This window comes from Chrysemys picta, chromosome 1, assembly GCF_011386835.1.
Source record: "Chrysemys picta bellii isolate R12L10 chromosome 1, ASM1138683v2, whole genome shotgun sequence".
NCBI classification, from domain to species: domain Eukaryota; kingdom Metazoa; phylum Chordata; order Testudines; family Emydidae; genus Chrysemys; species Chrysemys picta.
The window spans coordinates 308,388,805-308,509,117 of record NC_088791.1 but is presented as its reverse complement, the minus strand read 5'-3'; the positions used below and the strand labels follow the sequence as shown (position 1 = coordinate 308,509,117).

General features: G+C 45.7%; 2 protein-coding genes across 7 annotated transcripts; one reads left to right on the top strand and one right to left on the bottom strand.

Moving 5' to 3' along the window:
* Positions 1–14,343: 14,343 nt before the first annotated feature.
* Positions 14,344–88,188, bottom strand: SLC7A1 (solute carrier family 7 member 1). Of its 5 annotated transcripts, XR_010597821.1 has the most exons (14): positions 87,602–88,076; positions 44,466–44,849; positions 40,455–40,505; positions 39,966–40,124; positions 36,411–36,585; positions 31,873–31,997; positions 29,650–29,872; positions 28,677–28,816; positions 27,658–27,760; positions 23,748–23,959; positions 23,290–23,456; positions 21,901–22,009; positions 21,156–21,634; positions 14,344–19,443 (listed from the first exon to the last, which is right to left on the bottom strand). XR_010597821.1 is itself a non-coding variant. In XM_065581373.1 (13 exons), exons 4-13 carry the CDS (start codon positions 40,039–40,041, stop codon positions 21,525–21,527), a joined length of 1,440 nt encoding a protein of 479 aa, XP_065437445.1. In that variant the 5' UTR covers positions 40,042–40,124; positions 40,455–40,505; positions 44,466–44,849; positions 87,602–88,076; the 3' UTR covers positions 14,344–21,524. The 5 variants fall into 5 exon arrangements, 2 of the variants coding, with proteins under 2 accessions (XP_065437445.1, XP_005286697.2); XR_010597819.1 differs by lacking the exon at positions 40,455–40,505 and having other exon boundaries at positions 14,344–15,982; positions 16,237–21,634; positions 87,602–88,188; XR_010597820.1 differs by lacking the exon at positions 40,455–40,505 and having other exon boundaries at positions 87,602–88,188.
* On the top strand, positions 73,191–103,787 carry LOC135980897 (uncharacterized). 2 transcript variants are annotated; one of them, XM_065581377.1, is made up of 3 exons: positions 73,191–73,457; positions 100,504–102,363; positions 103,148–103,787. In XM_065581377.1, exons 2-3 carry the CDS (start codon positions 101,826–101,828, stop codon positions 103,648–103,650), a joined length of 1,041 nt encoding a protein of 346 aa, XP_065437449.1. In that variant the 5' UTR covers positions 73,191–73,457; positions 100,504–101,825; the 3' UTR covers positions 103,651–103,787. The 2 variants fall into 2 exon arrangements, with proteins under 2 accessions (XP_065437449.1, XP_065437448.1); XM_065581376.1 differs by lacking the exon at positions 73,191–73,457 and having other exon boundaries at positions 96,710–102,363.
* Positions 103,788–120,313: the final 16,526 nt, after the last annotated feature.

Here is a 120,313-nt window from a genome sequence, read left to right as displayed (position 1 = left end):
TATCTGTTTTTGATGAGATTACTAGTTTCTTTGATAAAGGAAAGCATGTTGATGGAATATACTTAGATTTCTGTAAGACATTTAACACATGATATTTTAATTAAAAAACTAGAAAGATATAAAATTAAGATGGCACACATTAAGTGGATTAAAAGCTGGCTAACTGATAGATCTCACAATGTAATTGAAAACAGGGAATCATTATTGAACAGACGTGTTTCTAGTTGGATCCTGCAGGGGTTGATTCATAGCCCTAGGTTAGTTTACATTTTTATCAATGACCTGGAAGAAAACAGTCATCACTGATAACATTTGCAGGTGACACAAAAATTGGGAGCATGGTAAATTATGAAGAGGATATGTCACTGATACCGCACGATCTGGATCACTTGGGTGCAAGCAAACAATATGCATTTTAATATGGCTAAACATAAATGTATATCTCTAGGAACAAAGAATGTAGGCCATACTTACATGATGGGAGATTCTCCAGGGAAGCAGTGACTCTGAAAAAGACTGATGGCTAACCAGCTGAACATGAGCTGCCAATGCCATGCTGTGGCCAAAAGTGCTAATGCAATCCTGGGATGCATAAACAGGGGAATCTTGAGAAGCAGGAGTGGCATGTTTGTAGAAATTTTGGTGGTGCCCAGAACCCACCTCCCCAAACTCCGCCCCCACCTGCCCAAGGCTCTGGGGGGAGTTTGGGTGAGGGAGGAGGTCTGGGGTACAGGCCCTAGGCTGGGGCAGGGGATTGGGGTGCAGGGTGCAGGCTCTGGGAGGGAGTTTTGGGATGGGAGGGGTGTAGAGGAATGGGGTGCAGGGGTGAGGGCTGTGGGGTGTGGCTGCAGATGAGGGGTTTGGAGTGTGGGAGGGGTTCAGGGTGAGAGTAGGGGTGTAGGAGTGAGGGCTCTATCTGAGGCTGGCAATGGGGGTTTGGAGTGTGGGAGGGGCTCAGGGCGAGAATAGGAGTGTGGGGGGTGAGGCCTCTGGCTGGGACTGGGGATAAGGTGTTTGGGGTGCTGGAGGGCTCAGGGCTAGGACAGAGGGTACGATGGGGGGAGTGAAAGCTCTGACTGGGGGTGTGGGCTCTGGGGTGGGGCAGAGCTGGGAATGAGTTTGGGGTGCAGGCAGGCTGCTCTGGGACAGGGGCCAGAGAGGAGGACTCCTCCCAGCTCTTTCCCTGCCGGCAGCAGCAAGCTCTGGGTGAGGAACCCCCCTCCCCCCCCCCAGCAGCACACTCACCCCCACCACTGTCACTGCATGTGCTCCTAGGGTCCCTCTCAGGTCCAGGAATCTCCCTCGCCTCCCCCGTGGTGGGTGCCAGGGGGCGCTGCGTGCGCCTCCTCCCCTGCTGTTGCCCCTGACTGTAGCCTCACTGAGGGTGAGGGATGGGGCTGCCTCCTTGCCCAGCATGGGGCAGGAGCAGTGACTGCAGGCAGGGGGGTCCCCTGTGCTGCTGGAGGGTCCCATTGGAAAAGGGAAGGGTCTGAGGGGGAAGGGCAGGCTCAGAGTCAATCTGCCCTGGCAGTGAAGATGGGGGCACTGGGACCCTGCGGCAGCACACGGAAAAGACAGGGACACTGCTCCAGGGGCCCGGGAAAGGCAGGTGGGGGCAGCAAGTCGGGGCCAGGGGACACTCGGGGAAGGCGTGCGGGGGCTGCAGGTAGGGCTGGGTGGGGGAGACACCCGGCCCCAAGTATTGCTGGAGCTGGGCCCCTAGCTCTGAATATTGCTGGTGCCCGAGCACCAAGTGGATATGGAACTTGCCGCCTATGTTGAGAAGTAGAGAGGTTATTTTACCTCTGGATTTGGCACTAGTGTGACCACTGCTGGAATACTGTGTCCAGTTCTGGTGCCTGCAATTCAGGAAGGATGCTGATAAATTGGAGAGGGTTCAGAGAAGAGCCAGGAGAATGAAAAAATTAGAAACCATTCCTTATGGTGATAGACTCAAGGAGCTCAACCTATTTAGCTTAACAGAATAGTTACAGGGTGACTTGATCACAGTCTGTATCTACCTATATGGGGAACAACTACTTTTCAGTCTCGCAGAGAACGATCCCATGGCTGGAAGGTGAAGTTAGGCTGGAAATAGGTTGTATATTTTTAGCCGCGAGGGTAATTAACCATTGGAAGAACTTACACAAGGTCCTGGTGGATTCTCCATCACTGCCAATTTTCAAATCAAGCTGGGATGTTTTTCTAAAAGTTCTGCTCTAGGAATTATTGTGGGGGCAGTTCTATGACCTTGTGACAATGCGGTTCTGGCGGAACCCAACTGAGAGTGCCAACTCAGGACAAATTGCTCAAATAGGGCAGTTACAGCCCAAGGCTGGGGTTTTTCCACCTCTAAGGCAAACCAAACCAGCCAGACTAAGACTTCGATCTCACCCCACTGGCTAACCGCAAGTCTCACAAGCAATCTCCTAGACACTCCAGTTACCCAGTATTACCACCAGTGCCACACGTTATGGGGACAAATGGTTATAAAAACCAATACCCCAGTAAAAGAAAACGGTTCTCCCGATCCCAAAGGACCAAGCCCCAGACCCAGGTCAATGTACAAGTCAGACCTTACCCACAAATCACGCTACTGCCAATCCTTTAGAATCTAAAATCTAAAGGTTTATTCATAAAAGGAAAAAGATAGAGATGAGAGTTAGAATTGGTTAAATGGAATCAATTACATACAGTAATGGCACAGTTCTTGGTTCAGGCTTGCAGCAGCGATGGAATAAACTGCAGGTTCAAATCAAGTCTCTGGAATACATCCCCCGCTGGGATGGGTCCTCAGTCCTTTGTTCAGAGCTTCAGTTTGTAGCAAAGTCCCTCCAGAGGTAAGAAGCAGGATTGAAGACCAGATGGAGATCAGGCATCAGCCTTATATAGTCTTTTCCAGGTGTAAGTTCACCTCTTTGTTCTTACTGTGGAAAATTACAGCAAAAATGGAGTCTGGAGTCACATGGGCCAGTCCCTGCATACTTTGCTGAGGTACAAGGCGTATCTGCCTTCTCTCAATGGGTCCATTGTATAGCTGATGGTCCTTAATGGGCCATCAAGCAGGCTAGGCAGAGCTAATCTCAGCTTGTCTGGGATGTCACCCAGAAGCATAGCATAAGTTTGCCATACAGACAGTATAGAGCCAATATTCATAACTTCGACTACAAAACTGATACATACATATAGACAGCATAATCATAACCAGTAAACCATAACCTTGTCCTAGACACCCCATTTGACCCCCTTTATACAAGATTTGGGTGCCACTACAGGACCTTGGTTGCAACAATGATCTATATGGTCCCAGTTTATGTCAATAACGTCACACCCCCAACGCAAAATTGATGCAGGAAGGGATGACACAAACATCACTGACTGCATCCCAAGAGCTCCCCATCCTGGGTTCTGTCTCACTACAGCTAGTATTGGGTTAGAAGCCGTACCAGTGTATAACAGAAATGGTTTATCAAAATCATGTTCAACCACATGATTGAACCTCTTTACAAACTCAAGGTAACATTTAGTTAGAACAATAGTGGATTGGATCTGCTCTGGCAGCATGGTTCCTGTATGTGCCATGTGATCTTGCCAAGAGCTAAAGAAAACTGCTACTTTATCCATACAAGCTCGGGCAAATGTTTGGAACCCAATTAACATCGAATAAATGCAGATATTAATGTTCTTCATAGTCCAGGAATCTTGGCATTTAGCCATGAAAGCAATATGGTAGTGTGCCTCAGTCTTCCTTTTCATACAGCACATTAGGTCTGGAATGTCTTTTCCCCTGTGAAAAGTTCCCATATTGTTTATAGGCATTACCTGTGAAACCCCAGTGTAACAAGGCCTTTTAACATAACGTGTGTTTTCATGTATTCCTTTTAACATGTTCGAGGGATTCTCCAAAAGATTAGGCACATTGTTAATTACAAAATTTAGCAATAACAACAAGTTCATTGCAAGTGTCCATCTACAGTCATGTTTGTCATGCCACACCTTTGGCTCAATACCATTGGAGTTTGGGCATTTTAGGGTTAACCTGTGGCTTCCCTTTGCAAAATTCAGTTTTCTCTTTCCTCCTTGTCCTGCAGGATCAAACCCCGATTTCTCTTGCTTAACAGAATTTACTGGCTGATGGGGTGGGCCCTCTGTGCTAGCAGCTATTAGCAAGTCCTTCCTTTCCCAGCCAGGCAAGTAATTTGCACTACCCCAGACCAGAGCCAGTTCACCAGTTTTCATATTCGTAACTGCTACCGGTATTATCTCCAAGGCTGGACTCTGTCTTAAAGAGATACCACACAAATCCAAAGAGTCTGCGGGTGAGAGTTTGCTTGCTCTCCCCCGCATCCTCAAGCATTTAGCCATAAAACTGCTCTGCTCTGACACATCAGTAACCAAATCTGTCCTCAAACCCTGAAGCACAAACTGCTCATTTAAAGAATCAGAAAGGAGACATTCCTGTTCCAACACCATTGTCTCCCCAACAAGTTGGCCCCACACAGCCACTCGGTTATAGGGATGCCTCAATTCCTTAACAACTTTTACTTCCTCTGAGACCTTCTCAAAGCTACCCACACTGGATCTTTTAAAAGGAAAGTCAGAGGATCCATTCACAACAGACAACTTTTGGCTGCTAGGAACTGAAACTTCCTTGATTAAATCACTCTCACACCCTTCAGTTGCAGGGAACTGCTTGCACCGAGTACCATGAGGATTCCTTTTTCCAGGAGCTTTTCTAAGCAGCAATTCACCCCTCACAGAAATTCCGCCCTTACCCTCTTCACCTAGGGCTTGCTCTAAAGGCACACTTTCCTGAGCAACAACAGACTCTGTCTGGGTCTTACCTACATTCAGGATCACCTCTGGCCCATCAGGCAGATCTCTACACAATCCCCTTTCAGGTGAACCCATAGACTTCCTAGATAAAAGGTTAGAAATACTTCCCTTCTCTTTGCCACACACCAGCTTAGGAATTTTTTCCTTTTTGCTACAAGTTGTTAAACTGTCTGTAGGTAACACAACCAAATTACCTTTCTGCTCCCCTTGTGCCCTGGCTAGGGTATCACCCTGATCAGACAGAGTTGTTACACCCTTCTCCAACCACACATGAGCAACAGGCCCAATACAAGCATCAGAATTGTCTGGTCTCTGGGATTTTGCTAAGACACTAACTGGATGCAACCTAGTTACGGTGCCATTCTCCCCAGCAGATGCAAACTTAGGACCATTCCCTTCCTGGGCTTTAGTTGAATCCAGAACCAACTCTGAGACAACTAAATTACTCTCAACCATCACAGGCCGAAAGGCACCTTCTGTCTGCTCCACAGACAAAAAAGAGTTGGAGACGCATTTTCCTTTACTAGACATATAATTTGGGATTTCATTTCCCTTGTCCCAGCACACCGGGCTGTTCACAGACAACTGCTTGGAGACTGGGGTAGCTTCCTCCATAGGCAAGTCAATACCCCTGACAGACACAGGCACATTTCCTTCACTGTCACTATTCTTCGCACAGGAAACAGATAAGGTATAGGGACACTCATCTTCCACTCTCCTTGCCTTCCCAAACTGCTGACTAGATAAAGCCATCAGCTCACAAGACTGCCTAGGCTCATCCAAAATCTCCTTGTTCTCCTCTCCCTTTGCTTGATCTAATTCCAGATTTACTTCTGAGACATTAGATAGATATTCAGAAACTTCATTCACAGCCAAACAGCTACTTTCCAAAGACAAACTTTTGGAGAAACCCTCCATAGGCACAACCTTAGGATCAATCCTCTCTTGTGCCTGGTTTGTATTAACTTGACTGACCATAGCTTTAATATCATTTCCAATCATAATATCCTTAGGGATTATGTCTTTTACTCCCACAACCATGGTGCCCTCCAATCCCTTCCATTTCAGGTGGATTTTAGCCAAAGGCACCCTGACAAAATACTTAGATAAGGCTACAACAGTTACATCTTCACCTGGCAAATAATCTTCCTTCCTGACAAGACTTGCTTTAACCAGAGTAATATCTGCTGCGGTGTCCCTCCATGCCATACACCTCACTCCATTAACTTCTGCACTGCTAATAAACTCTGCATTATTTCCCCCATATTTAGCTCTAATGTGAGTTTTAAGGTCAAATTCTTCCGAGACCACAGAAACAGCATTTGCACACAGGGCACCAATGCTGGGCTCTGTGTGGCTTGCCTGTGAGTTTACAACAACAGGGTTAGCATTGGCCGTGGCATTTGGGGTTGCTGGTTTTGGGCCGCCCTTCAGTGTCGGGCAGTCTGGTCTCATGTGGCCCAGCATACCACAGTGATAGCATGTAACCTGTTCGGTCCTGGGATGTGAGTTCCTACCCCCCGGACCCCCTTGAACTCCTTTAGAAGAGTCAGGTTTATTTTTAAATCCTTCTCTCCTCTTGAACTGGGGAGAATGGTGATCAGTTTTCCCCGGGGTTTTACACCCTTCTCGAGCCCTGTTTTGGGTATGGGCATCCGCAATCTCTGCTGCCCGTAGGACTGACTCAGGGTCCCTGTCACACACAGCTGCTCTCACATTGTCCGGCACAATGTCTAAGAACTGTTCCAAAGTTATTAAATCCAGCAGTTTTTCAAAACTCCCATGAACCTTGGCTCCCATAACCCACTTTTTAACAAAACCCATCAGCTTATGAGCACATTCTACAAAAGTACAATCCTTAGACATTTTAAACTCTCTAAACTTAACTCTGTAAGATTCAGGAGTAACCTTGAACCGCCTTAACACAGAATCCTTAAACCGCTCATAATTTAAGGCTTCTTGTTCCCCCAAGTCATTAAACACCTCCCTGGCTTTTCCAGTCAGTCTGGTCAGCAGGACAGGCATTCGCTGACCCTCAGGGATCTGGTACAGATTGCAGAGGCGTTCAAAGGTAGACAAAAACTCCTCTATATCCTCAGTATCATTGTAAATGGGACACATCCTTTCCCAGTTTTTCTCATGGTGGGGGGGAAGTGGAGTACCAGGTGGGGATGACTTTCTCCGCTCTTCCATTACTTGGAGCTGAAGTCTGGCCGTCTCCTGTTCCATCCTGTGAGTCTCCTGCTCAGCCGCGAGCAGCTCTAGACGTCCCTTACGAGCTCTCTCTTCTCTCTCATCAGCCTCCTTCTTTCTTTGATCAGCCTCTTTCTCTCTCTCAGCAGCCTCTTTCTCTCTCTCTCTTTCTAACTCTGCTATTTTTTGCTTCTCCAGCAATCGAAGATCTGCTAGCTTCTGTTCATGCTCAAATTGCAGTTTACTTGTCACCCTTTGCATCCTAATTTTTTCTGCATCTTCTGCAGCCTCAGGTAAGGGCTGTGCTCTTGCCCCCTGATCACTGGCTATTAACAGATTTCTCAGTTCTTCCTTTGTAGCTTTCTTTCTAAAGCATATCCTCTTTTCTGAACACAAATTTTCCAGGGCTTTTTTGCCAAGTCCCTCATATGCTCTTTGCTCAGCCATTGCAGCAGCTCTTTAACCAACAAAACTCTCAATCCCAAAATTCAAATTTGGATAGCGTGGGGTTCTGACCCGAAGCTTAATTGACCTGGTTCTGTGGATCCAAGCACGACTACGCCACTGTGACAATGCGGTTCTGGCGGAACCCAACTGAGAGTGCCAACTCAGGACAAATTGCTCAAATAGGGCAGTTACAGCCCAAGGCTGGGGTTTTTCCACCTCTAAGGCAAACCAAACCAGCCAGACTAAGACTTCGATCTCACCCCACTGGCTAACCGCAAGTCTCACAAGCAATCTCCTAGACACTCCAGTTACCCAGTATTACCACCAGTGCCACACGTTATGGGGACAAATGGTTATAAAAACCAATACCCCAGTAAAAGAAAACGGTTCTCCCGATCCCAAAGGACCAAGCCCCAGACCCAGGTCAATGTACAAGTCAGACCTTACCCACAAATCACGCTACTGCCAATCCTTTAGAATCTAAAATCTAAAGGTTTATTCATAAAAGGAAAAAGATAGAGATGAGAGTTAGAATTGGTTAAATGGAATCAATTACATACAGTAATGGCACAGTTCTTGGTTCAGGCTTGCAGCAGCGATGGAATAAACTGCAGGTTCAAATCAAGTCTCTGGAATACATCCCCCGCTGGGATGGGTCCTCAGTCCTTTGTTCAGAGCTTCAGTTTGTAGCAAAGTCCCTCCAGAGGTAAGAAGCAGGATTGAAGACCAGATGGAGATCAGGCATCAGCCTTATATAGTCTTTTCCAGGTGTAAGTTCACCTCTTTGTTCTTACTGTGGAAAATTACAGCAAAAATGGAGTCTGGAGTCACATGGGCCAGTCCCTGCATACTTTGCTGAGGTACAAGGCGTATCTGCCTTCTCTCAATGGGTCCATTGTATAGCTGATGGTCCTTAATGGGCCATCAAGCAGGCTAGGCAGAGCTAATCTCAGCTTGTCTGGGATGTCACCCAGAAGCATAGCATAAGTTTGCCATACAGACAGTATAGAGCCAATATTCATAACTTCGACTACAAAACTGATACATACATATAGACAGCATAATCATAACCAGTAAACCATAACCTTGTCCTAGACACCCCATTTGACCCCCTTTATACAAGATTTGGGTGCCACTACAGGACCTTGGTTGCAACAATGATCTATATGGTCCCAGTTTATGTCAATAACGTCACAGACCTCTGTTATGCAAGAGGGCAAACTAGAAGATCACAGTTGTTCCATGCTGGGCTTGGAATCTGTGACCCTATGAGTTAGTCAGAGCCTTACAATGACTTCTACAGGAGTTTAGACTTCCTGGACATGTCCATTATCTAGCAGGATCAAGCTTTTAGACAATATGACATATATTCCCAATGCTAATTCTCCTACAGTTTGCTAGTGCAAAGAAACACACGGGGATCCTGCACCTATTGGACTCAGTCACCTGTAGTTAGGATTGCCTGACACTTATCGTCATAAGAAAGACCCTGTTTTCGCTTATAACTTTAATGAACAACCATTTCAGGCTGTAATTTTGCATGCCCGATTGGCTGCCTCCGGATGAAATTCTATGAAAATGTCAGCAAAACTGCTCAGCCATTTCACAGACTGAGCTTAGGGGAAAATATGTTGCTTGCAAATGTTAAAAAAAATTCATACAATATTTTAATTGAGATGCTCTAGCACCTCTGTGCTTTGAAATTTGGCAGTGGTGCCAGGGATGTGCCTTTTGCAGTTCCTGTCAAAATCTGCCGGAATGTAGCCAATTTATAAGCCTCTGAAAGTCTGGTTTCACAAATTCAGTAGAGACTTGTTAGCAAGGAGGAAAAGGAGGTAGGCCTGGTGAGGAAGAGAGATTGGGATAATGTGGGGGGCGGGGAATAGGGGATAGAAGAGGCAGGTGGAGCGTGGGACAAGGACAGACAGGCTGGAGGGGCTACAGCAGAAGGGTCTATAACAGGGGTCTCAAACACGAGGCCCGCGGGCCGCATCTCCCCGCAGCCCACCCCGCGTTATTTTATGTGTCAGATAAGCTCCCCGTGCGCTGCTCCCCAATGTTTGGGGCCGGGTCTCTCCCCCGGCCCCGCCTGCCACCCCCACGCATCTCCCCCGAGTGTCACACCCCCCGGCCTCACTTGCTGCCCCTTCACCACCCAAGCCTGCAGCTCAGGCTCTGCTCTGCTGGCTTCTGGCATCACTTGCTGCTGCAGGGTCCTAGTGCCCCACTCCACTAGGGTCAGGACAGGCTGCCCTTCCCCTGCCCTAGTCCTGATCCTCTCCAATGCCCCAAACCCCTCATCTCCAACCCCACAGCCCTCACCCCTGCACCCCCTCCTATCCCAAAACTCCATCCCAGAGCCTTCACCCCCCACCCCCTGCCCCAGCCCAGAGCCTGCACCCAGCACCCAAACTCCATCCCAGAGCCTGCACCCCCCCACCTCCTGCCCCAGCCTGCACCCAGCACCCAAACTCCATCCCAGAATCTGCACCCCAGGCTCCCTCCCCCATCCAAACTCCCAGAGCCTTAGGCAGGTGGGGACGGAGTTGGGGGGGCAGGTTTTGGGCACCACCAAAATTTCTACAAACCTGCCACCCTTGGAAGAGGCAGAGCAGGGGTGGAGTGGTGGTGCAGCCCAGTGCAGTGGGGGGGCTTTACTGAGTGTATATATATTATTAAAACCGCTTGGAGGAAGAGGAAGTGGGGAAGAGATGGGGCAGGGGCGGGGCCTCATGGAAGGGGGTGGAGTGGGGGCAGGGCCAGGGGCAGCAAGGGGGGGTGTCAGTGATGCGGCCCTCAGGCCAATGCACTAGTCCTCATGTGGACCTCGCAGTCATTTGAGTTTGAGACCCCCGGTCTATAACCACTACAGTACAATCCCATAGCTTGGAACAGAACTCAGTGGTTCTGCACCACTCTCCTCCTTTTAGCAAATACTTATGACACTCACTGGCAAAGTGCATGTCTCATCCTGCCTCTAAAGCAGTGTTTCTCAACTGCGGCCACCATGGCCACATGCGGCCATCAGGGGCTTTTCTTGAGGCCATAGCCTCCTGGGCTCTGATTTGGGGGTGGGGAAAGGCAAAGTAGCGGCCCTGCCCCCTCCCTGGTGCTCCTGGATGCACCGCCTTGGTTTTGGTTGCTGGGGTCGCCAGTAGGATTTGGGCCCTGCCCCTGCCCCTGTCTGGAGACACCTGGGCACAATGCTGGAGGAGCAGGCAGCGGGTAAGTTTCCCACCTTCCCAGGGGCATTGGGGCTCAGGCTTTGGGCTTCAGCCCCAGGCTCTGGTTGCACAGCTTTGGGCTCTGTCCCTGGGCCCCATCCTCCAGCCACAGGGCTTTGGGCTCTGGCCACGGGGCTTCCTGCTGCCTCCCCCAACCCTCCATCCAGGGCTTAATTTGTCCCCAAACTTGCCAGGACTGTGTAAGTCTGCTGTGAAAAGTGATACTTGTGTGTTTGTTAATATCACTTTTCAAAACAAACTTGCTAGCTAGTAATAAATAAATTACAATGATTTGGATCTGTCCATGTGCATATTTATTTGGTTTTCTGAAAGCTAAGTATTTTAGGGGAAAGTGTGAGGGCAGCCACCAGCAAGAGTGGGTGGCTGCACTCTGAGGCCACCAAATAATTTGTCGTGAGAACCTCTGATCTAAAGGATGACAAGTAGGTTCAACGAGGTTCAACAAGGACAAGTGCAGAGTCCTGCACTTAGGACGGAAGAAGCCCAAGCACTGCTACAGACTAGGGACCGAATGGCTAGGTAGCAGTTCTGCAGAAAAGGACCGAGGGGTTACAGTGGACGAGAAGCTGGATATGAGTCAACAGTGTGCCCTTGTTGCTAAGAAGGCTAACGGCATTTTGGGCTGTATAAGAAGGGGCATTACCAGCAGATCGAGTTACATGATCATTCCCCTCTATTCGACATTGGTGAGGCCTCATCTGGAGTACTGTGTCCAGTTTTGGGCCCCACACTACAAGAAGGATGTGGAAAAATTGGAAAGAGTCCAGCGGAAGGCAACAAAAATGATTAGGGGGCTGGAGCACATGACTTATGAGGAGAGGCTGAGGGAACTGGGATTGTTTAGTCTGCAGAAGAGAAGAATGAGGGGGGATTTGATAGCTGCTTTTCAACTACCTGAAAGGGGGTTCCAAAGAGGATGGATCTAGACTGTTCTCAGTGGTACCAGATGACAGAACAAGGAGTAATGGTCTCAAGTTGCAGTGGGGGAGGTTTAGGTTGGATATTAGAAAAAACTTTTTCACTAGGAGGGTGGTGAAGCACTGGAATGGGTTACATAGGGAGGTGGTGGAATCGCCTTCCTTAGAGGTTTTTAAGGTCAGGCTTGACAAAGCCCTGGCTGGGATGATTTAGTTGGGAATTGGTCCTGCTTTGAGCAGGGGGTTGGACTAGATGACCTCCTGAGGTCCCTTCCAACCCTGATATTCTATGATTCTATGATTCTAGGGCTCTCAATTAATCACAGTTAATGCAAGCGATTAAATAAAACAAATTAACTAGACTTTTAAAAAGTCGTGATAGATTGCAGTTTTGATCGCACTGTTAAACAATACTAGAATACCAATTTAAATTTATTATAAATATTTTGGATGTTTTTCTGCATTCTCAAATATATTGATTTCAAGTGAAACACAGAATTCAAAGTGTACAGTGCCCACTTTATATTATTATGTTTATTACAAATATTTGGATTATAAAGAGATAAAAGAAATAGTATTTTTCAATTCACCTCATACACATACTGTAGTGCACTCTCTTTATCGTGAAAGTGCAATTTACAAATGTAGATTTTTTTTAACCTACCTGCACTCAAATATAAAACAATGTAAAACTTTAGAGCCTAGAAGTCCACTCAGTCCGACTTCTTGTTCAGCTAATTGCTAAGACAAACCTGCCTGTTTCTTATTTACAATGTCACCTGAAAGTGAGAACAGTCATTCTCATGGCACTGTTGTTGCTGGTGTTGCAAGATATTTACATGCCAGATATGCTAAACATTTGTATTCCCCTTGGTGCTTTGACTTGTAGATTACAAATATTTGCACTGTAAAAAAAGTGCAATCAAAAATAATATAAAGTGATCAGTGTACTCTTTGTATTCTGTGTTGTAATTGAAATCAATAGATTTGAAAATGTAGAAAAACATCCAAAAATATTTATAATACATTTAAATTGGTATTCCATTACTGTTTAACGGTGCACTTAAAACTGCGATTAATCACAACTATGTTTTAATCTCATGATTAATTGCAATTATTTGTTGTAATCGTTTGACAGCCTTAATGACAACCCACTACTGCGATCAGTTACTGAAGTGGCAGGCCTGTGCTGTGGAGTAAAGGTTCTAACCCTACTGCTGAACCACGTGATGTCAATATGGTTCCACATCATGGAATTTCGGTTTTTGTGGTTTGTGTTTGTTTTCAGTTTACTTTTATAAAATTTAGACAATTACATTTACAAAAGTTACATAAAAAGACACACCCCTGCCTGATGCAGTGCACTTGATGGACTATGCTCAGGGAATTGATCAGGTTTGTATCATAAAGGAGGCTGTTGTCTGCAGGACCCCCTGCTTCATTTGTTGCAGAAGTTAGAAGGTCTGAAGTGAATGAGGCAGGAAACTGCAAGAGAAAGGATGGTCCCCTGGTTAAGGCAATTGAATGGTGGCCTGGCGAACTGGATTCTATCCCTGTCTCTGCAAGTGAGCTCCTTACACCAAGCTTAAGGAAGTGTAATGTAGTGACTAGTGCATTGGACTAGGAAGCAGAAAACCTGGGTTCAATGCATAGCTTTAGCACTGATTTGTTGGGTGACCTTGGGCAAGTCATTTCACCTCCCTATGCCTCAGTTTTCCCATCTGTAAAATGGGAATAATAGTACTGCCCTTCTTTGTAAAGCACTTTGAGATTTATGGGTGAAAAGTGCTGTATAAGAGCTAGGAATTATTATTGTTTGTTCCTTATTTCCTGGGTAACCAACTTTTGAGCCACCTGGCTCCGGAGCCTCAAAAGTATTTAGCAGTCTAAGTCCACCCTGATGTGCCACTGACATTTTCATAGCTGTCACCTACTCTAGTCCCCTTAGGGGAACAGACGTTGCCACCAGTCGGCATTTGCAAAATTGCCTGAACTCTAATTACATATAGCCCACAGCTCCCGGGTAGCTCAGTCCAGCTGAAATCCCAGAGCCCCGAACTGGGATTCTCAAGCTAAATAGGGGTACAGTAATATCTTTCTCACCAGTGTGGCGCAGCCCTAAGCGTGCCTAACACCTGCCACCTGTCAGACCCCACAGCAGGCAGATGCAGGCAGGCCACTCAAAGGTTGAAGGGCAGCATGGCAGCCACACGAAAACGGAGGCACAGGGATATACATGTAGGGCGAGCCAGGGAGGAGTAATGAGCATGAGCAGGAGACAGAGGGTATGTCTTCACTACCCGCCAGATCGGGATGAACTAAGTTTGCACGGGCAGCCTTCATTCTGGCATTTCTTAACTTTTGAGTTCTTGACTTTGCAGCCTTAGCATTCTTTTAATGGAGTTATGTAATATACAGGTGAGATCAAAAAGAGAAGGTTTCTGAGGGGAGCTTGAATGGTTCATGATATGACTGAAAAATGCAAAAATAGAAAGGAAATAGTAGGAAAGGAAAAAAGTGCTTATTACTGCAGGGTTGGGGGTCATATAAGCATTTAGAAAAATAATACCAAGGAAAGTGCAATACATAATTCTTGGCACATTATATAGAACTTGTCAGCCAAAGTACTCTGCAAAGGTGGGTGAGCATCAGTAACTTCCAGTGGCTATTCACAGGCGCGATCCCACTACTGATCGGCACGGGAGTTTTGACCTGCTCCGTTTCCGACCTGGGCCGGTTCACCCCTCCTTAGGCAACCTGGTGACCCGAAGCTTCCCAGGGATCACCATATTGATGCCGAACTTAGTGCGGACACCCGATCGGCATAGCCCACTGCAGCCCAGAACTCCTGAGCTCAAGCGATCCGCCGGCCTCAGCCTCCCAAGTAGCTAGGATTACAGGCGTGCGCCACCGTGCCCGGCTGTAATCGGGTAACTTCCACTGGCTCATGGATTAGTAAACACAGGGAAGCTAAGGGCCAGTCCTTAGGATGGAGGCGTGCCTCACTAGAAGTACGGGGCCCTGAGCAACTCACAAGAGCAGGGCCTTAGCACTGATAAAAATGGACCCACCCTAGGACAACTGCACCCCAAAAATTTTGATTAGAAGTAATAAGAGAAATAGGAAAGTTTTTGTCAGTCACAACTAAATGAAGATGCAGCTTCTGGATTGTTGCTAGAGCAGTTAAGAAAGGAGAATCTATTGAAGTACAGACTTGTCAGCAGTTGAGGAGAAGGATCCCAGGAGTGGCGGTAAGGGACAGAATTATACTGGGAATCAGATTAACAATAGACTTCTGAACGATAGATTTATACACATAAGACCATGTCTGACAGATCTGGTGACACAAGTGGGAATATACAAATCAGACTGGAAAATAAGGATGAATCAGTAGACCTAATTTATCTGAATTTCATGAAAACATTTTAATACTGTGCCATTTAATTACAAGTTGATTTCCAAAGTCAAAAAGCATAGTCCCCGGGAGATTTATTTACAGTGTTGTCTGTTGCAAAGTGTCTGTCTGCCCATGCTGTGCTCTGGGTGAAAGTTTCACATTTTAAAAACGTAATTCTATGGTCTAAAAAGTACACAGTTTAAAAAAGAATTCATAACGAAACAAACAAAATAAACCCCACACAGAGATAAAAACTAGAGAGCTAGGACTAGGAGTCTAACCATTTATCACAACTGTAAGACATTCTGAAAAATCATTAGACAAAAATCGAACAAACCAAACAACAGAAATGTATGTACATTTTGATCAATAAAAAAAAAAATAGTTAGACCCTTCCATGGCTTCTTAGTCAGTAAAAGCAACTTCACTGAAGAAATCCCAGCTGTTTATGGTAGGTTTGTAATACATAAACCAACCCAAAGTTGTCATCAGTGTTTGTGCTTCTACAATCAATTGAAGTTGAAAGGCACAATGTAACACGTGTCTCAGCCATCCCATCATCTGGAAACACCGATGTTACTATGCCAAAGACTTGCTGTAAGTTATCAGTGGGGAAAAGATGCCATATTGATTAGAAGTTTGCATGTCTTGGACTAACCTCACTTCTTGGAGAAGGAGCCAAGAGCAAATACCCTGAGGAAATCATGGCTTGGAGTTTCATGATAAGCGCATTCTTACACCATTTGGTTTCCAGTTTGGTTATCAGACATGTTTCATATGATAAAAATCAGCTGTTAACTGACTAAACATGAAGGGTTCAGAAAACCTAGAGGCCTTTTCATGTCCCTTTTCTCCATGTCAAATGCCTGGAAATTTTGTGTGATACATTTGCGTATGTAACATGATCTGAACCCCATTCATCATTAAAAGCAGTGACTTATCTACCCCTCCCACTGCTGAAACAGGAGTAGTGTGAATAGGGGCGAAACTATAAAATTGCATCTGGCATCATGGTTACAGTGATGAAATGCTGTACAGAACATGGCTTCTCATACCAGCATGTCAAACATTTCACTAGAAATTCCAACTATCCTGGTAAAATAGAGGCCCCTCCTTTATGCCTATGAAGTTCCTACATCTCCCCCAACTATGCCATCCTACCATAATCAAATGCACACAAAAATAGACATTATTTGTACACAATTCTGCCTTTACACGAGTTCAGTAAGACTCGGGTAATACAATTAAAAACTAGAACGTGCTTTTGGCTCTTCCGATAGTCCCCCAAGTCTGGTAACGCGTCACCCAGCTACCCTGTCAATAGCGTGTGTGCAAGCAAAGAAAAATGAGAGTGAACAGAAGGCAGTGTTAAATAAATTCTACAGCAAGGGTGACTTGCAACCCTGCACAAAGGCCAATGTACCTCTTAAAAAAAACTTAACACAAGTGGTGCCAGGTCTCTAGGGGCCTCTACTTGAGTGGGGGGTTGGAGGGGAGGGGTTGAATTTCATCCAAGTGAATGATGTACCAAATCTGCGGCAGTCTCCAGTCCAGTGAAGTATATCCTGATGTGGATTTGACAGTTGGGTGGCAGGGAGCAGGAAATACTATTGCACTTACATGACACCCCCCACTCCAGTAGCCTCAAACACAACAGAGATTTGGCTTCAACTAAGAAATGGCCACCCACTGGCATCCAATGAGTAGGAGCATGCAGTGAGTTGTAAAGAGGAAGTCATGGGGCCCCTAACGCAGGAGTGGTCAGTAAACTCACATGTACAATGGAGAACAAAAGGAATTTAAAAAAAACCCAACCACTTAACACTAAGTACATTTTTGGCTAAAAAGGATTTAGAAGTTTAACTGAAACTTCGCAGTAAACATATGTCCAATAATCAAGCTTATGATGCTGAAAGTGTATCCACTAAGAAACAAATATGCTCTTGTGCTAAAGGGGATAGCAGCCACTCTCTTAAAACAGAAGACTGGCTCAATATTCATTCTGAAGTGAAGGCGAGAGAGACACCAGACCTCTCTGCTAGTAAGCAGATTGGTTTGCTTGGAACACATTCCCTGTGCATAGGCTTGGAAGGATCAGGTTTTGATTGTCTATTACTTTTGACAGATAATACCGACGAGCATTTCTAACTATCTTTTTCAGTGTTCATGAGTGGAAATTTTTGTACTAACAGGAATTTAAAAATTTTGAATTGAGGCAATATTTGTATAAACTGTAGTGACCGACTGTCCAAAATATAACCAGAATCGTTCACATTGCTGTCTGTTAATTGAATTGACAGCAACAGAGGAGGAAGCTAGATATCTACAAGAGCAACATATCATATGATATGTTCTTAACTTTCCTTCTTTGTACATTTTTTATGGTTAGTGATGGAATTTCTTATCACCCATTTCAGCTGAAGGGCAAAAATGACAGTTGCAAATATTTGCTAATTAAAACCTAACCTTTCCAACACTAACTCTAAACAGATGGACACTAAAACCAGAAAAACAGAGCACTGAAGCCATTTGGGACTTCAGTCTGCTAACCATCTGCAGAGTTTTAATTATGGACCCATCCCTGCTTGCACTGAAGTCAATGGGTCACATTCATCCCTGGTAGAACGTCATCCATCTAATTCACCAGGGATGAATTTAGCCAAATAAGTTAACGGACGTTTCGTCACTGACTTCAACAGAAGCAATCAGGTCGTATATCTGCCTTTCCTTCAAAAGCTGATTGAAAACCCACCCCGGAAATGATCTGAAAATTTACTTGCGGTAGTTTTTGAAGCAAGCTGATGTTTTATTTTTCAAAAATTTTCCACTGCATTTTTTTTAATCAGTAGTTTTCAAAAGTGATTTATTCTTTAATTTGAGAAAAAAAAAATCCGACTAAGATGATCAAACAATAGTGGCAAGTAAGAAATAAAAATCAACAACTCAGGATGACAAAGACTGAAAAGAGTAACAAGAAGAAATCAGCACCTCAACACATACACGAGGAACTCAACAGTAATGGAAAACAAAGAGGAAAAATGAAGACAAAAACCAACAAGTTACATTTTTCATTTACCATTTTCAAAGAAAAAATATTTTAAAAAAATCTTATCGGTTTCACACATAAAAATACCTCTTTTTGAAACAGACTATTTTTTGACCTAAGTTTTCATTTGAAAAATGTTAACAGGATCTAGTCCCTTAAAAAAAAAGGGATGCTATATTGATAAAACTGTCTTCATGTGGGGGAGTTGACACAGCCATTTTAATCCAGTAGGGACTGGCATACAAATATTAGATAACTAAAAATAAACATCTACAGATCTCCCCTAGAAGGCACCTTCCCTCAGATATGTATGAACAAATAAGAAATGAGCAAATCGAGTTCAAATGAGATCAAATTCCTGAGGGAAGAGGCTGCCTTGAAAATTCTGACAGGCCACATTTGCCACTGCCTCTCTTTTGAAAAAAAATGGCCAATTCTTCTTGCTTTCATTATCCCAAAGAAGGCATCATTTCTATACCTAACTTTATATACACAGAAATGCTCTGGCAGCTATACAAAATACTCTTATAAACATAGAATAATTACTGAACTATTTACAAAAAGAAGCTCAACTAAATGCAGGCCTGTTCTTCACAACAGCAAGATTACAGCAGTATTTGCATGTCTTCCCTGATACTCAGCTTGGTCTATGGTACATTTGGACATCAGAGGGGGAAAAAGAGCTTCCCATATTTAGCACAATCAGTGTCATTATCCTAGAAAGTTTTTGGTGGAACTTTGCCTTTCAATTTGTGAAAGAAAACTTTGGACATGTGTACGTAAGAGATAATTTAACGGCCAGTTATAATTAAATAGGATTTTTTTCCTCTGAACCTTCTCACAGAAAAGGAAATGAAAGAAAAACAATCTCCCACCAAAAATTTCCCTTTTCTTCTAAGTGATGCTATTTTCTGCACTTTATGTGTAATTAGCTGAGCTAAAGTAGTGGAACATGAAGACCAAGCAGGTCCCAAAGAAGACAAAAAATGCAAGACAAAAAAAATAAGTTAACATTTATCAAAACATTTTTACAGCAAGCAATCTGCCTAAATTTAAATAGTTTTCCTTTCAAAACCCACCTTTTAGGCAGCACTCACCCCCTTCGAATATTCATGCAGTGCTAAATTTAACAACTCCTTAAAAGCTGTTGCCCAAGCTGGAGAAAAGCACTCAGCTGTTTTTGGTACCACAGGAAACATTTTTCTCTTCTGTTGGTTTTCTCTGACATCAGTACTTTTTATGAGCACGTGAAGTATACTAGGAGTGTTCCATTTAGGATAAAAGGATGAGAACTCCATCATGATTCTTGACTCTGACATTCTTCCTTCCCCGCTTGAGTGGAACTCTTGGAATTTCACATGTCTGAGGAGAGAAGAGACTTGACTGACAGTCAAGATCCACTGTATAGCTCCAAGAGCAGGACTTGGCCCTTATTTTGTACTATAAGCAGCACATGGAACAGTGTTAAAATGATCCATGTGCTACTGAAGTCCCACCAACTGTTATCACTGAAACGGCACTAGACAAATTCTGAACCTGTGGCAGATCAGCAGTGTCCTACAAAAAAGGGCTATGGGTTAAATTCACTCCTGTGCAGAAAGCCAGGACAATGTCTCTACACCATTTAAGCCCTACTTAGTATAACAGGTGGAAGGATGGTCCAGTGGTTAGGTCACTAGCTTGGGATGTGAGACACCTGAGTTCTATTCCATGCTGCACCCCAAACTGTCTGAATGATCTTCATCAAGTAATTTAGGGGACAGCTACGCTGGGGGTTTGCTGCCCAGCTTGAGGAGCCATACCCGTGGCTAGCTCTCAGTATAGCTGAAGTGGCCCAAATGCAATCCTATGCAAAACCCCAGACACGTCCTTTGGGTGGCTAGCTCCTCACAGTTACATTCAGGCTAGCACAGGTGTGTCTCCTGGAGCTGCTGGGAATCACAGCCCCAACTTGAGGTATAGGTTTAGTATCTACTCTGTGCCTCTGGGATAACATAGGGGCATTATAAGGACCAACACATTAAAGTTTGAGGAGTGCTCAGACATTATGGTAATGGGGGCCGTACCTGAGATACCTAGACAGAGCTCTGCTCAGGGTGGGAGAGAAGACTTTCGCCAAAAGGAATTGTCTACTCTAGAAAGTTTTTTCAGCGTAAGTGAAGGAGTGAATGTAACCCGATACAATTACACTAGTATAACTCCTGTGGGGACACACTGACTCTGGCATAGGAGTCCCTTTTTCCATTTTAGCTTACGTTGCCTGGGAAGGGGTGTAAGCACAACCAAAAAGAGTCACTTGTATACCAGAATAAGCGTGTCCACACAGCGGGTTTAACTGCTTATACACGCCAGTGTCGATCAGGCCTTTCAGCTTACCTCAGCCTTGCTGGGCAGGAGGTGGCATGCTCCATTGTGTGACTGGCTAAGGGGACATTTTACATTGCACACAGGGGTTGCTTGGTAGAACTGACAGGAGCTGTGAGAGTCTCAGATACTTTCCCCCCACAGAATTTTGAGTACTGTGAGAATCTTTTGTGCGTTGTATTCTACGGGCTTCTACCTGTTGTGCCCATTGATGTCAAAAGCAAACTCTCAGGGTCTGCTTCTCTTCTAACTTTGACTGGCATAAATCAGGACTATCTCCATTGCCTTTGACAGAGGGCTCTTTGGAGACACCCACGCTTAGCGCCACTGAACTACTTACACCAAGCAGATTTACAGCTACAGCTGGAGGCCCCTCTAGTGAGCAGCGGGGTCTGTTATTCACAGAAGCATTTGTTTGTACTAGCTGCATGAAGGAAAAGGGAATTCAGCCTCAGAGCAGCTCCCCTAAACATCACGGCAAAGCTGCATTTTAAAGTATACAAGTACCTTTTCAGAAGTTAAATACAATTAAAATAATGCCACTGGATGCTTTTCTTTAAAATGTAACTCATTGCAGGCACTTTTTAACCAGATGGGAGATTATTTTTGGTGAGACTTTTTTTGTGATACAGCCCACATCACTTGATCCAAGGATCTGATCTAGGAATGACATTAGCATTGCAGAGTCTGTTCCATTTAAAAACAAGTACCTGGGGAGTTACTTCACAGGACTACTGAGAGAAGGACTTTCAGGAGGCCTAGTCTCATAGCAGCATTGAAGGTTAACTGGCACCGGAGGAGCGGTTTTCTTTCTATACATTAAAAAAAAAGAGAGAGAGAGAGAGAGCGCCTGCAGCCCAGGGAACAGTGTTGTTGGTAGTATGCCAGAGGCATGGCGTTTTCCTTGTGATCCCTTTTAACTGCATCACCAAAGTAAATCGAGCTTCAAGTTGCAGCAAGCACGGCTGGGAATCCCACCCTCTGCTGCACGGATTAATAGAGGAAGTAGTTCAGGGTCCCCGAGATGAAGCTTCCTCATCTGAAGTGACTGTTGGGCTGCTCTTCAGCCGAACACGCTATCATTTACAGCTGTCCAAGTTGGAGTCCGTGTTTCTTTCTGAATCTGGCGGTGCTGAATCCGTAGCTTCCACGCTGTGCCCCATTCCATATGCAAAGTAAATGATAAAACCTGTGGGAGCGAAGGAGGGGAAACGTCAGCAGTATAATCAACCGGAAGCTAGTTTTCATACTCAGGGGCCGCTTAGTCTCAATAAAACGTATTGGCAGCTAATACTAATCTTGCTAACGCTTGATAGTGTAGCAATATCCAGCATTGCAACTAAAGTCAATGAGGCTAACTAAGGACACCGGGAGGGCAGAATTTGGCCGTACACATTTAAAATAAGTTTGGGTTCTCAACCTCAAATGGCTAAAAAGACACATTTTTAAACTCACCCAAGAACATCCAGACAGCAAACCGTATCCAGGTCCCTTTATCCAGCTGCATCATGAGGTAAACATTCACAAAAATACTCAGAATAGGAAGTAAAGGCAAAAGAGGTACCTGAAAAGAAAGAGAGACCAGTGACGTCCGCAGGTCATGATAACACACAGATATGACTGTCCCTTGTAAGCAGGAAGCTGCCAAGCCTCATCTGCCAGAGGCTTCTGGAGAAGTGATGAGTCTGTCAAAACACAGCTCTCCACTCTCCCAAGGTGAGGACACCATGAGCACCAGCCCCGTGTGCACAGAAAGCCCTTTGGCTTGGATTTTCCCTCCAGTTGCCACCACAAACTAATCATCTTCCTTCCAAAGCCCTTTCCACTATCCCGCTCTGATACTGTTAGCAGCATCGTCGTCATCCTTCCCTACCTGGGAGTCAGCTTTGATTCCTTGCTCTCTTTTTCACCTCACACCCAGGACCCCACCTAATCCTGCTCCTGCTTCTCCTACAATTCATCCCCCTCCTCTGTGGCCTCCCTCTCTACCAGCTCTCCTTATCCCAGTCCATCCAAAAAGCTGCTGCCAAAACCATCTCCTTTCACTGCTGCTCTGGCCACATCATCCTATTTCTAGACTCTCTGCAAAAGCTTCCTCTATTCCAGCCTCTTCTCTTCACCTCCTGGGCTCTGCGCTCCCACTTACATTTCAGCCCTCCTCTCTTCCACTTCCCCCTCCTGCTTCCTCTGTTCTGCCCCAAGTATCACTCTTCTCACTCTCTCCTAACTTCACGCCTCCCTGTCCACAGGACAGCCTCACAGTTAAAATATGCAAAGCTCCTTCATTCTCTACACCAAAAACCTGGCCATTCCATGGCACATTCCAGCTTCAGTGACCACCTGCTGCTTCCTTGCTGTACTGCACAGATTATTTGTTCTGTACTGAACCAGTTTGTGCCCACAGAACATAAGCCCTTCAGGGTTTTGATCTGTGATTTGCTTGGCTCAGCATATGACAGAACGAAGTCTGTCTCCAGGGGCTCAGTAGAGGTGCAGTGAGTTGTTAACATATTAATCTTTCGCTTTTGGGAATCTGGGTTTAATGCTGGATCACAAGAGGAAAGTGAGTTTGGCGATCTCTGCCTAGCTCCCAGAGGACATCTCTCTACGTATTCGAGGGCTAGTGCTGTAACAACAGGAGTGCTCACAGCCAGGTTGGAGGTGCACTGGCAGAGTGGTGTGGGATGGCTTAGCCAGTGTTCCAGCCTGAACTGGACCCACTTCTATCCAAGAAGATCAGCCCCTCTCTTTAATATGCACCAAAATTCTCTCTCTCTTTTTCCTCTCACACACGAGACAGCTCCCAAATAGCTCTTTGCCATTCCTTCCCCACAGGCCGCTTACCTTAAACGAGAGCTTGGTTTTGCTTTCAGGTTGTCTCCAAATAATTAAACCGACAACGAGGCAAAAGAGAACGAGCACGGCAATCACGGCGATAGCCCACGCAGTCCCTTTTATCAGCAGCTCTTTGCCAAGCACAGTAAAGCTACAGCAGCTGACGATAAGTAAACCTGAGAACAAGACAGGCCAATGTTTATTGAATTGTGACTGAGAAAAACATTTGTAATTTCTGATTCAGCTTCTGTATGTTCAGCTTCACTGTTTGAGGGATTTATTTTTAAACCAATCATTTAATCCACGGTTTTCTATGTCTGTTGTGTTGCCTCAGGCAAGCGTTTGGGCTCTAAAACAGTTAATCAAACGTATACATTATCGACTAAGATGCCAAGAAGCGTTCGAAGGAGCTTCCCTAGACTGGCAGCTGGCTCACTGCAAGAGAGATGCCAGCTCACGGCACTCACCTATGAGACAAGATGAGATGTTAACTACCAAACCAGAGAGTTTGGAGGGATCTGAGTTTTGGGGAAACAGAATGCCTTTTCGGGAATCATTCTCCTCCTCTTCAGGCAGAAACGGAGCCTGCGATTCACTGGTGCTCGCAGACTCGTTGGGGTCCGGCTCCTCCGTTGTTCTAGCCATCTGGTAGGCCAGGTTAGGTTGCTCTGGCTGGTACCTTGGAGAAGGAAAACAACACCAAAAGAGCACTGCGTTGGTAGAAGGTACAGTAAATGGTCATCCAGAATTAGTAGAAAGCTTGGTCGGACCTCTCCATGTGGTTATGGACACCTGCAAGGCTTCAGAAGACATGCTGTGGCCAAAATTTACTGAAATGGGAGCCACGTTGGCTACTTGTCTGGAGCCAAAGAGAGCCATCTGGTATGCACAGATGGAAGACACTGCACAGGGATTAGTTAACTGGAGGCTGGAGCACACAAATGGCGGCTCGAGTATGGAAAACATACTGTAGGCAGCAACCCTGGATTTGGGAGGCGCATGGACTAGATGTCCTAATAGGTCCTTTCCCACACTCTTGTGTTACAGTCCCAGAATGCAATGCTCCATCCTTGAGCTGAGCAGAGGCTGCTCAGATCTAGATGAAGAATTGCACGTTGGGTCACATAGGGCCCAATTCTTGGGTATGGCTGAGCCATGCTCAGCAGAGGAACCAGGGGCGGGAGATAAAGTTGGCTTTTATGTCACCTTTGAATGTCCCCAAATCCCTTGGGCAGCTGGAGACCGGTTCACCCCCTTGAGCAATTTAGAACAGCCTCAGGGCAGCTCTGTCACACCAGCTTCTAACAGACCCACCCAGGGCCATCACCCCAGCACCAAAACACAGCACCTAAGCAGGGGGTTGTGACAGTGAGTAATGGATATGGCAGTAGGGAACTGGCTGGATCTTTTAATCATTCATTTCCAGACTTTCTAATGTTTGGGAGTTAATTTTGAAGGAACAGCTATTTAGGTCTGGAGGCGGGATAGCTGGACTAGGCAGCTGGCATGCTGTAGCTGCTATTTATTATACAAAACTTGATCATCTCACTGTTGCCTTGTCCCCCCCCTATTTGCTGTATCTGCCTATTGTCTCATGTCATATGCTAAGACTGTAAGCTGTCTGCAGCAGGGACTGTTTTTTTATTGCATGTGGCCAGTATCTAGTACAATGGGGCCTTGATGCCTGATCAGGTGCTACCACAACAGAAAGAAAAACTCCTCTAACCCACGCTTTCACCCGTAACTCTCTTTTAACGAAGAGCCTTACTGGTGAATCTCCGTAGGTTTATACCACAAGCTTCAAGTAAAGGAACAGCCCATTTCAAAGGGCCCCTTTTAAATCTCTTTTGGCAGACGTATTTTCAATGAAGATGTGTGTGGAATTTTGCAGATGTGCAAGCTCAGCAAGATCGCACCAGTCGTGAGAACCTCTCACAACTTCTGCAGTAACTCAAATGCTGCAACATCAGGCAGCAAAGTGGGAAACTGAAGCTCCGCTGAACTCAGGCTTCCATTCTTCAGGCCTGCAAGCGGCTGTGGCTTACAACACTAGCTCTACCGGGATAAGGCTGAGGCCTGGTGAGTGCAGTGCTGCATGCCAGATGAAATGCACAGCAGCTTGTAGCAGCAGACAAGGGAGTCACGTGCCCATCCAAGGGACTGGAAGGGAGCTGCTATTTTGCAGTTGCTACACAGGAGAGGAGATTGGGAAATAAAATGAAAACACAGGGATGCCTGGGCAGGGGAAATCCAGCGAGAGGGCACAGGCAAAGAGAACACAGGGAGAGCCCAGGGTTTGTAACTGTGCCTCTATCTGGCATGTTACATCTTTCTATCTTTCGACTGTTGTGACTAATGGGAGCATCATAATGGCCTCAACTAGGCTTTGAATAAATGATAAATACTTTACTGTCACCTGGCACCTTTCAACTCCGAGCTTGTTACAAACATGAGGGGCGTGGAATTTATAATTGCTCTGTGGAGCAGGAAAATATTATAATCCCCCTGGCGAGCTGAGTAAACTGAGGCATGAAGCAGCTAGAGACTCAGATTTCAGACGTGCTGACCATGAGCTTTGGTCATTGGGAAGTGTGGGTGTTCAGCATTTCTTAAAAAAAAAAAAAAAAGGCACTAAGGCCCCAATCCTGCAAATGCTTAATTTTATCACTATTACTGTTCTTAGCTTTACTATTTACTTACAGTAGTAAAGTTCAGCACAGTGTGTTTGCAGGATCAGGGCGTTAGTGACTTACCCAAGGTCACCCAGCCAGTCTGTGGCAGAGTCAGAAATAGAACCCAGGAGCCCTATGATCAGTTCTTGCTCTAATCATTAGACCACACGGCCCCTCTCCTCTCTTAGCAAGACTCCACTGACAGGCATCCCCGCACTGGCTTTTCCCCCCAGACATCAACCTAACCAATAGCAGGGTTCCTGGGCATGCAGTGAGTCCTTGCACAAGGCAATGTGGCTTGAGACTGCTTTACCACTGGAGTTGATTCCTTGGTGGTTCACGTGGGGGGAGCTGTGACAGCGGAGCCTGGGTGCATCAGACATTTACAATTACTTAAAGTCTGGAATAGACGTTCAGTGACCCCTTTCATCCATGCAGGAAAAACAGCTGACATTTATTTAAACTGAGACCAAAAGGAAAAATCTCCATAAAAAAAAGCCTTATGATGAAATGACAGCCCTAGTCCTGCAGCATCCTCATCTTACCTCCTCCTTGGTGACAGTGGTGGATGTTGCAAAAGTGGATGGGGGGAAAGGAAAAAAAGAGGCAGATAATCTTGCACATTGTACTTTACTGAGCACCTGCCCACTTGTCCCCCAAGGCTGGCTTAAGCCTCCACAGTCACCCTGTGCTTTCAGGCAGCTGAATGCCACTGGCTGCCTTGGGATCTCTTGGATATTATTAACGAACCAAAGCAAACCCACGTGCCACACCTGGGGAAGAGAAAGAACGAGGAGAGAGCAGCTTAAGGCATTGGGCATGAAAAGCCCCTTTGCTCTTTATTCTTTGCAAGGAGAATTAGGTCCAATTCCCTTTGCAAAGAAATAATAATACTAAAAAAAGAGAGAATGCAAAATCCAAGCCGTGCGCCTGGCCATCCAGAGCAGTTGGGGAGGGGAGGCACTTTGCAAAGGGGGTGGGAGGGATTTGGGTTGTAATTGCACCAATGACGTGCCTATTTAGTGCTTTGCAGGGAGAGCGAAGGAGGAGCGTGGGTACCTTTAGGACTTTGTATCGCACCCCTTTTGAAGAGAGTTGTATCAATTCAGGGTTGCCAGCGCATTTTATTTTGTAGTGGCTGCTAATAAGAAAGGAAGATCTAGACAGCGAGTTTTGCAAGCCCACCCTGGACAAAAAAGAAAGCCATTATGGAAGGTCCAGTCCAAGGTGTCAGACTGATTCTGTGTTGTGCAAATAATAACTGCCCGGTGGGGACAGGGGTGTGAGCCCCTGATCGGTGCTGCCCAGAGGAGGCAGATTGCAAAGTAAATAAATACAGGGGCCATCCCATAGCACTACACTCCTGCTCAGCTTTGGGTGGGGCTGGATGCTAAGTGGGTGGGCCGCAGCCCACCCAGGCCCATCCGTGGCTATGCCCCTGTCATGTGTTGGCATGTGTGCTATGTTTGAGGATATTTTATGTTCCCAAGAGATGATTCTTCGTGTACGGTTCCAGGATATCATAAGAACATAACAATGGCCGTACTGGGTCAGACCAAAGGTCCATCTAGCCCAGTATCCTGTCTTCCGACAGTGGCCAATGCCAGGTGCCCCAGAGGGAATGAACAGAACAGGTAATCAAGTGATCCATTCCCTGTCGCTCATTCCCAGGCTCTGGCAAACAGTTTATCACATTAAGCCATACCTCAGTACCAATACGCAGGCTGCCACCAAGGAATAAGCCAGCAGGGTCCCGATGGACATAAGATCCACAAGATCTTTCAGGTCAAAAAGAAAGGCCATGGCAGCTGGGGAGTGTGGAAAACAGAAACTGATAAGCTTGCAGAAGAGTCATGTTATGGGAGTCAAATTCAATATAGTTGAAGCAAGACCATTGCTCTGTCTTCAGATCTGTACTGAGAGAAACCCCAAGGACACATTGGGCTTTGCAGTGTCTCTTGTGAGAGGAGAGATGTGACTCAGGTGTAATGAATACATACCAAACTCTTTATTGCTGCTGATGGACACAGATAGACCCTGTAATCCTCTCTGGTGCCCACACTAACGCAGCCTAGAATGACTCTAAGAGCTTTGTTTGGTCTCTACAGCACTTCCCTCCCACCCTATACTCTGGCAATAAGAACCAGACCGTGGCAGGTTGGCCCTCTTCTAATCAGGCAGGGAACAGAATAGACCCAAAGGACATTCCAGGAGGAATTAGTCAAAGCTCAGGAACTCGTTAACAAATGCCTAAGGCCACAGGGCAGATACCTGACACAGTTACCTACTGTTATCTGCCAAGCTCCGGCTGCTAGGTAAAGGTTTTATACAGTGTCTGTCACCATTGTATGTAGGCACAGGCAAGTCTACAGCCACAGGGACCCTGGGTTGGGCTTGCCCACCTTCTGCACGAAGCTAATTTTTTTTTTAAACCATAGCAGCGTTCTGGGACAGGCACAGTGAGTGGAGTAAGGTGCTACTTGGCATGAGTAAGGAAGGCAGTAGTGGGTTCTGAGAGAGACCCCATGAGAAAGATCTATATCCACGAAAGATATTTTGTGTTTCCCTAGTCCTGTGCTATTCAGACTTTGGGAACCCAGAACTAAGCTCAGGAAGCCATGTTGTGGAAATAGAGAACACAATATGGAGGATTAGAGCTGAGTTGCTGTATTTTCCCCATAGTGGAGCATATTTTTGCTTTCTGTGCATTCATGCAACACTTACCTGCCACAGCCCCTGAAGTTGCCGTAGCTACTGCTGGGGTTTTGGTTCTCTTGCTGACCGTAGCCAAACATTTAAACAGCAGTCCGTCTTCTGCCATAGCATAAATTACTCTAGGCATCGGAAACATGGAGCCAAGAAGGCTAAGGAGAGAAAAAGGCATTATCTACTAGTACAGCTCTCATACCACACATGGACCGAAGGCAGAAAAATGGAAGTGCGTTAATCGCAGCCCAGTAGCGGAATGGCTTTAGTTAACAAAGCTTCAATTCCAAGGTCTTCCCCAAGTGCTGCCCCAACTACACAGACATACTACTCACTGCTGGGAACGAGGCTCCAGATGTGCAAATTTGGATACCTAAAGCTAGGCATTTAGGTCGCAGATCCTTAAAAGGTCCTTAGGCACTTAACTCTCATTGATTTCAATGGGCACTAGGTGCCTAGGATCTTGGAGGATCTGTGCCCTACATCCAGATTTCGGCTCCTACATGGAAGTGGCCTGATTTTCAGAGGTGCAGAACACCCAAAAACTGCACTGGTTCCATGGAGCTGTTCCCACTTACATCTGCTCTGTCTGAGTCAGTTGTGTCTTGTTTCCCCAAGGCTACTGGTAAAAGAACGCTTCTTTTTTATGTATTCAAGAGACACACAATTTCAGACGGTCCTTAAGATGGAGGTTTCCTGAGTCACAAATGGGAGCTTCCAGCTCTGAAACCTAATTCTAAGAATTCGTTTGAACCTTCTGACACAGGGTGAAATCCTGGCCCTATTGAAGTCAGTGGACCTCAGATTTGACCCAGAGGGCCTGAATCCTCTGGCACTTACCCCAGCATAGATCCAGAATAACATCACTGGAGTGGAGTTACACCAGTGTAAGGGACATAGGACTAAGGTCCTTAGCTTGTAACACACAGAAAGAGGAGGCAATGGAAATACAAATCTGCACTGAGAAGGGTACAAGAGAACAGCATCTCACCTAGCAGAAAGGGCACAAAGTGAACCAACGGCCACTGCATAGTTGGCACCCTCCCAGCCCACGTACTGGAATGCATTGGGTAAAGGACTGTTTGGATCAAGCAAGTAGTAGGGCATCATGAGCGTGAGGGCAGCTGACACGCCAAAGTAAGCGACGAAGCAGATCAGGAGCGAGGCGACGATGCCAATGGGAATCGCTTTCTGAGGGTTTTTCACTTCTTCGCCTAGAACAAAGACAGTTAAGTTACAGCCACAGACAACAAAAAGACTAATTCAACGAGACTCCAGGTGAGGTGGGGCTTTCAAAGGAGCCTGGGAGAGTAAGGTCGCCAGCTCCTAGCGACAGTCAAGAGGAGCCAGGCCTGCCATTTATGTCCCTGGAGATCTCCCTCATAATCACGGCCTTAAAGGGGACTGCCACCACTTCGTGTGACAAGTTTTGGAGTTGAATGTTTGAGAAGAATCATTATCACTACAATTCAGAGAGCCAGCATTTGTTCCAAAATAGGGCAAGGTGCTTCACCCCGATACGGTTGCTCTCATCTTTAATTCACAGGGGCATCGGGCTCTCTGAATCAGGTTAATCTCTGGAGTAAGTTCAGTGAGTTCAGAGAAGACTTTGGCCCTAGGTGCCCTAGCAGGTCAAAGGGAATGGAAGGTGCTCTGCTCCTATCGGGAAGCACTTGAGCTAATTGGAAAAATGGACCCAAAAAAATCTCTGTGGAAACTATCAGTCACTTTCCTTCCACAGGATTCCAAAGAGGGGGGCTGGATTTTCATGTATTCAAAATTTTCTGTGAAAATGTATCCATTTGGGTTTTGACACTTCATAGATTCATAAAGTCCAAGGCCAGAAGGGCCCACTGTGATCATCTCCTGTATAGCACAGGCCATAGAACTTCCCCAGAATAATTCCTAGAGCAGATCTGTTAGGAAAACATCCCAGCTTGATTTAAAAAATCGCCAATGATGGAGAATCCACCATGATCCTTGGCTGGTTGTTCCATGATGAATTACCCTCACTGTTAAAAATGTAGGCCTTATTTCTAGTCTGAATTTGTCTAGCTTCAACTTCCAGCCATTGGAACATGTTCTACCTTTCTCTGCTAGATTGAAGAGACCATTATTAAACATTTGTTCCCCAGGTAGGTACCTACAGATTGTGATAAAATCACTCCTTAACCTTCCCTTTGTTAAGCTAAATAGACTAAGGTCCTGGAATCTAATAATATACGGCAGGTTTTCTAATCCTTTAATCATTCTCATGGCTCTTCTCTGAACCCCCTCTAATTTATCACCATCCTTCTTTTGTCCATCCTTTCTCCTCCCTCACCCCCATCTCAGTTTCTTGTATTCATTTTACTCTGGGGGAAATAAAGACGAGAAAACTCCCCAAAACCTACGTTTCCATATTATGAAACTGAAAACTTTGAAAACAAATGTTTTGCCAAAATTTCTATTTTGAAAAAAGGCCATTTTTCTAGCCACCCCTCCTCCCAACCTCCCCCCCAACCTCCCCTCCCCCACAAAAAAACCATTAAAACCTGTGACTAGTCAGCTCTCTTGAGTAGATCAGGATCCATGAGGCCAAGAGACTGCCTCAAGATCATACAAGACGACCATATCAGAGCTGGGAACAGAGCCCTGTCTCTTAACTCCCAATCCTGTACTTAGTCCAAGATCATTTCTCCCCACTGCCCCACACTTCAGCATAGCGCACTGCTGCATTTCCTGGTTTCAGCTAGGACTCAGTAGAGTGGAAGCCTATTCTTGAAATTTCCCAAACCAACATAAAATGGGAAGTCCTGGAATCTCAGAAGAATAAAGAATGGATGGGCAACCATCTGGATGTGCTGTTCAGTGAATGAAATCAGAAATATTATTTATTTGCATTGTAGTAGTAACTAGAGGTTCCCAGTCAGGATCAGGGACTCAATGTGCTAGCAACTGTACAAATCTAGAATAAAAGATGTTCCCTGTCTCAGAGTGTACAATGCAAGTCTTAAATTTAGAAACAACAGGCGGGAGAAGAAGGATGGATGGGTGACCCTAAAACTGAAAAGATTAAATGATTCCATAAGACAGCTAGTGCACAGCATGATTTCCTGATTCAGCTGAGAAGAGGTTTGAGTTATTTGTAAATTGTGTCATGTGACGTTACTGAGGGCAGCCAAGCTCATAATGGGAAACAAGTGTTTTTTCACAATGAGAGCTTTCTGCTTACCTGTGGTGGCAATACAGTCAAATCCTACGAAGGCGTAAAAGCATGTGGCTGCCCCTGAGAGGACTCCATTGAATCCAAAGGGCATAAACCCCCCAACACCATGCTTCAGATCTACCTGTGTTTGACTGAAAAGAACAAGAGATCAGGAGAGATTCTGCCTCGGTACAGACACCTATCTGAAGTGCATTCCTGCAGTCTGTAACAGAATCCACCCTAACTGGAGCTGGAGGGAGAGTGCTTTCAGGTACACATGGTCAACAGACTTATAGAGGAGACGATGGCATGTGCTACAGCTTACACTACATAGAGATTTGAGTCAGCCTGTGACCGGCTAGGGAACACTTTGAACACTCAGCATTTAAGGCTTGCTCAGATCGTCCATTGTTTCCTAGGGTTTATTAACATGGCTGAGGTGGGAGGAGGAGGGGAGAGGAAAGACTGAACTTAGTCTTCTAACATCTCAACCTGGCAAAAAAGTTTAAACTTATTTAATTCTGAAAATGGTGAATGGATACAAATGCTCATAGGAAGTTTACCCACTTTCAGGTCCTCCGTTGAGCTTCTATTTTAAACAAAAGTTTATTTTAAATAACTCTGGCCAAAATATGGCCTCATCAGATTTTAATTTTCAAATATTACATCTCCTGCTTACTACTGTAAGGATTTTTAGGTAGGCCCTAAATCCTGAAAAGACTTAAACCCGTGCTGCACTCTGAGCAGTCCCATTGTAGTAAACAGGGCTACTCTCAGCAGGTGAGTTAAGCACGTGCATAGCTTGCAAGTGATCAGGGCCCAAAGAAGGTGGCTACAAATGCAATCAGGTCAAGAGGAAACCTTTCGTTTTATCAGGTAATTTCGGGTATGTCTACACTGAAGCAAGGAGTGAGCCTCCCTGCTCAGGCAAACCAGCTTGTGTTAGCAGGGCTCATGCTAGTGCGCCAAAAATAGCGGCGTGGACATTGTGGCACCAGTGGAGGCCTGAGCTCCGACCCATCCTGAAATCCGGAGGCTAGCTCAAGCCTCTCCTCAGCCATAACATCCACACAGCTACTTTCAGTCTGACAGGTCAAGCCCCACCAGCACTAGGGAGAAAAGGGGAAATCTTAGATCTCTGTAGAAAAAACCCCTCCTGCCCCAGTGGAATTTTTAAAAATAATGTTACCAATTTTCAAAATGTGACTAAAATGCATTCAATTTCTGTGGGCAGGGAGAAGTGCAAAATACCATGTAACCTCGGTTAACACTAGCCACTAATACGGCAGCTAAATGAAACTCCACTCACAGTCTGTTCCTCTAAGGTGCACACCTGCGCGGCCGCACACAAGGCCATCAAAGGCCACGCAGCAGCCGCACACGTGCGCGCACAGGTGAGTGGGGAGAATGTGGAGGGTTGGGGCAGTGGGGTGAGGTAATGAGGGCTCGGGGGAGCTTGGGGCATGCAGGGCTTGGGAGGAGGGGAAGATACCTCAATCCCGTGGCCCCAGTTCCGGCCAGGGCTGCAGCAGGGATGGGAGAGGCGCGCCTCTCCCCGGCAGCAGGGATGAATGAGGCGCCTCTTTCCCAGCCCCAACTCTGGCCAGGGCTGCGGCGGGTACGAGAGAGGTGCCTCTCTCCCCCGGACCCAGCCCCAGGGCTGCAGCAGCCGGAGAGAGACGCCTCTCCCAAGGCTGGGGAGGGGAGAGATGTGTGTGTGTCTCTCTCTCTCTCTTTCTCACACACACACACACACACACACACACACACACACACACGCACACACAGAGTGTGTGTCTCTCTCACACACACACTCTGTGTCATACACATACACACTGTCTGTCTAACATACACACACACACACACACACACACACACTCTTTCACACTCACCTCCCAACATATTTGTGTTGTTGTTGTTGTTACTTCTTGATACTTCCTGAAATGCACATATATTCTTTGTAATTTTATTCTTTCAAAGTGCTACTTTATTTTTTTGACTGGTCTATGCATTTCATTATTTTTATTTCTCTCTTACGCTTAAATTAATTCTTTGAGTAGTGAGTTCTAAAATGCCTAACCTGTCCTGGCTGGAGTAATTATCCCTATGGTAACTTTTTAAAAAATATATATATCTATATAGGTTTTTTGTTGCTACTGGTGGCGCACATCCGCACATTAGCTTGATATTGGTGCACATAACAAAATTCATTCCGCACATGGGTGAAAAAAATTAGAGGGAACATTGCTCACAGTAGCTTTATACCTGTTCATGAGTGTTCTCACACTGGCCTCCAGTTTTGCTTGTGTAAATAACTGTGGGCACAACTTTGCGCCTATAATTAAGGCATTAATAAAAATTAAATTAGGGCCATTAAATAATCTAAGCCCTGGATTTGTCAATTCAGTCAGCTATATAAACAGCTAAGTCCTCTAAGTTTGGAAGCCCCATTACATGTGAAAATAATTTAGACAGTCGAATGTTGATGTTTCTGGAGATGCAGCTAAACTAGGCACAAACCCCAGCTCCCCTGGCACATGTCACCAAAATGCAATTCTAATGGGTGAAAAAGCTGTAACTAAAGTGAATAATTATCACGACATGCAGGGCAATGCTGGTGCTGAGTCATGTTGTGTCCTCTTGTACAGAGGAAATTATTTACCAGAGAATAAATCCACTATGGGCTGAATCCTGAAAACCAAATGAGGCCCATAAAAGGCCCTACATGCATCTGAATCAAATGGTCGCAGTGCAGAGGGGTGGGCAGGATGTGGGGAGCCCAGGCCAGGGGCCTGCACCACTCCAGCTTGCTGCAGAACTATGCTTTTTGGGATTTCCCTGCACCCAGGCACAAGGGGCTTAGGTAGCAAGCCAGGACTGGTAGAGCCATTAGATCCACCAGCCAAACAAGCCCAGGGAGGACATGCAGTAGCAGCCTCAGAGCAGCTCTGCTGCATTCCGCAGCCTGAGGGAAGAATTCCTGCCTCCACAATCCCTGCCAACCTCTTCACTGCTGAGCTGCCTGACTCAGGCCTGGGCCAGGGAAAAAGATTTGCAGCATCATGATAACTGGATTTCTGATTTGCACACAGAAATGCACCCAAATAATCTGGGATTTACATTTTAACTGAGGTGCTTAGGGCAGATTTCAAAGGTATTTACGTATTGAAGATTCAGATAGGTACCTACTGGGATGCAATAGCATCCAAGCAGGTTAGGTGCTTAACTGCATTGAAATTAATGGAAGGTAGGTGCCAAATCTGCTTGGGCACTTCTGAAAATCTCAGTGGGTGCCTACTAGCCTACTGGGCCATTGACTTCAATAGGTTTGCCTTAGTACTAATGGACCTCATGCCTTGGCCCACTCCCAGAAGTTTCTTTACATCCAAAATTACTATAAGCAGGTGCCTGTGTATTCACTTCTAAACGGGTCCATTATGACTACTACTTTCATTGTGTTAATTCACATTGCTGATAAACTGACTTGTCTCCACCCTGAATTAACAAGTGATGTAATGACAGCTGACACTTCTGTGCAGCACTGCTACCTGGGACTATCTCTCCAGATGCTAATCTGCTTTTCCCCCCCAGCGTTAAGAGTTGTTCTGAGAAGAGCTGCTTGCACTTTGTGGTTAAACAGTATAATCCATACATTTTTGCAGCAGTTAATTGCATTTGCTGTGTATCCCTTTTTTATTAGTCAGGTTTTTTTCTTTTTGCACAGCAAGGGCCAGATCCTGAACCTGTATAACTAAGCAAAGGCCCATTAACTCCCATATGGAAATAAACCACGTGAGGATTTGGCCCAAAATTGTTTCTTTCTTTTCCTGTCCTTTATCTAAATGCAGATTCATAAAATGGAAGCTTTCAACAGCAGCAGAGCCCTGGCCGGAAATAACTGCGCAAATTCCAGAAGAGGCAAGAACCAAGTGGGTGATCAGTCCCAGGTTTAGGAGAAGAGAGGGATAACTTGACAGCGCTGAAGTGTGCACAGCGATGACAGTGTTACTAGAAGTGGAATGAGCCATTAGCTTCACAGAAAACCTCCTAGTACATTTACTGGTTTAAATGACTCAAGCTGGACAACGACTATTTAAATGCCTTCCAGCACTGTATATATGCCCAAACCATGGTGGAAAACAACTATAAACCATTTCACTGCTCAAATGATTTCAGAAACCGTAGGATTCGTCCAATTTAAACACTTAGGAGATGTTGTTACAGAAATAGAACCCAACCTTAAATTCCTTATTCAGAGCCAGAATGTGTCCACGTCCCTCTCACCCTCTTAGCAATGAGATCCTCACAGGGGTTTTCTCCCACATGGCCTCCCAGCTGTGGTTTTTAATCACAGGTGATCTAATCCCAAGTGTCTAGTCAACCCAACCTCATGCAGAACTCCCACTGACATTCATGGGATTTCTGCTTGAGTGCAGACCGAGTGACCACTTGGCAAAGCCTTGGAATTTGGCCCATAATGACGATGCGTGAATCTCTGAGTGGTCCCTGAAAACGGATCGAATTGAATAAGCAAACGTGAGAAGAGAAGAAATGCTGTGACGTACTTGTCTCTACATGAAGCATTGGTCGTGTTATAGATGTCGTCGATGGTGAGATGCCAGTTTTTGACTGATCCCTTCACAAAGCCTGACACCATAACGAAGCCAAGGACGAGAACGTTGATGCAGGTGAATATTTTGTTTACCATTGCGGATTCTTTCACTCCGCAAGTTAAAAGCCCTGGAAAAATTACAAAAAACAATCAGACATTCCTTCAACAACAGTACATGGCCCAGAAGCAGCAGAGCAAAGGGAAGCCCTGACTTTTTGTGCATGTCTCTCTCACTGCATTATTGTGCTAATAAAATACCATTTAAGTGGTCTCTCTACACTGGAAAGCTGCTAGGTTGAGTAAAAGTCTAATACAAAAAGATAAGGTCCAACCCTGCAAACCTTCTTTTCATGAAAACAGTCTTATTAAAGTCAATAGGACTGAGCCCTTGGTAAATACAAACTCCATCCAGAGACCACAGATCAGATTAGCTCTAGGCCTTGGAGAAAGCATCATTGGTGATTTTTGTGAAGTACCTCATTGTGGTCATGCAGGCCCTGGCTAAAGCGCAGAAGTCACCAGTACCAGCCATCTTCAACAGTTCCTTGGGAAGATGGGCAGGTATCATGCCAGTGCAGGGATCAGACACAGCAGGTCAGTTACCTGACACTTAAATTGAACGAATCATAAGAACAAAAGAATGGCCCTACTGGGTTAGACCAAAGGTCCATCTAGCCCAGTATCCTGTCTTCCGACAGGTGGCAGTGCCAGGTGCCCCAGAGGGAATGAACAGAACAGGTAATCATCAAGTGATCCACCCCGTCGCTCATTCCCAGCTTCTGGCAAACAGAGGCTAGGGACACCATCCCTGCCCATCCTGGCTAATAGCCATTGATGGGCCTATCCTCCATGAATTTATCTAGTTCTTTTTTGAACCCTGTTATGGTCTTGGCCTTCACAACATCCTCTGGCGAGGAGTTCCACAGGTTGACTATGCACTGTGTGAATACTTCCTTTTATTTGTTTTAAACCTGCTGCCTATTAATTTCATTTGGTGACCCCTAGTTCTTGTGTTATAAATCACAGAGGAAAAAGTCATGGGGAAAATCCTGACCCCACTGTAGCCAAGGGGAGTTCTGGCATTGACTTCGCTGTGAGCAAGATTTCAGCCCATTTCTTTAAAAACTTTCATCTTAATGAATAGCATATTTTTAAAAGTGCCAGCAATAACAACAACGAGTCAGCACTCTGCATTTAGAATAACAGATTTTGTTTCTCTTTTTCAATCTTTAGCTAATAACTAGCATTCCTACTCCCTTGCTTGCTGTTTAAGAAAGAGGTTACCTGTGTAACCAAAATCTAACATGTAGTCTTAGTGATAAACATCAACATGAAGTGTGAGCAATGCTTAATTTCTAATGAAAGAGGCGCTGAGGGTCAAGCAATTTTTTTACATTCATCACTGATGCAGCAAACCGAGAGTTGCTGGGGCTAGGAACTGCCAAGCCTAGAGGTGCCAGGGCTCAGTTCTGGCAAGCCCTGGCACAAATTAAGCACTGTGTGTGTGTGTGTGTGTGTGTGTGTGGGTGGGGGGGGGGGGGGGGGGAGACACTGTGATGGGACCAGGATTTGGCCAACAGAGAGTTTATTTCACTCACAGATGTGGAGTTCATAGATTATATGGTGAGAAGGGACTGTTGTGATTGTCTAGTCTGACCTCCTATACAACAAAGGCCCAAGTTTGTATTTTTGAAACAAGGAAATAAGCAATGAAATAGGCGGTGGACACAGCAGAAGATCTAGATAAAGCAGGGTGGGCAACCAGAAAATAAGAAATCAGGCACCAAAAAGTAGGTGATTCTCAAGAGCTGAGACGGGCATAAACTACAGGACATATATACAGTGGCAGAGCTAATAGAAGTGGGGGCGGGGACACCAAGGGCTTTAGGTGCATGTGTGGCACCTTTCTCACAGGGCTGAAGCGAGAGTCTGCTGTGCACTCACCTGGCAGCAGCAGCTGGGCCCAGCTCCCTGCTCCAGGCATTGTGACACGAAGCACAGGGTCGCAGTACCACGTGACCTTGTGTGCCATGTCACAACACCACTCACTCAAATTTGACCCGGCTGCCTCTCAGTCGTGCTGGGCCAAACCTGAATGTTGCAGTGAGCTCGTGCGCTAGGTCGCAACGTCAGCAGTGAGGAGCCCGTCCCAGCCCGGGAGCCACCACTGCTGCGTAGTGTGGAGTGGGCTTGCTCTCCAGCCTGCCACCAATGACCCAGTTGCAAAACCTAGCTCTGCCAATGCTTATATGTGGAAATAAAGCTGCTTATTCAGAAGCTTGCTGCAGCTGCAAAGGTTTAGCCTTTTTGCAAAATGTTCAAAATCTGAAGAGGTTTCCCATGCAGTAGAAAAAATCTGCTGACGCAGTTTTACTCTCAAATAGCAGTGGGTGACACTATACAGATAAAGAAATTTACGTAAGCACATACGTTTGACTACTGATCCAAATCAAACCCAAATGGAACCTCCGGGGCCAAATTCTGATCAGTCAGACCACTTTACATCTGGAGCCACTCCATTACATCTAGATTAACTGAGTACAGAATCTTCCCTCACATCTGCTAACTCGGAGCTCAGCACTTCAAGCCCTGTACATGAGGGGTTCTGATGGATTTCAACGGGAGTTCTACACTCATCAAAGGGCTTGCAAAAACAGGGCCTACGGCTGGGAACCTCATAAGAACATGGTTCCTTGTGAGAGTTCTGACACTTCCTGCTTCTGATCAGGCCTAAAGTATTGCAAGAAGAGCCTCTGTTGTGGTATCATGGTATCTCCTACCGGCTAGGAAGCATACGGGTGCAGGAAAATGATTTTCTTTTAATTAATATGACATTTGACAAAGTTTTGAAAGGTTCAGTGTGATATTTGGGTGAAAGTTCAGCTGGGTTTTCATTTTAATTCCTGCTCTTGTACAAAATACTCCTTGCATTCCAATCAAAAACCGAAGACATGTTTTGGATGTTATGGAAAGAGAGAAACCAGTTTATTTTTCATGCAGAATTATTTCTCTTGAGTCCTGCAATCACTGCTGCAAATTGAAGTCCACATATTTTAAAATAAACAGTCATGCACCAGGGTGTTACTTAGTTCCGTCCTTTCCCCCCACATTTTCCTGGCCAGTGTGCTATATAAACTGGCAGATCATCAGAGTGGGAGTTAGAGTAATAGAACAGAGTCCCTCTGCAATAGCTTTTAAAAAAAGCCCTCCATACCTGTCTCAGGGTAACAAATCTCCCGGTCTTACTCTACATGGTATAAAGATTGATTGTTTCACCAGTGTTCCTGTAAACACCTTGAATGCTCCCCTAATGAAAGAGCTTGCAAACAGGATGTGCAGAGTTTGAACTCCAGAGCAGCTAAATAGGTCAATCCGACACTTTGGGCAAACAAAAGAGCCTTTAATAAATTGTCCAAAATAAATGAGGGTTTTTGCTCGTTCACCAAAAGCAAACAATGAAATTACAGAAAAGTAAGTATCATCTCAGCAACCTTCCCAAAGGTTTTACCTGTTAAGATGAAGATGATGAGAACAGAGAAGATATCTGGATATTCTGCTAGCACCCCCGGAGCGTTCATGGTCATGTGCTCTTGGCAGAAGCGCTCAATGTGCTTGCCTATGAGTTCATCAAACGTCGCACTCCATGCTCTGGCCACGCTTGATGTTCCTACCAGAAAACAGGAAGGAATCACAGCACTTTTCATGACTAGAAAATATTTCTAAATGAGCAGCATTACTTACTGCTGCATGACAGCAACAGGGATCAGCCCAAGAAGGGTGCAGCTGACCCCTGCTATTCAGTTAGCAGGGGCGAATAGTGAACCCTCGCCCCTGGGTACATTTGGAGGTTCAGCTTCTCTACAAACCCAAATCTCAGGAGACAACCCCTCTCGCAGAAGTCCTAGCCTAGCAATTGCTTACCCTCCCCCCAGCAGCCTTCATGCCCCCAAGATCCCTTGTGAGGAAACCGCTTCCCACACTGGAGTAAACCACTTACTTCAAAGGTGTTCCACTAGTGTAAACGCTGGTGTGAGAGGAGAAAGAAGCCCTAAGACGGGAAAAGGGGGATGAGCAGGTTAACAGGAAAAGCAAATCACAGGAGGGTATAAGACATACTGGGCCTCCTCCTTTTACGTCACAGTGTTATTCCCAATGCTGTACATCCCTCCCGTGAGCAGGAACAGCTCCCACTGACTGAATGGGAGTTGAAGGAAAATGCAAACTGGTCCCTGCTTTGTGATTCAAACCTGGCGTTGCAGGGAGATAAATTCTGCTCAGTCACACTGCTGAAAATCCAGAGTGACTCTACTGATTCCAGCTGACTCACTAGGAGAGTGGGAGCCAGGTCAGTCCTTAACAGAGAGCAAAGCAGGACCCATGTATTTCAAACCCAATTCTTGAGCTACTCAACCACCCCACAGCTTGAAGTACTGCCTAGGAAATAGAAGCTATCATATAAGAGAAATCCTGCAGTGCGGGGTAAATCCATGTTCAAGTTCTACAGCAGGGACAGAAAAATACCGCACTGAAAGATAAATGCTGAAATGCAGCTCGCAAATTCGGACAAGATGTAAATAACTTTGGAGCTTTTGAAGATTAAAAATTAAAAATTCCCCCAATCCAGGGCAGGTGAAGAGCTGCCCGTCCCTAGGCAGCTCTTATGACGGCCCGGCTCCAGCTTCCAGCCTGGCCAGGGCCTCAGAGGGAAGAGGAGGAGCAGCGGTTGGGGGCAGGGTGTCCCACTTTTGACTTTTGAAAAGGTGGTCACCCTATAAGGCAGTGGCCAGTCTTTGCTCTGTCCCCAAACAGATCCACCAGCAGGACAAACCTGGCATGAGGAGGAAAGTCAGAAGAGGCTACGCCCTGTAATGCACTGTAGTAAGTTACTTCTTCCCCAAGAGCAAGGAGGAAGGAAGGAAGGAGTCACAATTGTTGTCCTGGACTCCCCCTGGGATGCACCTGCTATGCACACACATGCATATTTGGGATTTAGAACTCTGGGTCAAACAAGTTTGTAGTAATATTTGAGCAAGATATTTTTTCCCCCAACAGTTTTATCAGGGAAATAGTTGAGCTGTCTATATTTAAGGGTATTCTACCTGAATGTTACTTTAACACAGTCCTCTGGTAACAGTTTAGTTTAATTTTAAGATGATACAAATATTATTGTTTTTATTATGCCACCTTAAAATAAATCACACCAAATAGCCATTTATAAAAAGGTTAGGGTGTAGTATGAAAGCCATAAGGAGAAGAACAAAGGTCTCAGAAATGCCAATCTAAGCTCAGATCCTATGATTAACTTTGCTCAAGTGAATGTGTTTGCAGGATCAGGACCATGCGACCCTATCTAGGCCAAAATCCCCCTGACAGCTTCTCCTTTATTGGTTCTCTCATACCATGGTGATAATGGCCATATAAGTACAGTATCTAGATAAACGAGAACTGCTGGACTACAGAAGTCTTCTATTTATTGCTCCAATTAAACCCTGGAGCAGGCCTGCACAACACGCGGCCCGCGGGCCCACTGTGCGGCCCGCGGGCAAGCGGTGGGGGGCGGTTTCCGGGTTCACCCCCTGCCCGGGGGGCCTGACCTCACAGCCCCACGCGCCGCGCTCTGACTGCCCTGACAGTCAGAAGCGCGGCTGCCGGGTTCGCCCCCTGCCGGGGCAGGGGGGCCCGACCTCCCCCACCCCTGGGCAGGGGGCGAACCCGGCAGCCGCACTTCTGATGTCAGGGCGGTCAGAGCGCGGCGCGCAGGGCTGTGAGGTCGCCCCCCCCCCCCCCCCCCGCCCGCACACGCGTCTCCCGCTCCTCCTGCCTGGCGTCCAGTGTCACTTCCGGGGCTGCTGAGGCGGGAAGCGCTGGGCACGAGGCAGAGCTGGTAAGTCTGAGCGAGGGGAGAGGCACCCGGCCTGGGCTCGAGCCGCAGCTCACGGGGGCTGGGGTCAGGGGGATGTCCAGCTCAGAGGGGCTGGGCTCGGAGCTGAGGTCAGGGCTGGGGGGGGGGGGGGGGATTTGGGGTCAGGGGGGTGTCCGGCTCAGAGGGGCTGGACTCGGAGCTGGGGGTCAGGGCTGCTGGGGGATGGGGTCGGGGGCTGCTCAGCTCACAGGGGCTGGGCTCAGAGCTAGGGGTCAGGGCTGTGGGGGGATGGGGTCGGGGGGGGTGTCTGGCTCAGAGGGGCTGTGCTCAGAGCTGGGGGTCAGGGCTGCTGGGGGATGGGGTCGAGGGGTGCTTAGCTCAGAGGGGCTGGGCTCGGAGCTAAGGGTCAGGACTGGGGGGGGGTTGGGGGAGACAGGGTTCGGCGGGGCTGGGTGGGGGACGGGGTTCGGCGGGGCTGGGAGGCGCTGGGCGGGGGGGAGGGGGGCCTGTTTCAGCACGGCCGGGGGGTTTCAGCCCTCAGCTATTTTCTTTGGAGTAATATGGCCCTCGCTGCTTTACGAGTTGTGCAGGCCTGCTCTGGAGGATGCATCTCTTAGGCTAGGTCTATACTACCCGCCTGAATCGGCGGGTAGAAATCGACCTCTCGGGGATCGATTTATCGCGTCCCGTCGGGACGCGACAATCGATCCCCGAATCGGCGCTCTTACTCCACCAGCGGAGGTGGTAGTAAGCGCCACCGACAGAAAGCCGCAGAAGTCGATTTTGCCGCCGTCCTCACAACGGGGTAAGTCGGCTGCGATATGTCGAATTCAGCTACGCTATTCACGTAGCTGAATTTGCGTATCTTAAATCGACTCCCCCCTGTAGTGTAGATGTACCCTAAGAGGTAATTAACATTTTTCTGTAGAACAAAACACCTTGAGAGGAACCTATTTTGGAAATCTGGAAGTGTGTGTGTGGGGGGGGGGGGGGGGAGGAAGGGGGATCAGTTTGTTTGGAGTTTTTTTAAACTACATGTTATCCCCTTCCTGACATCAACCCAATTCATAAAAGAATATCAGAACACTAACTTCTGGGCATCTTACCTGGCACTGTCTCATTTCATATACAAAATCTAGAATGTAAAGAGGTTTCATGTAATATACAGAATGGAATCAATACTAGCCAAGACAAGCAGCACATATGTCACCAAGCAAGTCTTTATCTGATCTCTGCCAGGCACCCTGGGAATCAATCTCAGTTTTAATAGTAATATTCCCATAAAGTGTAATTTAAAACCCCCCTTTAATAATTTAATAGAAAATTGTTTGGCATTGTAGCTAGTGGAGTTCTTCCCTTAACTGGCGTATGGTGGTTTCAGCCTGAGCTCTGGCGCCATGACAAGTGGCACCATAATACACTTGAAGTGTTTGATGACTTGATTAAATGGACGAATCTTTAATTAACCAAAACGGTTTCTTTATAAACCTCAGAAGTGTGAACTGAGTTGTCCACTTACTCAGGGCCTGAGCCAAAGTCCATTGTAGTCAATCGGAGATTTTCCATTGAATTCAAGGGGCTCTGGATTGGGCACTGGACTGAAATCAGCGGAAGTTAGGCACCTAAATATCTGTGAAGATCTGAGTGCTGCAACCCACACCGGGCCCAATCCTGCACCCATTAAAGTCAATGCAAAATACCTACTGATTTCAATGGAAGCAGGACTGGGTCCTTAATCAGCAAATGCTATAGATGCTGAAGCAGTGAGAAACTGCCCCCCTCCCCCCCCACCAGCTGAACACCAGATTTTTCTTCCATAGCAGAAGGAAAAATCCTGATTCCTGGTAGACAGCTAGCAGGGCCTCACGCCAATATTGCATGAATCTGTTTAAACTAAAGGAAGCAGACGTGGCAACCTGGCACTGATCCAAACTGTTAACCTATAATATTTACCTAGTTCATAGGATGACTGAATTTCCGGAAAGAGCTCTGAAATGCTCAGCTCTGGAGGCTGCTGTAGGTGCAAGGTATTCTGTAGTTTCTATTTTTATAACAATCTGACTGTGCAAGTGAAAGTTAGTATACAAATCAGACAGGCATTCTGGATGAATGCTACAGTATTTCTGCATGCCCCTCAGTACTTACCAATCACATAAGAAAGAATTAAATTCCAACCAGTGATGAATGCCAACAGCTCACCCACAGTCACATAGCTATAGAGATAAGCAGACCCAGTCTTTGGAACTCTAGCACCAAATTCTGCATAACAAAGTCCAGCCAATACAGAAGCCAATGCGGCAATCAAGAAAGAGATAACAATCGCAGGTCCCGCGTTTTCTCGTGCCACTGCTCCAGCCAGTATATAGACACCCGCACCAAGTGTGCTACCTACACCAAGAGCTACCAAGTCAAAAGTGTTGAGGCATCGTGACAGCTTGCTCTCTTCTCTGGTCCAGTTCACAACTTTCCGGCGAAGCAGCTTCTTTCCAAAATTGAGAAGGCCATGACAACCCATCCTTTTGTGGAGACCTGTAAGAAAGATGCTGCATAATTAGTTAAACCAGCAGTAACTCAGGAAACATCATCTCTGCATAGTAATACCACACTGCTCTTGTATTTAAAGAACAAAACCTTTCCACTTTACACCTTTTGACTCTTCAAACTGGCTGCCTGGGTCTTCAGAGTTTTATCTGCTTACTGCACAGTCAAATCACTCCTGCTCATAGAACAACATGTACATATAAAATACTAAATAAAATGTACAATAAGGCCATGTGAAATTTACACTTCAGACGTTAGGTAATACACAGTGATATAACACTTACTGAAAAATGCATATTATGAAACTGAACTCATTGTGCCAGCTACGAAATCTATAATATCGACCCATGTAACAGAGACATTAGCTGAAGGAACAAACAAATTCATTTTTCAGAAGACACTAACCAAATACCTTGGCTTAACCCCGTGATATAAATCAATGGCTCTTACTCAGTAAAAATCATTATTATAACTGCAGGAAAAAAGTTTAGGATTTCATACATCCCACTGTTTAGGAAAATATCTAAGTCAACGCTAACAGTAAAGCCTTTCATGAGCTACACGAATTCAAACAAGCAGCAAGGCAAATCTTAGAAAAATCTCATTTGCTGAACTGTCGGCGTTCCAAAGCACACAGAGTGAGGAAAGTATTTTTTCCCTTCATATAGAAGGTAGAACTCTTTACCTAATGGTATTAGCATGTCAACAACCACTGACAATTCTTTGAGTTAGGACCACATGCAAGTATACATCTGTTAGATTTGTCTTCAGACAGATGGCTGTTCACTCCCAAAAAGCAAAAGTACCATAGAACTATACACTTCAAATTGGTACAGTAACTCCTCACTTAACGTTGTAGTTATGTTCCTGAAAAATGCGACTTTAAGTGAAACAATGTTAAGCAAATCCAATTTCCCCATAAGAATTAATGTAAATAGGGAGGTTAGGTTCCAGGGAAATTTTTCACTCGGCTGAGCCCTCAAGGGTTAACACATTGTTGTTAATGTAGCCTCACGCTCTACAAGGCAGCAGGAATGGAGGGAGGAGACACAACAGACGCATGGCAGTGGCTGCAAACATTCCCTGCCGATACTGAGGAAACTAAACATGATGAACTGAACCCATGCTATCCCACTGTAGCACACCACTCCCTCCACTTTCCAAAGTGCTGCGGGGTGCATGTGTGTGTGAGACAGAGACACACAGTATGTGTGTGTGTGTGTGTGTGTGTGTGTGAGAAACACACATTTCCCCTTTAAGTACGCTGACCCCACTCTAAGTACACTGCCTTCTTAAGTAGATCAGCAAGTTGAGACAGCAACTGCTCCCAGCAAGCTTCCTCCATCCTGAGCCCTGTCGTGTCCCCCACACCTCTGCTCTGTGGAGATGGGGTACAGGAGCAGGGGGGGCAGGAGTGGGGGTGAGGGGGGCACCCTGACATTAGCACCCCTCTTCCCCCCACCCCCTGCACAGCAAGCAGGAGGCTCCCGGGAGCAGCACATGGCAGTGGGGGGAGGGACACCTGAACTGCCCAGCAATTGATAGCCTGCTGGGCAGCTGCCACACAGGGAACTTAGGGGAGCTGATGGGGGGGCTGCTGGTCCACCCTGCTTCCAAACCCCCACCAGCTAGTTCAACGGGCTGCTCTTCCTGCAAGCAATGGACAAAGCTGGCAGTTGCCAAACAACGTTATAAGGGAGCATTGCGCAACTTTAAACTAGCATGTTCTCTAATAGATCAGCGACGTAACAACAAAACAACATTAACCGGGACAACATTAAGTGAGGAGTTACTGTATAAGATAGCATCAGCCTGAGAATGAAACTCACCCCTGTGCAGAAGGTTAGCACACTCATAGACTTTAAGGTCAGAATCTAGTCTGACCTCCTGCACACTGCAGGCCACAGAACCGCACCCACCCACTCTTGTGACATTCCCAGGCCAGTTCTTCAACTGAAACTCACTAGAGCTCCAGTGTATCCAACAGAGCTACGCGGATTAACACCAGACAAAGATCAGCCCCAGAATCCCTTTTAGACTGTGCAATAGCATCTTGGGGAAGTGGTGGAAACCCCTTACTTGGGATTTTTACATTTGACATCACTTCAGTCTCACCGGAGTACTAAGGGGCCTTAAGTTGCATAGGCCTTGTGCTGCCCTGCATTCACAATGGATAGCGATGGGCTGACCCCGTAGGCTAGAGGCACAGCTATCCACTCCCAAAAAAGGATCCAAGTTGGAGCTGAGTTAGCACTGCACTCCCTGTATTCGCAGCACTTGCTTAGCACTCCTCATTGTCACATCCTAGTGACTCCACCAATCAATTACAGAGGGGACAGTGTCTGCCTGCGGGAAGGTTGCCAGAGAGCAGGGCCTTTGAAGGGAACAGGAAGGAAATGGGAAAGATGGAGTGCCACCTTTGGGGAAAGAAATATGTATGTTGACTTTGCCACTCTCCCTGCAACTATTGTCCATCTCCTTATCTGGATGCTCCCTTATGCTCTATTCTCACTCTGTCCCCTGAGACAGCAACCACTAGGCCTGGAAGGATTAGATTTTTATCAGTAAATGTCACCATGCACACACGAAACAATGAAAAAAATATTTCCATCGATAATAAACAAAATTTACAGAAAGGAAAAGTAAGAAAAACGCTGCTTGAGAACTTAGAGTTTGATTCAAGGATATTTGTATATTTTGATGTGATGTTCACATTTTGTTTTAATGGTTATAAAGCTTTAACTTTTTGAATCTCAGCATCTGTCATTAAATAATTATTGTCTGAGCCTCTCGTTATTTGACAATTATGCCCCCATAATTTCCTGCAAATGTGAAAATTTAAATAGATAAAAATCTAAAAATATGCCTCAAACCATAATTTTGTGCAACTGTGAACATTTAAATGGCTAAAAAATGCTTAAAAATAAACTATTATCCATCAAAATTTTAAAAAGTAAAAATAAAATTCTGCCAGGCCTAACAATCGCTCATTGACCAATCAGGTCAGTCCTTTGCGTGCATATTCCCCAAAACAATGCCTTACCTGCCACAGGTGATTGGTCAGGTATGTGATCCATTTTGTCCAGTGTGTGATTCATGTCCTCTCTGAATATTTATCCACTTTAGTACTAGCTATCAAATTCACCCACAGGGGGCTCTACTGCCTTGGCTCTGGGCTGAGGGAATGGGGACTTTGCCTCCCACACCCCTGACAGGAGCCCAATATCTGTGTATTATTTTGTATTACTCTAGCTTTGTGCAGATAAAATAAATATCACTCTTGTTGAACATACAGTATTCAGTCCTGTGAGGTGCTGAGCTCCTTTTGAAAGTGAGTTGAAGACACACAGAACCTTGCAGGACTGAGCCCTCTAACTGGTAAGGAAAATGACATTCTGTGCATGTGAAGTACACTCACTCATTGCTGCTGATAATAATGATTTGTAAGTGTATACAGTTTTTTATAACAGTTAAGATGCCAAACAAAGTGACTAATCCTGAGGGATGTTCAGCACTGTTATTATATTTACTTTCAGTACATTATTCAGCCACTAACTGTCCCTGTATGCTACAACAGGGGTTCCAAACTGGGGTTCGGGACCCCTCAGGGGGTTGCAAGGTTATTATATGGGAGATCGCGAGCTGTCAGCCTGCTCCCTAAATCCCACTTTGCATCCAATATTTATAATGGTGTTAAATATATTAAAAAGTGTTTTTAATTTATAAGGGGGGGTCGCACTCAGAGGCTTGCTGTGTGAAAGGGGACACCAGTAGAAAAGTTTGAGAACCGCTGTGCTACACAGAGTTCCAGACTGGATGTGGTCACTGGTAAACAAGAGAGACAAAGTTGAAACTCAAGCTGTGTGGAAGATTAATTGTCAGTCGGTATAGTTTGTAGTTGTTTTTCTTTAATAAATGCTGCTGTTCTTTAATAAATGCTGTTTAAGATGGATTGTGATTCCATATATCTGACAGGCACGCCCCAATTATCATTGAGTTGTGGGTGCAAAATATCTTTCAGGATTTGGCCTAAAGTCTCTGCCTTAAAGAATTTGCAATCTGAAGACACCAGCAGGTTCTTTATACCTCAGCCATTTTGTTCAGACTCCGCAAAGCTTACATATTTTACTAAGAACTACATACAAGTAATGGATCCAATCCTGCACCAAGCCAGTAGAAGTTTTGTCACTAACATTTAGTGGGAGAAGGAGCATAGAATCATAGAATATCAGGGTTGGAAGGGACCTCAGGAGGTCATCTAGTCCAACCCCCTCTTCAAAGCAGGACCAATTCCCAACTAAATCATCCCAGCCAGGGTTTTGTCAAGCCTGACCTTAAAAACCTCTATGGAAGGAGATTCCACCACCTCCCTAGGTAACGCATTCCAGTGCTTCACCATCTTCCTAGTGAAAAAGTTTTTCCTAATATCCAACCTAAACCTCCCCCACTGCAACTTGAGACCATTACTCCTTGTTCTGTCATCTGGTACCACTGAGAACAGTCTAGATCCATCCTCTTTGGAACCCCCTTTCAGGTAGTTGAAAGCAGCTATCAAATCCCCCCTCATTCTTCTCTTCTGCAGACTAAACAATCCCAGTTCCCTCAGCCCCTCCTCATAAGTCATGTGCTCCAGCCCCCTAATCATTTTTGTTGCCCTCCGCTGGACTCTTTCCAATTTTTCCACATCCTTCTTGTAGTGTGGGGCCCAAAGCTGGACACAGTACTCCAGATGAGGCCTCACCAATGTCAAATAGAGGAGAATGATCACGTCCCTCGATCTGCTGGTAATGCCCCTTCTTATACAGCCCAAAATGCCATTAACCTTCTTGGCAACAAGGGCACACTGTTGACTCATATCCAGCTTCTCGTCCACTGTAACCCCTAGATCCTTTTCTGCAGAACTGCTGCCTAACCATTCGGTCCCTTGTCTGTAGCAGTGCTTGGGATTCTTCCGTCCTAAGTGCAGGACTCTGCAATCAGGTTTCTTTTGGCCCAATTCTCTAATTTGTCTAGGTCCCTCTGTAGCCTATCCCTACCCTCCAGCGTATCTACCACTCCTCCCAGTTTAGTGTCATCTGCAAACTTGCTGAGAGTGCAGTCCACGCCATCCTCCAGATCATTAATGAAGATATTGAACAAAACCAGCCCCAGGACCAACCCTTGGGGCACTCCGCTTGATACCGGCTGCCAACTAGACATGGAGCCATTGATCACTACCCATTGAGCCCGACAATCTAGCCAGCTTTCTATCCACCTTATAGGCCATTCATCCAGCCCATACTTCTTTAATTTGCTGGGAATAATACTGTGGGAGACCGTATCACAAGCTTCGCTAAAGTCAAGGAATAACATGTTCACTGCTTTCCCCTCATCCACAGACCCAGTTATCTCCTCATAGAAGGCAATTAGATTAGTCAGGCATGACTTGCCCTTGGTGAATCTATCCTGACTGTTCCTGATCACTTTCCTCTCCTCTAAGTGCTTCAGAATTGATTCCTTGAGGACTTGCTCCATGATTTTTCCAGGGACTGAGGTGAGGCTGATTGGCTTGTAGTTCCCTGGATCCTCCTCCTTCCCTTTTTTAAAAGATGGGCACTACATTAGCCTTTTTCCAGTCATCCAGGACCTCCCCAATCGCCATGAGTTTTCCAAGATAATGGCCAATGGCTCTACAATCACATCTGCCAATTCCTTTAGCACCATTGAATGCAGTGCATCCGGCCCAATGGATTTGTGCTTGTCCAGCTTTTCTAAATAGTCCCGAACCACTTCGTTCTCCACAGAGGGCTGGTCACCTTCTCCCCATGCTGTGCTGCCCAGTGCAATAGTCTGGGAGCTGACCTTGTTCGTGAAGACAGCGCATTGAGTACATTAGCTTTTTCCACATCCTCTGTCACTAGGTTGCCTCCCTCATTCAGTAAGGGGCCCACACTTTCCTTGACTTTTTTTTTGTTGCTAACATACCTGAAGAAACCCTTCTTGTTACTCTTTAACATCTCTTGCTAGCTATTTCAATTTATAAAACTAAAGTGCATGAACTATTCCAGTTTTTAAAAAAGCACCTGAATTATTTCAGGCTCATACAGCTCAAAACCACTCAAACAGAATCATATTTCCAAAACAATTTCAGCTTGGGGCTCTCTCAACCATAACTACAGCAATTTATTGTCATTCTAAGGCCATCAAGAATAAAGCAGAATCTTTTTTTTTTTTTAATGATGATTTGCTTAGTGGAGACACCCTTTAATTATGCCTGGCTTACAAATTAAGGCCTTGATCCTGAAACTGGAGGCACACAACCAGAGAGTTGCCACCCTGCAGGTCTCCAGGATTGGGTCCCATGTGTCCAGAAAGTCCAACGTGCTACAACATTTTAAAGTTTCTCTTACTCAGAACCTTCCAGGAATCTTTGCATTTGTAAGCAGAACACTGAGTCCCTAGGCTCTAGCCATTTCCTTCATCTCCTCGCACACTCCTATTCTCTTTCAACATCAGCTGATTACAATCGAAGGCATCTATTATACATTTTTGTTGCCTTTGAAACAATGAGCACCAAATCAACTTTTCGGCTTCAATTATAGTCACAATAGATTAGAGCAGATGTGACCTTCAGCAAGGCCGAATGTTTTCTTTTCATGGACAATCCTCAGTTAGCTCAGTACAGAAGAGAGGCCATTACCCTTTCCCTGCCAAAATCTCTTCCTTTACGCCAGCCAATTCCTATCTGCATAACGGCATAGGGGGTGAGGTTAGAAGAAAAGATCATGTTTTTTCCCCCTCCAAAGTTGGATCTGCTTCTGAACTTATTCTCTTCAGAAGCTGCTCTGGTGTCTGATGTCAGGAAATGTGCTCTGGGCCACTTTTCCCTCACGGTTTTTAAAACTACAAACCATTTTCCCTTGTGGTCAGTAGTGTTGTGTAGCTGTGGATCGGTTTGTGTAAAAATGACTCCCGGAATGGATGAACTTGTATATAATTAAAATCTCAATTCCCATGTATAGCTGCAGATCAAGATCATTTGTCCGAATGGGCCAAATTAGCATTATTCTCAAACATACACAAATGTCTCTGTCCCTTGCTCCAGCGGCTTTGTCCTGCTTGAGTGGCACAAAATAACCACAGAATTAGTGCATCTGTCCCATGGGGGATTTCCACTGCATGGATGAGGGGCTCTTTGGTGGCACAGAACCATCATAATGGCTCCTATGCCACCCTCTTCCTGGTCCTCAGTACTGGGAACACGGCTGGGGCCTACCCACATCCCAGTGATCCCTGGTTGCCGGACAGTGTTGTCATAAGTATGGATACAAAGGGCTTAAGAATAAGTGTCAAGTACACCATTACACGAGTACTTATAAATGTCAGCATAGGTGTGCTGTGGAAATAGCGCTTATGTATTTAGAAGTACAACTACAAGTATAAGCCCAAGTACTTTCAACTGCCATGTTCCCTGCAAGTGGCTGGTCAATATATGGACAACTACCTAAATAATACAAGCATACAGTGGAAGAGAAAGAAAAAGAGCAACAACAAAAGATAGAAGCAGACGAAGCAATTATTTAGGCCCCGATTTCCCAACTGCGCCGTCGGCATTGGAGTGTGCCCAGTGGCTGGGCGGTGTTTCCTACCCCTCGTTGCATAGGATGCAGCTACTGGGCTTGTTCCCTTAATGCAGGACACTGAGAGGTATGTGCACACTGCAAATAAAAACCTGTGGCTCGCCCGTGCCAGCTGACTCAGGCTCTTAGGGCTCTGGCTGCGGGGCTGTTTCATGGCAATAGACTTCTGGGACGGGGTTGCAGCCCAAGCTCTGGGATGCTCACACAGTCCTAAAGCCTGGGCCCAGCCCAAATGTGGAAGTCTACATTGCAATGAAATAGACCCTTAGCCCAAGCCCTGCAACCCTGAGTCAGCTGGCATGGACCAGCCACAGGTGTCTAACTGAAGTGTGGACAAAGCCTCTGAGATGGCTCCCCACTGCTCTGGCTCCCCACTGACTCACACCTCCGTTGGGCTGGGCAGTGAGTCTCCCCGCTGCCAGTTGCAGCGACCAATCAGAAGTCAAGGAGGTGGGACCACCAACCTCCCTGGCTAGTACAACAGCAGGGTCAACAGAAAAAAGCCCTGGCAGACAGAAGGCAGGGCTGGAAGCTTCCCAGCCAGGCTCGTGGGTTCTGGGGGCCAGCCAGCATCCAGGATAGTTGGATTAAAAAAACTATTTTGAAAAAGTACTTGCAGATAAAAAGTTACACATGCTACCTACAAAATGTACGTAGATACAAGTGCTCAGTAAAGAATATTTAAAGTATGTAAGTACAAATGTACATGGGAACACGGCAGCCAGAAAAGCTCCTTAAGCAGCCTGTGTAATGTAGTCTTCACTCTGCTTTACTTTTCAGCAGAGGGATGGGCTAAAGCCTGGTGGCCCCAGTATCAGAAGGAACACAAAGGAATTTAAATGACTCTTCACCCCCATTTCCCTCCCCCCAAAAGCTGTGTTAGACCTATGGAGCTGGCCATCAGTCTTCCGATCCATGATTTTTACAAGAGACACTAGCTTAGGCTCCTGCTGCCCCCACATTTGAAATGCTTTATCTACAAGAGGGGCTGATCCCTGAGCCTTTGGAGTACAGAAGTCTGACAACTTCTTTCACTGACTTCACTGGAATCAGAATTCCACCCATTCTTATTGGTTTATGTCTTTGCTTTATTATTAGAACAACTTTTTAATGCAATTTGCCTGTGTTTCTTTGTGTTCAAAATCAAGTGCATGATTATATTTATGATAAAACAAAGTACCTGCATTCTTCCTCCCCCTACATTGTGGTTAACATACCTACTATATCAGGTTTCCCCATTAATGACATTTAAGAAAGGAATATCTTTCAGAACAATGCAGTAAGAATGTGAGCAAATTCACATCTGATTAATAGGAAAAAGGAAAACGTAACAAGCATCTGTCCTGTTAAATATAAAACTCCACCTGTAAAATAAGTTGATAAGGTACAAATTTACATAAACAGTGCTATCTCTTCCTGAACAATTACATTTTGCTTCACTTCTGGGAACAATTTCTTATCTACAGAGCCTTGAAATAGTTCTTGAGAATTTGCTCTCAGAAGTAAACTTCAGTGTGTGTATGAGCCTAAATCAAAGTGGATTATGCAGAAAGTGGAATGATCTACAGAGCAAGAGAAAAACTGTATTCATGTATAATAAAGTCGCCGAGCACACATTAGCTAAATCTTCAGGCACCTCTTTTAAGGAAAGAGACCCTGAGCAACAGAAGATTCCACGGATCAGTCTATATTTTCTGTTGAAGAAGGATAGCGGGAGCAAAAGGTTTAGACTTGAATTTATTTTACTATAATGCATTATATAAAATAAGAGTTTGAGCGTTAGCTGCACTTAGTGCCATCTCTCATCTCTGCAATCCAATGAGCAGTTGCAGTTCTCCCTCAATGTCCTTTTATCTTCATCAATGATTCCCCCAACATAGCTATGAACATGAAGAGATATCACTGGGATTCATTAACTAATATACAAGTAGAACAATCAGCTTTACTTGTGCAAAACAATTGTTTTTGACAAACAGCAGCATTACACCTAGGATAAGTTTGGCCCTTAGTCTTTTAAAAATAGGCCTGCTTCTTGAACGAGCACTCATTAAAGAAGCATATTTTGATGTGGCACACAAATAATTATTCCTGGTGGAATTCTGCGCCAAAAAATTAAAAATTCTGCACACAATATTTTAAAATTCTGCAAATTTTATTTGTCAAAATAACACAATATAATCATACCCGTTTCAATTATTTTTGGTCATTTATTTCAAAATACCTGTCAGACAACAAAAAAGTTTCAGGAAATGTTTTTTGACAAATAGATTCCTTACTAGGCATATTAATACAGAACTCTGAGTAATAATTCATTTAAACTACAATACAGAACCGTATTTCCCCCACCCCTCAGAAGCAATGCAAAGCCTTGGGGGAGTCAGGGGTAACAGAGGAGCTGAGGGAAAGGGAAGTAAATTACTGGGAAGGAGCCTGGGTGTGAACTTGGAGGGTTGTTGGGTATGGGTAGGAAAAGTATGGAACAGTTTTTTTGGGGGGATGGGGAGGGATTGTTAGGGAGCTTCCCCCATGCAGACCCTGGCTGACCCCTAGCCTCTTCCATTCAGTCAGGCACATCTGCCCCTGTCCCCATGTGTCTCTGTGCCCTCCCCCAGCCTCTCCAGTCCCTATGTCTCCCTGTATCCCCTTCCCATGTCTTTCTGTGCCCCCACCCATCCACTCCTGTCCCTATGTAGCTGTGCACCCCCTCCCCCATTACCATGTGTCTCTGTGCCCTCACCCAGCCACTCCCCCATCCCTATGTGTCCCTATACCTCTTACTCCTGTCCCCATGTGTCTCCGTGCCCCCACCCGGCCACCTTCTGTCCCTGTGTCCCTGTACCCCCTCCCCCATCCGCATGTGTCTCTGTGCTCTGACCCAGCCACCCCCTGTCCGTATTTAGCTCTGCACCCCCTCTCTGTCCCTATGTGTCTCTGCACCTCCCTCCCATCAGTGGCCCTGTGCCTCCACTACCAGTCAGCCCCTGGCCCAGTCTGTCCTCCCTCACTAGCCCTTATGAGCCCCTGTCTGACATCCCCCCCCCAGGACCCCACGCTGTCTGTCTCCTGACCTGGCCACAGGCGCTATGAAGAAGGGTCTTCAGGGTCTTTCTCCTCCTTAGCTGGCTGTGAGCTGCAGCTTTATTCTATTGCCACAGCACCCTCTGGTAGGCAAAAGGCAGAACTGCATTTTGTCAGAAGCTTTTTTCTGTGCAAAAAATTAGAAATCTGCGGGGCTTATTAATTATGCATGCGCGCAGTAGCACAGAATTCCCCCAGGAGTAAAATAATGTATTTATTTGACAGAACTGTTCTTAAAAGGCCAACTCTACCATCTTTACTTGTGTTGAGTAGCACCTGTTGAGGGCCTATTCACAAGAAAGAAAGGTGCTATTCAAAAGGAGTATGGGTGGCAGAATCAAGCCCTTAGCATTTCCATTAGCCCCACAGATGTACACTATGCACTGTACAAAAGACAGGTGTGCCAGATAAATAGTGGGATACATGCCTCAGACAGCTTAAAGTCTAAAGACCACAAGCTGGAGCCACACAAGGCCTAGAGAACTATACCACTCAGAAATAGACTGACTAGGGGTCACTGTCATTGGAACAGGTCAGTAACATTTGGAATTTAAGATGTTTGGCCTCCCTGGATTCCTGTGTGAAGTATGTCTGCTTGGTTCAAAGAATATGTATCCCTTCAAGAATTCTAGCTTTTGAAAGTCTTAAGGGGCTCTGTGTAGTTACTACATTGGCCAACACATCACACAGGTGTGGAGAGAGATGATGGGAGAGAATTTCTACCATGTCAATCTACTGCAATTGAAAGTATTTCCCTGGGTCTTTCAGTAGAACAACAAATGAAGAGGTCACACAGATTTTAAGTTTTGCACTGTGCCCCCAAAGTGTCCTTTGAACACCCCCCACATGACAGGCATCATTGGCAAATCATCCAGTTTAGTAGGTGATCCCCCCGCCCCAGTATTAAGAGTTGGCTAAGGCAAAATTATGGTAGCAGCACACAGGCGCATGCCAATGGAGAAAAAGTTTTATATCCTGATAAAAATATAGTCACAACCAAGGTTTCTTGGAAGACATCCCAGTGTGGCAGCTGTCATGAGGCAGGGCCCAATCCAACTCCCACTGAAGTGACTGAGAGTCTTTCCATTGACTTTGTTAAATCTTCAATCTCCTGGTTCACTCACACAACCACTATATTATTTGAGGAAAAAAATCTAAAATGTCTTATTAGACACCTCAGCAAGAGATCAGTGCACACGTGTGTCTGGTGCAGTGACATCCTTCCCTCCTCTTTGTCTCTCTGCAGTCCTTTCAAGCTACTTTGATCTGCTTCCTGTGTTCTCAGCGACAAAGGTATTTACCCAGTTGTACCACCCTTCAAGGAGCAGAAGACAGCCCCTTACAATACTGTCCATTCTATGTAGGCCAATCTATTCAAGATGGCATTTATTGCTTTGGCTGAATGTCCTGAGGCTCCTGATGTTTTCCCCCCAGTATCATTTTTAATAACACACAACATCATTCTGATAGTTGGCACTCAGCCCAGCTTGGAATCTTATTTCCCTAATAAGCATCCCTTACTCCAAAGACTATCTGTTCTTTATTCTAGCCCAGGGGTTGGCAACTTTTCAGAAGTGGTATGCCGAGTCTTCATTTATTCACTCTAATTTAAGGTTTTGCGTGCCAGTAATACATGTTAACATTTTTAGGTCTCTTTCCATAAGTCTGTAATATATAACTAAACTATTGTTGTATGTAAAGTAAATAAGGGTTTTTAAAATGTTTAAGAAGCTTCATTTAAAATTAAATTAAAATACAGAGCCCCCCGGACTGGTGGCCAGGACCCGGGCAGTGTGAGTGCCACTGAAAATCAGCTCGAGTGCCGCCTACCCCTGTTCTAGCCTAACGACCATGATTTTTGTATGTTAATTGACAAGACTGGAGGTTCCCACCTGAAACTAAGTAAATCCTTGTCGGCTTTTTATCTGAGCTTTAAGATACAGAAGAAGCACACATGCTTAATGTCGTTTCACAGAACATAAAATTAATCTACTCCATATCAAATATAATGGCAATCTGTCACTCGGGGCAGATTACAGGCAATCTGTCACAGGCTCTCATTTGTCCAGTCTAATTACCAACAGAGTTCCCCTCAGATTTTAGGACAGACTGTGTGAGCTAAACCATGAAATAGTCTTGCAGTGTGTTTTGCCAAAATGGAAGAAGTCATTTTAAGAGATGTTCAGAACAACAGCAGAGGGGGCGACTCAGTAAAGAGCAGTCAGGTGAGGTCCATCGTCCCATAGAGCTGTCTGGGACTCTGCAAGCGGCACCGGAATCTTGGGCCATGTCTACACTGCAGACTTCAGCCAGCACAGCTGTCGGTCAGGGGTATGAAAAGGAATGATCCCTGACCAACATAGCTGTGCCAACATCCAGCGTACATGAAGTTATACCAACAAAAACGCAGTTGTGCTACTATAAACTGTATCCACAGAGGGAGTGCTTTGCCAGTATAGTACATTGGTATAGCTATACCAGCATGTTGCTCTTAGTGCATGCCTGGCCATAGTGAATTCTTCATTTTGAACTGTTCTGCCTAATTCAAGTTTTCTCTTTCACTATACAGCTGCTTGCAAGGGGAATGCAATTTGGAAGAGAGGGCATGACACCAGGCTTCCTTCCAAATCAAAGGAATTCCCCGTTCAACTCTTTAGCTGTAGAGTAAATGGAGACTAGCATAACTGACACATCATCCCAGCCTTCCATAGCTCCGGGAACAGAAATCTGCGTAGTTCCCAAAAGTGTGTGGCAGATCTATGTGCTGTTTTCCAAGCAATGCATTTCTCATCCAATTAAAAAAACAATTGTGATCAAAAGAAATATGTAACATTGTTGACAGTTTCTATTGCTCAGCAGTATCTCTTTAATCATGAATAACATAATATGTTTAGGATCAGGGGGTAGCCGTGTTAGTCTGTATCTACAAAAACAACAAAGAGTCTGGTGGCACCTTAAAGACTAACAGATTTATTTGGGCATAAGCTTTCATGAGTAAAAACCTCACTTCTTCGGATGCATAGAGTGAAAGTTACAGATGCAGGCATTATATACTGGCACATGGAGAGCAGGGAGTTACTTCACAAGTGGAGAACCAGTGTTGACAGGGCCAATTCAATCAGGGTGGATGTAGTCCACTCCCAATAATAGATGAGGAGGTGTCAATTCCAGGAGAGGAAAAGCTGCTTCTGTAGTGAGCCAGCCACTCCCAGTCCCTATTCAAGCCCAGATTAATGGTGTTGAATTTGCAAATGAATTTTAGTTCTGCTGTTTCTCTTTGAAGTCTGTTTCTGAAGTTTTTTTGTTCAATGATAGTGACTTTTAAATCTGTAATAGAATGACCAGGGAGATTGAAGTGTTCACTTACTGGCTTGTGTATGTTACCATTCCTGATGTCCGATTTGTGTCCATTTATTCTTTTGCGGAGGGACTGTCCGGTTTGGCCAATGTACATGGCAGAGGGGCATTGCTGGCACATGATGGCATATATGACATTAGTGGATGTGCAGGTGAATGAGCCCCTGATGGTGTGGCTGATGTGGTTGGGTCCTCTGATGCTGTTGCCAGAGTAGATATGGGGACAGAGTAGGCAACGAGGTTTGCTACAGGGATAGGTTCCTGGGTTGGTGTTTCTGTGGTGTGCTGTGTAGTTGCTGGTGAGTATTTGCTTCAGGTTGGGGGGTTGTCTGTAAGCGAGGACAGGAATGGTAACATACACAAGCCAGTAAGTGAACACTTCAATCTCCCTGGTCATTCTATTACAGATTTAAAAGTCACTATCATTGAACAAAAAAACTTCAGAAGCAGACTTCAAAGAGAAACAGCAGAACTAAAATTCATTTGCAAATTCAACACCATTAATCTGGGCTTGAATAGGGACTGGGAGTGGCTGGCTCACTACAGAAGCAGCTTTTCCTCTCCTGGAATTGACACCTCCTCATCTATTATTGGGAGTGGACTACATCCACCCTGATTGAATTGGCCCTGTCAACACTGGTTCTCCACTTGTGAAATAACTCCCTGCTCTCCATGTGCCAGTATATAATGCCTGCATCTGTAACTTTCACTCTATGCATCCGAAGAAGTGAGGTTTTTACTCACGAAAGCTTATGCCCAAATAAATCTGTTAGTCTTTAAGGTGCCACCAGACTCTTTATAATATGTTTAAAGGCACACCCTCTCCCTAAGTGCAATAAGAAATGAGTCATTCTCACAAGAACGGCCACACTGGGTCAGACCAAAGATCCATCTAGCCCAGCATCCTATCTTCGACAGTGGCCAATGCCAGGTGCCCCAGAGGGAATGAACAGAACAGGTAATCACCAGGTGATCATCCCGTGTTGCCCATTCCCAGCTTCTGGCAAACAGGGGCTAAGGACACCATCCCTTCCCATCCTGGTTAATAATCATTGATGGACCTATCCACCGTGAATTTATCTAGTTCTTTTTTGAATCCTGTTAGCGTCTTGGCTGTCACAACATCCTCTGGCAAAGAGTTCCACAGGTTGACTGTGCAGTGTGTGAAGAAATACTTCCTCTTATTTGTTTTAAACCTGCTGCCTATTAATTTCATTTGGTGACCCCTAGTTCTTGCGTTATGAGAAGGAGTAAATAACACTTCCTAATTTACTTTCTCCACACCAGTCATGATCATAAAATCATAGAATATCAGGGTTGGAAGGAACCTCAGGAGGTCATCTAGTCCATTTTATAGACCTCTATCATTTCCCCCCTTAGTTGTCTCTTTTCCAAACTGAAAAGTCTCAATCTTATTAATCTCTCCTCATACAGAAGCTGTTCCGTACTCCTAATAATTTTTGTTGCTCTTTTCTGTACCAGAATATGAACCCATTCCGTAAGCTTTAAATTCTTAAAATGTGCTTGTACTTTGTAATCCCAACATTTTCTGAGTGGCACAAAACACTTTCATATATATGTCCAACATCAGTAATCTCTCCGCTTATAAGGTTGATACACTATTAACCATGTAGATTATTTTAGTTTTCTCACAGAGATTTTCTGAGGCTTCACTCAGGTTGCCTTGCTCAGGTGTTAGTCCTGCTTTGAGCAGGGGATTGGACTGGATGACCTCCTGAAGTCTCTTCCAACTCTAATATTCTATGAATTTGTATTAAAGATTCACATCCATCTTACTCATCTGTACAGAGTAAATGTCTTTGATTCTCTTTCTGCTTTTCTAAATCCAGACATTGAAAATCCACATGCACCCTCCAGCATACTGTAGTTTATTGGTAAATATTTTTATTTAAGGCAGTTCTGCAATACAACAAGTTTTTTCTTCCAGAGCCAAACCCCTCAGCCAGGCTGGCATTATAGCTCTGTTCCAGAGGAAAGCATTCTAAGGTACTTCAGACAGCACGTTCAGAGTTTACTGAATGGGGCAGTGAGACCAAGAGACATAATGTTCTCAGCCAGACTTAAGACCTTTTACTGAACAAATAAGAAGAGGAAAAGACAGGATGTAGTTATGGCTTTACACTTTCTGGCAATGTATTTCACTTCCTCCTTCCAAAGCACCGTGAGCTAGGGGGTACTTTATAAAAAGATTAGCCATTGAAACATATCCTAGGGGAATGGTGCATCTGATAGTTTTGGACATCTGTAGCAGATATTTTTAATGTTAAAGCATTCTCAATTCGCTTTTACCCCCAGTGACTGAGGGAGACCTCAGAGCTCTTCTGATCCTGTCTGTTCCTCCCCGACCCAGCAGAGGAAGGCATGCTTTCTCCATGGGACATCAGCAATTTTCCTTGAGTTAGACAGATGAGGCCTGGAAAACGCATCATGTGGTGTTTCCAACCCATCGGGGCAAAGCGTGAGCTTTGTTATCTCTGCAGTCTGCTTTGGAATGTATGTATCAGAAGGCAAAGAACTCAGAATTCCCCAAATCTACTTTCTCTATATGCAGGGGGGAAAACTAGGCATAACCTTGCAGGTTTACCTGTATGCATCTGGCATGTTAATCCAGGGGTGAAAATACCCATAACTGAATTACTTCCAAATAATTGTGCTGCTGGATGAAATCCACCTCCCCATCCCAGGGGCATCCAATAAGGCCACAGCGCAGCATCTGTGTGGGCAATACACTAACTAATAGACTGGAATAGCATCCACAGCTCCTCCACCTCTTTACATGAGGATTTGTGAATCCACATAACCCAGGACCCAGCAGCATACACTCTTCTGCTCAAATATCCCCCTCTCCCAATTACAATAATTCAGATTCCGCCTGGAGCTCACTCTGCAGTACACAAGTGATATGGATATGCTCTATGGGGCCACAACTCCCCAGGCACATCCCTACCAGGGGTCAGAGGGTCTGGTGCCAGCTGTCCTCAGCTCAATTCATTCACCCATATGGAACTCTTACAGTCTGCAAATTGGTGTGTATACCTGCAACGTAATGGGTGGTCTCATGGTTAATTGTTTATCGTGAGTAGTTTGGGGGGTGGTTACGGGTATGAGAAAACACAAATACCATGCATCAGGGCTGCGCACAGACGCTAAAGTGGGGGTGGCATAAATGTTAGCACAACAGTTAGGGTTCAGTTAAGCTTGAAAAAGGGCAGAAAAGTTTTATCCACAGCAAATGTAAGCGAGCCCCTTGAAAATATGTTCTGTACGTGAGGTGTTAACTTCTGTGCTCTACTATATAGTATGCGCAAGCTGACCAAAAGCTATTGCTCACCAGAGATAGTAGCAGTGGCTCCATTGTTGCTCTGTGGCATTTGTGGGGGGGAAATTTCTCCCCCCCTTCAGGCCTCAAACAAATGTCTTACCCTAAGCCAGCTCTTCAGGATTGGCACCAGGGGGAGGATTTAGCCCTTAGTGAAATGCAATTGGCAGGGAAAAAAGATATTACTGCAGCTCCAAGGGGCTGAGTCCATCAGAGTGTCAGAACAGGTTGACTACACATTTTCAAGACAGATTTTACCATCCTCCTAGTATAACTGCAGCTTGCGATTCTAAATTACACTAGAAGGGCTAAATAATTCATTGGGATAAATGGGATTACACTGCATACCAAATCAATTAATTAGAAATGGCTTTCCTTAATCCAGGAATGTTTCCACTGATCTTGAGGCCATTCCTGCAAGCCATCCACGCATGGAGCTCTGAATCAGGTCAGGGTGAGTCCTAGACCTGGATTCAGTTCCATTAGATTTGCAAACGATTTGACACAATGAAAATATTTTTTTTAAAACTGCTCCCTTTCTATACTGAGTGAAGTTAATTTCTCCTATAAGCAACTAAACTGCATTCCAAATTATATTACTAACTTCCAAGGGCATTATCATGACTATTAATCTAATACTGTGGAATTCCTGTGATTTTAATGTACGCTGCATATAAAAGAAACCTACAGTGAAATTAACTAAAAAGATTGGCTTTGGCCTTAGCATTCCTACAGGTGATTTATAATTTGAGAAAACAAAGTGCTAGTTTTTCAAAGCATCCTCCAAAGTCTGACGTGCCATTGTTGCACACACATATGAGGCTTTGTATGTGTAAATCAAGTAATTAAGTGCACAGTTACTGATCTGGACGCTCATACCCCCTTGTATACACATAGCTATGCACTCATATTGTGTGTGTGCAGTCGCAGAGGTTGTTCTTGCACAAGTCACCCCACATAGCTAAATAATCTCCACTGAAGTACTATTCAATAAGACACTTCTCTGCTTGCTTGACCATACATAAGCATACATCAAACATCTTCAGACTATAACTAAATGAAGAGATGCCATAAATTGAATGAATTGTTGTTTTTTTATTGAACACCACCATTGTGCAAGCACTGTATGAAATACTGAAGAAAACACAATCCCTCCATTAGAGCATAAAGGCCTAAGTGCTGGGCTAACTGTTGACACCATAGGGAATTTAGGGTGTTTAACATCTCACAGGATCAGGCCCTAAATTAGATAGGCAATATAGTTCAGATACAACAGGGCACTGGTCCATGACGGTGGCTTCTAGGAGAATATAAATAATAATTAATAATGCATTGGATAATCATGAGAATCTAGAGGTGGTGCCTTTTTTTAAGTATGCCCGTAGGCTAAACATATATGTGGCTTATTGTTAACAGACTTCTGTACAGATGTGTCTTCTAAGGCGGGATTTGAAAGGGGAGATGGTGACCATTTAGCACACATGGAACAGAAAGGAGTTCCTAGCACAAGTATGAAGCAGTATGGAAGAAGGCACAAAGACTGGGAGTGGGAGGCAGATACAAAAGGAGCACTACGTAGAGTACAGCACGGCAATGTGAGAGAAGTAGAAAGAAATGAGAACGGAGATGTAGGCAGAGGCAAATAATGGGACACCCATTCTGTTCTGAATCACTTAGAGGGGGGGTAGTGGAACTGGAGCGACTCTCCTAATCCCTGTGATTGTCTATAGCAGAGATCGGCAACCTTTTTGCATGTGGCCCGCCAGGTTCGCTGCAGGAAGTGGCACGGGCCGAGGGATGTGCTGGCCACCGCTTCCCACAGCCCCCATTGGCCTGGAGCGGCGAACTGCGGCCAGTGGGAGCCGCGATCAGCCAAACGTGCGGACGTGGCAGGTAAACAAACTGGCCCGGCCTGCCAGGGGACTTACCTGGCGGGCCGCGGGCCAAAAGTTGCAGATCCCTGGTCTATAGAGAAGAACTGCAACGTCACCTGACTTGCTGATCATTATTCCCCTCCTCATTCATCATTCAGCTCCCACATGAAGCAGTGGGTGGGAGCGGACAGCTGATCAGAGTAGACTACATTGCAGCTGCAGAAGCAGGAGTGCCCCCTTAAATCACAAGCAGGAAGTGAGAAGTATCAAGATCATGGAAGTGACCATACACTTAAAGTGCCTTGAAGCAGGCACTATGTACTGAGCATCCTAATGATGACCAATAATTACATTATTATTATTAACTATGGTATATCTCCCTTGACAGTAGATTGTACTAATAGTTTTTATTTGGAGTGTGACTGTGTTGCGAGGAGCAACCAAGGAGAAATAGATGGAAAGAAGGCCCTAGCGGACCAGCTGTTCAGTTGGGGGAAATACAGTGGTGCTGACTTTATTAGCAAAGGTGATGTAACTAAGAGGCCTACAGCAGAATAAAGGGAGAAAAGAAGAAATAAGGAGGTAGGGGGAAAAAGTGTGGGGAAGAGGAAACAAAGAACGGAGCTGTGTATAGGGGGTAGATCAGGGGTCTCAAACACGCGGCTGGCGGGGTTATTTTCTGCGGCCCGCGAGCTCTTCGCGGCCCCCGCGCTCTCCTCCAGCGTTTACCTAGAGCGGCTCCGGCCCGACGCCCACCGGGGGCAAGGCAGGCTCCCTGCCTGCCTGCCCTGCTCCCGCGCAGCTCTGGGAAGCAGCCGGAACCTGGGGGAGGAGGGGCGCAGAGGTGTGTGTGTTGCTCTTGCTTCAGGCACTGCCCCCAGCAGCTCCCATTGGCCGCGGTTCCCTGTTCCCAGCCAATGGCAGCTGCTGGGGGCGGTGCCTGAAGCAACAGCAACACACAGACTCCTGCGCCCCCCCCCCCTCCTCCATGTTCCGGCCGCTTCCCGGAGCAGCTCAGGGGCAGTGCAAGGCAGGGTAGGGCAGGCAGGGAGCCTGCCCACCCCCCGAATCCCTCCTGCAGCCGAACCCCCTGCCGCACCCTGCACCCCGACCCCCTGCCCTGAGCCCCTGCTGCACCCCGACCCTCTGCCCTGAACCCCCTGCCGCGCCCCTCCTGCACCCCAACCCCCTGCCCTGAACCGCTGCTGCACCCCTCATCCCTGCTGCACCCCACACCCCAACTCCCTGCCCTGAGCCCCCGCCACATCCCTCCTGTACCCCCTGGGGGCAGAGTTGGGGTGAGGATTCCGGGGCAGGGGTTGGAATGGGGACAGGGAAAGGGTGGGAAGAGGTGGGGCAGGGGCGGGGCCTCATGGAAGGGGTGGAGTGGGGGCAGGGCCGAGGGCGGCGGGGGTGTGTGTGTCAGTAACGCGGCCCTCGGGCCAATGTACTAGTCCTCATGTGGCCCTCACGGTCATTTGAGTTTGAGACCCCTGGGGTAGATGATGGGATGGAAGTAGGGGCCCTTTCCACTATGCTGTTTGCATAACAACCCTGACTAAATGCACCTAAATTCCCCTGCTGCAAAGACCCCACCTCCAGTGCTTAATTTGTGCTGGGGCTTGCCAGAGCTGAGCCCCGGGGCTCCTCCAGGCTTGCCGCATCAGTTATGGAAGTAAAATAATTGCTTGAGCCCTGGCACCTAATTGCTGGAGCCCCGGCACCTCTTTCATTACAAATTAAGCACTGGCCACCCCCACCCCGCACACAAACTGAGCACAGCAGCTATAGACTTTCCCCATTTTTTCTCAACTCTCCTGAAACACTTTGTAAGAGATACAGAGAATGGACAATGGATACTATTGTTTTGTTCCTGAGTGAGTACTATCCCTCTGACCTCCACCTCGCTATGGCAGGGATACCGAGCATTCATTTCTAATTTGGGATTTAAAAGGTCAGGTTTCAACCATTCTGACCATATTTTTCTTCACAAACCCCCACCCTTGCTGTCATTTCTCAGTAATGCTGCTGGTACTGACTGCCAAACTTGCAATGAACTACTTGAATTGCATCATGCCCTCTACCTCACTCCTCCCCCACCAGGCAACAGCCTCTCCTATGCTCCCAGCTACCATGAGTAAAAAGCACCTTCCATTTTAACAGCATCCTAGTAATCAGTAATATCAACACTGAACAGCTTGGCAGTTCCCAGGCATGTTAAAAGCCATTGCCATGGCAGCCTCGCCCACAGACTGATCCACTTTCAGTTAAAATTTTGCGTTATACAAAAGTCACTCCTGTTTGTTTCTGGGCAGGATGCTGTGAGGCACTCTGCTCCTTCAACCCCCATTCACTTCAGTGGAGAAAGCTCAGCACTCTGTGGGAGGGCAGTCCTGGTTAATACAACAAGTGACCCTCTGAAATAGAGTCATCAGTCTGCTGATCAAAAAATGTCGATACAAAATAGTCTAACACAAAAGAAAACCACAATATACAACATGGCAAACTGTCACTGTCAAATTTAGCACTTAGTCAGTAACACTTCAGCTCTTCAAAGTGCACCTTTCATATGCATCAGCGAATTCATCTGCACAGCACCCATGAAAATTAGGGCCACCATTTTCAAACCTAAAGTTAGACTCCTAAATCCACAGCTCAGCACCTACATAAGAATGACCTGATTTTTCAAATGCCCTCAATCCCAATGGGATTTGTAGCTGCTCAAGTATCCTGAATTCAAGCCACTTAGATTTAGGTGCCTAAATATAGATTTAGGAGCTTAAATGAAAATGTTGGCCAGTCAGTAACATTATCCTTCCCATTTTACAGAGGGGAAAGTAGAGTTAAACATCACAGAACAGTGGATGTAAAATCAGTTCTCATGTAATGAATACTGTATTTGTAGTTACTGAATTATTTGTAGTAACAGTTGTAGCATTTACTCATCTTTCTGTGCTGTGTTTATTGTGCATGAAGCAGAACGAGAGCAAATGCCATATTTTTAACTTTACTCTCTGTATGTTGCATCTCAAAGCCCAGCCCTGATGTGGAACAGAATAGTTTGCATGAGAAGGACTGAGGCTTCTCTGATCAATATATTTGCTATTACATACAGAATAAAATAGTTTTAAAAATGATATTAAGGTTGCAATGTCAGGAGCTCAAAAGTTACAAAAGGTCAAAATTAAGGTTGCCCATCGCAACTTTAATTCAGCCCCCTTGAGCATATTCATTATGATACAGTCTTTAATTACATGACCACACCCTATTTTTTTCACAAGACCCTCTGCTTCATTCAGTGCACAGGATGGCCAGTGCTCAGTGAATCAATTCAGACTTTGTAACGAATGAGGCTACAGTCTAGGAGAAAGAAGAGGATCAATTTTGTCTGTGTCCTACCCCAAAGTTCTAGTCCGTGTGGTTGCTTCAGAAGGCTCAGTGGGGCTGGGGAATACACTCAGTGAACATATTCAGAGATTTTAGAAGCAAGCCTCTAGCATATTCTACTGCTCATGTGAAAATGGTGATTTCCTGTGGTTTATAACTTGGCCATATCTAGAAAGATTTTCACGAGGGCAGCACAAGGGAATAGACTCATAGACTTTAAGGTCAGAAGGGACCATTATGATCATCTAGTCTGACTTCCCGCATGATGCGGGCCACAAAGCTGTCCCAACCCCTTTCCCTTGACTCTGCTGTTGAAGTCCCCAAATCCTGTGGTTTAGAGACTTCAAGTAGCAGAGAATCCTCCAGCTAGCGACCCCCGCCCCATGCTGCGGAGGAAGGCGAAAAACCTCCAGGGCCTCTGCCAATCTACCCTGGAGGAAAATTCCTTCCCGACCCCAAATATGGCGATCAGTAGAACCCCGAGCATGTAGGCAAGATTCTCCAGCCAGACCCTCATTGGCCATTGATACTATTTACCAGCGATGGCACGCTGTTCATTTGACTAAAATCACGTTATCCCATTAAACCATTCCCTCCATAAACGTATCTAGCTTAATCTTAAAACCAGACAGGTCCTTTGCCCCCACCGTTTCCCTCGGAAGGCTGTTCCAATATTTCACCCCTCTGACGGTCAGAAACCTTCATCTAATTTCAAGCCTAAACTTCCCCACGGCCAGTTTATATCCATTCGTTCTCGTGTCCACATTAGTACTGAGCTGAAATAATTCCTCTCCCTCCCTGGTATTTATTCCTCTGATATATTTAAAGAGAGCAATCATATCCCCCCTCAGCCTTCGTTTGGTTAGGCTAAACAACCCGAGCTCCTCGAGTCTCCTTTCATATGACAGGTTTTCCATTCCTCTGATCATCCTAGTGGCCCTTCTCTGTACCCGTTCCAGTTTGAGTTCATCTTTTTTAAACATCGGAGACCAGAACTGCACACAGTACTCCAGGACTGCATCCCTGCCAGATTTCAAGTTCTTGCTCCAACCTCTGGAGGTGCGAGAGCTCTTTAAAAAAATGGACGCAAAAATTAGTCAACATATATTTTAAACCAGCCTGCTCCTTGAAAAAGAAAAAGAAAAAAAAGCCCTCCTTCTGCTGAAACTCCCCCAAAATTCAACCTAAGGCAGAGACCAAGCATAGAAAATTTCAGCCTCAGTGGCTGAAGCTTAGCAAAATTATAATCAGTTGAAATCGGGTGATTATAATGGAGAGGAAGAGGCAACTTTAATAATAGGGTCATAACTAGCACCCTCTGTAACAAGAAGATTCCTGGGAGATGGTGATTAAACCTGGAACTTTAGCCAAATGCAAGGGAGAAGTGTGAGCTACTATTGCAGTGTTGTCATAGAAACCAGGCACGCAAGCTCCAAAGGCATCTTCTACAAGCTTACCTAACAGTTTTGTTGGAACTGTAGAAGAGAGGGTGTGTGCTCCAACTCAGGAAAAAATTTGTGTGGGAAGAATTTAGACTGGTTAATAAGCCTTTAGGAAAGGAGGGTATAATACCAGCAGGCAAAAAAACCCAGAGGATGCTATATAAGGAGCTTATAAAAGCCTCATGAAAGGAGGCAGAATACAAATACTCCTGTTATGCCAACCTAAGGGGCAAGCCAGACAGGGTAACCTCCCTGAAGAGCGATCAATAGCTGTCTTAGCTATTTCTAAAAGGCGCTTATTATGTGGTATATAAGGAGGAGCACTACAGGGTGGGTTGAGAGACTGTTGTGCTATTTTAGTTTTACATAAAGATCAGTAGGAGTTTATTTAGGACTTATTTTTCAGAGACGTTTCTGTATATAAAGTGCTTGCTTCTGTGATAAGAGCACACTGCATTCACTTTCACATAGAATGAAATTCATAAGGCCATTTAAGTCCCACATAAACCATGATCCAGCTAGTCACCTAACTACACGTGTCAGGCCCATTGACAAGGTTAGCCATATTGAGCTTAGAGAAATGGAGGAAGCAATCATCATTCTGCAAATCCCGTCGCCTGAAAACTCCTGCCATGATGCCGGGGTGTAATAGGGTGGCCTTGCCAGGGACCATTCAAGATAAAAGTCCATTCTGCATGGCTACATCTCAACCACATGAACCTTCTGCTGCTGTGAAGTTCACCCAGCAACACAGGGATGGTGGACAGTGCAGCTGAACTGCTGCTGTTCCACCCAACAGAAGAACAGGTGATGGCAAAGCATGAGTGCAGCAGGACCCGGCACACCCTATGGAAGTGTAGCTGGACTCCATGTTGACCAGCATAGAAGGGGATTAAAGGAAAGGCAGGATCGTGGTTAGTGTGTCTGAAATTATGCAGATCCAGGCCCACAAATCACCACCAAGGAAGGATGTCAAGGTAGTTAAAGCCTATGCACTGGGATAGCAACTACAGAGGGGTTGTGAGGCTGCCTTATTCCTTGCCACAAACTGGGAATGGATTCCGTCCACCTAGTCCCCATGTAGTTTATCTGTCATTTTCTTGTAATCTCTCTACAAGATTCAGGTACACGGCACACACAGCCTTTCCAATCATCTCTACCACATCACAGCACACAACAAAAGCTGCATCCCAGTTCCAACTCATCTGGAATACTGTGTGCAATTCTGGTCTCCCATGTTTAAGAAAGATTAATTCAAACTGGAACAGGTGCAGAGACGGGCTACTAGAATGATCGAGGAACTGAAAACTTACCTTATCAGAGGAGACTCAAAAAGCTTGGCTTGTTTAGCCTAACCAAAAAAGGGCTGAGGGGAGATATGATTGCTTTCTATAAATACATCAGAGGGATAAATACTGGGGAGGGAGAGAGTTAATTAAGTTAAGTGCCAATGTGGACACAAGAACGAATGGATATAAACTGGCCAACAACAAGTTTAGGCTCGTAAGTAGATGAAGGTTTCTAACCATCAGAGAAGTGAAGATCTGGAACAGCCTTCCAAGAGGAGCAGTGGGGACAAAAAACTGAACTGGCTTCAAGGCTGAGATTGATAAATGGAAGGCATGGTATGAGGAGACTGCCTAAAATGACATTTGGCCCATCTGCAACTGCTAGCAACAAATATCTCCACTGGCTGGCAATGGAACACTGGATGGGGAGGGCTCTGAGTTACTATAGAGAATTCTTTCCCAAGTGTCTGGCTGGTGGGTCTTGCCCACATGCTTAGGGTCTAACTCAGGGGTGGCCAACCTGTGGCTCCAGAGCCACATGCGGCTCTTCAGAAGTTAATATGCGGCTCCTTGCATAGGCACCAACTCCAGGGCTGGAGCTACAGGAGCCAACTTTCCAATGTGCTCGGGGGAAGTGTGTGTGGGGGGGGGAAGGTGCTCACTGCTCACCCCTGACTCTGCCACAGGCCCTGCCCCTACTTCACCCCTTCCCCCAAGGCCCCCACTCCTTCCTGCCCCCTTCCCTGAGCCTGCCATGTCCTCGCTCCTACCCCTCCCCCCAGAGCCTCCTGCAGCATGGGAAAGGAAGGGGAGGTGCTGATCAGCAGGGCTGCTGGCAGGCGGGGGGGGGGGGGGGGGGGGAGAGAGGAGCTAATGGGGGGGCTGCTGATGTATTATTATGGCTCTTTGGCAATGTACATAGGTAAATTCTGGCTCCTTCTCAGGCGCAGGTTGGCCACCCCTTGTCTAACTGAGCACCATATTTGAGGTTGGGAAGGAATTTCCCACCAGGTCAGATTGGCAGAAACCCTGGGTGGGGTTTGCATTCCTCTGCAGCATGGGGCACGGGTCACCTGCAGGTTTAAACCAGTGTAATGTTGGATTCTCTGTAACTTGAAGTCTTTAAATCATGATTTGAAATTTTCAGTAACTCAGCCGGAGGTTAGGGGTCTATTACAGGAGTGGATGGGTGAGGTTCTATGGCCTGCAATGTGCAGGAGATCAGATGTTCATGACGGTCCCTTCTGGCCTTAAAGTCTTTGAGTCTAAATCAGGGGTAGGCAACCTATGGCATGCATGCCAAAGATGGCACACAAGCTGATTTTCAGTGGCACTCACACTGCCCAGGTCCTGGCCACCGGTCCGGGGGGGCTCTGCATTTTAATTTAGTTTTAAATAAAGCTTCTTAAACATTTTAAAAATCTTATTTACTTTACATACAACAATAGTTTAATTATATATTATAGACTTATAGAAAGAGACCTTCCAAAAACTTTCAAATGTATGACTGGCATGCAAAATCTTAAATTAGAGTGAATAAATGAAGACTTGGCACACCACTTCTAAAGGCTGCCGACCTCTGGTCTAAATAATCACAATGCACCACTGATGTGTTTCAATCCAGTCAGTGAGTTCTCATTAGGTTTAACATAATGTTACTGATACTTAAAAAACAAACTGCTTTAGATTTTCCTGTGTCATTGATTTTTAGATTGAGGCTTCAGATCTTTCCCCGTGTCTGCGTGCCAAGGGCCAGATTTATCGGTGGCCAACCCCGCCTGTAAGTGCCTCTTATAGAATTCTCCTCACATGGGGACCATCCCTAACAGATGAAGAGTCAGTGTAGCTGCCTCTGGGTGGTGACACAAAAGCCCAAGGTGCAGAAGCATGCCAAAGATGTTCCTAGCATGGCCAGAACCTTCCTACGCCCCAGCTATACCCAGTTTCTATAACCTGAGGCTTCTCTATCCTGCACCAAGTGCTGAACCAGCCCCCAGCACCTCCAGCATAGGGTGCAGTGCAAAACCACCTTTGTCGTCGTTGTCACCCTCCTTCCCCCCCCCCCCCGTCCCCGTCCCCACTAGGATTCAGTAGCATTTTGCTCTCACTTTGCACAGATGTAATTGACTCCACAAAGCACAGGGAAATTGTGTCTCAGGCCCTTCCCCTTTGGGTGACAGGACATTTGATTTTTATGCACTGCTCCGTTATCTTTACTGGCATTCAGGCAGCTGAATCACTGTGTTTTTAAACCAAGTACAGATCTTATTTATTTGTTATGTTCTGCTCTGATTTAATAGGGGTTAATGTACTATTTTATTTAGAAAGCTCATTAAAGTCCCTCTGTGAGAAATTTTCTACATAAGACCTCTACTTGTATAGTAATCAGGAAACCCTGAGGGGGTAAGGAGACTATGAGATAATTGGTCCATTGAGTTTTCTTTTCCTCTGCAGTTCTTTATTATTAAATAGCGTGTGATCAGTAAGCAAAGCCCAAATGAAAGCCACACTGTGGAGCACTGAAATGATTTTATCCCTGGTGTGATGTAGCTCAAACTACAGAAGTTTGGGGGAAATTCCAGAGAGAATTCCAGAATTCCAGAAGCAGAGAGGATGAGTCAGCAGGCTAAGCATGTGGTAATAAGTAGGTCCTGTGTAATGCAGATTCAAATCTCACCAGGATTAGCTCCGCCCCCCATTCTGAGGCCGTAGATTAATTTGATGCAGTTTGTGAAAGGATTATGTGCGGGGCAGTTTCTTCTATGAAACCCTAAATACTGAGATCCTGGCTGCTCTGGATAGTCACTGAACATCCCATGGCACTTTCTCTTCCAACAAGGCTTTATTCCAGTGTCATTGGCTAAAAATCCTCCCTCCCCTTCCCTGCTTTACGGCTTCAGACTTCCACCCCAAGGCTGGCTGTATTTCAGTGATGCTGTATGTGTGTATCTGCCCAAAAACTTCATTAATCCAGAGTGGAGGTTGCCCATCGCTGCCTCGTACCCTTCCAGATCCTCAATTGCACCGATACTAGAACCTCTGAAAAAATACAGAGTTACATTGGTTCTGAGTGTGAGCACATGATAAAGAGAGAAAACCACTGAATAGTCAAACTCCCAGGTTTGGATGAGACTGGTCAATAATCACTCCCTCCTCTCCTTCCCCCTCCCCTCCAACCAGTTTGACAGGAGACAGAACTGGAGAAGGGGTGTTCACTGTTTTCTATCCCTATTGCATATTTAGCACTCCCTCTGTCTCATTCTTTAATGTGTATTAATACATCTCATATTCTCCTGTTTTCATAAGCTTTGAATAGCTTTTTAAATATCATTTCCTGCAAGGGGCAGTGGATGTCAGACATTAGCCAAGATAATTACCAAGAGGGTGGTATCAGCTCAGGGAGGCTCAAAGCCACAGTTTGAGCTCCAGGTGTGTGCAAAAAAAAGTACAAGAACTATAAAATTTTGATACAACATGATTTGTTATGGGGGCTATATCTCAGGAACCCCTCGCTTGAACAATCTCAAATTTGGACCACTTGCCTTTTCCCAGCTTTCCATCTGTCACAATAATTTCCAAGTCAATCCAAGTAAGCATGTGGATGTTAGAGCACTTAAAAAATCAGTTGTTCAATAGTAAAGTAGACTCAGTCTTAACTACAGTGGTGCTACCATTCCACTCTAATAAGCCAAACTATGGCTGCTCTAATGTAAGTGTGTTGGAGTGGACCAAAAGGGTGCACCGAACTTCTTCCTCTCTCACTGCTCCAGTGTAGAAGGCAGCCATAATTTGGTTGCTTGCATGCCCCACGTGCAGAGTGCGGGCAGCTAGCATTATTGGCAGGGCAGAATGGCCTGGAGGGGGCATGTCCTGGCAGAGTGGGCACCTAGCCATGCTATGCACTGTAGAGAAGAAAGCAAAGAGCCCACAGAGTTGGAGCCCTTCCAAACGGTATAATAGGGGCCTTCAATAGTATGCTTAATAATGCAGGTATACTACCTCTAAACACTGATCCTTTTGAGGTGACCTTCTTTTCCTGTACCGGAGCCTTAACTTGGACCACAGTTTGTAAAGTGCCCTAGGATTCTTCCTCAGTGTTGAGGGATCGGTTAGATGACCTCTTGAGGTCCCTTCTTGCCCTACATTTCTATTATGAGAGTCATTATACAACACCATGAAACTTTATTCTGTTTGCATTCCCATTTTGCTTTCTAATTTGCCCTGTGGGAATCTAGTTCTTACAGTCTCATCATGTCTCCACCATGGGAGTTAATTCTGGCTCATTCTAATCATGTCTCCACCATGGAAGTTAATTTTGACTCATTCTAAAACACAAGTCCAGTTATAAAAGAGATGGACTGTGAAAAAATTTAACTGATTTTCCTTTTACAATCCGGGCAGACTACACATTGCCTGCTTTGCTATAATAAAACATTACTCAGCCTTTTTTGCTTCTGTAGCAATCTACATTCACATCTGCCTACATCAACGGTTATTTCTGTGGAAGTCAGGTCTGGACAAAAGCCTGCTTCCTATCCCTTAAAAGTCACTCATTCAACTGTACTTAGTTTTGAGAATATGCTTTGACAATATTATCATTGGGCCTCTCACATTACTGATGTGGAACTGATAGAAATAAGTGAAATCACTTAGTACACAATATTATCAGAGGTGACTATATTTATATCCATAAAAAGATACCATCCTCATCAACCAAATGATGTTTTATGAAGCAAGTACACATTTTCCTTGAGAAAAATTTGTCAAATGATGTTTTAAGACAAAATAGTGTTCTTTTTTGCATTGTCATCAATGCCCACATTTTGCAAAGAAAACACCATTTAATTTTGTTGCACCTTTGTCATCATATTTTTAGGGTTACCATAGGTCCGTATTTTCCCGGACATGTCCGGCTTTTTAGTTGTTAAATCACCGTCTGGGAGGAATTTTTAAATATGTAAAAATGTCTGGGAAAATAGGGACCTATGGTAACCCTACCATGAAAGTGATGCGGGGCTGAGCGGGGGGAGCGGAGGCCGCCGGGGTAAGCTGGCTGGGGGCTGGGTTTGCTCCTGGCCTGGTGTTGCGGCGATGAGCAGGAAGCCGCAGCCGGGCCCTTATCAGCAGGCGGGGCTGGGCCCCAGGCCCTGCACTCCAGCTCCATGGGTGGCGAGGGGCAGTGGCTGTAGGCGCCTCTCGGCAGGGCCAGGAAACAGTAGCAGCAGCGTGGCCTCTCCTGCCCCATGGCGGGCTACGCTCCCCGCCTGCCCCTGCTGCTGTGGAGGCTGCCGCCACCCTGGGCTCGGGCCGCCCAGCTCCCCCCAAGCAGCGCCCGGTTCCTGCTGCTCTCGGCCTGCAGGTGCAGGGCCTCAGCCAAACCCGGCCCCTTGCGCCTCCTCCGCAGCGGCGCCCCTGCGCCGTGTCCTCCCGGGCGGCTGCGGTGGCAGTGGCTGGGGAGCCCAAGAGGCGGAGCGGCCCCCGGGCAAGACTCCAAGGTGAAGAGGCTGCTGGCCCTGGCACGGCCTGAGCGCTGGAGACTGACAGGTACCTGCCTCTATCCCATCCCGGCACCGCCTGCCCCCCAGCCCAGTGAGTGTTACCTGCCTCACCAGCCTCAGCGCCCTGCCCCATACTGTCAGCCACCCCAATCTCACTGTGACACCAGCACCCCTTGGCAAAGGGCCCCCTGATCTTCACAAACAGCTGTCACTGCAGGTCTGACAAACTCACTGCACCCCACACGTGTCTTACAGGGCACTTACCCACAAAGAGGAACGTGGAAGGGATCTACACAAGGCTGGTAACTTGTCAAGAGTGAGAATCTTTGTGAGATATGTGCATGGGTAATATTGAAGGAATAAAGTATTTACCTTAAGAGTCTGCTTTATAGACTTGGGGTAGAAATTAGTCACCAGGGGATAATGGCCCTTTGGGGCAAGGGGGATTTGTCACCCTGCCTAACCTGACTGGTGATGCAATGCAAGGCTCAATTGTTTAGCTTTGCACAATAGTAAGACTTTGCCTCTGATGGTGTCCCATTCAATGGCAAACAACTGAAACGCCTTAAAGGTAAAAAGAAACATTACAACAGGACTGAAGTTCGCCCTGTGTGGAAATAGAAACAAAGGCTGTTTTCAGTAAAACACAGAGGAGGGAATAGCACTCTGTATCCTTTCACTGAGGAAACCCCTTGTGAAACAGGGTTGCTTTCAAAAATGTTTGGATCCTGGTGTTTGGGAAACCAGCCAATTCTGCAAACAGACTGAACTTTGTGGGGAGAGGAGGAACCTACTTTGAGACAAGAAAGTGTAGGCCCAGGTTTGCGTTTTATGATTTTGTTTTATATTGTAATCATTTTTTTCCATCACTCTTGTTTCTAGTTAAATCCTCATTCTTAAATAAACTGTCTTTTGTTTGGGCAGAGACCCAGCGTCAGGCGGGAGGGTGGAGGGGGAGTGAAAAGGCCAGTGGTGGGCAGCAGGGGTTGAAGAGGCAAGCGGTGAGAAGCCACTGGCGGGTGGGGGTGAGGAGATAAGAAGCGGTGAGCCAGCAGCAGGCGGGGGTTCTCGGGGTGGGCATGGGGGTTTCTGGCAAGGAAGTGAGGAGGCGAGTGGCAGGTGGGAGGAGGCGAGCGGTTGGTGGGGGACTGAGGAGGGATGCAGCAAGCCAGCAGCGGGCCAGGGGGTGAGGAGGGGTGCAGTGGCGGGGCCAAGCGGGGAGGGGGTGGGACCTGGGGCAGAGTGGGGACAGAGTGTGGGAGGAGTGGGGGTGGACTGTGGGCGGGGCCAACACCTCCCGGGGAGTGTCCTCTTTTTTGAATGTTCAAATATGGTAACCCTATCATATTTTAAAACAGCAGATTTCAGCCAATATCTGGATATATTGTTGAGTCATATATTTCAACATACCTTCCTCCTAGAACCACCACATTGGACATCCCTTCTCATCCCTACAGAGCAATTATTCAGAATCAGATACTGAAGGCACTATTTGTCAGACTTTGATTTACAATAAATGCTATTACTATTAGAGCCTTTATATGACAGCAGGTGGTAATATTATACTTTCATCCCAGGGCTTGGGGGAGGAGAGGTTTAAAATAACACTGGAGATTTTAAAGCAAGATAAATTATTGGAAAAAATGTTAATTACTGTTATCACCAAAAGTTTGGACCATGGGATGAAAATGAAATCCTTTGCTGTATTCTGTTATTTCCTTGGAAGAAAAGGCAGAGATAAAAGGATACTATCATCAGTTAGTGGTTCTACTAGAACAGTAAAGATTTTTCCACACCACAGCATTGTGCAGTCTATATATATACATAAAAAGAAGAACAGGAGTACTTGTGGCACCTTAGAGACTAACAAATTTATTAGAGCATAAGCTTTCGTGGACTACAGCCCACTTCTTCGGATGCATATAGAATGGAACATATATTGAGGAGATATATATACACACACATACAGAGAGCATAAACAGGTGGGAGTTGTCTTACCAACTCTGAGAGGCCAATTAATTAAGAGAAAAAAAACTTTTGAAGTGATAATCAAGCTAGCCCAGTACAGACAGTTAAGAAGTGTGAGAATACTTACAAGGGGAGATAGATTCAATGTTTGTAATGGCTCAGCCATTCCCAGTCCTTATTCAAACCGGTTTGAATAAGGACTGGGAATGGCTGAGCCATTACAAACATTGAATCTATCTCCCCTTGTAAGTATTCTCACACTTCTTAACTGTCTGTACTGGGCTAGCTTGATTATCACTTCAGTAGTTTTTTTTCTCTTAATTAATTGGCCTCTCAGAGTTGGTAAGACAACTCCCACCTGTTTATGCTCTCTGTATGTGTGTGTATATATATCTCCTCAATATATGTTCCATTCTATATGCATCCGAAGAAGTGGGCTGTAGTCCACGAAAGCTTATGCTCTAATAAATTTGTTAGTCTCTAAGGTGCCACAAGTACTCCTGTTCTTCTTTTTGCGGATACAGACTAACACGGCTGCTACTCTGAAACCTATATATACATAGTTTTTCTTTAACATATTTCAGGAGTTTTTAGAGAGTTTCTAGAAGTCTTATTAGGAATCTTTTTTGTACGCCTCTACCCAGATATAATGCTGTCCTCGGGAGCCAAAAAATCTTACTGCGTTATAGGTGAAACCGCGTTATCTCAAACTTGCTTTGATCCGCTGGAGTGCACAGTCCCCTCCCGAGCGCTGCTTTACCACATTATATCTGAATTCATGTTATATCGGGCCGCGTTATATCGGGGTAGAGGTGTATTACTCTGCCTGCAGAGCCAGGTTCCTTCGATACCAGGGCTCAGAGAGAGCTATGAAAACCTCTAGCAACCACCATCTTAAATAGATTTTCTAGAAAATTATCTAAGCCATAAAGCCACTGAGAGCACATCACTCTGAGGATCCACTCACTACAATGGCTACCCACAGACAGATCAATTTCGAAGTCTCAGGCTTAATCTTCAAGGCCCAATCTATCCCACAGACCACATTTCTCCCAACAAGAATGACCTCCCGCAACAGGGACATTCCTCAAGAACTATTAAAGTATCACCCTCAAGGGAAAAACTCATGGGAGCAGGTTAGCTTCCTACACAAGGCTTTGAAACTCCCTCCTGAAGTCTCAATCCACAGTCTCAATCCCTTTTACATATGCCATCAAATAGCCATCAAGTAGTAGGGAACCTGGGTTAGATTTTAATAAGCAATGCAGAGATGGAAGACTCTATATTCTGTTACTAAAGCCATCAAATCCCATGTACTTAAAATGATTTTTAAAGATGCATACTATTAACATTGCTAATTGGAACCCCTTAACAAGTAAAATAAAACTCACTTCCATAATATAAATCCAGTCCTACAACTGACAAGTTCATGAACCCAATTTTCAAATTCACAGTTGAGTCTCTTGCTTCTAATTCTTTCTCTCAGTTATTCAATCACTGCTTTAGCCATTTATAGGAGCATATCAAGCCTGATTCACTGCTACATTTCTCCACTCTTACACCAGGTTAAATTCACTGAAATTGGAGGAGTTATATCAAACTGAAGTGATGAATTAGGCCTTGGGATCAAAAAGTGTCCCCTTAGCCAGACATCAGCTGAGTGAGAATTTAGGATTCTAAATTTGAGGGGTGATTTTGCACTTTCATTTTCCATTACTATTAAAAATAAAGTAAATTAAAATAAATCACTGGTAAGAGGCTGAACTGAATTTGCTGTGCCCACTAGCTACAAGATCTCCAAGCAACGAGTGATGTTACCTAGGCCAGGTCTACACCAGGAGCGCTTTCCTAATATAGCTACACCAGTATAGCACTCCTAGTGTAGACGCAGTTATACTGGTAAAACTGTGCTTTTGCCAGTATAGCTCGTTCCTGCCCCACCCCAAGTCAAATAAGCTATATCTCTAAAAGTGCAGTTTTGCCAGTATAACTGCATCTACACTAGATGCTTTTGGTAGCACAGCTATTTTGGTCAGGGATCACACCTCGTCATACCACTCATCGACAGACCCATGCAAGCAATGTTTATAGTGTATGCCTGGCCCTAATATATATGTGACACAAAGATAACAAAGGAGGCATGTTCATAGCCAATAGCCAAAAAATAAGATTCATTTAAAAAAAAAAAAAAAAAAAAGCAATAACAAACTAATATAATGGCCTCCTTGGAGATGCTCACTGATTTAGTAGATACAGAGAGAAATTGAGAAATTAAAACATTGCCCTTGATAGGTGGCAGTGTGGAAATTCAGCCGTCTGAGCAGAATACAGGCACAATGCCTACTTGAGTGCAGGGTGCTGCTGGTATCCCCTTTAAGAGGTTGCAGCATATATGCCCAATATATGGAGCCAGCTCTTCTGCCAATGAGGAGGAAGAGGATGGGATCACTGCCTCACCCTCAGCTTGCCACTCCCTGCCCCTTTGGGGAAGCTAGCACTGCTGTGAAGACTAGCTTTGCACAGCCCTTGCACTGCCAAAGGCATGGTTAGCATCATGTCTGCTAATTCACTGCTTCACAACCACAATAAAACATTTTGTAACATATCGCGACAAGTCTCTACAAGGCTGGGCACAACCTGGCTCACAGCATACAGTGTAAGCCTATTTGTTTGGGGGACATCAAAATCATATGGATGAAAAGCGTTCAAGGAATGAATAAGTGATCTGTGCTGGGACTATAACCACAATTTGGATAAAATGGAATTTTGGTTAATTAGTAGTTGAATAAACAGGGCTGTGCTCTATTTGTATGCTGTTTGTACCTTGCTAGACTACCACATAGTAAACTTGTTTAAATAATTGGATAAATATCAACTAGGTAAAAATAGAAGGCAATAATTAATTGTAAGCCCTGAAAGTGGCTAACAAGTAACGAGGGATTCAAATAAAATTCTAGTCCCTACAGTTTAGAAAGTATATGGACAACTCAGAGCAAATAGAAAGAGCAAAATAAATCACAAGGACTGGAGAATGACATTAGGCAAGAGTGAAATTCTAACTCTGTATAGCCTCTTCTCTTTTTTTCTAGGGTCTAGACACTAGACCCTAGAAAAAGGAAGAGAAGAACACAGTTTGCAATCATGAGAACAGGAGAAGTGATGAAAGTCTTATTTCCCAACTCCGAAAAAGGCAGGACGAAGAGGATAAGGCCAAAAAAAAAAAAAAAAAAGGGTTAGATATAGTTTTTTTATAGTAAGATATAGTCTTACTTTTTAACAGTAAGAGCAGTAGCATCAGAATGGGTTACCATGAAGCAGTCAAGGCACCAGCAGTGCACATATTCAAGAACATGTTAGATAAGTGGCAATAATTCACTGAGTAATCCTTCACAATGCAGAAGTCAATGAAAAGTTTTAATCTGGATCAATAGTCTATGACCAATTCCTGAAGACACTAGTGTTAATCAGAGCTGGTCAGCAAACCAAATTTTAGTTCCATGAAAATTTTCAAGTTTCCAGAAACTGACTCAGGATGAAAAACCAAAACTGGAATTTTTTCACAGAACTGAAATTCTGCAATATTTCATTTCAGAAACACTGAAACACAGTGATTCCAAAACTAAATTTGCTCCCGGGGATCCCTGATCACTCACCATGCTAACTGCAGAGAGTTGGGATCCTGGAAAACAGGGCTGTTGCTGACTGAAACTGATATGAATCTTGTCTGTTTCATAGCTGCCCATCAGGGAACAGCAGCCATGAAACTGAAAAGAATCATGGTGATGTCAATCTGAGGCGGACATGGCTTCCATAGCTCCAGTGCAGCCAGCCTGCCAGGCTACCAGGGACCCAAGAAAGCTCTGCGTACAAGGTAGCCCACAAGATGGGCTGAAGGAGCTGGGAGCAGGAAGTCCTGGCTCCCAAGTTCCACAGCTCCTAGCTCAATGGGTGCTGAGGAGCTTCGTGGATGAGATGACTAGAAATTAGGCAGGTTTTTGATTGAAATCTGTCTGGGAGGCAGGGTTCTGGTTCACTGAAATCAAACCATTTCCACAAAACGTTTAAATTTCAATGAATTAGCAAATTCACTGGAAAAAAGGTTTAATTGGAATTTTTCCAACCAGCTCTAGTATTAATCTCACTGAACACTTACTGCTAGATGCAATACTGACAACTGAGTATAGTGCAGGGGTCGGCAACCTTTCAGAAGTGGGGTGCCGAGTCTTCATTTATTCACTCTAATTTAAGGTTTTGCATGCCAGTCATACATTTTAACGTTTTTAGAAGGTCTCTTTCTATAAGTCTATAAGATATAACTAAACTATTGTTGTATGTAAAGTAAATAAGGTTTTTAAAATGTTTAAGAAGCTTCATTTAGAATTAAATTAAAATGCAGAGCCCCCTGGACCGGTGGCCAGGACCTGGGCAGTGTGAGTGCCACTGAAAATCAGCTCGCGTGCCGCCTTCGGCACACGTGCCATAGGTTGCCTACCCCTGGTATAGTCAATGGGACTATTCACAGTGGTAAGCAATATGCATGATAGACCCTAGCATTCTACCAACAGCTTCAGCTATGACTGAATTTCATACTTTTCTGGTAGGTTTAAGGCTTACCATTACAGTAGTATCATTAATTACATTGGGTTTGTTCTAGATAGAACAGATCAAATTCATCTCTGGGGTAAACAGGCACAACTCTCAAAATCCAAGAAACTTAGAACTGAGTTTGTAGAGATTAACATTAAAAAGTCTGATTTGCTGTGTAGGTTTAATCACATATATTTTAAAAATATATATATTTAAGTGAAAAACTCAACTCATCCTTAATACTGAACCTATCTGGTTGCTGAGGGAGTAACACAGTAGATCTTGTCTGCTCAACAGCTGAAATTAAAGAGGAAAACACAGGTGCAAAATTCATTGTCGGGTCTCAGAAAGCTGAGAATAGGACAAGAAGTGACATTTCTGAAACTCTGGGACGTCTCACTGTACTAGAGTGGAGGCAAGCAAACTAAGGAATCCTAGGTAAGAATTAGGGGGTGTCAATTAATCACAATTAACTCACGCGATAAACTCAAAAAAATTAACTTTGATTAAAAAAATTAATCGTGATTAATCACACTGTTAAACAATAGAATACCAACTGACATTTATTAAATATTTTGGATGTTTTTCTACATTTTCAAATATATTGATTTCTATTACAACACAGAATACACAGTGTACAGTGCTCACTTTACATTATTATTCTTTTATTACAAATATTTGCACTGTAAAAATTATAAACAAAAGAAATAGTATTTTTCAATTCACCTCATACAAGTACTGTAGTACAATCTCTTTATCGTGAAAGTGTAACTTGCAAACGTAGGTTTTTTTGTTACATAACTGCACTCAAAAGCAGCTTCTTATTTACAATGTCAACTGAAAGTGAGAACAGGCGTTCACATGGCACTTTTGTAGCGAGCATTGCAAGGTATTTACGTGCCAGATATGCTAAACATTCATATGCCCCTTCATGCTTCGGCCACCATTCCAGAGGACATGCTTCCATCCTAATGATGCTAATTAAAAAATAATGTATTAATTAAATTTGTGACTGAACTCCATGGGGACAATTGTATGTCTCCTGCTCTGTTTTACCTGCATTCTGCCATATATTTCATGTTATAGTAGTCTCGGATGATGACCCAGCACATGTTCATTTTAAGAACACTTTCACAGCAGATTTGACAGAACGCAAAGAAGGTACCAGTGTGAGATTTCTAAGAATAGTGTGGCAAAGTAGTGTTTTATTCATCTTGTTATGTTACATGTGAGTCTTGCTGTCCTATACCAATACTGTGTGTACCTTAGTTTCCCTGTGTACTGCACCAATACTTCAGTGGTGGGAATTGGGTGTGTGATTTTTTGCTGAGGCCCTCAGGGCAGGTGAGGCTGCCCAGCTGTTTGCACCTATGTAACCTGAGACCCAGGAGGGGGATGTGACCAGGTGACTTCTTTTGCCTAGGAAGCAGAGTCAAAGAGAAGGAGGAGGAGCAACAGGGGGCTGTCTGCGTGGGGGGACTGGAAGAGGTGGAGTCCAGGGCATCTGGCCCAGGACTCCCAAGATGGACTTGGCTGAAAGTCACTGATTTCTGTGCTAACAAGCTCTGTTCTACACTATGTTCCTGTCGACTAATAAACCTTCCATTTTACAATGGTTGAGAGTCACGTCTGACTGCAGAGTTGGGGTGTAGGACCCCTCTGGCTTCCCCAGGAGCTCCACCCGGGTGGACTCACTGCAGAAAGCACATGGTGTGGAAGGGGATGCTGAATGCTCCGAGGTCAGACCCAGGAAGGTCGAAGCTGTGTAAGCTTCTTGCACTGGAGACAATATGCTCAGAGAGAGGAGGCATGCTCCCCCACGTAAATATCTTACGATGCCGGCTACAACAGTGCCATGCGAACACCTGTTCTCACTTTCCGGTGACATTGTAAACAAGACCTGGGCAGTATTATCTCCTGCAAATTGTAACCAAACTTGTTTGTCTGAGCGATTGGCTGAAGTACAACTTGTAGGTTCTAAAATTTTCCATTGTTTTATTTTTGAATGCAGGTTTTTTTTGTACATAATTCTACATTTGTAAATTCAACTCTCATTATGAAGAGATTGCACTACAGTACTTGTATTAGGTGAATTGAAATATACTATTTCTTGTTTTTTACAGTGCAAATATTTGCATTCTGTACACTTTGTATTCTGTGTGGTAAATGAAATCAATATATTTGAAAATGTAGAAAACATCCAAAGCTATTTAAATAAATGGTATTCTATTATTGTTTAATGGCGTGATTATTTTTTAATCATCTGACAGCCCTAGTAAGAATGTTAATGTAACATTGCGGAGGTGCCATTTGGAATAAAACTTCCCCAGACTCAAAAATGTTACTTCCTGTCCTATATCCCATATTTATGAGATTTGAAAATGAGCATTATACTTGCATATCCCCCTTTACCCCAGCTCTTGGGCCACAATCTACTATGTTAAACATTAACAAGATAGGGGCAATATTACTCACAATTTCTCATGTTATATAACAGAGTGAAATAAACAGAAGTTATACACACTACTACACAAGTCTATTTTATAGACATAGGTCTCTTTGAAGGAATTTCTATTTAATTGCCAAAAACACTTCATTTTATTAACATCAAGTTCTATCTATATCTGTGTATTTATCCGACACTCACTACCCTGGTATCTGAGCCCCTATTTGTCATACATTTCAGACAGATGATTAATACGCCTAGGTTTTCAATTGATCTTTTGATATCTTTTTCTTGGGACACAGAGGACCAGCTGCTATAATCCATTCAAGCTGTACCCAGAGCAAAAGAAGGAGGGGAGGAGGAGCCAGGAGAAGAATCAAAGATGGCTAGCTCCCAGATCCTCCTACAGGACCACTCTGGTATGTGGAAATCATCAGGGTGTAGATATACTCCATGGCCTGGTCTACACTTGGGGGAAGATCGATCTAAGTTAAGCAACTTCAGCTACGTGAATAATGTAGCTGAAGTCAACATACTTAGATTTACTCACCGCGGTGAGTTGACTGCTGACGCTCCCCCATCGACTCCGCCTGCACCTCTCGCGCCAGTGGAGTACAAGAGTCGACAGGAGAGCGTTTGGGGGTCGATTTATCGCGTCTAGACTAGACGCAATAAATTGACCCCCCGCTGGATTGATCGCTACCCTCAGATCTGGCGGGTAGTACAGACATACCCCATGACTTTATCCCAGTCATGTCCGCTATGCTGGGGAAAGAAGGTACGGACTTAGGCTTTGTCTACACTACACACCTTTTAGTGACACTACAGCCGTGCCACTAAAAGATGTGCACTGTAGCTGCTGTTTGTCAGCAGGAAAGAGCTCTCCCGCAGACAAAAATCTTCCACCCCCAATGAGCAGCGGTAGCTTTGTTGCAAAGCTTTGTTCACACCAGTGCTTTTTGTTGGCAAAACTTTTGTTGTTCAGGGGAGTGTGTTTTGTTTTTTGGTTTTTTGTTTGTTTGTTTTCTCCACACCCCTGAATGACAAAAGTTTTGTCATTCATTTTCCCGTGTAGACAAAGCCTTAGGTGCCACTACCGTGGCTATATGCCACCTGATTCCCCAAAGCAAGGAAATCCTCGAGGGACTAGAAAAGCCAGTCTGTTTTGTCCCACTGAAGCAGCACAAAGCAGCAGTGTTTTTCTCAAATTACTGATCAAATACACAGCTGACTAGAATATGTATGCAAAATAGTTACCCAGATCTCAAACCAACAAACAAAAGGTTATCCACTTCTTTTTATGTGTGATGGTGTCAGCATCTGGCTAAGTAGACAAAAAGATTATTTTCACTAATCTTTGTTCAGTTATAGTAATCTCAGGTGTTACTTGTGACAACAGCAGATAAAAAATGTCAGACAGTGTGATTTTTAAGTTGATGGTGTTCTTTTAAATATTAAAGCAACAAATAGCTGAATTCCAAACTTCCAATTTGTTAGTCTCTAAGGTGCCACAAGTCCTCCTGTTCTTCTTTTTGCGGATACAGACTAACACGGCTGCTACTCTGAAACCTTGCAATTGATAGATAGAGAAAAGAAACATGGCATTGCAATCATGCTTGAATGATGTTAGGCAACTAAAGAGAACTAGCTATCTAAACAAAAAGAAGCAAAAAGTTCTCCACGCCTTCAACTAGAAAGTACTCACAGGCACTCCTTTCCAGTAACTCACAGCTTTTACTCTACCACTCAGCTAGCACCGGGGGTTAACAACGACAAAATGTGACTGATTGAAAAAAGTCACAAAGGAACCTGATCAAATTTACAACTCCAGCTTCCCCTCACCTCTTACCCAAAATGGAAAAAAAAAAAAAAAAAAAAAAAAAAAAAGCATCAGCCACAGCTATCACTGTAGTCATTATTAGACTTTGCACATGGGTTTGAGCAGATTCATTGGACGTTTTTCTCTATTCTAATCAAGAGAGATTAGTTGCCTATAAATGTGGGATCGCCATTACCTCTGCTAAAGACAGGCCAGGCAGGGCTATCTCCCTCCCAGAAGCAGCTGGATAGCTCAGTGGTTTGAGCATTGGCCTACTAAACCCAGGGATAGAAGTTCAATCCTTGAAGGGGCCATTTAGGGAACGGGGGTAAAAATCTACCTGGGGATCGGCCCTGCGTTGAGCAGGGGGTTAGACCTCCTGAGGTCCCTTCCAACCCTGATATTCCTATGATTCTATCTAGAATACTTTCATTCAGCCCTGCGCTCTTCCTCTCCCTCCCCCCGCAAGCCAGGACAGCATCACTGCGAGGTGGGACAGTGACAAGCATCACTGCGTGGCATTAGCTCTGCAAGAATGAGGAGAGGGCGATAAATGGTGACTCATTACAACCAAAAGCACCATGTAAGGCAAGGTTCCCAGGGAGGGACGCAGCCGTTTCAGGGTAGATCTGTCTGGATGTGGGGGAGTGAGCAGGGATCTTGCTCCCCAGAAGCTCGTTGTAAGAGTGTTTTTGGGGAGAAAGGGGGGTTAAGTCCGTCGGCGCTACTTCCTTCTCGCCATAGTATAAATATTGCATCATGCGCCACGCTGCCGTGTAAAATGGATCCCCACCCCTGTGAGAGGGAATTAAAGCAGCCTCCGCAGCGGGAGGCCACCACATGCCTGCTGCAGCAGGGCGGGCAGGCCAGCACCCCCGCGGGGGTCGCACGCGGACACACCAGCTGGGAGAGAGCCGCGTGGAGCCCGCACAGCCATTGCTGCTCCGCATTAGCGCCAGCCCCGCCTGGCCCCGGAGCGCGCGGCAAGGTGAGCAGCAGCCCGCGGGGCAGAGCCGGGGCAGTGCATCATACTCACCCTGCCTGTGCCCGGCTGGAAGGGCGGCTGCAGCAGCAGATGGGCCAAGCTTGTGCCAAGGGCGCTGAGACCGGTGCAGGGGCCCGAGGGAGAGAGGCGCCGTCCCCAGCCGGCGATCTCCGGAGGACACGCTGCAGGTGCTGCTGCGGGAGGGGAGCGGCTATGTGCAGGGCAAACGGGCGTAGTTTTTCCGGCTCGCTGCACACCTCGCCTGCTGTCCGGTTAGCGGCAGCCCAGTACGCTCGGCGGCTCCTCCCTCCCTGAATGAGGGGCGGGCTTGCAAGGAGCCGATCGGGGAGCCCCCTTCCTCCTCCCTTTTAGCAGACAGCATTGTGGGAGCTCAGTTCACCTCCTGCGAGCGGGGAACAGACTGAGCGCAAAGTATCCGGAGGCCGTAATGGGGGGCGCGCCTCGGAGTGGGGCTAACCAAGGACAGGGTCTCAGCCCGCTCTGGGAACAAAGCCTGGATCGGGCTGGTTAGCGCTGGGGCTAGGTAAGGGCAGGGTCAGGGCTGAGGACAGCGCTGCCTGTAGTAGGCGCCGCCCGCGCACACAAAGGGATCCAGCCCGCGTGGCCCGCCCCCCGCCTGCCTGTGCGCGCATCGCCCGGCTGGGTGGGCTATCAGCGCTGTCCAGATGTGTAGGGCGGGCTGCCAGCCGGGGTGAGGGGCAGGCTAGGACAGGTAACTGCAAAACGTCTCCGCCTGCTGCTGCCTAATGGAGCCCCCGAAAGGCTTCTTCGGCATGGCGAGGAGAACTGGAGAAACACAGGTAGAGCGAGGCTGCCCGTTTAGAAGGGCCACTGCCTGCATTTTAAAGGTAAAAATGTAACCCCCCCCCTTTCCATGGTGCCCCCCATAACCTCCTCATCTGCCCCCAAAGCTCTCTACCGCCAAACCTCCCTGTAGCTTTTAGCACCTGCTGAACTGACAACACACACACAAGCCTCCAAAGCGTCTCTCTCACCAACAGAAGTTAGTCTAATATCTTCCCTCCCTCACCCACCTTATCTCTCTCTCACACACATGCATTCTCTCCCACTCATGCCTTCCCTTCTGCGTGCTGCCAGCTTCTGTTCTCAACTCAGCTTCTGTTCTCAATGGGCCAAATTCTGCTCTCAGTTGTGTGTCCGCAATCCTATTAACTGCAGTGAGGTGGTACATGGACAACTGGGAACAACTGACTGGACACAGTGCAATGCTGTGGCATAAGGGGCCAATGCAATCCTTGGCTGTATAAACAGGAGTAGAGAGTAGGAGTTGAGGTAATTTTTGTCTCTGTAGAGCATTGGTGAGATGGATACTGGAATACTTTATTCCGTTCTGGGGTCCATAGTTTTAATTGGATGTTGTAAAGTTGGAGAAGGTGCAGGAAAAAGTCACAGAAATGATTTGAGGACTAAAGAATGTGCCTTACAGTGAGAGACTTAAAGAGCTCAAGCTGGTTAGTTTACCAAAAAGAAGATTGACAGTTGACTTGATTAGTGTCTAACTACCTTCACAGGGAGAAAATACCAGATATTAAAGGGCTCTTCAGTCTAGCAGAAGAAGGCATAACAAGAACCAATGGCTGGAAGCTGAAGCTGGATATTCACATTAGAAATTAGGCACAATACTTTTAACCTTTGGGACCAACTACCAAGGGAAGTGATTGGTTCTCCATCTCTTGACGCCTTCCGCTCAAGACTGATGCCTTTCTGGAAGTTATGCTTTAGTGAACACACAAGTTATAGGGCTCAGTACAGGACTAACTGGTGAAATGTAATGGCCTATGAAATACGGGAGGTCTGACTAGATGATCTAATGGTCCTTTCTGGCCTTAAACTCTTTGAATCTATGAATTTGACCCTATCTTTTTTATGATAATTGACTACAGATTGGACTGAGCTGGTATGTGGTTGAATGAGCCTTTACTCAGTGGTATGTCGTACTCTGGTGCTCCCATTTGTTTCTGTGGAATGTAAGCTTTCATTTGCTGAAAAATATTAAATTTCTAACCTTTATGGCTGTTAAGAAACCCTTGGGATATAAACCTATGTACTGTGCACTTGCTGTAGGCACACACAGCCTGAAACTGTAGCTCTGAAATGTGAATTATACACACTCATTTCAAGGTGATGTTAATTCAGAAGCCTAATGATGACAATTAAAATGTTGCTATCGTGAACAATTTCAGCACCAATCACTTTAGCAAACAAATTGTCTGAAATCAATGGAACTGTGTTGCCAATTTACACTAACTGAGGATCTCTGTTTAGAAATTTCTTTGTCAAACAGAAAGCAAACAGCAAAAATATAATGCTTGCTTTAAAATCTTCTCTGTGCTTTGGGTTGCTCGTGCTGATGTAATCTGGAATTCCCCATTAACTGCATATAGAATAGATACCAGGAAAATATTAATAATTCCATGAGAGTTCTGTTCTGTAAAACAAGAACACAGAGCTTCTGATGAGATTCTGGCACCATAATGCAAAATGTTCCTTTTTGATATCATACAAATTTAAAGCAATCCTTCCTCTCAAAATCCTTAACCTTCTTTTCTCATGTCTGTCTATCTCGGGTGAAGCAGCTCCCTAGGGAGCACTACCCAAAAGCTGCCTTTGAAGAAGTACTCGAGTGACCCTCTGTGAAGTGCTATGTTCTGAAGCCTACTTGCACCTCCCCTTTTAAATTGCTTTCTAAACTGCAGTCCCACTAAAATAAATAAATAAATAAATGTTAAGATGTTTACATTGGGTGGGCAAAGTAGTTCACTGTGGATTTGTCATCATTTACATTAGGCTATTTTTATAAAACACTTCCAGTGTTTGTAAAGCTATCATCCATTTTGCTCCATATAGATCATTGTTACAAAGGACCAATTCACTTTCCTCACACACAACTCAGTGGGGCTGGACACATCAATAAAGTAGGCAATGGCTTGAGAAAATAGCCCTCAATAAGGACTTTCTAAAAAATGGTCTGAGAAATTCTCTTGTTGCAGAAATTTCAGTAATAGTGACCTTCTCATTTCTTTAGACATCCAGGAACTCCAAATACAAAGAACGACAACAAAACATGATTCAGGATTTCCCCTTTGCACTGTATTATGAAGAAACTCTCATTCCTTCTTAAAGTCATTCATTGCATGACATTTTTTTCAGAAGTTGGTGAATTGGTGTTCTGGAAAGGAGCAATATTGGGTTCTAGTCATTTTAATGCATGAACACAGTGGAGAACAAACAAAGATGGTTTCTCTTTTATTTTCATTTTCTTTAACCTTAAAGGGCCAGATCTGCCACCCGGATTCAGGTTGAGTGGTATTTAACTATACAAAGCAGACCTATTGAAAGTAACGGGACTATGTGCAAAGTAAGGTGCAACTCACCATGATTAAAGATGGCAGAACTGGGCCCAAAGAAGGTTGGTAATGCTGCTGTGAAACTTTTATCCTTAAAATAATAGAGATTATTCACTGTACTGTGATTGGAAAGCTCTCCCTTTTCTCCCTATTTTTGTTTTCCAGTCCCTATTATTGCTAACTCTGATATGTAAACTTCAGCCAGAGGTCAGTTTGGAGATGTGGTTAACAATGACTGTTCTTGTCCTGCAGCCATGCTGCATGTAGAACCCTTACAGACTAGAGGGGGAATTCCATTTGTTGAAGGGCTGCCAGGTTGACATTTAAACTAAACAGCGAGGAGCTGAAGATTGTGTGCTCTAATGTGCATCATCATTGTTCTGGTGGGAGTCACCATATGACAATGATACACATAGTTTTACAAGTTCTTTTCTGAATAGGTGAGCACTGTTCAGTCTTTGAAAAGATGCTGTCGTGTTGTTAGTTTTGCATTGCAGGCTCTTGGGCAAGCTGTGGCAAACACCAGGAGAATATGATCTGAGCCTTCATCTCTCTCACTAGAGAGAGCATTTTTTGGTGCACAGTTGCTTTCTGATAACCAGTCTCTGCTGCTGGGGCTGAGATTTCTGAAAGAGGGTTTGCCTGCGTGCCACTTGTGATGACCTTTGATCTAGGACTGCTGCAAGTGTGTAAATAAAACAAAATGCACTAAGAATATACCCAGACTCCATAACAATGATTTCTCTACCACTAGGAGACTGACTTGTAAGGCCCTGAAATCTGCTAACACTCAAACGAAGAGCAATATTATAAACCGGCTTGGGAATTTGTATTACATATGTACGTTAGTCATTTCCTAGATTGGGCCGAGCCCTGTGCATAAGTACTAAAGAGAGGAGATGGCACAAGTGTTGGGATGTGAAAAAGCACTCAACTGCACAGAGCCCAGGCCCCACCTTAGTCCTTGCACTCCCAGCATACTAAATTTGGGAGATTCTAGTAGCAACAGCAGCTATAGTACCCTAGCCTCTGTGAACAACACACACAAACATGCACACAAGCCAACAGATCTTGGCTAGAGCAAGGGAGTACATTGCATCCCCATTAAAAGCTATATCAACATCCACTGTTGTATGCACTTATCAGATCCAGATCCATTAGTAAGGAACCACAACCTGAAAAGAGCCCTGGGGCTGCACCCCTCTTCCAACTCATGGGCTGGAGTTGTAGCTGTGGAGAGGCTACATTGCATCCCCACAGGCTGCCCCTGGGTTGAAGGTTTGAATTCCATTCCCTCCACCCCACCTTTGGCGTTCTCGGCACAAAGCCCGGTTACTCAGGCTTTGTGAGAGAAAGGTGAATTGCACCCTAGCAGCACTTTAATTCATCTCTACCTTTTTAATTAAAAGCGGAGTCACTGATTGTTTTAGTTAGAGGTAAGATAAGCCCATCTATCTAAGCCTTTATACCACACTCTTCACCTTAATATTTGAGTGCTTGTACCCAATACATCAAATAAGTCTTTGATTTCATTTGTCTTTCTCCTGTCCCCTTGTTTCTTGGAAATGAAATCCTAGAAATGTAGGGCTGAAAGGGATCTTGAGAAGTCATCAAGTCCAACCCCCTGTGCTGAAGCAGGACCCAGTAAACCTAGCCCATCCTTGACAGGTGTTTGTCTAACCAGTTCTTAAAAACTTCCAATGATGGGGATTCCAGAACCTTCCATGGAAGCGTATTCCAGAGCTTAATTACCCTTATAGTTACAAAGTTTTTAATATCTAACGTAAATCTTCTTTACGGATTAAGCCCATTACTTCTTGTCCTTCTGTCAGTGAACATGTAGAACACCTGAACACCCATCCTCTTTATAACAGCCCTTAATATATTTGAAGACAGTTAACAGGTCCTCCCTTTAGTCTTCTTTTCTCAAAGCTAAACATGCCCAGATTTTTAACCTTTCCTCATAGGTCAGGTTTTCTAAACCTTTTATCATTTTTGTTCTCCTCTGGATTCTTTCCAATTTGTCCACATCTTTCTTGAAGTGCGGCACCCAAACCATGTGAGGCCGCACCAGTGCCAAGAAGGGAGGGACAATTACCTCCCATATCTTGCATATAACACTCCCTGTTAATACAGAGTGATATTAGCCTTTTTCATAACTACAACATATTGTTGACTCATATTCAATTTGTGATCCACTATAACCCTCAGATCCTTTTCAGTGATACTACCGCCTAGCCAGGTATTCCCCATTTTGAAATTATGCAGTTGATTTTTTCCTTCTTAAGTGTAGTATTTGGCACTTATCTTTTTTTTTAATTTCATCTTGTTGATTTTAGACCAATTTGTCATGGTTGTTTTGAATTCTAATCCTGTCCTCTACAGCAGTGGTTCTCAACCAGGGGATACGCATAGGTCTTCCAGGGGGTACATCAACTCATCTAGATAATTGCTAGTTTTACAACAGACTACATAAAAAGCACTTGCAAAGTCAGTACAAACTAAATTTTCATAGACAATGACTTGTTTGTACTACTCTACATACTATACACTGAAATGTAAGTACAATATTTATATTCCAATTGATTTATTTTATAATTATACGGTAAAAATGAGAAAGGAAGCCATTTTTCAGTAATAGTATGCTGGGATACTTTTGTATTTTTATGTCTGATTTTGTAAGCAAGTAGTTTTTAAGTCAGGTGAAACTTGGGGGGTACGCAGACAAATCAGACTCCTGAAAAGGATACAGTAGTTTGGAAAGGTTGAGAGCCACTGCTCTAAAGTGCTTGCAACCTCACCCAGCTTGGTGTCTTCTGAAAATTTTATAAGCATATTGTCCACTCCATTAGCCAAGTCATTAATGAAAATATTGAATGGTATTGGACCCAGGACTGACCCTTCCAGTTTGATAGCAAACCACTGATAACTACTCTTTGAGTACGATCTTTCAACCAGTTGTGGATCCACCTTGCAGTAATTTCATCTAGACCATTGGTTCTCAAACTTTTTTTTTCCGTGGACCACTTGAAAATTGCTGAGGGTCTCGGCAGATCACTTAATGAGCTTTCCAAATGTTTGTACCGTTTGGATAAAAGCACTATAAAAAAAAACATAATAATAATTAACTTTTTTTGTTCCACAAATAAAAGCTCATTTTAATATCAGTAGTCTTACTTTTCTAATGCAAGGGATGTGCCCTCTCTCCCTGGCCGTGGCAGCCCCCGAGCTGGGGCTGGGAAGGAGGGCTCTCTCTCTCCCTGGCAGCTGCAGCCCTGGAGCTGGGGAAAGTCGCCTCTTTCTCTGGCCACCAGAGCCCTACATGTCCCAAATTCCCCCACCCCCTCTTCTCACCCCACTTCCCCCTCCCACCTACCCTCTACTTCCCCCAAGGCCACCACCTCACCTTACATGTGCATCTTCTCCAGGGTCCAGGCACCTAATTAGTGAAGCCACGCCTTCGCAGCTCCACTAATTAGATGGGTAGCCCTTCATTCTCTCATGTGCGGCCACCCAGGTGCGCATCTTAGAGGGAACTATCTGTACACCACCTATGGTGCTTGCGGACCACAGTTTGAGAACCTCTGATCTAGACCACATTTCCCTAGTTTGCTTATGAGACTGTCATGTTTCAAAAGCCTTTCTAAAATCAAGATGTGTCACATCTTTTGGTTCCCTCCTATCCATTGACAAAGAAGGAAATTTGGTTTGGCATGATTTGTTTTTGATAGATCCATGCTGGCTATTCCTTATAACCCTATTATCCTCTAGGTGCTTACCTAAACTGATAGTTTAATAATTTGTTCCAGTATCTTTTCAGGAATCGAAGTTAGGATGACAAGTCTATAATTCCCCGGGTCTTCTTTGTTCCCCTTTTTAAAGATAGATACTACGTTTGTCCTTTTGCAGTCCTCTTGAGTTAGGTGTTTTTATTTTACCTCTCTCCAAGCTAGCAATCCTTGTAGAAATAACCTCTGGTAAATAAGGTTATTGGAAAATAATTCAGAGATGGGGAATTTCCATTTCAGTAAAAAGATCTTTCCTGCTTTGGCTGCAACCAGTATTCTCATGTTTCACCGTTTCTGGTTTATTCCATTTCTTTTGCTTTGCTCCTGACTCAGTGAAAGCAAGAATTCAGTAACAGTTCAAGAATCCAGAAATAAAAGGTATGTAAAAGCTGATGTAACTAGAATTGGGCTAAAGGGCACCTTTAATTCTGACAAGGGATTTAAACCCTTGCAGGCCAAATTCTGTTCTCCTGGCAGAGCCTCCACTGAAGTTTATTGAATTACTCCAGATTTACAGCAGTAGAAGTAAAAGAAGAATCATGCCCTATGCATTTAAATAATTTTATCATCAGGATAAAGAGATTCCTAGAATGTCCTCGGCCAAGGCAGTTTGAGGGGGTATTGTAATATGAGCCTTTTTGTACTACTTTAGAATTGTGGTTTTTATTTTATTTTTTCTGAAATCACCATCTACAGTCCCATCCTTTTCTCATGCTCTAATCTTTTCTTAGGGCAACTGCAGCTAAAATTTGTTAGTCTCTAAGGTGCCACAAGTACTCCTGTTCTTTTAGCTAAAATCCTGATACTCTTTTGGGCTGGCAAGATTATTAACAAAGTTGTTCTTTTACCATCCTTTCCTAATCAGATCCTTTCTGAAGTATTTAGACAAGTTTTCTCATTCATCATCTTACAACACGACTTTGTTCTCCAATTAAGATTTATTGGGCTGCGGTAGATGGATGCCTGTGTTTATTTGGGGAGAAATAAAGTGATGACTTTACTGGGAAATATTTGTGTAGTTCACGTTTCATGCTTTATTAAAAATGACTACCAATGAAAAAATATTTTGTACTTTTTGCTCTTGAAAAATTACAGTTCTGGGCAAAGCTGAATTGCTTGTTCCCAGCTAAGAAGTGATGGGAGTTCCCAGGCCAAAAAGCCTCACAACTAGGAGTGCTGAGAGATAGTTTGAAATGCTTTAGGACAAGCTGTATTTTCTATATAATACCTATGTTGTATCATTGGCATTTTGCAGTTGAAAAAAGTGGAGCACAGAACACATCTAGGTAGACTTGTCACATATTACATTGAAGGACAGTTTGGGTTATTTTAGGGAATGTTGATAATTTTTAGTGAGGTTTTCAGATAAAGCAAATTAGACAAAACAATAATTAAAAAAATGGAAATAAAATAAGCATGAAAATTTCACCCAGGATAGAACAGACAAATACCAATCACATATTCAATAGTAAGGATGAATTCCTGGCCCCACAGAAATCAATGGCAAAACTCCCATTGACTTCAATGAGGTCAGAATTTCTACCTAAAATTATGCATTGTGATTTGTCCATTTTGCTCAGCATGGGCTTGATCCTGCTTCCACTGCAGTCAGTTGAAAATCTCCAGTGGTGCAGGGTTACGTTCCATAAGCTCTTTTCCCAAGCAGACAAGACTCACATGTGAGAAAATATAATTCACACCATTATTTAAAATATTTAAGTTAAGATTCTACGGGAGCCAAAAGATCTCATTTCCTTCCTTTGAATGGATCAGCAAGCCAGCCCAAGGACACCCCTGTCCTCACTGCCCAGGATAAAACAGGCCTTTCAGGGCATCCCCATGTGTACCATCATGAGAACTGGAGATCTGGAAACACAAGCAGAGAAATAGTGATTATCCTCTTGTGACGGGTTGGATCACAGAAACCCCCTTGGGAGCTGCCACCCGATGTGCAAAGACTACCCCTGCTTCTGTTTTCCCTGCCAGCTCAGGACTCCAGCACCCTGTCTTGCTGAGCCAGACACTCCTGTTTGGCTCCAGACACAGAGCCAGGGTCTGAATCACTTGTCCCCAAAGCTGCAAGTTTACCCGAAAACAGCTCACAGTAGTGCGCTTGTCTTTAGCACTCAGATGCCCAACTCCCAATGGGGTCTAAACCCAAATAAATCCGTTTTACCCTGCATAAAGCTTATGCAGGGCAAACCCAGAAATTGTTCGCCCTCTATAACACTGATAGAGAGATATGCACAGTTGTTTGCTTCCCCAGGTATTAATACATACTCTGAGTAAATTACTAAATAAAAAGTGATTTTATTAAATACAGACAGTAGGATTTAAGTGGTTCAAAGTAGTAACAGACAGAGCAAAGTAAGTCACCAAGCAAAATAAAATAAAATGCGCAAATCTATGCCTAATCAAACTAAATACAGATAATCTCACCCTCAGAGATGTTTCAGTAAGTTTTTCTCAGACTGGACACCTTCTAGGCCTGGGCACAATTCTTTCCCCTAGTACAGCTCTTGTTGCAGCTCAGGTGGTAGCTAGGGGATTCTTCATGATGGCTTCTCCCTTCTCTGTTCTCTTCCCCCCCTTTATATATCTTTTGCATAAGGCGGGAACTCTTTGTCTCTCTGGGTTTCCACCCCCCCCTCACTGGAAAAGCACCAGGTTAAAGATGGATTCCAGTTCAGGTGACATGATCACATGTCACTGCAAGACTTCGTTACTCACTTGCCAGCACACACATATACAGGAAGACTCACAGGTAAATACAGCCATCTGCAGACAATGGGAGTCATCAAGATTCCAAACCATCATTAATGGTCCACACTTTACACAATTACAATAGGCCCTCAGAGTTACATTTTATATTTCTAGTTTTAGATACAAGAGTGGTACATTTATACAAATCAGATGATCACACTCAGTAGATTATAAGCTTTGTAATGATACCTTACAAGAGACCTTTTGCGTGAGGCATATCCCAGTTACTTACATTCACTTATTACCGTATTTTCTCTAAAACTATCTCAGTTACATTATATTGACTTATTATCAAGTTTTTATAAAACCATATAGACTGCACAACGTCACACCTCTCTCTCCCTCCTTTTATTCAGTGCCTGAACACTGTGCTGACAGACGCACATACCAGCAATCTCAGCTTAAGAGACCCTGTCAAGGCTACTTCCCCACTCTGAACTTTAGGGTACAGATGTGGGGGCCTGCATGAAAACTTCTAAGCTTAACTACCAGCTTAGATCTGGTCCGCTGCCACCACTCCCAATGTGCTAATTCCCTTCCCTGGGTAGCCTTGAGAGACTCTTCACCAATTCCCTGGTGAATACAGATCCAACCCCCTTGGATCTAAAAACAAGGAAAAATCAGTCAGGTTCTTAAAAAGAAGGCTTTTAATTAAAGAAAAAGGTAAAAATCATCTCTGTAAAATCAGGATGGGAAATAACTTTACAGGGTAATCAAACTTAAAGAGCCCAGAGGACCCCCCTCTAGCCTTAGGTTCAAAGTACAGCAAACAGAAGTAAACACCCTAGTAAAAGGTACATTTACAAGTTGAGAAAACAAAGATAAAACTAACACGCCTTGCCTGGCTGTTTACTTACAAGTTTGAAATATGAGAGACTTGTTCAGAAAGATTTGGAGAGCCTGGATTGATGTCTGGTCCCTCTTAGTCCCAAGAGCGAACAACCACCAAAACAAAGAGCACAAACAAAAGCCTTCCCCCCACCAAGATTTGAAAGTATCTTGTCCCCTTATTAGGCCTTTGGGTCAGGTGTCAGCCAGGTTACCTGAGCTTCTTAATCCTTTACAGGTAAAAGGATTTTGGAGTCTCTGGCCAGGAGGGATTTTATAGTATTGTATACAGGAGGGCTGTTACCCTTCCCTTTATAGTTATGACAGACCCCTTGACTGGGCCACCATCCTCCAGTGTGTACACTCCCGCTGCCCCTGTGAAATGCTGCAACAGACCCCACAAAGCAAGCGTATTGCCTAATTTCACAATCCTCACCCAGTAGGGTGCTGTAGCTGTGAGGCCAATATCCTGGCAATGTCATCGTCACTGCTTGTGGCTGAGTTGCCCATAGAAAGTGATGAGTGTCCTCCTCCTCGCTTCCAGATCCTGCTTTCACAAGTACATCTAGGTTCTCAGAGGGGAACTTACTACTGAAGAAGCAATCACTTGTGGCTTATCTTCTGCATGTAGAACTCAGGTATCTGGAGAGGAGAATACTATTATGTTGGTTTTGGAGCCATTAGATACAGCAACTTTCTCCAACAAGTTACCACCCCAAACCACATTCTGGGGCTTGATCCTCCCTCCCTGTAACCCAGGCAGGGCGTTCCGTTTTGCCCTCTGGGAATGAGAATGTATTGGAGGCCAGACTTCCTCTTCATACCTACCCAGGACCTAATGCTGCTTCACACTCTCCAGCGTCTGATGGCCCAGGGCACATACATGGTGAAGCACCTCTTGGTGGATTCACTGAGGGAGAGGCTCACTATGAGGGAAGAGCATGCACACTGGATAAATAAATCGCCAGCTCTCGGAGTCACACATTACATTAATCTCTTCACCGCTGGCTGAAATATATGGGACCAATGTTACTCTGAAAAACGTGCAATGTACAGCCATCAATGACAGAGTTCCTAGGGAGGCTTGCAGAATCTGTAGCATTCTTTATGTACACTGGCAGACAGTTAATAGATCAGACATTGCACCACACCCAGGTTCCCCATCATTCATCACTCCCATGGCTCATTAGACACAGGTACTTAGGCTGGTGAAGGTTTGGCCACTCTCCTTTCCAAGCCCTAATTTCCTACTATCATCACTATCCTGTGCTGAATCTGAAACCTAATATGAACCCTTAATGTTTGCATACACATACCTCACCCAGAAATAAATATGCTCACCTCTGATCCGTTGATACCTGCCTCTACCCCAACGCCACACCTGATTCTCCTACAGCTGGAAAGCACAGTGCTCCACATCCACTAGGAGAAGTGGAGAACAGCTCTGAGTGCAGGTATTTGCATAACATCCATCTCTGAGCCATGGCAAGTCTTTCTCTCCCTCCATGTGTACTACCTTAACACTGTTGGGTGTCACACGGCATGCAATGGCTGACGCAATCTCCTTCTCCCACCACCTAAAATGCCAGACTTAAGAAACATCTTCCCCCAGACGTCCTCCTCTGTCTTGTCCCTGGCTAATCTAATATCCTGCCATTCCTCCCTAGCCCACAAGCTTCTGGAAAACTGCTCTCCATTTCTGAACGTTGGACTCTCACTTGCTCTTTGTCTGTCTTTCAAGCTAATGCTTGCCTGAGTGTTTGGGGTTTTTTAATGAGTGTGGAGGTGGTTTTCCTGGCTATGTAGTATGCAAAGCAGCATCTGGTGCCTGAGTGACATAATTTGATCCAATCTTGCCCTGGCACAACTAGAACAGCAGCACCAAGCTGAACATGTGGGAGCCTCTGAGTGCATTTTAAAATCTCAGTCAAGTTGCAGCCAGCATCTTCACCATGCCTCTGCCCTACCCTCTGTGAGCGCTCGTCTCCCAGAGAGCTCAAGCACATAGGCACAGCTAACAAGTTGTTTTGAAAACCCCTGAATGCCCAAACACAATAAGCACCCAGGCAAGCTTTGAAACTCCTGGCATCAATTTTTCTGTGTGTCAGTTCCTGTAAAAAGGGGATTATAAAACTTTCCTTCCTCACAGAGGTATTGTGAGGATAAATACATTCATGTTTGTGAGTGTGACGTTATTGATATAATCTGGGACCATATAGAACATGGTTGCAACCAAAGTCCTGTAGTGGCACCAAATCTTGTATAAAGGGGGTCAAATGAGGTGTCTAAGACGAGGTTATGGTTTACTGGTTATGATTATGCTATCTATATGTGTGTATCAATTTTGTAGTTGAAGTTATGAATATTGGCTCTATACTGTCTGTATTTCAAACTTATGCTATGCTTCTGGGAAACTTCCCAGACAAGTTGGTGTTAGCTCTGCCTAGTCTGCTTGATGGCCCATCAGCTATACAATTGACCCATTGAGAGAAGGCAAATACACCTTGCAACTCAGCAAAGTATGCAGGGACTGGCCCATGTGACTCCAGACTCCATTTTGCTGTAATTTTCCACGTAAGGACAAAGAGATGTTCTTACACCTGGAAAAGACTATAAAAGGCTGAGGCCTCTCCTCCATCTTGTGTTCAATCCTGTTTCTTACCTCTGGAGGGACTTTGCTACAAACAGAAGCTCTGAACAAAGGACTGATGACCCATCCCAGCTGGGGATGTATTCCAGAGACTTGATTTTGAACCTGCAGTTTCTATCACTGCTACAAGCCTGAACCAAGAACTTTGCCATTACTGTATGTAATTGATTCCATTTAACCAATTCTAGCTCTCATCTATATCTTTTTCCTTTTATGAATAAACCTTTAGATTTTAGATTCTAAAGGATTGGCAACAGCGTGATTTGTGGGTAAGATCTAATTTGTATATTGACCTGGGTCTGGGGCTTGGTCCTTTGGGATCAGGAGAACCTTTTTTCTTTTATTGGGGTATTGGTTTTCATTTGTCCCCGTAACGAGTGGCACTGGTGGTGATACTGGAAAACTAGAGTGTCTAAGGGAATTGCTTGTGTGACTTGTGGTTAGCCAGTGGGGTGAGACCAAAGTCCTCTTAGGCCTGGTCTACACTACGGGTTTAGGTCGACTTTAGCAGCTTTAAATCGAATTAAGCCTGGACACGTCCACACGACGAAGCCCTTTCTTTCGACTTAAAGGGTCCTTTAAACCGGTTTCTTTACACCACCTTCGACGAGGGGATTAGCGATAAAATCGGCCTTTGCGGGTCGGAATTGGGGTAGTGTGGACGGAATTCGACGTTATTGGCCTCCGGGAGCTATCCCACAGTACTTCATTGTGACCGCTCTGGACAGCACTCTCAACTCAGATGCACTGACCAGGTAGACAGGAAAAGACCCGCGAACATTTGAATTTCATTTCCTGTTTGCTCAGCGTGGAGAGCACAGGTGACCACGCAGAGCTCATCAGCACAGGTAACCGTGATGGAGTCCCAGGATCGCAAAAGAGCTCCAGCATGGACCGAACGGGAGGTACAGGATCTGCTCGCCATATGGGGAGATGAATCAGTGCTAGCTGAACTCCGTAGCAGTAAAAGAAATGGCAAAGTATTAGAAAAGGTCTCCAAGGCCATGAAGGACCGAGGCCATAACAGGGACACACAGCAGTGCCGCGTGAAAATTAAGGAGCTACGGCAAGCCTACCACAAAGCCAGAGAAGCAAACGGAAGGTCCGGGGCAGAGCCGCAAACTTGCCGCTTCTACGCGGAGCTGCATGCCATTCTAGGGGGTGCAGCCACCACTACCCCAACCGTGTGCTATGACTCCGTCAATGGAGAAACACACAGGGAAGACGGTTCGGGGAACGAGGAAGATGAGGATGGAGGTACTGTAGGTAGCTCACAGCAGCAAGGAAGCGGAGAAACCGGTTTCCCCAACAGCCAGGATATGTTTGTGACCCTGGACCTGGAACCAGTAACCCCCGAACTCACCCAAGACCCTCAGGGCACACAGGAGACCTCTGGTGAGTGTACCTTTGTAAATATTTGTAAACATTACACATGGTTTAAAAGCAAGCGTGTTTAATGATTAATTTGCCCTGGCAATCGCGGCCAGTACATCTACTGGAAAAGTCTGTTAACGTGTATGGGGATGGAGCGGAAATCCTCCAGGGACATCTCCAGAAAGCTCTCCTTCATATACTCCAGGCCAGTAGCACGTAGTCTGGAATCATTGCATAACAAAGCATGGCAGCGTATGGTCCCGGTGTTTGCTGGCATGCAGACAATATCCATTCCTTATCTCTCTTTGTTATCCTCAGGAGAGTGATATCATTCACGGTCACCTGGTTGAAATGGGGTGATTTTATTAAGGGGACATTCAGAGGTGCCCGTTCCTGCTCTTCTGAACAGAAATGTTCCCCGCTGTTAACCACGCGGTGGGGGGAGGGGTGAAGTGATCATCCCAGAGAATCGGGTGTGTGTGTGTGGGGGGGGGTGGTTTACTTGGGTTTGTGCCGCATGTTAACCGGGAAACCGCAGCCCCTCCTTTTACATTGAAAACCCATTTTCAATGGACAACCCAATTCATCCTTGATATGGGAAATGCGCTGCTGTTTGAAACCTTTCCCGCATGTGAAGAAGGTTAAAAAAGCCAAAAGCCGAAATATGTTGCCTGGGGCACTGCGTGAGTGATCTCTCATACCAAACCGGCAGGCAGAGGAAAAATGAGACCTTGTAATGAAAGAGTGTACCTATTGTTCTCTAAAATGTGTCTTTTTTAACCACCTCTCCCTTCTCCTCCACCAGCTGCAAATGTTTCTCCTTCGCAGAGGCTAGTGAACATTAGAAAGAGAAAACGGAGGACGCGGGACGATATGTTCACGGAGCTGCAGATATCCTCCCACGCTGATAGAGCACAGCAGAATGCGTGGAGGCAGTCAATGTCGGACATGAGAAAAGCACAGTATGAACGAGAGGAGAGGTGGCGGGCTGAATGGCGGGATGAAAAGAGCAAGTGGCGGGCTGAAGATGATAGGTGGCGTCAGCTTGCAGACAGACGGCAAGAGTCAATGCTCCGTCTGCTGGAGCATCAAACTGATATGCTCGAGCGTATGGTTGAGCTGCAGGAAAGGCAGCAGGAGCAGAGACCGCCGCTACAGCCCCTGTTTAACCAACAGCCCTCCTCCCCAAGTTCCATAGCCTCCTCACCCAGACGCCCAAGAACATGGTGGGGGGGCCTCCGGCCACCCAGTCACTCCACCCCAGATGATCGCCCAAGCATCAGAAGGCTGGCCTTCAATAAGAGTTAAAGTTTTAAAATGCAGTGTGTCCTTTTCCATCCCTCCTCCCCCACCCATCCCAGGCTACCTTGGCAATTATCCCCCTACTTCTGTGAGGAATTAATAAAGAATGCATGAATGTGAAAAAACAATGACTTTATTGCCTCTGCAAGCGGTGCTCGAATTGGGGAGGGGAGGGTGGGGGGGGGTGGTTGGTTTACAGGGAAGTAGAGTGAACCGGGTCGGGGGGGGGGGGGGGGTTTGGAGGGTTCATCAAGGAGAAACAAACAGAAGTTTCACACAGTAGCCTGGCCAGTCACAAAACTCGTTTTCAAAGCTTCTCTGATGCGCACCGCGCCCTGCTGTGCTCCTCTAACCGCCCTGGTGTCTGGCTGCGCGTAATCAGTGGCCAGGCGAGTTGCCTCAACCTCCCACCCCGCCATAAATGTCTCCCCCTTACTCTCACAGATATTGTGGAGCGCACAGCAAGCAGCAATAACAATGGGGATATTCTTTTCGCTGAGGTCTGAGCGAGTCAGTAAGCTGCGCCAGCGCGCTTTTAAACGTCCAAATGCACATTCTACCACCATTCGGCACTTGCTCAGCCTGTAGTTGAACAGGTCCTGACTACTGTCCAAGCTGCCTGTGTACGGCTTCATGAGCCATGGCATTAAGGGGTAGGCTGGGTCCCCAAGGATCACGATAGGCATTTCAACATCCCCAACGGTTACTTTCTGGTCCGGGAAGAAAGTCCCTTCCTCCAGCTTTCGAAACAGACCAGAGTTCCTGAAGACGCGAGCATCATGTACCTTTCCCGGCCATCCCACGTTGATGTTGGTGAAACGTCCCTTGTGATCCACCAGGGCTTGCAGCAGCATTGAAAAGTACCCCTTGCGGTTTATGTAGTCGGTGGCTTGGTGCTCCGGTGCCAAGATAGGGATATGGGTTCCGTCTATGGCCCCGCCACAGTTTGGGAATCCCATTTCAGCAAAACCATCCACTATTGCCTGCACGTTGCCCAGAGTCACTACCCTTGATATCACCAGGGCTTTCATTGCCCTGGCAACTTGGATCACAGCAGCCCCCACCGTAGATTTGCCCACTCCAAATTGATTCCCGACTGACCGGTAGTTGTCTGGCGTTGCAAGCTTCCACAGGGCTATCGCCACTCGCTTCTCAACTGTGAGGGCTGCTCTCATCTTGGTATCCTGGCGTTTCAGGGCAGGGGAAAGCAAGTCACAAAGTTCCATGAAAGTGCCCTTACGCATGCGAAAGTTTCGCAGCCACTGGGAATCGTCCCACACCTGCAGCACGATGCGGTCCCACCAGTCTGTGCTTGTTTCCCGGGCTCAGAATCGGCGTTCCACGGCATGAACCTGCCCCAGTGACACCATGATTTCCACATTGCTGGGGCCTGTGCCTTGTGAGAGGTCTATGTCCATGTCAATTTCCTCATCACTCTCTTCGCCGCACTGCAATCGCCTCCTCGGCTGGTCCGGGTTTCGCCTTGGCATGTCCTGGCTCTGCATATACTCCAGGACAATGCGCGTGGTGTTCATAGTGCTCATAATTGCTGCGGTGATCTGAGCGGGCTCCATGATCCCAGTGCTAGCTATGGCGCCTGGTCAGAAAAAAGGCGCGAAACTAGTATCTGACTGACTAGGGGAAGGAGGGAGGGCGGGAGGGAGGGTGGGCCGAGTGACGACATGGCGTACAGGTACAGGTACAGGGAATTCAAATCAAGAAAGGTGGCTGTGCATCAGGGAGAAACACAAACAACTGTCACACAGAATGGTCCCCCCAAAGATTAAACTGAAAACCCTGGGCTTAGCAGGCCGTTGATTTCACGGAGGAAGGGGAAGCAAATGAATACAGAACAAATCTATTTTTTACATCTTAAGCTGGCAGCCGACGGTGCAGCATGACTGATAGCCTCTGCAGTACGATGACGACGGATACCAATCGTAATATACCATCTTCTACCAAAAGGCAAGGGGCTGCTGCTGTGTAGCAATGCAGCCCCACGTCTGCCAGCCCCACGTCTGCCAGCACCCAGCATCGCCCTCGGCCTCTTCTGGGTGCTTAGCAGACAATACTGGGCAATTGGCAGAAAATAGTATACTACGACTGGTAGCCATCATCATCGAGACAGTAGCATGTCTGCCCAGGTGCCCATGATTGACAGCCACTGCAGTATGACGACGACGGATACCAGTCGTAATATACCATCTTCTACCAAAGGGCAAGGGGCTGGTGCAATGCAGCCCTATGGCTGCCAGCCCCACGGCTATTAGTCATGCTACACCGTCTACCGCCAAAAGGCAGTTAGCAGCTGCTGCTGTGTAGCAATGCAATCCCACGTCTGCCGGCACCCAGAGGACATATGGTGACGGTGAGCTCAGCTGAGCTGAGCGGGCTCCATGCTTGCCGTGGTATGTTGTCTGCACAGGTAACCCAGGTAAAAAGGCGCGAATCTATTGTCTGCCGTTGCTGTGACGGAGGGGGAGGGGCCTGATGACATGTACCCAGAACCTCCCGTGACACTGTTTTGCATCATCCGGGCATTGGGATCTCAACCCAGAATTCCAATGGGCGGCGGAGACTGCGGGAACTGTGGGATAGCTGTGGGATAGCTACCCATAGTGCAATGCGCCGGAAGTCGACGCTAGCCTCGGTACTGTGGACGCGGTCCGCCGACTAGAGCACTTAGAGCATTTTATGTGGGGACACACACAATCGGCTGTATACAACCGATTTCTATAAAACCGGCTTCTATAAATTCGAACTACTTTCGTAGTGTAGACATACCCTTAGTCTGGCTGGTTGGGTTTGCCTTAGAGGTGGAAAAACCCCAGTCTTGAGCTGTACTGCCCTGTTTAAGCAATTGGTCCTGAATTGGCACTCTCAGTTGGGTCCCGCCAGAACCGCATCGTTATAGTGAGGCACTCAAATGCTGTGTTGATGGGTGTGATGGGTTCTCCCTGGGGTGCCACCTGGAACTGGGGTACCACCGGCCCTCTGACTCACCAGCCTGGGATCCCTCTTATACTGTGCTTCTGTGACAAGCTGTAGACCACTCCCAGTCCTAGGCTTACATCAACATTCACACAGGCAGGGACACACCCAGCTGCAGTTACATGCAGGCTCCGACCAGCCACTGCATGAACCAACAACAGAGAGGCTACAGCCAAGATAACCCCCAGCCTAAGACCCCAGAGCTGTACTGTCCTGCCCTGGTCAAAACCCCAACCAGTATGAGTTTATTACTCAGATTGCCCCACCCTCAATTTGGGGAGGCATATGCAACAAGTCTATGTTAACCAAACTGAGATTTTTCTCCAGGCACTTCACGAAAAGGCACACTGGTTTAGATAAAGCAAAAAACAAGTTTAACAACTACAGAAAGATAGATTTTAAGTGATTGTAAATGATAGCAAACGTATCAAAGCAGATTACCTAGCAAATAAACAAAACCGCAAACAGCCTAAAATACTAGATAGATTGGATATGAATTAACAATTTCTCACCCTGGCTGATGATACAAGCAATCCACCAAGCTTCCATACACAGACTAGAAATCCTTTTTGCCTGGGACCAGCACTTCCCCCAGTTCAGTCTTTGTTCCTCAGGTGTTTCCAGGAGTGTCCCAGTGTGGGGAGCGAGGCCCCTAGATGATTTCACACCCCACCTTATATAGCTTTAACATATGGCGGGAACCTTGTTCCAAAAACAGTTCCCAGCCCAGTTTGTGGAAAAATACAAGTACCCAAAATGGAGTTCAGTATCATGCAGTCTGATCTCATGCCCTTGCTGAGACATAGCAGCCATTACTTACAGGCCTGCTGAAATGTTTACAGGAAGGCTAAGCTTTTCCATAGCCCATTGTCTTTGCTGATGGGTCATTAGCACTGTCTAGCTTCACCACTGTTGTACCTGAAAGGCTGGCTGTGGTTGTTTTCCAGAATAAACCCATTTGAAATACAGATCCAGAGTCAATATTCATAACTTCAGATCCAAAAATGATACATGCATACAAATAGGATAATCATATTCAGCAAATCATAACTTTTCCAGTGACACCTTACATGACTCATCTTGTACAAATTGCATCATAATTATGTCATAATCATACAACTATGAAAAATATGGGGTGCAATGTCACAATGGGGTTGTCTGTCTGTCGAATCAGCTAACATATTTATATGTCCCTCATCATCATGGTATCTGAGCACCTCACAATCTTCAGTATATTTTTCCTCACAACACCCCTGAGAGGTAGGGAAGGACACAGAGGGTTAGATCCACAAAGAGACATAATTCCTAGGTGCCCTGCTGCCTACTGGAAGTCACAGCCTGGAGCAAGGTGCCCAGGTTCTCCATGTGCTGTACTGGGAGAGTTAGGTGTCTAAGTAAGGGATTCTCCGAAGCCAGCATGCTGAGTGGGGAGCTGCCTAAGCTAATCAGGAGTGAAATGTAGAGAAAAGGGTGTAGGGCCCAGATCCTCAAAGGTACTTAGACACCTAACTCCCATTGAAATAAGTGGAAGTTAGGAGCCAAAATACCTTTGAGTATCTGGGCCTAAATGACATGCTCAAGGTCATTCAGAAAGTATCTCTATGTAAATACCTAGATAGACAGATCTTATTTACTAATAAAACACAAATCAGGAATAATCCATTGAAGTCAATGGAATTACATAGCAATAAAGTAGAAGTGAGAGAAAATTAGTCCTAGAGTCTCTATTAGTCACTAATTAGAGGGGCATAAAGTATATTCTGTGAATAAAATGGAAGCAATCATCTTAAGTCACAAGGATATCAAATGAACCTTTCTCCAATTACAGATTTAGCTCACATTTCCTTTCATTACAAAAGGGATAATTACTCGGCCCTTTAGGTTCCTCCTTCAGACCAGTCGCATTTTTACAGTATTTTAACAAGCAGTTACACTGGGAAGGTAAAAGGACACCAATCTCAAATGTATTGCTGAACTTGGCCTGCCACTGTGTCCTATTAGCTCAGTGTAATGTCAGTTTCAACAAAATTTTCTCAGTCATGATATTTTTGATTCATTCATTTGTCATTGAAGACACTGCTCACAGGATTCCTCCTAGCATCTTGGATGGTGGGAACTATCCAAGCTCTCTCCGTTTTCAGCTCACAGAGGTACTGGCATTTTGGCCTAGCCCCTTGCATCCCCATCACCCTCAGCATGTCCAGCTGCAACTGTCTCAGCTCCCTCCCAGTGCCTAGCATCTTCTCAGTCAGTCCCTTTCGGTCTGTGGTCAGCTCCCCACAGGAGTTAGGCACCAGTGTTATGGTAGGTCTGCGCTGCAATCAGGAGGTGTGATTGCAGCAGCTGTAGACATACGTGAGCTAGCTTCGATGCAGCTACCATTAGTCAACTTGGGATGCTCTCTTTATTTCAGACAGATTTGCAGCATCCTTTATTGGTGTCTTCCCTCCTCAGTCATTCCAGTGCAATTATTTATCAATTGGTGTTGAGCTTCTGCTCTAATAAGTGACTTCCCTTCAAAGCAGTGGTTGTTTTCCTCTGAGGTGTGATGAGTCTGGGGGTTTGTGGCAGCTATGTGCTAGCCTTGGAGATATTGGAGGAAGCTTGGAGATATTGCTTCTTCTAGGGAGATTTTTCTTGACCGTGATACCTTAAGGGTGGTTGCTTTGTCTTCAGGACTTCTACCTGCCTGGCCAGTCTGTGACGACTATTGCCTGGCGGGGTTTGGAGAGCTTGCCTCTAACATTCGTCCTCCTTTCTGACAGGACCTGGCCAATGTGGAGATCTCTTCCATCTGTGCCTCATTGAAGAGCCCTGGGGATGTTCCCAGTGGTGTATCTGGTGGTGGTACCCCCGGTGTAGGCTTTTGGAAATTACAGTTCTCAGCCTACCCTGCCCCTGGCACAGGTTGAGCAGTATGGGGGCTGTTCTAACTTGCACCAGCTGGCGGTTTCCCAAGGGACAAAGTGACCACATGTCCCGTTTCTACTGGAACAGTCTGGTTTTTCATATGGTGTCTTGGTGGCCGAAGGAACTTTTTTTGGGACACCTGAAATGTCTTTTTTTTTTTTTTTAATCATCAATCAAAATATTGGCCGGTTTACAACTATAAATGGTTGTTCAAGTTGTATTGCTGTGCCAAGCAAAAAAATGTCTGTGTTTACCAGGAACAGAGTCTAGCGCCGTTGCAAATGTAGACATATGTTTAGAGTGCAGACGCTGTGGGCTCAGCTAGCGTGGGTATAAATAGTAGTGTAGATGGCAAACAGAGTACAGTTCCCTATGCACCTGAATCCTAGGGCATATCCCCTACCCGTCTCTCTATACACCCAAGCAGTGCCTCCCAAGGCGACACTGCTATTTTTAAAAGCACAGGGTCCTGCTGTTGATGGAGTTTCCCCCAGTTGCCTCCCCACTGCATGAGCCTTTCATTGCCGTATGTGTGGACACAGCCTGCCTTTCGCCGTGGCATGTAACTACAGATTCCCTATGCACCGCCGCAAGTGTAGACACGCTCTAAGAGGATGAGTGGACAGGGTTTGGGGTAAAGAGAAAAGTTGAGTGTAGACACCATCAAAGCTGTTCTTTTGCTCCAAGTGAATGCTACTGACATTTGTTTAGTGTTTCGTGACAAATTAGTTCAGAACACTCTGTTACTGGAAGAATCCTCCACTTTGAGAAATATGTTTGAGCGGCTGTTGAGTCTGAAATTGGCAGTAGTGACACCAGCATGTATTTTTAAAAGTGCACTTTTGTCTGACTGCTAAGAAATGTCAGCACAGACATGATGGTTCTTCATTTTAAAAATATTGTCACCTAACCAAGGGGTCATAGGTGAGCTGGGGACAGCTGGAGCAAAACCCATTGCTACCAGGGGCTGCAGGGAGAGAGGCATAGGAGCCAGCCGTGCCAGCTCTATGCCTGCTCCCCCAAATCAAAGGGCTTATGATGGTTTCTTCTCTTTTTCCACAGCTTGAGGGTGCAATGAAGTAGAATAGGGCAAAGTAAACTTCCCCAAAATATTGGTTGTGGCTTCATGACCTTTTAGGAATAATAGGTTTGGCCCTCAGGTTGAAAAAAGTTGGACCATCACTGCAGTGGAGGTTAGAGGGCTCATTTATCTGACCTCAGGGCAGGGCATTAATGTCAAAGTGTGCAAAAGCACGTGACCCAAGGAACATGGAGGGCTGGGGATCTAGCAAGGAGATGACACTTTGGCCTTAAGAGATGGTTCACCAGTGCCTTAGCCATGGCACACTAGCAGCAGGAGAAGTTTTACACCATGGGATTTCTAATTTGGAGCATCAGCATCTGGGAGGAGAAATGGTTCCTGCCTACTTCCACCTCTATTTTCCTCTAGTGAAATGGTGCTTGGTGAAGAGATGTAGTCTAGTGGATGGGTACCTCCAACTCCTTACATCACTACCAGGCAAGAGTCCAGTCTGCATTATCTGGTTGGTGAAGCATAAAGCCAGGCAGCTCAACGCCCACGGGAGACTATGGGTATGTCTACACTGCAGCTGGGAATATGCCTCCCATCCCAGGTAAACAGACATGCACTAACTCTGCTCGAGCTAGTATGCTAAAAATAGCAGTGTGGACAATGTGGCCTGGGAAGTCCACAAGCTAGCCACTCCAGTATGGACCCAAGGGTTCAGTGGCGGATTTAGAGTTAGTGGGGCCCTGTGCTCAGCTTCATTTTTGGGTCTCCTCCTTGGGACCCAGCCAAGAAAAAGAACATTCTCTCTTAGCTCCCCCCCCTCCCCCGTTTTTCATTCTTTTTTTCTTCATCATCCTCCAATAAATAATAGGAAGTAAATGAATATAAAGTGAGGTGCCTTGATTGTTTTTGTAGTCTAACTTATTTTTCCACAGACCACTTGAAAATCACTGAGGGTCTCGGCGGACCACTTAATAGGGTGTGAGGGGGGTGCAGGAGTCAGGGCAGAAGGCTGGGTGTGTGAGGGGGTGCAGGAGTCAGGGCTGGGTGTGTGGGGGAGTGCAGGAGTCAGGGCTGGGTGTGTGTGAGGGGGTGCAGGAGTCAGGGAGGGCAGGGGGCTGGGTGTGTGGGGGGGTGCAGGAGTCAGGGCTGGGTGTGTGTGAGGGGGTGCAGGAGTCAGGGAGGGCAGGGGGCTGGGTGTGTGGGGGGGTGCAATGGCCAATGCCAGTGAGTGATCTGCACGCGGACTGTTTATGCTGTCTGGGGGAAACCCATCTCAGCGATTGCTGCAAGATTTGCAGATCTTTCAAGCCTCAGTCCAAGAGAGAAAGGGACATTCAGCTCCGAGCCCTTCTGATGGAGTCGGCATTGACCCCGACTCCAGTGCGCCACTCCGAGTCGGCACAAGGTACCACCAGTCGGCACTGCTCCCCATCCGCTGGGCACACCAAGAAGACTAAGAAGAGGTCTTCTCCGCCGAGACACCGGAGCAAGACCAGGGGAGAGACTAGACCCACGTTGGGTAGTTCTTGGTCCCCATCGGCCTCCAGACCTCCGACTCAGGTTGAGCAGAGTAGCCTGGCCCACTCTGCACAGGCCTCCCCGGATGTCGGGGTGCCCTCCACGCCGGAGGCCCTGCAAGCAGCCTGGGACGTTTTGTCTCTGCCGGTACCAGTGGCACTACCACTGTTTGCTCCCCAGTTCAGAGGCAAGCCACCGCTTGGATCTCTGCAGTCGCCTCCCGGTCGGTACCGTTCGCAGTCGAGGGAATGTTCCCGACACCATTCGCTGCTCAGCAACCGCCCCATGCGCAGTCCATGCCAGTCCCCGTTGACCCTCACCAGATTGTCTGGCTGGGTTCCGACTGACAGGAACCATAGACCTTGCGCTGGGAGTGGGGCCCATCAAGACTGGGACAGACTGCACCGGAGGTCCTTGTCCAGAGGCTACCATAGCCCGTCGCGATATGGGCATCAACGCCGTTCCCATTCTTGGTCTCACTCCAGGACCCTGCCGTGGCACTGCTCCCACAGTCCCGGGTGTCAATCGCCGGCACCTTTCCATTGTGGCGCAGGTGCTATTGGCGGTACCGCTCCTCCACGTCAGGATCACGGTCTCGTGGTCGGCACCATTTCCGAAGCCACTGCTCCTCCCGGTCCAGGGACAACGGCAGGTCGTATACGAGCCCAGCCTCCCTTCATAGCCGTCAGTCGATGAGACAGGCTAGTCAGGCTGAACAGCCGGCTCCGCCGGTGCCACAGCAGGTGCAGTGCCACCGTGGTACCAATGGGCTCTGTGGCCGAGGCGGGGGCTCGCTCGGTGGCTGTAGTTTAAAGCTCTGGTGGGGGAGGGTACAGCGGCTGCCAGGGCAACCCTGCAGGCAGTGTCGGATGCCACGGATATGGCTGCACAGTCCATGGCCTCCGCGGTGTCCAGGAGGAGGGCGTTGTGGCTCCTGCTGTCTGGGCTGTCCAGTGAGGCGCAGACCCCCCTGCAGGATGTGAAATTGAATGGCCTGAAAGATTCCTGCACAATGCTTAATACACTTGGCCTCTATGTCCCGGCTCCGGCCAGGACCAAGTTTAAGCCTCAGCAGGCTCCCACCCAGGCTACCCACTCTAAATATGAGCCTCCTTGTAAAAAATCACGGGACTATAAGAAACGCCCACAGAGGCAGTCCCGGTCCACTCCCCAACCTGGGCCCTCCAATGGTAAACAAGCGGGAAAGCATCAGTTTTGACGGGATGCCCGGGGGCGACTTACCAGTTCATACCAGGGATCCACCCGCAATAAAGCTTCCCTCTCCAACTGGTTGTGTGCTTTTCTCCCGGAGTGGTTGTGGCTGACCTCGGACCGTTGGGTCCTCAACACCGTCTCCCAGGGCTACACCCTCCAGTTTACCTCTATCCCGCCCAACCACTCTCCGTCCCCGTCCCTCTTGGGGAGACCCCTCTCATGAGGCCCTGCTCCAGCAGGAAGTGGGGCAGCTCCTTGGCTTAGGAGTGGTGGAAGTGGTGCCAGCGGAGTTCAAAGGCAAGGGCTACTACTCCTGTTACTTCCTTATCCCGAAGGTCAAAGAGGGGCTCAGGCCCATCCTGGATCTGTGAGGCCTGAATCAGTACATGGTAAAGCTCAAGTTTCACATGGTTTCTCTGGTCTCCATCATCTCCTCCCTGGATCCCGGGGACTGGTACGCTGCCCTCGATCTGCAGGACACATATTTCCACATTCATATATTCAAGGGACACAGGCGTTTCCTCCGTTTCATGGTTGCGCAGGAGCACTACCAGTTTACGATGGAAACAGGACCACAGAATTCTGAGGGGAGACTGCTGGGTGAGGAAAGTGGACAGTGGAAGCATGTGACTAAGAGAACCAGGCACAGGAAAAGACGGGCTAGTGAAGGAGAAATAGAGCTCAGGAACAGGTTTGCGGAGTTGGAAAATGAAGAAGGGGTACAGCAGGTGGTCGCTGAAGGTGAGAGGGCAAGGAAGAAGAGAAGAGTAGCTAGTCCTATAGGAAGAGGGGAAGAGTCAATGGAGATAACAACACCAAATATGAGCCCCAGGAGGATACGGGATGGGTTGCGGAGAATTACAAGGGACAATAGAAATCGAGAGGACTTGCACCCAGAGGGAGCAGGGGATAGACTGGAGAATCGCACCGTTACCAGGAAAAGGCAGGTCTACGTGATTGGGGACTCCTTACTGAGAAGAATAGACAGGCCTGTAACTAGAGCTGATCTGGAGAACAGAAGGGTGTGCTGTCTGCCGGGTTCTAAGATACGGGATGTGGACCTGAGGCTGAAAAGGATCCTAACAGGAGCGGGAAAGAATCCGCTGATTGTCCTTCATGTGGGAACAAATGATACAGCTAGATTCTCGCTGGAACGTATCAAGGGAGACTATGCCAGGCTGGGGAAGAGGCTTAAGGAAATCGAGGCTCAGGTGATCTTCAGTGAGATTCTGCCTGTTCCTAGAGAAGGGCAACAAAGGTGTGACAAGATTATGGCGATCAACAGATGGCTCAGGCAGTGGTGCTACAAGGAGGGCTTTGGGATGTATGGCCACTGGGAAGCATTCATGGACAGAGGACTGTTCTCTCGGGATGGACTTCACCTGAGTAAGGAGGGAAATAGACTTCTAGGATGGAGGCTGGCACAACTGATGAAGAAAGCTTTAAATTAGAAATTTGGGGGAGATGGTTGGGAGATGCCAGAATTTAACATTGAGAAGGAAGAAAACAAAGTAAGAAAGCATACAGCCGTGGGTATGAGAATGGACGTAAGGAGGAAGGGTTGTGTAGATACCAGTCTAATAGGTGACACTGGTGGTAGAATGGCTGTGCCTAATCGGGTAAAGGATGTCAGTGAAGCCAAACGGCAAAAATTAAGATGTTTGTACACTAATGCGAGGAGCCTAGGTAACAAAATGGAGGAACTAGAGGTATTGGTGCAGGAAGTAAAACCGGATATTATAGGGATAACAGAAACATGGTGGAATAGTAGTCATGACTAGAATTCAGGTATTGAAGGCTATGTGCTGTTTAGGAAAGACAGAAATAAAGGCTAAGGTGGTGGAGTAGCATTGTATATCAATGATGAGCTAGACTGTAAAGAAATAAGAAGTGATGGAATGGAGAAGACGGAGTCTGTCTGGGCAAAAATCACATTGGGAAAGAAAGCTACTAGAGCCTCCCCTGAGATACTGCTTGGGATGTGCTATAGACCACCGGGATCCGATTTGGATATGGATGGAGACCTCTTTAATCTTTTAATGAAGTAAACTCTAATGGGAATTGTGTGATCATGGGAGACTTTAACTTCCCTGATATAGACTGGAGGACAAGTGCTAGTAGTAATAATAGGGCTCAGCTTTTCCTGGATGCGATAGCTGATGGATTCCTTCACCAAGTAGTTGAAGAACCAACAAGAGGGGATGCCATTTTAGATTTGGTTTTGGTAGTGAGGACCTCATAGAAGAAATGGTTGTAGGGGACAACCTTGGTTCGAGCGATCATGAGCTAATTCAGTTCAAACTAGATGGAAGGATAAACAAAAATAGATCTGGGACTAGGGTTTTTGATTTTAAAAGGGCTAACTTTAAAGAATTAAGGAAATTAGTTAGGGAAGTGGTTTGGACTGAAGAACTTGTGGATCTAAAGGCGGAGGAGGCCTGGAATTACTTCAAGTCAAAGTTGCAGAAACTATCAGAAGCCTGCATCCCAAGAAAAGGGGAAAAATTCATAGACAGGAGTTGTAGACCACGCTGGATGAGCAAGCATCTCAGAGAGGTGATTAAGGAAAAGCAGAAAGCCTACAAGGAGTGGAAGATGGGAGGGATTAGCAAGGAAAGCTACCTTATTGAGGTCAGAACATGCAGAGATAAAGTGAGACAGGCCAAAAGCCATGTAGAGTTGGACCTTGCAAAGGGAATTAAAACCAATGGTAAAAGGTTCTATAGCCATATAAATAAGAAGAAAACAAAGAGAGAAGAAGTGGGACCACTAAACACTGAGGATGGAGTGGAGGTTAAGGATAATTTAGGCATGGCCCAATATCTAAACAAATACTTTGCCTCAGTCTTTAATGAGGCTAATGAGGAGCTTAGGGATAATGGTAGGATGATGAATGAGGAGATGGAGGTAGATATTACCGCATCCGAGGTAGAAGCCAAACTCGAACAGCTTAATGGGACTAAATCGGGGGGCCCAGATAATCTTCATCCAAGAATATTAAAGGAACTGGCACAATAAATTGCAAGCCCATTAGCAAGAATTTTTAATGAATCAGTAAACTCAGGGGTTGTACCGTACGACTGGAGAATTGCTAACATAGTTCCTATTTTTAAGAAGGGGAAAAAAAGTGATCCGAGTAATTATAGGCCTGTTAGTTCGACATCTGTAGTATGCAAGGTCTTGGAAAAAATTTTGAAGGAGAAAGTAGTTAAGGACATTGAGGTCAACGGTAATTGGGACAAAATACAACATGGTTTTACAAAAGGTAGATCGTGCCAAACCAAGGTAACAGATTTTTTAGACAAAGGAAATGCAGTGGATCTAATCTACCTCGATTTCAGTAAGGCATTTGATACGGTTCCACATGGGGAATTATTAGCTAAATTGGAAAAGATGGGGATCAATATGAAAATTGAAAGGTGGATAAGGAACTGGTTAAAGGGGAGACTACAATGGGTCATACTGAAAGGTGAACTGTCAGGCTGGAAGGAGGTTACTAGTGGAGTTCCTCAGGGATCGGTTTTGGGACCAATCTTATTTAATCTTTTTATTACTGACCTTGGCACAAAAAGTGGGAATGTGCTAATAAAGTTTGCGGATGACACAAAGCTGGGAGGTATTGCCAATACAGAGAAGGACCGGGATATCATACAGGAAGATCTGGATGACCTTGTAAACTGGAGTAATAGTAATAGGATGAAATTTAATAGTGAAAAGTGCAAGGTCATGCATTTAGGGATTAATAACAAGAATTTTGGTTATAAATTGGGGACACATCAGTTGGAAATAACAGAGGAGGAGAAGGACGTTGGAGTATTGGTTGATCACAGGATGACTATGAGCTGCCAATGTGATATGGCCGATAAAAAAGCTAATGCGGTCTTGGGATGCATCAGGCGAGGTATTTCCAGTAAAGATAAGGAGATGTTAGTACCATTATACAAGGCACTGGTGAGACCTCATCTGGAATATTGTGTGCAGTTCTGGTCTCCCATGTTTAAGAAGGATGAATTCAAACTGGAACAGGTACAGAGAAGGGCTACTAGGATGATCTGAGGAATGGAAAACCTGTCTTATGAAAGGAGACTCAAAGAGCTTGGCTTGTTTAGCCTAACCAAAAGAAGGCTGAGGGGAGATATGATTGCTCTTTATAAATATATCCGAGGGATAAATATCAGGGAGGGAGAGGAATTATTCAAGCTTAGTACCAATGTGGACACAAGAACAAATGGATATAAACTGGACATTAGGAAGTTTAGACTTGAAATTAGACGAAGGTTTCTAACCATTAGAGGAGTGAAGTTCTGGAACAGCCTTCCAAGGGGAGTAGTGGGGGCAAAAGACATATCTGGCTTCAAGACTAAGCTTGATAAGTTTATGGAGGGGATGGTATGATGGGATAGCCTAATTTTGGCAATTAATTGATCTTTGATTATTAGCAGGTAAATATTCCCAATGATCTGTGATGGGATGTTAGATGGGGTGGGATCTGAATTACTACAGAGAATTCTTTCCTGGGTGCTGGCTGGTGAGTCTTGCCCACATGCTCAGGGTTTAACTGATCGCCATATTTCTGGTCGGGAAGGAATTTTCCTCCAGGGCAGATTGGCAGAGGCCCTGGAGGTTTTTCGCCTTCCTCTGCAGCGTGGGGCATGGGTCACTTGCTGGAGGATTCTCTGCACCTTGAGGTCTTTAAACCAGTATTTGAGGACTTCAATAACTTAGGCATAGGTTACGGATTTGTTACAGGAGTGGGTGGGTGAGATTCTGTGGCCTGCGTTGTGCAGGAGGTCAGACTAGATGATCATAATGGTCCCTTCTGACCTTAAAGTCTATGAGTCTATGAGTTTACGGTCCTCCCATTTGGCCTGTCCACTTCTCCCAGGGTATTCACAAAGTGCATGTCTGTGGTGGCGGCCTACCTCAGACGTTGTGGGGTTCAGATCTTCCCCTATCTGGACGACTGGCTGGTCAAAGGCAGCTCCCGGTCACAGTTGCGGGATCATGTGGCACTCCTCATGTCCACGTGCGCCACCCTGGGCCTGTTGATAAATGACACCAAGTCCACATTAGCCCCAGTGCAGCGCATAGAGTTTATCGGGGCAGTCCTGGATGCAACATCGGCCGGGGCCTCCCTCCCACTAGACAGATTCGAGACCCTGAAAGGGCTCATCAACACAGTCACAAGGTTCCCTGTGACCACAGCCAGGGAATGCCTCCAGTTTCTGGGTCACATGTCGGCGTGCACCTATGTGGTTCTCCATGCCAGGCTCAGGTTGAGGCCCCTCCAGCTCTGGTTGGGCTCAGAGTTCTCCCAATCCAGAGACAGGAAGTCCTCACAACTGTTTATTGCCTTGGCTGAACACATGAGGGGTTGGCCGATCTCCACTCAGCGGCTCTCCAACTGGATTACCTCATGTATTCGTATTTGTTACAACCTGGCAGGAGTCCCCCCGCCACTGATTGTGAGGGCACACTCAGCTAGGGTGCAGGCCTCGTCGGCTGCCTTTTTAGCCCATGTCCCCATTCAGGACATTTGTAGGGCTGCCACCAGGGCCGGCTCTTCCATTTTTGCCTCCCCAAGCAACAACAAAAAAAAGCCGCCCGAACTGCTGAAGCAAAAAAAAAAAAAAAAGCCGCTCAGACTGTGCTGCCCCAAGAATGGATGGAATGCCGCCCCTTAGCATGTGCTGCCCCAGGCACGTGCTTCCTCCGCTGGTGCCTGGCGCTGGCCCTGCCTGCCACATGGTCTTCCGTTTACACGTTCACCTCACATTATGCGATCGTCTCCCAAACCAGGGAGGACGCTGGGTTCGTCAGGGCTGTACTCCATCCCGAGAGTCTGTGAACTCCTACCCACCTCCAACAGATATAGCTTGGAATCACCTATTGTGGAATACACATGAGCAATCACTCGGGGACTTCAGACTCCCGAAGATTTAACTGTGATGAGGATAAACTAAGCAGAAAAGCAGAAGGAAAAGGATTTTTAGACAATGGGCTGAACTTTAAGGTACCAATGAGAAAAAATGAGGAAAAGACAGTTACCTTTTCTGTAACTGGTGTTCTTCAAGATGTGTTGCTCATGTCTATTCCACATCCCACCCTCCTTCCCCTCTGTCGGAGTTGTCTGGCAAGAAGGAACTGAGGATGGGGGGAGTGCACAGCGCCCCTTATACCGCGCCATAAAGGCGCCACTCCAGGGGTCGCTAGGGGCACTCCCCTACGGGTACTGCTAGGGGAAAAACTTCCGGCACTGGTGCACATGGCAAGCACGCACCCCTGTTGTGGAATGGACATGAGCAACACATCTCGAAGAATACCAGTTACAGAAAAGGTAACTGTCTTTTCCTCATTTTTCCTCATTGGAACCTTAAAGTTCAGCCCATTGTCTAAAAATCCTTTTCCTTCTTCTTTTCTGCTTAGTTTATCCTCATCACAGCTAACTCTTCGGGAGTCTGAAGTCCCCTGACTGGACATTGACACAGAAACCATCACAGAAGACAGCTGCAGTGTGGAAACATCTTTCTGCAAATCCCAAAAGAGTAAAATATTATCACTGCTGGGACATTAAACCTGTATGATTCAGAAGCCACACCGAGCCCAGATTTCAAAGACAGAGTGACCTTCGTTGAATGTCCAAATACCCAGTGGTAACAGCATGGAACTGGAGAGTGGGGCTCAGTTCCAAGTTTGCCAGTCTTCCCATGCAGCCTTGGACATACCTCACTGTACCGCAGCTGCCTCATCTGTTTGCATTATACTAAAACTCTTGTACCTCATAGGTGTGTTGGGGGGCAAAATTGATGTTTTGAGGTGCTCAGTTATTATAATGATGAGCACCAACAGTAGCCTATTAATATAGTCCCAGATAAAAACACTGCATTAAGATGGCGGTAAAGTGGAGTGTATGAAAACATACAGCCACAAAAGCTTTGAAGGGCATTGACAGACTTAGGCTGGGTCTACACTACCCGCCTGAATCGGCGGGTAGAAATCGAC

Coding starts and splice junctions, on each gene's coding strand:
- LOC135980897 (XM_065581377.1), top strand. CDS start 101,826: ATGGAGTCCCAGGATCGCAAAAGAGCTCCAGCATGGACCGAACGGGAG. Junction 102,364..103,147: donor GGGCACACAGGAGACCTCTG/GTGAGTGTACCT, acceptor CTCCTCCACCAG/CTGCAAATGTTTCTCCTTCG.
- SLC7A1 (XM_005286640.5), bottom strand. CDS start 44,835: ATGGGTTGTCATGGCCTTCTCAATTTTGGAAAGAAGCTGCTTCGCCGG. Junction 28,817..29,649: donor CTTTGTGCCCTTTCTGCTAG/GTGAGATGCTGT, acceptor TTCTCTCCTTAG/CCTTCTTGGCTCCATGTTTC. Junction 23,457..23,747: donor CATCTCATCTTGTCTCATAG/GTGAGTGCCGTG, acceptor TCTTGTTCTCAG/GTTTACTTATCGTCAGCTGC.